This window comes from Pezoporus occidentalis, unplaced genomic scaffold (assembly GCF_034315485.1).
Source record: "Pezoporus occidentalis ecotype Australia unplaced genomic scaffold, CSIRO_AGI_Poc_V1 ctg8, whole genome shotgun sequence".
In the NCBI taxonomy this organism is placed as follows: Eukaryota; Metazoa; Chordata; class Aves; order Psittaciformes; family Psittacidae; genus Pezoporus; species Pezoporus occidentalis.
Genome location: NW_026916158.1, coordinates 6642298 through 6786476, shown reverse-complemented (window position 1 = coordinate 6786476; position 144179 = coordinate 6642298). Strand labels below are relative to the sequence as shown.

General features: G+C 38.9%; 1 long non-coding RNA gene across 1 annotated transcript; it reads right to left on the bottom strand.

The window, feature by feature from the left end:
- Window positions 1-31710: 31710 nt before the first annotated feature.
- LOC134155703 (uncharacterized) lies at window positions 31711-123964 on the bottom strand. Its single transcript, XR_009961685.1, has 3 exons — window positions 123901-123964; window positions 33863-33956; window positions 31711-32049 (listed from the first exon to the last, which is right to left on the bottom strand). It is a non-coding gene; the product is annotated as an uncharacterized LOC134155703 (long non-coding RNA).
- Window positions 123965-144179: the final 20215 nt, after the last annotated feature.

Below are 144179 nucleotides of genomic sequence, written 5' to 3'. Positions count from 1 at the left end.
TCAAATCTGTTCCGATATGTATTTAACTACAAAAGGGCAGGATTTTTAGCATAGTATTTCAATATTAACTTAGCCTAAATACCCAGAATATTGGTATTTTACTCAGCAATTAACACAGTTTGCACTACGGAGCTTATTTTCTTTCAAAAAATCAATTCCTTGTATATGTTCCAGAAGGAAGAAAAAAAAAAAAAAATCTATTTCTAAACACTTTTATAGAGCAAAATCATTTTGTTGCTGAATGGGCTTATAGCTGCCCTCCTGTGAGGTCAAATCTGAAGGGAAAGATAATGTACTAAATGTTTTTACAGTTTCTTCCTTTAAGCACTATTCTTTACAGACCCTTATTTTATGACGAAAAGAACATTTAATTCAACTACACAGAATCAGTACCTATAAGTTTCTGAGTTTTCTTTTAAGAAAAAAATGATATGTACAACTTATAAATAGATAATGTGCAAAATAGGAAAATCTGGAAAGTTAACACATTCTAAAACACATACAGTGAAAGAAAAGGTGCAATCTCTTGGAAGCTTCACCTCAAACTCATGGGTCTGTAAACCTCAATCACACTGCTCAGGCTTCTCTCCAAACTGAACCATCAGAGCCTCTCCTGTTTCCCCTCTTAAGCCTGCTGCTCTACTCCTTGATCACTTCACTCATCTTCCTCAGTAACTTCTCTAACTTTGCTTCCTTCCCAAGAAGCAGGAATCAAAGCAACACTTCTAAAGCTATGGGCACAGCAACATTTTATATAGTGACAAATGACATTCTCTGCCTTGTTTTCACTGGGTTTTTTTATGGTTTAGTTTTATATAAATGTCAGGTTGTATGTAATACACCTAGGACATACTAGAATTTTGTAGCAGATTCTTGCTTTCTTTATGAGTTTGGTTCTTAGACTCTTCCAAAATGAATCTACAGATAGGCTACAGAATAACTTGCCTTTTACCCTGAGAAGACAATAACAGCAGCTATAGATTTACCTGTTGAGTTATAATGTTCTCATGCAGAAACATTAACACAGAGAAGATACTGCATAAGCAGAGAAATGACTGGAGCTGTCCAAGTAGTGCCCATGTCCATCTCATGATGGACAGAGGCCTCAGCCCTTGATTAGCAGTTACAAAGCCTGCAAGATAAGGTTGTTTCCTTTCTGAGCAGACTCTCCAGAGCTTTGGAGTTTCCGTGAAGTACTCAGCAGGGACTAAAGGCAATCAGCCAATGTTTGCTCTGAAGGCAGCCAAGCACAGTAGAGAGCCAGTGGTAGGACCTGGATATAATCAAGGTTACCCGCGGCAACCACTTTTCGACCACTTGCTTTTGAACAAAGAAAGGGCAAGAGTAGCTGAAATAGCTCAGTCAGCTACTTTCTACTTAGCAAAACAGACATATTCCCCTTGCAGTGTGTTTCTCCCCTTTGCAACAAATCCTCTCTACTCTTCCTTCACCCTAGGAGGTGGAGGTGCAGGGTGCACACCAAAGCCCAGCCCATGCTCAAAGCAGCCCTGCTGATATGGCTATTCAGAATTAATCTTTCAGTGGAAAACAGCCTTTTACTTGGAATTTTAATATTTTAGAATTTGATCAGAATTATTTTAAAGAATACAGAAATAAAAATATCGAGTTATATCCCTTCCATCAACCTTCCAATCCTGCTTGTATTTTTACAAAACAACAAACTCCAGCCTCAGTCTACCAGCATAAAGGAGAAGACAATAATATTTTTAATATAATTCTGAATTGCAAACAATGAAACTAAATTATGCAGCCAGTAAAGAACATTAGTTCTTCAGTACAGGTCAGTAAACTCACCATGTCTCACCTGAAGTTTCAGGTTTTACCGAAACAATGTTTGGAATAGGTTTAAGCATAAACGCTAACCTAAATTCATGACTTGGAATAGTTGGTTACCAGATATTTACAAGACCCTGTCATAATTTTGTTTCTTAATCCTCAGGCTACTGAGAAGAGCTTCACTTTTATTCCATGTTGATGTCCTTTATGATTTGGGACAAATATTAAGTGTATTCAGGCAACTGGGACAATGTTCATAGGCATTAAAGCAGCACAGAGTACGCTACCACTGCCTTGTCATGTTCCTTAAATGTTTTGCCCAAATTTTCTTATGACACTGCCCAGTCTGAGCATCTGAGCTAAAGCCACTGGTCATCCCCCCACCTCCTTGCACACCAGAAAGTCTTGTAGTATCTATTACAGGTTTTCTTCAGGGGGAAGGGAAAAGTAGTTGAGACTGTGACAGACTATATTCTACAAAGAACAGAAAATTTTTTCCAAGGTTCATATGACTTGGACAGATTTAAACCAACAAAAATTCCTGTGTACTTGCTATTTATCTTTTTCCTTTTGGCCTCAAAGCATACCGTCCAACAGTTGGTATTTCTTGCTCTCTCAGGGACCAAGTTACTCCCAGCTTACTCTTACCTGCCTCCAAGTCTTCTGCACCCCCTCTGCCATGCAGGCCAGTATCCTTTGCTCAACTTAACTTTGGCAAAAACCTCGGCATAAGAAGACCCATGACCTTTTTATGACTATAGGCCAGACCACTTACCAAAAACATGTTCCATGTATTTTGGTCATTGGTTTTGCCTTTCCTGTATTTCTGTCTGATACAACAGTCTTTATGAGTGAACTTTACAGCAAATAATCCATCAAAAGCAACACATAGGGCATGCATATCTTTTGGTCTAAAATAACACACATTCTCATGTTCTGCACTCCTATTAGCATTGCAGGTGGCAAAGTCAGAAAAAAAGCTGCTGAAATATTAATCACCTTGGGTACAGATGGAAAGGCTTCCGATCGTGGGAGAGGAAGGAAGTAAATCAGGTACGTACTTTTACCTCAATATGTCAGAGCGGGTATGGAGTGATCAATAATCTGTACATTCCTGCAGAAGTTAATATGGCTCCTTTCCTGCAATGACAGCATTTTCACAAAGCAGCTCCTAATCAGTAAATAAAGCAAGATGCAAAAATTTTGGCTACACAGCATGTAGGTAGTTTTTAAAAGAATTTCCAAATTAATTAAAACATCATATTTTGGTCTAGTGCATGGTTGCATTTGGTTCAATGAAAAAAAAACCAACCTATTTTCCACCCTATGATCATTTTGTAATCTTTAATAAGCAACTACAATTTAAAAGCACCTAGATCAACAAGTTTACAATGATTGGCTGTATCTGCATCACAGAGATAGCACACCTTCACTAAGGCAGAATTAAGAGTGATTGCCCATCAATCCATGCACATTTGTAAGAAAGAAATAGAGCATGCAACTAATCCTCTAGAGTGCTGGTATTTTATTTGAGGAGATTTACTCCATGCTCTGTTTCGCCCATCCAAAGAGGCAGTTACTTTAATTCAAGAGATTTGTGTCCAACAGTTTTTCTCGCTATTAAGATTCAGTGTCTTTAATTTAGAAAAAGATTTTTCTATTTTCTGTTTGTTTTATGTGAAATCAGGACAGCTGAAATGCAAGTTTATTCTACAACGTGGCACTTGGCAGTAAGTTTGGGGGGTTAAACAAAACGGTGCATTTAGTACCCTCAGATTCTTCTAAAAGCAGTCAGAGAATTCACAACAGCCCAGAACAGGTCTGTCTTCTTGTTGGTAACAAACTGTATTTTATTGTGTAAAAGAAACAAAATAAGAGCTCAGCATTGTGAGTCAACTGCATGTAATATTAACATCATGTTCGTTATGGGCCTGAGGCGAGACCGATTAAAATCAGTGGAAGGTATTTCATATACTTCAATAGGCTTTATATTAGAGACTACTTCAGCAACTTACAAGGTGAAATCTGGGCCCCACTTAAGGATAATGTTAAAGCCCTCATTGACTTTTTTATAGGAAAATAGGATTATTCTTACCACAGTTAATGGGCAAACAAAATACTATAGTTGCCTGCTACCTGTGTACTGAAGAGCAGGTTGGGTGAATGATACCTCTGATCCATTATTTACCTTGTGTGATGTTTTATATTAAGACACACAGATCAATAGAAAAATAAGAAAACTAGGAGAATTTCTGAGTACAATATAAAAGCATCAGCTTTATTCTTAAAAAAACAAATCATATTCCCTAATCTTCCTCCTCTGTGTTTTTGAAGATATAAAACCAGTATTACCTTTAATGCTTTACATTAGCTTAGATTTGGGGTGGGTTTTATTCTTGCTCTTATTTTAGCAATTCCATCAAATGATGGACCGTACCCATGAGATCACACATAATTAGGTATAGCTACTGCTACACAGGCTTCATTTGCTCGTCAGCTTAATTTGACGAAAAAGATCTTTCTTTGGTAGGATTTTCTGGGGACATGTTGCAAGCAGCCTCATCTAGGCAACTTCAACCTGAGAATAAAATCCCAGTCACTGTCAGAGATGACATATGTTATTATGCTAGTATTGAGTATGAGTATCTATAACTGATTTAAATGATGCCTTTTACAGACTACTTGAAGCATATTTCAATCTCTATTTATAGCATATAATCAGATGTCTAGCACAATCCTTCCTATGAAGACTTTCACATCTTTTTTGGTGCCTCTAAGGCTATTTGTGGAATATAAACAGCATCCAAAATACTCTCCATCAGTAAAGCTACCGCCAAAGGGTATTTATTTTCTATTCAGTAAACAGTGCGTAAATATCTATGCAAAGCTCTCTTCTTTAGAGACCATTTCCCACTCTTAAAACATGCTCTAAAGTGCAGCATGTATCATCTGACATTTGAGAAAGCAAACAGATCCAGTTAGGCCAAAGCCAAAACTTCCCAACATGAGAGTCCTTTTAGCTACCAGCACTCAGCTCTCTCAAGATACGAACTCCATTATTTAGTTTATTTGGCCTAATGAGATAATTAAATACATCTAGAAAATTAAAGGTCTAAGCTCGTCTGATATTCTGTCTTCCTTCATCAAGACTGGCATGAAAGAATTTTAGCTGCTGAGCAATTGCTCTCTGTTCTTTCAACCCCACATAACCCAGGTATCAGACAAATGACATGCTCACACAAGTCTAACAATAATTTCTATTGATCACATATATGCAAAAAGCCCTTAACTGTTCTTAACCAATGACTCTCCTTTCTTCTCAGCATTGATGTTTGCTTCTGGATCCTCCCTTTGTCAGAGGGGCCTGGTTCAGCTCAGGTACGCAACAGGACTAGGAGACAGTGGGACAGGAAAGGCATGGACTAACACATGGTTCACAGTGACTGAACCATCACCTGTAGTGATGAACTATCCCACTGTCCAGCTCCTAAGGTATCGGGCCACTTACAAGCTCTGATTTATTATGAAGAGTCTTGGCATTAACATTTTCTATTTAAATCAGTGAAGTAGAATTTTCCAGGTTCCTTGTTTGGTGGTGGTTAAACAGTGATACGCAGCTTCCTGAGGAGGACTGATAGCTCCAAATCTTAATTTTAGCACCCTTTATTTTATGAAAAAATATAAAATTGTAGAGAAGTACCTGCTACACATGAATATACATCACTTTACATCAGCCTGGACTAATATTTCTTGATATGTTCCTATTCAATGATACCTTTTTTATTAAAAAGACGGCTGCAATAGTCACAGAATCACCTAGAAAGATCCTAATACATTCCACAGAGGAAGATCACAAACCTGCTGCTTATGCCTTGCTCTTGCTTTGAGCAGCAGAAGCTCCTCTGCTTTCCTGCCCCAGGAATTTGCCAGGTTTATGACTACAGCTTGTCAAAGTCAAACAGCAGACAATGGAGCAACCTTCACAAAAGGATAGCAACATGACATTTCAAATAATGAGAGCAGCCTGACCGACTTTCTGCCTCAGCTTTTACTACTCAGTTGCTATAAATGAAGATGGGGAACATCCTTGGAGTCCCTTCTACCAGCAACTGCATGTGTGTGACTTGGGCTTTCTCAAATACTAAACTAAAATACTACTACACTAAACTAAAAAGCAGTAGCTATTACTGAAGACTCATGCTAACCTCATCAAAGACATTTTTTTACCTCCCCCTCAATACATACATTCTACACTTCCATTGCACTTTAATAATGGAATTAATGGCAGAATGCATTATTAACAATTAAAAAAAAAAAGCCTAACTTCCTTTATAATCTGAGATTGTTTTCATATAGTAGAAGCAGATGTGCAAATGTCTGTTTACGCAGTTCTTGATAGTAAGCATTTGCCAGCAGATGCATGAAATTAATTTCTGCCCTAGTATTAAAAATCATTTCCTTGATTTAAATGTCTCTGATAAAGAAACAGTATCATAAAGTGGTTCAGCTGATGAAGCAGCACAAACAGAAACAATAGTTGCTATTTTAGAATTGCTATTTGTATTTGCTTAGATTGCAGAGTGTGTCTTTCAGGAAAACAAATTATTTGTAAAGTCTTCCATCCAAACATTTTCCTTTTGAATGTGCTTCCAAAAGCAACATAGGAGAACATTCATTTTTAAATGGAAAGCTAATTTTAGCATCAGGCTGAGATTTCTGTAGGTTTCATGTAACCAAAAGCAAGCATGGGATTTCATACTTCTGCTCCCCCCCCCCCTCCCCATTTATCAATTTATAAGGAGCACTGTGCAATTGAAGAAAAACATTACAATATTACTAGTGTATTTTTATTTTGGTCTCAAGTGTGTGTTCACAAGAAGCATTTGTGGCAGCCAGAGATCAAGTAAGGAAAGGGACTTGCAATGCTCCTCTTAGACCCCTTGTTGGTTTGTGGAGTTTTCATGTTTACAGAAGGCTTTCAGAGAATTTCTGGTGTATCCAGCCATGCAGACACATGTGGAAAAGAAGACACTGCAATTCAGACCCCGCCTCTACTTCAGGGATTCCCAATACTTGAACCAACAGCTTCTGTGTTTCTTAATAAAGGTCTAACTGCTAGCATGGTTTTACCTACTATAAATACATTGTTTTAAGCAGAACTGCCTCAACAAGAGAAAGTGGAGGAAAGGAAAAGTGGATTTGCATTTTCCCACCTAATGCACTCATCCAGTCTATAGATTGGTCCTGGACATGAGCAGGTAGAGCTTGAGCCTTCACACAGCCAGCAGCCCAGTAAAATCCCACAGTAGCAATGCAGAAAGCAGGAAGGGTCAACTGCTGAGGCGAGTAGCTCGAGAGAGGACGCCTTCAACACCGGAGCGGGGGGGAGATCAGCGTCCAGGAGCCTCAACTCAGAGCGGCGACAGCCACCGAGGGAGCCTCAAGTCCTCGACAGGACCTGCCCAGGAGCCGGCAGCTCAGCTGACGAGAGCGAGCAGCTGACTCACAGGGGGCGGAGCCAGGAGCAGCGGCACCAGCCCTGAGTGGGTAAAAGCCTGCCCCAGGGAGCGCGGCGAGGCAGCTCGGGCGGGCAGGGGAGCGGGATGGTGAGCGCTCGGCGTATGAGCAGGGCCCGGTCCGGGAGCTCTGCTCTGGCTGCCCCTGCGGTGGCCAGCGTAGGCACCCAGACAGAGCCGATGAGAGGGGAGGCTGCAGTGCAGAGCTGGGAGTGTAGAGAGTGCCTGCACTGGTCTGGTGAGGGGAGGGTGAGCAATGGGCAGGGCTGCGCTCGGTGCTCCCTGGTGGAGGTCCTCCTGCAGCAGGGGCTGAGCTGCGGGATGCTGTCAATAGGCTGCAAGATGTCAGGGAAGCTGAGAGGAAGCAGGAATGCTTGCTCCTGGCCCAGACTGTGCAGGGACCTCGAGCTTCACCTCTGCCTCATGAGGGAAAGAAGGAGGCCATTAACCTGGGAAGTTGGGAATTAGTGACAAAAAAAAAACAACAAAAAAAGGAGGAACAGTCAAAAGGAAGAGTGTTGTCCCCATGCAGAACCGCTTTGCTGTCCTGCAGGGGGCTAATGAGGAAATGCACTCGAGCCAGAAACAGCCGGCTGATGCACTGGTAAAGAAGATCTCTACTGGTGCTGACAGGAAAAGGCGGCGGGTTGTAGTAGTAGGGGACTCTACACTGAAAGGGACAGAAGCACTTGTCTGCCAGCCAGACCCCGTCTCAAGGGAGGTGTGTTGCCTACCGGGGGCACGGATCAGGGATGTGGCAGAGAGGCTGCCTCCTCTAGTAAGTCCCATGAACTATTACCCACTCCTGGTGATACATGTAGGGTGCTAGGGATATAGATAGTAGTAGCCTGGGGAACATTAGAAAGGACTATAGAGCCCTAGGGGAGGTGGTTAGAGGCTCTGGAGCTCAGATAGTCTTTTCGTCAATTCTCCAGGATACAGGGGAGGACCTAAAAAAAGCTAGGAGGATTGGCCAGGTTAATAACTGGTTAAAAGGGTAGTGTCATGGTCAGGGGTTTGGGTGTCGTGAACACAGAACCCAAGTTTGTAAGCCAGGTCTAGTGGGGGCTGGTGGAGCTGGTCTGATGATAAAGAAGGGAAAGAGCAGTTTTGGTAGGAGGCTTGCCAGACTGGTCAAGGGTGCTTTAAACTAGCTGTGTTGGGGGAGGGGGGCATCATTCCATCCCAACACACCCAGTCAGTTGCCAGCACCTATAATAAATGCTCAGAGCAATGTAGAGATATCCCAGCCGCTGCAGCCAATGAGCCGGCTTCATTTGGAGCTCAGCTCAGATGCCTCTATACAAATGCCCGTAGCATGGGGAACAAACAAGAGGAATTAGAGATGTGTGCACATCTACGGGGGTATGATATAATAGGCATCACAGAAACATGGTGGGATGGCTCCTATGACTGGAGTGTTGGAATGGAAGGTTACAGGCTTTTTAGAAAAGACAGGCCTGGCAGGCAGGGAGGGGGATTGCCCTTTATGTTAAGGATAGGCTGGAGAGTATGCAACTCTGTCTGGGGACAGGTGAGCAGTCCACAGAGAGTTTGTGGGTCAGGGTTAAAGGGAATTTAGCTATGGGAGACATTACAGTGGGGGTCTGTTACAGACCACCAGATCAAGGAGAACTTGTGGATGAAGCACCCTATAGACAGATAGGAAAAGCCTCACACTTGCAGGCCCTTGTTCTCATGGGGGATTTCAACCACCCTGGCGTCTGTTGGAAGGATGGTATGGCCCGGCACAAGCAATCCAGGAGGTTCCTCAATTATGTAGAAGACAACTTCCTTCTGCAAGTAATAGAGGAGCTGACAAAGAGAGGTGCCATGCTTGACCTCATGCTCACCAACAGGGAGGGGCTGGTTGGAAATGTGACTCTCCAGGGCAGCCTTGGTTGTAGCAATCATGAGATGGTTGAATTTGAGATCCTCAGGACAGTGAGAAGAGCGTGAGATATAGCCCTAGAGGGCAGGGGGGGCCCAAGACTGTTGGTTGATATTCAAGGATCACCTGCTACAAGCTCAGGAGTGTTGCATCCCAACTAGAAGGAAGTGCAGCAGGAGAGCCAGGAGACCTCTTTGGATGGATAAGGAGCTCCTGAGGAAAATTCAAATGGAAAAAGAGGCTTATAATAAGTGGAAGCAAGGACAGGTGGCATGGGAAGAGTACAGGGATGTTGTCCAGGAAGCTAGGGACCAGCTTAGGAAAGCTAAGGCCTGGTTTGAATTAAACTTGGCTAGGGGTATTAAGGATAACAGGACGGGATTCTACAGGTACATAGCAAATAAAAAACGGACAAGGGAGAACGTAGGCCCCCTCGGGAAGCTCTTGGGAGAGCTGGCTACACAGGATTTGGAGAAGGCTGAGGTTCTGAATGACTCCTTTGCCTCGGTCTTCACCAGCAAAGGCTCTGACCAAACCACCCAAGTCTTGGAAGGCAGATGCAGGGACTGTGAGAATGAAGACCTTGTGCTCACTGTAGGTGAGGATCTGGTTCGAGACCATCTTAAAAATCTGAACGTGCACAGGTCCATGGGTCCTGATGAAATCCATCCGCGGGTCCTGAAGGAGCTGGGAAATGAAGTTGCTAAGCCACTGGCCATCATATTTGAGAAATCAGTCAGTCTCACCTCTGTGCCTGGCAAAATCTTGGAGCAGATTCTCCTGGAAGGCATGCTAAGGCACAGGAAAAACAAGAAGGTGTTTGGTGACAGCCAGCATGGCTTCACTAAGGGGAAATCCTGCCTGACCAATTTGGTGGCCTTCTATGATGGGGCTACAGAACCGATGGACAGGGGTAGAGCAATTGTTTAACATCTTCGTCGCTGACATGGACAGTGGGATTGAGTGCGCCCTCAGCAAGTTTGCCGATGACACCAAGCTGTGTGGTTTGGTTGATACACTGGAGGGAAGGAATGCCATCCAGAGGGACCTTGACACACTTGTGAGGTGGGCTGATGCCAACCTCATGAAGTTTAATCATGCCAAGTGCAAGGTCCTACACCTGGGTCGGAGCAATCCCAAGCACAGCTACAGGTTGGGCAGAGAAGAGATTCAGAGCAGCCCTGCGGAGACTTGGGGGTGCTGGTTGATGAGAAAATAAACATGGGCCGGCTTCAGTGTGCACTTGCAGCCCAGAAAGCCAACCGTATCCTGGGCTGTATCAAAAGGAGCATGACCAGCAGGTCGAAGGAGGTGATCCTGCCCCTTTACTCTGCTCTTGTGAGACCTCACCTGGAGTATTGGGTGCAGTTCTGGTGTCCTCAACATAAAAAGGACATGGAACTGTTGGAACAAGTCCAGAGAAGGGCCACAAGGATGATCAGGGGACTGGAGCACCTCCCGTATAAAGACAGGCTGAGTAAGTTGGGGCTGTTCAGCCTGGAGAAGAGAAGGCTGCATGGACACCTCATAGCAGCCTTCCAGTATCTGAAGGGGGGCTATAGGGATATTGGGGATGGACACTTCATTAGGGACTGTAGTGACAGGACAAGGAGTAACAGGTTAAAACTTAAACAGGGGAAGTTTAAATGGGATGTAAGGAGGAAATTCTTTCCTGTTAGAGTGGTGAGGCACTGGAATAGGTTGCCCAGGGAGGTTGTGAATGCTCCATCCCTGGCAGTGTTCAAGACCAGGTTGGACGAAGCCTTGGGTGATATGGTTTAGTGTAAGGTGTCCCTGCCCATGGCAGGGGGGTTGGAACTAGATGTTCTTAAGGTCCTTTCCAACCCTAACTATTCTGTGATTCTATGATTCTATAAGGAAACACCAGGTGTAAAAATTAACAGCTTAAGCATGTACTAGGATAGGTATCAAAAAAATCCCTGGAATTTCTAGAACAGGAGAAACTAAATTTGGTTCATTTCATTATTAAAAGTGTGCAATGATTTTGCTACTAAAAATTAATAGTCTGCTTTATGCAAGAGCCCTTCAACCCTCAGCAAGGCATTATTTCAGTAGTGGCTTGAACAAGAAAGAATTGCAGAACTGGAGCAAACAGCATAATGGCCAAAATGATAGTCTCAAACACACTGTTGAATTTGTTCCTTTGTTTTTATTTTTGCAAGGTCTACACACCTATATTTGGGCATATGCATTCTATTCCTGTTATAGTTGCATTTCTCTTTCACCTAAAATTTATAGTTAATTTATTTGCTTAATTTCAGACAATGTAACATTAAACCATCAGTCAAAATAATGTTCCATCAGTCACCATCTGTGAAAGTGTCAGCTATAAATCTGAAGATTATAACTAATCTGCCACAAAAGTTAATGAAGTCGATGTATAACGCTGTGTCACTTAGGAACTGTATCTATTGAATCATCATAATATGCAATCGGTTTAATATAGACTGATGCTCCTGAGTGTCTCAGTGCTTCACCATGCCCTGTACTGCCTAGAGTGGCAGAAAGCTTATTTAGGAAAAAAAGTATAATTTGACTTTGTCTTGTGTTATGCAGCTCTTCCAAGTCATAATACTTCATTAGATTTCAGCTTAATACTAACACTGCAGGGTTACATAAATACAATAATAAAAGCATAGACACACAGAGCTCCTTTCATGAAAAGATCCTATGGTGCTTTACAAACATTAATTAAGCTTCAAACAACACCACTCTACACTTGAAGACTATTTATCTGTGTACTGCTTCTCCTTGCTCAGGCACTAATGGGCTGTTGCAGGGTCACTGAGGATACTGTCCCATGATGTCACAGCAGATAAATATATATTCATCTAAAACTGTTGGCACAGTTTCATGCTGACAATATCACTCTTCCAAGCAAATGACCTGGGAGGGCAGCAATTCTGCAACCCAGGCTACTACTGAGCACATACCATGATATGTCTTAGTAGCAGCACTCATTTGGGTTCCCTCTTGACCCCAACCCTACGAACACATTTTAAAAATGTCCTCAATTAGTGATCAGATTTACAGCTCCTGTGAGTCACAGGGAAGGGGATGAAATAACGACCAACACCATTACTGCCACCCTGCTCAGGTCTACCCTACAATCTCAGGTTGTCTCTTATGGCACTTTGAAGAGAAACGGTGAACGGTGGTCCTTGCCAAAGTGGATCCCCTGCAGCTCCCGGAGTCTCAGAGGACTGGCCACACTCAGCACTCCTCTGACAAACGATCCTAAAGGATACAGGAATATGAAAACCTAAACATGTCCTGGGGGGGGGGGGGTGGTTTGGAATATTTAATGGGAAACACCAACTTAACTGACCTCTGGGATGTCAGTGAAGCATCTGATTAAAAGGCTATGGAGGCACCCTGTTGCCCTTCCTCAGGCTTACAATGTATTTTTGGGTCTTTTTGGCATGTCCTGCACCACCATATCCCTAGTTGCCCACAGAAGCTGGCTGCATCAGGAGCTGACTCTGATCCTTGTAATAATGGGTACAAGAAAAGCTGACACGAGGTCTGTTGTAAACACATCAGAAAATTGCTTAACTCCTAAATTTTATTTCAGGTGAATCTCTCTGGTGCTTAGCAACAACTTATACTTAAATTCTGTGTTAAAATACAGTGTTAATTAAGCAATTAAGGATGGCAAGGCTTATTTTATGGCATCATTTACCCATAGTTAGATTGTGCTGTAAGGTTAACTGCATGAGGCATGTTTTATGGCTTTCTGAAATGCTGTCTTCCTTTTCTTATTGCTTTTATAAGACATTATAATTAATTCTACTTTATGTATTTTAAATTATTTTTTTGATCACAAAGTGGTCTTGTTATTTGCCGCATTACCATAAGATGCTGTCAGCTACAGTTTAGCTACAGATAGAAGGCACATTTGCACAGTATATTAAATGAGAAAACACTAGATAAAAAAAAACAGCAATCTAGAAAAAAACAGCAGCAACATTCATTAGAAATTTAGATATATAAAGGATCTGGCATGAGTAAAATAGTGCACTACAACCTACTGCTTGGGAAAGGAGCAGAAGTATTGACAGCAGATACAGGCATTGTTTACGAGGCCAGTAGGATGCAGAGACATTGGGTAAGATATATGGATCAAAATTACAGACTTTAGCCAGAATTCAGGAATGGTGTGACCAAATCAGTAGCGATATTTCTTATTATGAGCTGTTTTCTACTGAAGAAGCAAACAAAAATTCTTCAATAGAATGAAAAGAATTTAGTGCAAAAGCACATGAAGATTTGGTTCCTAGTCAATCCCCAATCCAATCTAAACTGTGCAATAAACTTTCGGTAAAGTTTGTTACAAGATCAAAGTATTCTTCCGAAAATAATATTCTTCTTAATAGAAAGATGATTCACTTTATTTGGTGTGCCTGTATGTGGCTATGATTAATACATTAAATATGCATAATTCATCAGAATGTATTTGGAGTAGCATGCATGCCTACAAATATTGCTAATATTTTTAAATTCTCCTGTGATGCATTTTAGTCAAAGCGGAACAAATGTCACCATTACCCACCACACACACTACCATAACACCTAAACTCACTTTCCTTTTCTAAAATCACATAAAGAAAGAACAGACTGCAGAAATGTCAATGTGTTAGTCCTGAAAACAAGTGACTGGCGCAGTGGTACACAGAGGGCAGGACACATGCAGCTCTCCTATAGGAAATACAGGCTCCCACAGGACATGGGCATGGACTGAAGTGAAGAATGAGAAGAACAAAGGAGTCATACAAAGTTACCTGCATAAACAAGTTCAAGGTTATTACAGGATTAATTTTTGTGTTGTAACTCTTATCCTTAACTGGAATGTGTATTGGATGCATATACCCCAATGGTCCACATGACCAACAGGGAATCATATTAATGTATCAAGTCTTGCAGACTGTTTTAGCTCAAAATAGTGCCTGTCTCTAATTGCAGGGAGGATTATCTCAGTCTTTGACTGTGGCTTCCAGGTGCTATCTCAGCAGAAGAAACACTAGTAGTAGGATCACTCATAATAATTTACACCTCCAAGCCACTGTGTGCCACTGACAGAGCAATCACAAGAGACTAGCAAATGGATTTACTGAATATTAACACAGAGATAGAAGGCAGAAGAATAAATGGCTGCAAAAGGCTGTAATGATCAAGAATCTGTAAGAGAGAATCAGAAGATTTGTGGCACGTGTTAATTAGTAACAAGCTATAGATGAGGATTCCCATCAATCTCAGGAGGCCCAAGGAGCCCTTTCCTTCATTTACTGTTCCTGCTCTCCTAACTCAGATACTGTTGGACAGCATCAGTACACGTCTGCAGAGGCAGATGCAATGGGAAGGTGCTCACTCAGAATCAGGTGATGTGGGTGTTCAGCCTTCATTTAGACAGAGCTCTTAGTAGACATGACTATTTGTAACAGCTTACTAAGAAGATTACAGGTATACCTATTGCATTCCAGCTGTCTTCTCATTATTTTCTTATGAAATACTGGTACAGGAATGGGCTTAGAAAAAGATTTACTTTCTTTCAGAAAGTGACAATGTCACATTTCAGCAATCCATAACTAATAGTAATTAATATTTAAAGTTAATTGAGCATTCCTCCAGAATTGCTGGTATATTGTACCATATCAGATGTAAGGTCACTATAAATTTGGTTAGTAAATACCTGCTCAGTGGAAATCGCCAAAGGAAAAAACATAAAATAAATTTTAAGATATTTACACATGAAAAGGCAGTTTTGACTTAAGTAGACTTTTGGACCTATAAGTAAAATTTTCAGTTCATTCATGTCAGCAGTTGTAATAGGCTAAAATCCAAGAAAAATCTCAAAGATTGCTCAGGAAAATGCTCAAACAAGTTTTCTTCTGAAGCTGGAGTACCAGTGATCTTGTAACAAATCTTAAAGCATAATATGCATCTATTTAAATCTCACCATAGCAGAATGAGTCTTTGCAACAGACAGCTTACTCCATAATGATACACCAGTAATTTCTGCAGACAAATAAAACGTGAACACAGATTTTACATCAAGTTTTTCACCAATCACAGATCCATCTGCTTCTGCTGCATTTGCCTTCTGTCTGCAAAATATTCATCTGAACCATGGGGAAATCCCCTACTGAATTCTTTACATCTCTTTCCCTTTCTAGCTAACAGATATCCTGCATTTCCCTTTAAATTGTTAAATTTGCAGTAAATGCAGTTTCTCAGCTGACACCTCTGTGGTTTCAGAGTGACTGTACAAGGTTTGATCCCCTTAGATTTTTGCAACAAATGTAAAAGTTGAAAGTGTGTTGACATTGGGTAAACCTTAGTGCACCAGGCTTCTGCAAGCAGTAGCGATGTAGGGCTGTAACAGTGAGGCACATACTTTCATATTTGAGATAGACTGTTGAAAAATGTGTCAATTTAGCTTGCATGAACTCCTAAAATATGGCATAAATAAAATTTAGCCATAGTATCTAGCAACATGCACCAAATATTATATAAATAAAAAGCACAGGAATTGAGCACTTCTCAGGAAAGCTGCAATTTCTTCTCTGCTTGTGCTAATCATCTAGTTTTCACCTAAACCAAGGCTCAACCTGATTCCTACTCTGTTCCATATGTATGAGGAAGACAACATACTGTCCCCTTGGGATCAGCACCCTAAATTCCCTTTTTCAGGCTAATTTTTTCTACCTGACGTGGGTTGTGCTCACATGGTGCAGGCACTGCCATAGCTTGCATGCAAAGCCCACAGTTACTTCCCCAGTAGCAATTTCCAGCAAACTCTACCATGAATCAAGCCACCACGGAGGTCATAAGTACATTTAGCTCATTGCTCCCTTTTTCCTTAGAAAAATTATACTTTCTGACACAAGGATGTTAACAGATAGTAAATAAAGAATTATGAGGTACCAATGCATCTTTTTGGAAGCACAAAAAGAAAAACAACTTCAGCAGATGTCATTGCTGCTCATACAGCACCAAGCTTTTCAGCTACTTCTCTTCTGGCTTCTGCAGATGCAATCAAAGGATTAGTAATTATTCATCCATCTGACCTGTACATCCTCTACCTAACCTATCCTATACATAACTTTTTAGGAAGGAAGGTCCCTAAATTAAACAGGACGGTCTCTTAAAAGCACTAAAGAGAGTTAAGAATCATCTCCCCCTCCTTGTGCAGGAGTTTATAGTCATTGGCCATGGACACTGCAAGAAGCTCAGACAAATGTAATCCAGGTGACAGGCTACAGATTTTAGGCAAAAGAGGACAGAATATCACCCCACTCTCCTCTCCTCTCCTCTCCTTTCTCCTCCCCTCATGTAACCTCACAAAGAGTTGAGAGAAAAATCAAAGGCCTTAATTTTAATACCCTGCAGCACCCTGGTCCTGTAGCTTATCATGAACAGCTTGCATTTAGGTAGTTTCTCAACAGCTCCGCTGCTCAACTGAACAGCTCCCATTTAAATCTGAATAGAAATAAGACCTGCAATGTCCTCTGGAGCACTTTTTTCTTCCATTTTACTGAATTCAGAGCAGTAGATTTCTTTTTTAACCTCCATGAATGAACCTCCTCTAGCAAATGAATGTTCATAGCTATTAGATGTGGAGTAAAAAACATGTGCAGACTATCAGCTTGTAATGACTATAAAAAGCCTTGTTTCCCATTTTTCTGTATGAACTGCATTGAGGCTTTTATGGTGGTAATACTTACCTTTTGGGAAAAGGGTTAATGGTTAACTTCAAACTGTCCAGCACTGCAGCACTAAGTCTTAACTTAAAACATACCAACTTTATGTTGGATTTTACAGAAATTTCAGCAGTTATCATTACCATTACTACAGCGGATCACATACATGTAAGAAAAGTAAGGATTTTCCTCAAACACATATACCCAATCTTGAAAATGATCCATTAGTAGTTTGGTATCCAAATAGTTTTGAGAGCCCTCACATTAGTGTGGTGAAAAAACACAGGTGGACACAAAAACTGACATACACAGTTCATGATAATTTTTCAGAGTGATCTGAAAATGTGTTTAAGCCCACCAACAGTACTGCTTCTGTCCACCACCCTCCTTTCATAAATACCAGCAGATGTGTGCACACGCAGAAATTGCTTCCATGTACCTGCAACAAAGATGTTGAGTGCCCCAAGAAATGTATGCAGCAGCCACATCCAAGCAGTGGATATATCTAGGCTGGGAGCTAAATTACTCAACCAGGGGAGCATAATAATTCTTGACGCTCCTTCCAGACTTTTACTACAACCAAGCCAGCTGTGTAGTTCACACTGCTAAATCCGATGGTGCCAAAGAGACCCTGTTTGCTATCCCCAGCCTTTAGAAAATCTTACATAACTGGCTGTTGTGCCAGGTACCTTATCGTATCAACCGGCAACTCCACTTTAATAAAATGGTTTCCTGAACAGAATCCAAACATATACTGAAAACAGCTTTTGTTTTAGGCATGTCAATTAATTGGATGATATCAGAATTCAAAGGTCATGACGAACAATGTAAATACTATTTATAAGGGTGTTATAAACAGTGTATCACTGAACAGAAATAAAGGAGTGACCTGGACAAATTTCAGACTGAAGTTCACAAAGGGAAAAGTGTTCTTCCATTTACAAGATCAAGTACAAAGAGGTCTTCACACTTCAAAAGAGCAGGATCCATACATTCTTTATATAGCACAAATCAATGCTTCATGACTAGATAATGGTCCAATAACTGTGTCTCCTGAAGGACTGCCGAGGATCAAATGGGTACAATTAAGTGAAAAAATATAAGTACTTACAGGAAGAGTTTAAAATGGATTAAATCATAAACTGCACATAATGGCCAGTGAAATACTCTATGCAGAACAACTGAGGTCACATTACCTACAGTAGATTTCCAAGAAGAAAGCTAGTCAGTAAAAGCACTAAATCAAATTTATAGGAGGATAAACCACTGCACAGTCACTCTGATATTTCAAAAGGCAGAAAAATCAAACAAAACTACTGTATTTCAGAGCAGTAACTCTCAACACCAACTAGAAAATATGCCAGAGCAAATCCAAAGCTTAATTTTTTTTCCTGTAAAGTAATGCACAGAGAGGACCTTTCTGCATAGGCTTCAGCACCAAAACCACCTTGGCTATCACCTCTATGTACTTGCAAAAAACAGCTTTGTGGTAAACAGTTGGTAATACATATAGGAGGCAAGCCAGACTGTATATATTCTCAACTCAGATATAAACAGGAACCACCTTTTTTAGGAGTGCACCATCTGCACAGGTGTCAGGGCACAATGAGGCTGAATGGCCCAACTCACATGCTGCTGTTGGGAGAGGTGGAACTTTTTGTGGAGGCTGATCCTTTTGGCCTGTTAGCCACCTCTGTAACAATGGGCATAAAATGGGATCTGCTGCTAAGCTGCAGGCTGCAGAAAGAGCAGGAGCATACTTGTTCACTCCCCCTCCCTGCTGCTCAGTCTGAGTATTAGTCACTGCCACCGAGACACCGCTCTCCCAATATTTACAGTAATAAATTAAAGCCTATTAAAACCAGAAACTGACTCTTCTGTAGCACAAGATTTAATGTCCTCTGCCCTCCTCCTCTTGAGAGTTGGTTTTGCTTGACTTAACATATCTGTAAAACTTGAGCATGCAGTTTCTTTGAATACCTTAGACTTCCAAATCTCTCCCCATATGCATCTTGATTATACACATTGTATATGACCAAGGCTGCCTCAATTCAAAGAGGACAAGAATGAACAATGAAACAGCATAGTCATAATAATAACAACTATACTTTTAAAATGCTACAAGCTGTTTAAGGGGTGAGGAATTTTGCAGAAATAAACAAGGCATGAATATTCCTTATTAGATAAAATATCATTGGACTATGTCAAAGATGACTGTTTTTTTTCTTCTGGTATTAATGAGAGGAAAACCCTGATTAATTTCAGTAATTCTGAACTTAGCATTTACAAAGTAAAATTGCTCAGACACAATAGGTTGATTAGACTTCTCTGATCAAATCCATCTTCATTGTAACCCCCCAAAAAAAGCAAATAAAATTACTACAGGATTAGCTTCAGCTCATGCAACATAATTTTTTCTCCAATATTTTAAAATCAAGAGTTTGTTCAACTAGCAAAATGTTTAGAGGAGACCAGGAAGATTCATCTATTGCCATAGTGTTGTCAAGCAAACACAAGGAAATCACAGGCTGCAGTTACAATAGCTACACCTAAACATGGTAGAATGTTTACATGTGCTTTTTTCAAAATGAAATTTTGGATGCACAGGCCAGCCTTGGGGTGCACTGTCATGCTGGGACAATTTTCAGGCACTACTCTGAGTGTTCAACTTGCAGTGACACGGCAGCCTGGTGAATGTCTGGCAGTGGGTGCTCAGAGCTCCTCTTTCACACCACCTTCCTAAGAAAATCATTACCTTAGTTTTCTTGGGATTTTAATCATATTTTCTATAACTGAGATCCACTGGGAAGCAGACAGAGAAGACATGGTGGCATCACATGACATACCAGAAAAAGGTTGCAAGATAATTAAATATTGTTGGTTATTTAGTTTTTGCTTTGGCTTCACATTGACAAAACCTTTCCCCAGACATTTTCTACAGATGTTGAAAAGATGTGAATTATTCTAGAGCTACAAGAAAATTTCAGGTGTTATTTTTATTATTCATGATCTGTTTATGTCATCTTTGTATATGATACTACATTCTGTCAAAGACCTGTCTTGAATCTCAAATGTTAAACCAAATGTTACCCATTCAGCTAACAGCACACAGTTGACTGGGAAATCTCTCATATAATGTGAATGAGGTCAGACGGAAGAGAAATACAGAACTAAAAAAAAAAAAAGAAAAAGAAAGGAAAAAGGAGGACAACACACTGCCATCTGTTTGCAATTGTAGTAATAAAACCAAACTATTGAAGAACCCGCACAAATAAAAAAGTCTTAATTATAAGGATGAAAGCATATTTTTCAAATTAACCTCTCAAACTGAAGCAGTAATAAAATATTGATATGCATGTAAAGACTCTCTAGATGTGTCAGAATTTTTAATGTTGAATGTTTAATGTGTCAGAAGACACTTAAAATTGATTTTAGGATATATATCACCCCTGGTAAGCATAAACTGAATAATTCTTTATTCTCTAGCAATGGCTGGGAAATGTCCTTTCATAAAGCTTGCAAAATGGCATTGAATTTCATTCCTAACTGAGGCTTTTACAGAAAAAAACACTCACTTGAGAAGAGCCCTCATGCACCATCTTAGCTTCCACTGGATTCCACCCAAATGCATGCTCAAAAATAACTATATTTTCAGGCTCCAGATATCTGGGGTGCTTAAGGAAATGATAAATAAATAGTGACAGGAGAAACCACTCCATTTACGCCATAGGTGCTTTTTTTGGCACAGCAGAGTGAATGAAATAAATAAATAAAAACCGGAAATTGACCCACAACAAATCTGACAACACTCCCCCCATAAATTACTTCATTCTGATATAAAAGCAGTACGAGCCTGGAGTTGCCAAGGGTTATGCTTTCTGGTTTCCAGCTTCAGCTATACTTCAGCAATCATGCAACCATTTGCTCTTATCATGAAGCAGTTGAACTAGCATGTAATCATAGGCAATTTTCCATCAGATACAATGTTCCTACTACAACTGTTTGAAATGGCTGCCTTAATTACGAGCACAGCTGAAAAGATTTCAGAACAGATGCAAAAAAATAAAGAATTTGATGAATACCTGGTGATATGTTCCTTCTTTGCTGCAGGTATTCCAGCAAGACATACAACTCAACACTTCTAGGCTGGCACTTCTGGACTGAAATTATTATTACACAGCAGTAAAATCCTTTCCTGTAACTGCTTTTGGTAAATCTATCATTATTTCATAAGTAAGTTATTGAATCTGGCTTCAAATTTCCCGAGCTTCTCTATTTACCAATATAAGCCACCATATATTTCAGCAAGATTTTGCCTAACATGCACACATTCATCTACTCTTTTTTGAGGAATAAACTAGCTTTCTTTGGAAAAATTACTGGAAGGAGAATCAACAGCTTACACACAGTTCTTGGGTTTCTTTCGCCCAAAATGTCAGAACAATCTGTCAGTTATTTTTATTTTCTAATCCAGAAAGTAGAATGTGATACAACTGAGGTAGTTTCTTTAAATTTCCTTGAAAAAACACACTATTTTTTTTTTATAAGTCATATACATTATAAAGAAACCAAAGAACCTTATTCCTCTATAAGTTGTAGCATCCCAGCTCAGTAGAAGGTTTGAAGGTTTTGACACCTTGAAACCTACACATTTTCATAGCTCATTATATCCAAAATCATAATTACTTTCTTCTAGGGAATTTCCCAGAAAAATAAGTCAAATTATAATTTTTATTATTAATTCAGTATGACTTCTCCATACGGAAACAGGTCCAGATCTTATAATTTAAAAGAGTAATTTCTAAAGCTGAAAAGGTAAGATGACTTTTTTGACATGGTTATGCAGGTTTGACATCTTGAGAATTCTGACAAAGGTGGCCAGGTCTCAGGAATAAAAAGAATACAGAAGATAATGAACAGAGGTTATCTTTTTCCCCATGCTCATTAGATTCTCCTACAAAATTTAAGATTTACCAATGGACTGGTAAAGGCTATAGCAATCTGAGTGTAAAAGAACAGATGATCAGCATTAGAATGCTAGAAACTAGTAATCAGAAAAAAAATTATTAATTTGGGATCTTACTGCCTTAGATTCATAAGCATACAATTTGAGATTTCTTGAATACTATGTTAGTATTAACTGTTCAACTCAAGCTATTCTTTGAGAACAATTAATTTAAAGCTCTTGCACTCAAAATACACAGAAAAAAAAATACAATCTCCCATGAAAGGAAGTTGTTTCCTTTTCTTTTCCAAAAAAAAGAGTCCTTCCCACCAATGTAGTTATGTCGGTTGTTTCAAGTACATTCAGAACCTTTCCTGCTTGCTACGTTTTGCAAGTCCTAATCTGATTTGCTTGCCAGCTTTAGAATCATAGAATAGTTGGGGTTGGAAAGGACCTTAAGATCATCTAGTTCCAACCCCCCTGCTATGGGCAGGGATACCTCATACTAAACCATGCCACCCAAGGCTTCATCCAACCTGGCCTTGAACAATGCCAGAGATGGAGCATTCACAAGTTCCCTGGGCAATATGTTCCAGTGCCTCACCACCCCTACAGTAAAGAATTTCTTCTTTATATCCAATCTAAACTTCCCCTGTTTAGTTTTAACCTGTTACTCCTTGTCTTATCACCACAGTCCTAGTGAAGAGTCCATCCCCAGCACCCCTATAGCCCCCCTTCAGATACTGGAAGGCTGCTATGAGGTCTCCTCCACGCAGCCTTCTCTTCTCCAGGCTGAAAAGCCCCAACTTTCTCAGCCTATCTTCATATGGGAGGTGCTCCAGTCCCCTGATCATCCTCGTGGCCCTCCTCTGGACTTGTTCCAACAGTTCCATGACCTTTTTATGTTAAGGACACCAGAACTGCACACAATACTCCAGGTGAGGTCTCACAAGAGCAGAGTAGAGGGGCAGGATCACCTCCTTTGACCTGCTGGTCACAATCCTTTTGATGCAGCCCAGGATACGGTTGGCTTTCTGGGCTGCAAGCGCACACTGAAGCCAGCTCATGCTCTTTTTCTTATCAACCAGAACCCCCAAGTTCTTCTCCGCAGGGCTGCTCTGAATCTCTTCTTTGCCCAACCTGTAGCTGTGTTTGGGATTGCTCCGACCCAGGTGTAGGACTTTGCACTTGGCATGATTAAACTTCATAAGGTTGGCATCAGCCCACCGCATAAGCGTGTCAAGGTCCGTCTGGATGGCATTCCTTCCCTCCAGTGTATCAACCAAACCACACAGCTTGGTGTCATCGGCAAACTTGCTGAGGGCACACTCAATCCCAATGTCCATGTCACCAACAGAGATGTTGAACAAGACTGGTCTGAACACCGATCCCTGAGGAACACCACTCGCTACTGGTCTCCAGCTGAACACTGAGCCATTGACCACAACTCTTTGCGTGCAGCCATCCAGCCAGTTCTTTATCCACTGAGTGGTCCATCTACCAAATTGATGTCTCTCCAATTTAGAGACAAGGATGTTGTGTGGGACAGTGTCGAATGCTTTACACAAGTCCAGGTAGATGACATCAACTGCCTTACCCCTGTCCATCAGTTCCGTAGCCCCATCATAGAAGGCCACCAAATTGGTCAGGCAGGATTTCCCCTTAGTGAAGCCATGCTGGCTGTCACCAAGCACCTTGTTGATTTTCATGTGCCTTAGAATGCCTTCCAGGAGAATCTGCTCCAAGATTTTGCCAGGCATGGAGGTGAGACTGACCGGTCTGTAATTCCCTGGATCATCCTTTTTCCCCTTCTTGAAAATGGGGGTTCTATTTCCCTTTTATTTCCCTTTATATTTTCCTTCCCTTCCCAAACTGCTACTAATTCATCTCTCCTACAAGTTTTATTCCCTGTCCTTTTCACTGGAGATGTCACCAAGTAGGGAGCTACAGAACTTTCTCTAGCCAGGGGTACACACAACTTGGAAGGCTCCTGGCATCACTGGTCATTCGCAACTGGCCTCACTGCTTTCCAAAATCTCCCCTGCCTATGAATAAAATCTATGCTTTGTTCAGCTTAATAACTGTGGTTGCAGCACACTGATAGAAGCTGGAGAAACAGAGCTCAGCAACATGCTACAGTAGTTTGCCCTGAGTTATTTTAAGTTGCTTTTAAGCTCTCTTTAGGGGCTGATCCGATTTCTTTGCAAGCCAGTATATGACTAGTTGAGGAATTAATTTTTCAGTCACCAGTATATATATATTTCAATTGCCATCTGGGGCAAATTGTTCCAACACTAACAACAGTGCCTGAAGCCTCCTTTCAAAATGAAGAAAACTGGATCTCATATGACATAAATGAAGTTTATGTTATCAAAATATGAAGTTTTACATTGGGGTTTATACCCTCATTCCTCATTTCTAATTAAGAGTAAATAGAGAAATAAAAAGGAAAGAGAAAAACATTACTTAAATTTTGACAGTTACAAGTAAAAACAACATAAGCCAAGAACTTCCAGTGTCTAAACACTTAGACACTTACCCAATAATGAAGATTATCTACAAAACCAAACAAAAGTCTCATCGTATTTAAAGACAGTTTCATTTCAGGACAGAAGAGACAGTGATTCATGGTGCAGAAAATATACTTTGAAGCAAGGTCAAAGACACTCTGTTATTCATTGTATGGGACAGAAAGGAAAAAGGCCATATGACTATTAGAGATGATAGATAACAGAAGTTCCAAACATTAAGAATTATAATTAAACATTTTTACTGGGGAAAAAAAAATTCAGGACAGAACGCTTTAGGTCATTGACCATGAAGAAACTGGTTTCATTTCATCCTTAGTTTTGTATATACAGCATAACACTTGTGATCAGCAGATTGGAGTCATCGTTCTGAAAAATGCTACATACTGACATTTTATTTCTCTCAAATTTCAACACTAATTTTTGTCCAAACCATCTGATCTAAAAATTCCTATGAAAGAAAAGCATTCACTAATCAAGATTTATTTTTTTTTTTTTAAATCTTTCTTGACTTTCTTAAAAAGTCATAACTGATCAGCATTTAGATCTGGAACAGATTTCTGAAGATTTTTTCATGTACCCAGAAAAAGCCTTTACTATCTATTTATCTAAATCAGATCTATCTAAATCCTCTTTGATGTCAATCCTGCAGTTAGTTCCACTATAGGTTAACTCTAGATAGCAGGGAAGTTCCTCAATTCTCCTTTTATACACAACAGAATTCAAGTAGGTTTGAATAATTTTTAGAAAAGACATGACAAGGGACAGTGTGCTACTTCACCCTCCCTTGGCTGGTTTCCAGCTATGGGAACAGGTGTAAAAAGCACTGAGGCGTATTTGGGAAGACAGGGATAAAGCTCTCCAGCCCAGTAAAGCTCCCAATTATCAGACAGCGAAACACAATTACAAAAGTGTTTTTTGCAAGTATTTTGCAAGAAGTTAATAATATGGTAAAACTAAACATGACAATAACAGGATTGGGCAAAATATTTTAATCCCCCTTCCAAAAGGAATCAGGGAGAGGGAGGTATTAAAGGACATTTGGTTTTGTGTTTTGTGGTGGGGTGTTTTTTTTTTTGGTGGGTTTTGGTGTTTTTTTTTTACTGGAAAGGGTCTTATTTCAACAGGAAGAGAGTAACATTTTACTGAAAAACAGAGTTCAGGGTTTAGTTTTTATGAAAATATGCTTGTTTCCATGGAGAATAAAATCTAAAGCATTGTCAACTACTCAACAGAAACACACACAAATGATATTTGTTATTATGCTTCTGCTCAATAAAATGGTTTCATGAAGTTTTTATTTCACCTCTTACTATGACCTTCGTTCCTGCATTTGATGCTTGTGGCAAGCAGTTTTTTCTTCTCGTGTATAAAGAACACTGGTTTTATATTGACTTTTAATGAGGTAAACAAATACAAGATTTTTTTAAAATTTATTGTTCATACTGTTTGTTGTCTGCTTAATATGAGACATAATACATCATCGTAAGGAAATATTCCTTGCAAGTTCTTTTAAAACTGTTTCATCTTTTAAGTAAAGGCTTTATTTTTTTCTTTCAGATTTGATCTGTGTCTTTATTTGGTTGAAACTAATTCCATCCTTGATAACCATAATAACTAATCTGCTCGGATATTGCTGAATGCTTGATGAGTTATGCAAGGAGCTAATAAAGCTTCAAAAGACTTCAGAAAATTCTGGTTAAGCTATTCAAACTGAAAACCAACTCTTCCAGTCAGCACTGAATTCAGCAGTATATGTAGGACACAGTTATAAAAAGACCTGCACGAGTCACAGACCTTGAGTCACAGCCATTGCAACTAGGGGCATATCAGGGGTGAAATATGACTTCGTTAAGATCCTTGACAGCTTTCTTACTTAATTGAGTAAGCTGAGACTTTTAGCCAGAATTGGTATACCATGGTCTCATCCATGATTACAGCATAGTAATTGGGGAAAAAAAAAAAAAAAGAAAAAAAGAATGGTTACATGAAGGAAGAGTAGTGATATGAAATGTAATCTTGGCTTTATCAAGACTCCATAACTGGTTTCCTTTGGAATTTTATTTCAATGTTCTTAACCTGTAGGGTAGGACAGCAAAGCCAATTAGATGAAAATGTAAGACCACAGAAATGTATGAACTGGAAGAGCAGACGTAACATATGACACCATGATACGAGTGGAGACAGTAAAGTGCTAGGAAATATTACAAAATTAGTACCTTCTTGGCTCCAACTTCATAAAACCGTAGTAGGCACAAGAACTTATGCCATCCTCATAAAACCAATCGTACACAGTTTTGTATTTCCCCTTAGGCTCATCGTGGAAGACAGGAGTAAATGTCATGTAAAGCTATCCTTAAAATTTCATCTAGATGTCTTGATTCATAGCAGGAAATTGCACTAATAAGTTATAAAGGTTCTGTAATTCATTATGTTGTCATTATCTTTTGTAATCTTCCTGTAATTAGGTATCAGTGGGTTTCCTTAGAGAACATATGATTGAGCCTTAAATTACAGAATACTCTCAGCAGCATATGACTGAAACAACTGGAACATTTACTATAGTGTTTCTCAAGTGTATATTTAATACATGGAGTGGTTTTTGTATGTGAAAGTCAGTCTGCCAGGGAATGTGCTCATTACTGCATCTGCGCTTAATGTCTGACAGGTCTGCGGTTATTAATAATGAGCTGGATCCCCTCATTTCATAAACTTGAATAAGCAACCTATTTTCATTTGTGATCAGGGATTGGGGAGGAGTTCAGAGTAATATTGTAGTCTCATACTTTATGAAAACTAGCCACTGATACAGCTTAATACATGAATAAATCTGTTTCTGTTGTTCCATGTAAAACAATGAAGCACAGGAAAATGCAGAAAGCATGCAGATATCTCCATTGTGATACAGCCTAACCAGTGTATATGGCATTCTATATATGTATTTTTAAATACATATACACAGAATATGGTGCTGGAAATCTGTCCGTCCACTGTAATGTACAAATTTGTCACCTAAGGCTCCCCTCAATAAAACCAGGAACCACCACTCTCTCCATGTTCCCTGCAGCTACTTCAAAAGTTCATCCCACTGGCCAAGAGCCACCGAGGGCTCACCCGGGCTCTGGAGGGCCAAACAAGTGTTTTTCTAACAGAAATTTAAGTGCGTTCAAGAAAACTCACTGTGGTATAAACTGTTTTCATAATAATGGCAATGGTATCATTAAAACACTAACAAAAATACAGTTATAAGTCCTCAACGAGTGTTTTCAACTGCCAATTTACAGGGAGAATTGCTAGTTTTTTCACAAAGCCCAGTAATATACCAGTAGAAACCTATTAGAGTAAGTACTTATCCCTCAGTGAAAAGCAAACAATGAATATCCCCTTATCTCTCTTCTTGTGCAAGGAAAGCCATTAACTCACAGAACTGAAATTGAGTGTGAAAGTAATACATATTTTTCCCATACTGCAGGAAGAAATGCTGAAATAATTAACAGCACTGAGAATTCTAATCACCTGCATATTTACTTACTAATTCAATTACTAGAATGACACTGACATCATTCTTCCACTTACAGTCAGACCCTTTATCTAGTCTATCTCAAAAGCATAGTTTCCAAACATGTCTCATACTTTGTGCCTTATCTTTAGCTTCAGACACCGGTGATAAAGTTTTAAAAATAATTTTAAACATATTTTAAAATTCAAATGAAACCAAGAGATACATCTCATTACCAATGATTGCTATTGACAAAAATAACACTTCTGTCTCCAATAGAGATAGGGCTCCAACAGGGCTTCTATCTCAAATCTCCATAGCTTGATCCTGAGCCACTGAAGTCAAAAAAGGAAATTGTACAAAATCAGACTCTTACTCGTGAAATGAGAGCTCCCAACAGCTGTGATAATGATCCCATAAGACAAATTCAGAAGATTCCATATCTCTGAATTTCAAATAATTTTAACCATTTCCATTACTTACTAATTTCTTGTTACCATGAAAGTTACTAAGTTACAAATGCTGAGGTATAACCCTAAAAGTCATCTCAATCTAGATGTTGAAAACTCAGCAGCTTTCCCTATGATTTTGAAAGGGGCTTCTTTGGTTGGTCGGTTTTCGGTTTGTTGTTTGGGTTTTGGTTTTTTGTGTGGTTTTGTTGTTGTTTGGGTTTGTTTTTTTTGTTTTTTTTTTTTTTTTTTTTTTTTTTTTGGGGGGGGGGGAGGGATTGGTTGGGGTCTTTTTTGTTTTGTTTTGTTTTTTTATTGGTGGACCACAAATCAGAATCCTGAAGAGATATTTGCACAAAAATACCCCCCACAACCCACTCCTCCAAAAATTTATTTATAAAAGTTGGGTTTTGATAATTTGATACTGCAAGTCCTTAAAAGAAAGAAAATAAAAAAGAGCAAAAGCAGCAGCATAAAGCTATGACAGTTAATTTTAAGACTCCTTTTCATATGTTCGCAAGGGTCAGGAACAGATAGTGGTAGCAAAGCAGCATATTTAATGAAATACAGGTTAAATGTAATCCTGGCTCACATATGAATCTCTCAGCCTCACTACCAGGAAGGCGGGCTCAGAAGTACTTGTATTAACAGGTCTGAGCTCCCTTGAGTCTCTTGGCGTCAGAAAAAATGTCTACTCTCCCCCTCTCCCCTGTAATGTCGTGATGTATGTTTAGCTGTTTTTACCTCCAAAGAAGCTGCATTCTGGTGATGGGAGCTATAACTTTATTATGCATACCCCAGGATAATTCTGTTATCCTTGAATTTATAGAGGAGACATCTGACAAATTTTGCTGTACCCAGACTGAGTTTCTTAGAAGGAAAATATTCTAAAAATTAAAAATACTCTTACAACATACATAGTTCCACCAAACATTTAACTGACTATTTGGCCAAAGTTTTTAAATTCAGATCATCTTTAATTCTTCCATAGTTAAATATTTAACAACATCAGGATCACCACTTTATAGACATCTGCAATAAACATGCAAAGCATGTGCACAGTGAGGTAAATGTAGCATTAGTTTAGTATCTTTTTCAGAAGGGATATGAATTTTCAAGGACTCAAATAGAAGTGAAACTTCTTTCAACAGATGAATCTTCCTACAAGCTCTTAGCAGCCAGGAGAAGGTAAAGCACATTTATATGGTCAGCAGTGAGCACATCTTCCAGATCTAGCAGTGTGTGGAGGGGATGAGCGGGAAATGAAATGGGAATTGATTGCACTCTGCTGTACAAGGCAATATGTACCAAGGCAATATGTAGCAACAAGAGAGTAAAACCCAAACTCCTCATATCTGCAACCTTCCTTCATTTAACTTAGACTAAGGCGCATAGCAGATGGGTGTTGTCTACAGTAGCAAAAGCATGCTGTGCTGCTTTTATGCAAAGGGCAAATAGAGAGGACCTCAGAAAATATATTTGTCTGCTTGCACTGGACTGGAAGTGGCAGGTAGTTATGTTTGCAGGTATCTTCCCCATGAACACACAAAACTGTAAGCACAGAGTATAAGTAGAATCACAGAATACCTACCACACAAGCTGTCTACCATGCAAGTGATTATCACTGAAAACAGTGTTCAGCCCTCAAACGTCAAAGGTCTGGGACAGAGAGACCTGCTTCAGTGTGGCACATGCTTAAAGCCTTCTGAAACACATGAGGCTCCTTTCTGATGTAAAAAAGATATCTTCCGAACATTCTATCAAGAAATCAATAATGCTGATAAAGCAAACTAAATATTTTTTTTCTTTGTATTTGCTCTTGGTGTTGACATATCAGAGCATTTTTGCAGGACTGAAATGCCAGCAGACAGGGACAGCAGCTTGTCTGGAGTTCACTGTTTAATGCATTTAGCAGATTGAAAAAAAATGAAGACATAGGCTAAGACCAAAATCTCACCAATTTCCACCAGTTTATGTACATTTGATGCTTATTCAAGAGCCACATCTCCTCATGATGGCAGATAAATCAGCTAAAACACCTGTGAAAGACTAAGGACTTAGGAAGTGGCACTAAGCAGCCATCAGTTCATTTAATTAGCCCCGAAAATATCCACTGGCCATGATCAGAAGCTTTTCTAAGCACTGTGACCATGTGTGTCCTGCTAACGTGCTGGACACAGCTACCTTTCTGCACTGGCTGTAGCGTCTTCAAATGGGGGGGAGAGAAATAAAAAATCAGGTCATATACCATGGAATGAAGATGACTTTCAGGTTAAGTTCAGAGCAACAGTCAGGACTTCAAATCCTTTCATCACATAAAGAATATAATTATTCTGTTATAAAACAAATCATTTTCTGGGACCTTTACCCTCTTTTTAACTCCCTACATAGGGTTTCTGCTATCTTCCCTGCTCATCACTGGAGCCAACTCATTTAATTTCCATCAGTTTAACAGAAGCCTTGACAAACTTCCTAAAATTACCCCTGGCTTCTTGTTTGCTTTCAATGCTTTGTTTACTTAAGTTTATTGATTCAATTCACAAGAAACACATTAGAAAGTTGCCCAGGATCCTGTGCCTGCTGCAGTGTGTGCTTTGAAAGCACAATGCTATGAATTTTATGTTCTGATTTTTGTGAACTCACATTGTTGTCAACAGCATGCTTGAAAGAAGAAATCTTCTCAATTCTTAATTAGTGTAGATGTATAAACAGCCCCAGATTGATGCTGGTAGCATCATGCACTGGGCTTCATTTTCTTAATTGCAACTAAGTTTTCCTTAACACAGGAGAAATAACAAATGCCAAGAAAACTCCTCTTCTCCCCACCCAGCATTTCTTGAAGCCAGGTCCCTTGATTCAGAGAGGGCATTGGTTTAATCCAAATTCCTCCTGATGTAAGCTCAAGTTGTCTACTGAGATAATAAAAGATATCACTATGCATTGCTGTGCCCCTGAGAAATATCATTAAAATTTGGAAATAACACTATTAACCACTTTTTTCCCTGTGAATACATTTTTAAATTACTTACCAAGATCTATAGCAAACAGAGTGGTATCCATTATTATTTGGAAAAAACATCTTACGCAAGTTTTTAACTGCTCTAGTTTTGCAGTCACTGTACAGGAGCAGAGAATTCACTGGGGCTCTATAGAAATGCAGAAATGACTCTGACACAAATTTTCAGGCCTTTACAACACAGGAACAGACCTTTTTCCCTACCGCTTTTAAGCTGTCAGTTGTTCTTTCCTCTTATGTGTTGTACAAGGGGTTGTTGTATTGTGGAAACTATTGTTAACCAGATTAATGCATTGTTCCTCCAGCTCCTGACAGGTGGGTATGACTCAGGAAATTACAGAGCTGATGCTTGAACATCAAGAATTGGTCTAATATTTTAAAAAGGAGACCCAGACATGAAAGGTGACAAGTGAGGAAGCCAACAGCATACTCTGTCTCTCTCCAAGTATGCATATGCATATGTATGTACACACAGCAGCACTGTTGAACTTCAGGCCATTCAGTTGTTCCTGCAGCTCAAATCCCAACAGAATACAAAAATTGCTACATGGTAATAATGAAGAGGAAAAGAACAGTAGAGGCGTCTATGAGTAACTTCTTATTTATCACACAGATTACCGTGGCTGTTGTGCAGGAAGGCACTGCATCTTCTCATTAGTGTTCTACAGCTCACTGATTTTCACATATCTTAAAAAAAAAAAGAAAAAAAGTCTATGGCTGCAGAATTGCAACTTTCTGCCTCAGCTATAAATAAACTTAGTGTGAAATAAAAATAGGCCATGATGGAGGCTCCAGCATTCCTTCCAAGTACTCAGCTTGAACTGGTCAATACAATTTCCCATTATCTAAGAATCAAGTCAAAAAGTGATACTTCTAAACTCTCCAGGAAGAGTTTGTGATCCCTTTCATTTTCTTTTGGTGAAAAGAGTTATGACTGCTTCGAAAGGTTGATTTTGTTCTTGCTGCAAAATTCACTGTTTGTGTCTTGAAGCAAGTGATTTAAATGTTTTGGTTTTTTGTTTTTATTTTGTTGTGGGGTTTTTGTTGTTTTTTTTTTTTCTTTCTTTAAATAACAACAAGGAATAAATTCTGTCTAACCAGAACAGAACTACATTTCTTTTGTGACTGCTTTGTGACATTTCTGAAAAGTTAATTTGAATCCAGAAATCCAATTTACGTGGATAAATCCGTGGCAATGTCCTGCTCTACTGGACTTTTTTTAGCAAAGCATTTTAAAGACTGTCAAAACCCCATTACTAGGAGTGTGTGTAAAGCCGCACCTTGCATGGCTTTTTACAAATGTTAAGAAAAAAAAAGGGAGAGGAAAAATAAAGTTTCCTGGGCTAGATCCAGTCCCTTCCTTCACACCTGCGGCAAAATTTTGAACAAGATGAAGATCTTTAAACTGGGGAAAAGCTGTATGTGCATGAGTCACCACATCAAAATGACTGCAACACAGTAATTATGGCAGGTCAGCTGCCCAGTGGATATACAGGGAACAGTGCAGACTTAGAGGGCTGGTGCTGAAGCTAAACATGAATTCGTTCACGTTCATGTAAACATTGCTTCTTTCATGCATAAGCAAGACATGAAAACTAATTTTAGATGTTCTGTGTCCTTAAGTGCAGTACAAACACAGAGAAAAGATGTAATGGGGGGCTGTAAATAATATCCATATATATATATATATATATATATATATACTCATATATATGATATACACATATCAGTGACATATCAATGTAATAATTTTGATATGGACAAAATTTTCCAGAGTGAAAACTGACAAATAAAAGTAAGACATGCTTCTGATGTACAATCAATTCAATGTGCCTTTCAGAAATCTCACGAGGATAGAGCAGGTTTGAAATATGCTTTACATTTTACACAAAGAATGAAAACTTGTTCCTTCTTTTAACACCCACCATTTCTGAAAATCTAGTTATTACACTTGCCCCTGAAATATAAAAACTAAACATCTCTCTCTGCACCACGTTAGTGAGATCCATCAAAAAAGAAAGCATTAATATAACTAAAAAAAAGCATCCTTCCCATTTCTGTTTATTAAGCCAAAATGTAATTATCAGAGACATGCTGTACTAGATGTTGCCTTTGCAAACAGACGAGCCCAGCATTGTAAACAGCCTGCTTCCTAACCACGTATGCATATTTATGTGCCCATGTGTAAACATTTTTATTTAGTTGATTTTCAGTCATCAGTTTCTAAGACATTTAAACACAGTTTAATTAAATTCCATGGACTTACAAACAATTACCATATACTCATTTTAGAAAATTCTCAGCAGCCAAATGTTCAGTGTGTTATAATTTTTGTGCAAATTAATGAGAAGTTAAGATAGAGGAGCTACCACTTATCTCAGAGAAAGTGTTAAGTACATTAGTAAATTAATTTATACCAAATTGAAGGGAACAACATATTTTGATACCACTGAGAGATTTTCACCCCTACAGCTACTCAAAAGAATCAGAACTGGCTTACTTGCTGTGGCTTCACAGGGGTAGTCACTATTCAGTCCCAAATGATCAAAGCTCAACTGCTGTGTGGCTCAAGATGTCTCATTAAACAACTAACTCTGGAACAATACAAGCAAACATACAAGAAATTAAGGTTAAGATGGTAAAAGGCATCCAGTGTTCAATGCTCAACATCTTCCTTGTAAACAACATGAAGCTACAGATAGTTTCAAAAAAATATCTGATTAGGGAATAATCACTTAAAATGCAAAACTAAACAAACAGGCCAGAAGACAAAAAGTAAATGAAAATACACCCAAAGATTAAAATCAAAGAAAGCGAGAAGGATGTGAATGCCATTAACAAGGCTGAATGTTCAGTAATGCCTCCACATTACTACCCCAGACATTGCAGCCCCTCCATGATTTGGGTCCCCTTCCCATGAGGCAGGCTCCATGTCCCTGTAGGGACAACTCCTGATATTCACTTTATTTCTTGAAAGAAAAGCTCTTCTGTAAACTTTTCCCAGGTATTAAGTGTTTTCCCTCCGCCTTCCAGCCATCTGCTTACACATGTCAACACACGCCAGGTTTTAATGAGGAGAATGAGGCCAGTTCTTACAAGCCACAACATCTGCATTCCAGGTTTCCTCAGAATAACAGGGTAAAATAACCTTGAACTTCTCGCCTCTTGAGTCTAACTTCCTTTGCCATTCAACTTGTCACTGCTGGCAGAGATGTCCCTAACTTTAAGCACAATTCTTTGGAAAATAAAAATTTATAAACTGGGCCAATGTTGGTGTTTCAACAGTGGGTTGATTTCAGACTGTTCTGTAAATCATGCTGAAATATTTTAAAGCCTGAATGAATCCTGAACTTGGATGTTCAGAAGTACAATGCAGAAATCTAAAGAACAGTTAAATGAAGCATATGAATGTAACAGCTCCTTTTCAAAAGGAACTAGCTCTAAACCCCAGACTTAGGAAACCAGAGAGAACCCCCAGATGGAAAAAATTACTATGCAAAATGTGCAAGCATTCTTTTCAGTGAAATCAGCAGAGAGGTCTCTCAATAGGTGTGATGAGATAAGGAATTGTGTGAACCATACAGGTTTGAGAGATACAGAACATGTACATGAACAGTACAGGTTTGAGAGATACAGAAGAGATCAGTAAAAGAGAAAATAAGGGTAAAGACTGAAGCAAAGTTAAAAATTTGAAGAAAACTACTGTCAATTCAGAATTTAACCACACAGGAAATCATAAAGTAGAACTCAGTTTTAATCACCTTAGCATTACAAACTAGAGCTGTGGAGGGTTTTTTTAAGCAAGATAGTTCAAAAGGCAGCATCCATGAAACTTCTCTGTCTTCCTAAATGACTAAGCAGGAAGTCACACAGAACCAGACATCTTGTCTCTCCCTGTACAGCCAAATCCAAATGACTTCAGGCAATATGCAATGTGTCATAAAAGGCTGCTAAGTTTCCATTAATTGTTATGCATCTTAAGCATATTGGTCAGTGCTTCATATTTCCATAAATACACTTCTATATGACCTAGCCTGTCTGTAATTTTCTCTGACGGCAACTCAGGTGTTTCCTCTCAGCACTCCTGGTTTTGCAGGTACTTCTGCAAGGTTCTGCAGATGCTATTTCTCTTTCGGTTCACAGCTGCCAGTGGGGAGGTGGGCATTCACAGAAACTGCTGGGCATGTAATTTTGGGTGCTTAATTTATGTGCCCATAGCTGCTTCCTGAATTGTTTGAAGTTTTTTGTTGAGCTGGACTTCACAACAGACACATGATACTAACAAGAGAGCTGCATGGCCAGCATCCTTAACTACCGAATCCATTCCAGTTGTCTAAGTGCGTTAATTTGATAGTAAGAATTGTATTGTAGGGCCCTGCTCTATATGATTATGCACCATCTACTGTAACACTTAATTGCTATCAAGACCTCCATGATGAAACAATAACAATATATTTTAGTTACAGATCTTACAGTGAGGCATGTAAGACTTTCCATGCATCCATCAAAGTCAATGGCAAATAAGAAATATAAAGTAATATTGAGATAGCTCTTCAAGCTACAATTCATTCTTGTCTGAATCCAACTTAAAAAAGTTTGATGACATCTATTCTGAACCATAATGTCATAAAGACAATCACACAGCAAAGGGAGAGACAGCACTGGGTCAGTAGGTACCGAAAAATAGATTTGGGAGTTGTCAGCAAAAATGGAACACTAAAACCTGTGAGCATGAATAATAGCACCTAAAGAAGGATATAAATGTGAAATAGAGTAGAAAGGAAAATGATATCAGTATGAGTCTATGAGCAATTTGGGACACTCTAGAAACATAAGGAAAAATATTATATTGACAGAATAAGAACCTGAAGAAGGCCAACGTATTGAAGACTTAATAAAAAAAAAATTTTCTTTTAAAAAAAGCACCAATCTCATCACCTACAGCACCAAATGAACTAGAAAGAAATATAAGGACTGATTCACAGATATGGCAGTATTGAACTGGCAACAGCATGTAACCTAAAGACAATATTTGGAAAGATTAGTCATGTATTTGAACAAAGAAGAATTCATCTACAAATATGACATACGTCCACATTTTTTTTCTTTTCCTAGGCTGCATAGCTGCTATCAAATTTCCTCTACAACTTTGTAAAGGAGGCTCTTCTGCTGTTATATGTAGGAAGGAAAACAAAATGATATTATATTATTCACAAAGAGAGAGACAGTGAAGACCCACAGGACTTCTGACCTTGCTCATCTGCCCACCACAGGGCACTGCCAGACTCCCCTTCTACACACAACAGCTCTAAAGGCAGTCTAGACAAAACCACATTCACACAATGGGTTTTAAAATGAAATTCATTTCCTTTTCCCACAGCATTGCCAGAGCAGGACTGAGGACCTTGGGCTGGTCTGGTTGGGTCAGCTGCCTCCCAAAGATTTCAAGTGATTAAGGCTGGTAATAAATAAATAGGCCTGCCAGTGAAGAAGGGATTATGTTTTGGTACTGAGCTTAAGGGTTTCTTCTCAATGGTAACTAAAATTAGGTTTTTTATTTGAGTTTATAGCAAGATGGAGATGTTTTAAAGCTGCAGAAACTGAAGGGAAAGGTAATAGAAGCTGATGATTTTAATTAAAGTTGGTAACTTTTAAGTTGTCTGCAGTATAAAAATCAATAATTTTCAAAAGAGTGTGATGGACTCAGGGTGTCTCTCATCTACTGAAGTGCTGAAGTAAAGCATGAAGAGGTGCCACAGTCTGGTGGCAGCAGCCTGGTGCTTTGATATTCCCAAGAATGAGTGCAATGGGCTTTGAGAGAGAAAACACAAGCTGGAAATCTATGTTAAACTAAAGCAATGGAATCCGTAGTACTGCCAGTGATAGCAAAGAACAGAAATGTTTAGATTGTCATAATTATAATGAAGCACTTGTTGTAAGCAATTCCTACAGGAGGTTTTGGAGGTACATCCAAATACTGTGAACAGCAAAATTTAAATTCTTTTAAGTGCACAATACTGAGGATAGGAGGAGAATGGTTCTGAATACAACACCTGCTGACCTCATCTCATACTTGCACAGGCAAGCCTTTCATCTCCCTCCTCAACTCTGAGTTTTCCTCTGAAAAGATGGCTTAAGCTGTAGATTTACTTGGGCTTGAGCTCTCCTGTCCTCTTCCCACTACGATGAAGCTGTGTCTTCCTCTCTACCAAGAGAATAGTCTCATCAAGTTAGAGCTGTCAAGGAAAAAAACTAAATCTTAGTACAACTGAAGCCTTCTGAAAATGCTTCACTCAAAGAGAGGGTACTTAACAAACAAGAGGGAAAGGGGTAATAAACAGAAGATTCCATCAAAAGAGTATCCAAGGAGATTTAAAAAAAAAAAAAAAGCAATAAAACTCTGAAGCTTAGCATGCAGATTTGGCTAAATATAATTTAGATGCCCCTAGTCAAAGAGTCAACACTGATCAAACAGCTGACATTGATCAAATCACCAAATGAAGAACAAGTTATCGGTAGATAAATATGAAAAAAAAAAAAAAATCCTAATAATTCCCCAGTAGATTTCAGCACAAGGCACAGTGTACATGGGAAGGGAAAAGGAAAAGATGGAAGGCATGAAGAGGGGGAAAAAATGCCTATTAAAAAGAAAAGAATGATGGGCAAGTAATAATCCTATCAAAAAGCAGCTGAACAGAAAACCTAATTATCAGGAATCTGTTACAAAACACAAGCTGAGACAAACATCTAAAAGCATATTCTGTTTTCCTACATGGCTCACACTGCTGTAGTATCTGAGCAACTCAAATCTCTCCATGCATCTATTCTCACAACGCTCTGAAATGGAGTCATACTGCTGTTTCTTTTTAAAGAACAGAGAACTGAGGAATGTCATGCTAAGGCCAACACCCCCCCCAGAGGATTTTGTGTCTTACTTTCATTGATGCAGCCCAGATGTTCACCTGAAAATCAAATACAAAATCTGTGAAAACCAGGGAACTGTATCTAAGCCAAAGGCTTACCTTAACTCAGGAAACCATCCAAAACAAGACAAAACTCTTCCCCTAGAGGGCAACAGTGCTAGAGATGGAAAAAGCAGGGCAATAAGGCAGCACTGCCTCTCAAATTCCTTTCATTGTTAATATTTTATAAAAGAGATAAAAGAAACTTTCCAGTCCACAACAGAGGCAGGACTGGAAGCAACAAGATACAAAAATGACTCTAGGGGCATGCGGTAATCAAGATTAAACCAAAATGCTATCACAAAACACCACAGTGTTGAAAGCCCACTGCTGAATCAAATCTACTGTTAAGAACTAAACAAAAGAAAAAAAAAGCCTCTCTTCAGCAATTACACTAAAGCCAGATAAAGGCTGCTGGGCTGTCCTTAATTGCACTGAGTAATTTTTCCACATTCCTGGATGGCAGCACCTTCTTCTAGAAACAATAATTCTCACATCCGTAAAGCTGCACCTCTCCTGCGCTGGGGGACAATAGCTCTCATGCGCAGCAACCATAAATACATGATAGATACACACCAGTGGCAGCTAATGATAAATTATGGGCTGTCCTAGGCTGATGGCATCTCTCTCGCATGATTTCGATCCATTTACCAGCTGTACCTCCTTGTCCCTCATTTGCTGTTATTTCATTAAACAACTAACATATTATTTCCCATCAGGACCCTCCCTCATCCCCACAGTGCTCGGGGGGTGCTTTGCTACAACTGTAAATGAGAACGCCATGGTCTTTTCACTCTTCTGACAGTGACTCGACTTTTAAGTTGTTAGTGCTCAACTCCTTACCTCCATGCCAAGAGAAATGCTGCTTAAACAGCTGTTGCACAGGGAAAAAAAAAAAAAAAAAAAAAAGAAAAAAAAAAGGCACAGAAAAAAAAAAAAACATAAATATATCCTGAGAAACATAATAGTTGACCAAGTCACTGCCAACAGACTGAAACAAGGAATTGAGCTGCATTTAACAGAGGCATTCAGAAAGGAGCGTTGCTGGCACTTTCAGACACATTACAACAATAAACTTTCTGATTCAGTTTCCACCAAAAGCCAGAGTACTAAGCACAAATAAAGATATGCCAAAGTGTTTCAGAGCATGTGCAGTGAGAACTTTCACAATGCTGCAATATCAAATCTTGCTTGAGTGGTAGGTAGACTCCAGAGGTTCTCAGAGCTCCTACAGTTAACAGCTTCTGGTTAAAGACAGCAAGTAAGCAGTCACCAGTGCCGCTTCCTAGAGCATCTGGAGTAAACCAAACCATGGCAACAAATATGTCATTATTAGAATAAAGTTCTCACAGAAAATGCACATATATTTTACTTTTTAAACCAGCATCAAAGTATCTCAGCCACCTACTTCAGCTCTACCTGTCTCCTGCTTGATATCCCTGGCAACAGTGGCACCCTACATCCCCCTGACCATTTTCACTGAGGCATAATATCACAATTCCTCCCCTACAAAGCAAAGAATTAACTGTGTTATTGCCCATGTCCATGTACCAAACGTGTATTTTTAGACACCCAATGGAGACATCCAGTGCCCAAAGTTATCACTAGAACTTGAGTGGATTGATGTTTTTCCCTGAATAGAAGGCTCAATAGTGGTGAAAGCTCCCTCTCAAAGAATCATTTTGAATAAACTGAACAAATAGAAGTATTTCTGTTTAAGAATATGAAAATATTTTATTTCAGCTTAACATTTCAATAGAATTGGATAAACTTCATAAGTATTCTGTGTCTTAAAAATCTTTGGGTTTTTCAACTTCTTGCCCTGAGCTGGGAATAAAATATTGAAATTACTCAAATTTCTCATGGACTAAAAATGCTGTTGTCTCAGCTCTAATGGCTGCTAAAAAGCCTTTCTTAAGAAAGCCTGTATCAGAATAAAAATCATCTGATCCCATCAGTCTAATCCATCACCCTAATCGTTCATCTGGGATAGACTATAGCAAAATGCCTCTTGCGGGCACTATTATCACTCAACCTAATTTCAGCTAAGTGCAGCAAACAAAAAAAAAACACCAACACACCCACACACAAAAAACAAAGCAAAGAAAAAAAAATTAAATGGAAAAAAAAAGCTAATATGCATTATGCTGTGCATGGGACACCCTGCAGCTGATTAAATGCCTGAGATCAGATACAAAAGTTAATCTTGTAAACATCTGCATATTAAAAACATGCGTTTCTAAAACTGGTCATTCCTACACTGAAGAAATGGCAAATTCTGCACAAATTCCCAAACCAAGCCCAGCCCTGAAAGCAGCAACACATGTGCATCAACACAGCACTGAACCTGCTTATTTCGCTGCAAGCAATCCTCAGGGTGGTGAGGATTACCCTCAGGGGTGCCCTGTAATTTAGTGTTACGTACGTTTACACTCCTAGTATGCTTTCCCATATTTTCCCATATTATTTTGCAATCATAATCTCTTTATTCTAATACACCAAGGGCATTGCTTACAGTATTAGGATATATTCAAAACCTGTGTAAATGATTGGTAGAGATCCCCAAAGTGACGCTTCCCTAAATTTTCTAGTCACATCAGAAATTAAACCAGAAAGAAGAAGAAATCCATCTTTCCCTTGAGAAAAATTCCTGTGTAATCAATGGAAAATTACAGCAATTCTGCAGATTTTCTTGAATGGCCTTATACAACCAAAGTTTTGCTCCTACCTTGTAAAATACATAACGATAACATCCCTAATTAAATTAATACAAGCTTCTGAAGTCATCCTTGAAGAAAAAAAAAATTTTTTTTATAATTCATGAAGAGATCTCAAAAGCTATATGTAGTTAAAAAATCTTTCAGCGATGCATACCAATGCATAAAATAAGTGCTGTTTAAATTAAGAGTTAGTAAAGAGTTCCACACTCTTACAAACTAAATGTTTGTTGAAAGATATTCTTGGTGCTACAGCAACAATATGTAGCAGTGTGTAGCTGTACATGTAGTGGCATATAGATAGCATTTGATATGTACATAGTAGCAGTTACTAAGCAATATTTATCCATTCATATATCAAATCAGAAAAAAAGGAGCTACTTGTAAGGATTTAGTTAAACATACATCTGCATGTATGTATCTATGTGTAAGTGTATGTGAAAGTGTCTCCTCTGACAACAGGCAAGAAACATGAACATATGAGCAATGCAGTTTTTCTGAAGAAAATTATATTTCAGAATCCTACTGCAAACAGGAACAAAAATATCTTACACTTTGTGGCTCTTTCACATAAATCAGGAAAGGAAAAAAACCACATTACATTAGAAATGCTCTTCAGTAACTTCTCTGAAGCACAGTGGGGTCACCCTGTCTTAATGGCAGAAGTATGAGAGAGAAAGAAAATAAAATAGTTTTTATTTTTAAGTAATTTCCACATTAAAAGGTTGCACAGATCTGAAGCTATTGAGAGACAGAGTGGTACTGGCCAGAAAACAGACATATCAACCCTTGGAGGACTTTTAGAAGCAGGCGCTAATGACACTGCACTCTGGTTACTATTTTCTTGTAAAACATAAGCCTTGATTTCTTGACCTAAATAGCATGATCTGTAAATAGGAAGAGAGCTGCTGACTTAGAATAATTCTTCACACAGACCGTAATCCTTCAGCAGAAGGAAAACATGCTGCCAGAAAAGTTTACACATTGACACCATCAGTATTGTTACTGGTTCTGTCTTCATCAAATGAAGAGCTTCTTGTTTTTCCCACTGCACACACACCCTTACTGAACTGCAAAGGACTGCAGCAGCTCATTCAGGCTCTCAGGGAAAGTCCACAACTAACTTTACCTTTATTTTGTTGTTTTTTTTTAACCTAGAAGGAATTTTACATCTATAGTCTAGAGTGCTAAGTGAACAGACAAATCAGTTCAAGAACAATGTCTCAAAGGCAACTCACTGCTCAAAAGCACTCCACTATGTGCTCAAAACTGAGGGAACATGACTCAGCCTTAGAAAGAACTGCGAAATAAATACATCTTTTCTTCACTCACTGCGACTTCCAGAAATTCCTTGAGCACATTTTCTTATTCCATTAGACTTATTCCACTTATTCCCCAATATGGCATTTACATGAGTCAAGGGTTTTTGGCAGCACACTGGTTAAAGCAGTATTTCAGTATGAGACCTTCCAGACATTTATTTCAATGCACAAAAAAACCTCTGCATTTATTGTGTTAGCACAGGACCATTCACATGGCTCACGCACAGCAAGCTTCACAAACCATAATCACTGCTCCAGTACTTTAGGGATTATTTGTCCATACCCCTGAGCTTAACCCACAGCCCGCAACCATGTATTTTAGCAGCACTTCTCTATGTCTCACTCTTTGCACATCTTTATTGGCATGAGTAACAACCTAGAAACGAGAAATGGCCTGCAGTGAGCAAACAGGAAGGGAACTTCCATACACAGATTATCTTTGTAATGTAGCAGGCTTTTTTGTATGCTATTATCCAGACTACTGAAGGTTTATACAGTGATTTCACATCCTGTAAAAGTGTGCTCTGGAGTAGTTTTGGGGCAACTGTGTACAATGATTCTCAAGGGGACAGTCTGGGATACGACAAGTGCTTTGAGTACAAAGTATGCATCAAATACTCAACTGAGAATGAGTTTTCAGTTGCCAGCAAACTATTGTCCAAGAGACCCCTGCTGTTCTGCAGGGTCACTGAGTTCATGCCAGAGAGATCTTGTATGTCCCCAGACACAAGGCTGGGTGGGTTCCACAGGGTCCCTTTGCAAGGAGCCTTTGAATGGGTTGTGCCAGGTCTCAGAAGTGCTCCATCAGGAAAACACAGCAAGAGGAACACTGTTTAGATTTGCAAGATTTGCTCAGTCTAATAAAGAAATGCAAATCTTTACAAAAGGCCAGGGAATAAACTCTGATTCTGACTCTTGACCTCTAAAGGAAGAGCTCTGGAGTCCTCATTCAGATCCCTCTTTGAAATGAGAGGGTATTTCACTGTGAAATAGAGAATTTGTTGAACCTGGACTTAGAGGGGGGAAAATAAATCATTAGGAAAGTAACACAGAGAGAAAAATAGCAGCTCAGAAAAAACTCATTTGAAAAGCTGTTTGACTGAGGAAAAAAAAGCTGTGAGCCTCACAGAAATAAATAAATAAAACACAGGAAGAAAAACATCATTAAATCCAGAGCCAGAAAAAGGAACATTTATGAGAAGTTGTAGTCAGATAGGGTTCCCTTTCCTCCAGAAAACAGACTTGCAAGCAGGCTTTGCATGACAACAAAAATACGTGCAGAATCATATACTGAATACACAGTGAATTTAACAACAGTGGTAAAGAGAATAAAAACTATTCCATATGAAATATATTTCTTCCTATAGGAAAAAAAGAAAGCTTGAGATGCTTTCCCCATTTTTGCTAAAGGGTACTGCTTTCTAGATACAGACCCCCCATGGCAGGGGAGTTGGAACTAGATGATCTTAAGGTCCTTTCCAACCCTAACTGTTCTATGATTCTGTGATTCTATACATCCTGTCAAAATCACATTTTTCATTCTCATCACAAAACATTTGCATACGTGGGACCAAGCCCTACATGTTTTTCTCAAGTACTTTGCTGCTCCAGACAAGAGGGAACTATTGTTACTACATGCTTCCCAGGGGTCTGCTCTTCTAGCACCAAACCTCAAACACTCCATTCCTACACCAGATTTCCTCCCACTCATTTTCTTCTTCTGACTCTGACACTACCACCAATTGAGAGCACCATACTTTTCCCCATAACCTATGAACTTGGATTAATTTAACTGAATGAAAATAGATGAATTATCCTGGATTTACACTTTTTCAAAGCCGAACAAGTTCTTAGTTCAGATCCAGGAAGGGACATGTCACATCATACAACATTTTTCTTAAGACAATAATTTAAATCAAGTTAAAGCAAAGGGAAGCAGGCTATCAGTTCTGAGTTTTCACTGGCTGTAATCTAGAAACTAACAAAAAAAAAAAAAAGGAAAGAAAAAGAAAAGAAAGGAATACTTTGATTTACAAAAAATGAAAATGAAAAGGCAGCTGCAGAAAGCAGGCTGTAATTTGAGTACCTGTGCTGGAGATTTAGTGACCAGAATAGGAGCTCTGATTGTTTTAATCTGCCACTACCATTCATTTGTTTTCAAGGGGTTTATAATACCAAGGAACCAGAAGCACACTAATCACTATAACTGTTTAAACTTTTGATTAATGGCAAATTCAAACTAAATGTATCAAATGAAATGTTCCCTCTGTTTGTCTTATATATACACTCAACCTTGAAATATTTTTAACAGTTCCCTTCTTCTCAAATTTCATATACTGCATAAATATTCATAAATGTAATAAACACTTATTATAGAAATCACAGCCCAGAAGACATTGCCAAAGATTTTTAAATGGAGTGCAAAGCAGAGTGAAAGCTTTACAATGCTCCACTGACAGCAGCAGCCGTTACAGTTCTCCATCTGTATATCCATGCTGCAAAGACCCATACATACATCTCCAAACACATATCTACCATGAAGACAAAAGTTATATCTTTAAATTGATACGTAGTAATACAAAATACAGTCCTAAGCAAAGAATTCTGCAGCTTTCATATCAGGCCAAGCAAGCTTCACACACAGCACACGCAATTTATTGTGCACAAGTTCACATTTTGTGCTCTAGTTACCAGCCTGTTGATTACTGTTGTCTCCAAGGGGAATGCAGTGGAGCACTTCCTCCATGAGCTGTGGCAGGAATGGTTCACCTTGGATGAACTAGGCAGGGCACCCCCAGCAGGCCCGAAGCTAGGAAGACAGCAAGGAGGAAACCTCATGCACCAAAGCAGAAGACATGTCTGCCACCTGCCAGCTGCCAACGTTTGCTCACTGCTCAATGGTTTACTGTCCCCCATCCCTTCCACATTCCACATACCACTAGCGCTGGTTGCTCAGAAGAGCTGAGAGCACATCTGGCCCACCATGGCAAGACTAGGTGTATGATCCCTGTGAACAGGTCTCATGAACTCTTTAGTACTGGGGCTCAAACATCTATTGACATTTCTTCTTAATACAAACAAGTTTACAACAAGTAAAGCACATTGTGTAAGTAAAGTAAGAAGTGAGGTAAATACCAATAACTAGCAGAATTTGTAAATTATGCTTTACCAAATGCTGTTCCCAAATACCAATTTATTGATATTTTGCCTGTTAATCACAGAGGGTCATCTCCTAGGAGAAGGCAGAACAAAATTACTCTTCCTAAATGCAACCAAATCTACAAGACCCTCAGAGCAGAACTATTTACAGAAACATGGTTCCATTTCTTAAAAAGCAGAGGATACCAAATCCTGTCTTGTGCTAACCCATAGCCCTCTGCAGTAATACTTCCTTCTTCTGCTTTTGTATTTTTTACATCTCCACAAAAGATAATTATTTTCTCTACTCTCTGTTGCGGTTTAACCACAACTGGCAACTAAGTCCCACACAGTTGCTGACTCATTTGTCCCTGGTAGGATGAGAGAGAAGAACTGGAAGAGTAAAGTGAGAAAACTCGTGGGCTGAGACAAAGGTAGTTTAATAAGTAAAGCAAAATCCATGCCTGCAAACAAAGCAAAACAAGGAATTCATTTACCACTTCCCATCGACAGGCAGATACTCGACCATCCCTAGGAAAGCAGGGCTCCACCACACCTAACGATTACTTGAAAAGGCATACCATCACCCTGAACTCCCCGTTCCTCCTTCTGCCCCCAGCTTTACATGCTGAGCATGAAGCCATATGGTTTGGAATATCCCTTAGGTCAGTCAGGATCAGCTGTCCAGCTGTGTCCCCTCCTAAATCCACACCCAGACTACTCTCAGTGGGGTGGGGAAGAGTAGAGGTCTTGACTGTGCAACCCCTGCTCAGCAGTAACTAAAACATCCCCAAATTATCAACAGTGTTTTCAGCATAAATCCAAAACACAGCCCTTTACCAGTGACTATGAAGAAAATTAAGTCTACCCCAGCCAAAACCAGCACGCTTCCACAGCACAGAAAAAAACAGAGGGGAAGACCCTCTTCATCAGAATTTTATATACAAATCTAATGCAAAGACTTGAACAAAAACACAGTCTGCATCTTCATGTTTTATTCACCCTCATAAATACGATCAGTGTCTTAAAAGTTTTTTTTGTCTTCTTGTTTAAAAAAAAAAAAAGAAGAAGAAGGGCTAGATTCCCAGGTAGTTTAGTTCTGCAAAGCTCAGAAGTCTTCTGTGCCCAAAATCAGCACATGATTTTTTTTTAGATTCCCCATGTAACTGCAGTAGTTGGTTCTCCCTGACAATTCTTAATTAAAAATGTCAATATTTTCTTTAGGTTTTAGAAAAGGAAAAAATTAAACATCAAAAAAAGCCTGTTGCCATCACTGTGTATTTTAAGTGTCTTCCTGTACTTGAACTGTACTTTCAAGGTGATTATTAACCAGTCCTATAAAAATCAACTTCTTCTTTATTCTTTTAGGAAGACAGCTAATATGTTACATTAACAGTGTTTCCTCAATTTTCCAGCTAAATTCAAACCTGTTTTAGAGTGATTTGTAGCACAGCACATGATTTCTAGCAGATGCCTGTTTTAGCAGATATTATTAGCTCTGACACCATGCATAAACTCTCAGAAGGTCAGAGAAGGATTAAAAACTGACAGAGGCTCAAGTAAATGAAGGTAAATACAACAAACAATCTGTTTAACAGACACCACATGAGTTAGTAGTGTCATCTCTGAAGAGAAAGTTAAATCTAAACAGGGAAATACTGATTTTTGATACTCGAGGGCAGCAAATTTTGTTTAAATGAAAGAACAGAGAAAGGAAGAAAACCAAGGCAATAACATGACTGACAGTCATTACAGCCAATTCTGCAACATGGCAGCAACATGCAGAGCACTCCCATCTCCAGCACCTTTATCTCAGGAATCCCAGTACTTATGTCCATGAAATAAACACATCTGTAGTGAAAAGTCCAAAAATTCTCAATTAAAATTAGCTGCTATGACATATTACAGGCAGGACATAATCCCCAGTTCCCATGCCACAGCTCTCAGTTGAGGCTTTGCTAACACAGGGATTACAACTCAAACGTCGCCTGCTCGTAAGTCTGCAGAAGGGGAGGGTAATCAAGTCTCTAAATTCGTTCACAACCTAAGATATTTCCATAAAGTCTAGAATTGCCTATGAAAATTTCTTTAAACCTCAGCTAAAGGTTGTGGTCCAACGCCACAGCATGAGCATCTCAGACTGATCTAGAAGCACACAAGATGCTATTCTCACTCTGCCTTGTTTTTTGGACACTGTCATCTTCCTTGCCAAGAGAAACCAGGCACTCTGTAGCACATTCTCCTCTAAAGCCAGTCAATTTTACTGAAAAATCCATCACAGACTTCATGTTACTATGAAGAGTTTTAGCTTACTCATTTTGTAAAATTTCAATAATATTTGAGGTCTTTAGAGAAGAAACTGCTTGTAAATGTACTTGTGCACAATGTAGCAGGATCCAACCTCAAATTTTCATGCCTACCCCTAGGTATTACCTCAGATCTACTGACAGTGGCAAATAAGTATAGTTTTCCCTAAAAATACTGTCAGGAAAGTCAGAAGTTGCTTAATGCATTCTCTTGCAAATAGCCTTCAGTTTACAGTAACACAATTCTGATGGGGATCTCGGATACCAACTGGCTACTAGAAAAAGGGAGCCTTGATTACTCATACACAGTTCATCAGCATAGAAAGGTCAGATTTAGATCTACACAGTCCAAATTGTAAAGCAAGCTTCTATGCAAAGAGCACAGTAGAAGTCTTATCCATATAGCAATCTGAGTTCTTATTCACACAAAGAATTAACTATTATAAGCAAAAGATTTTCCTTCAAATTGTTTTCCTATTACTTTGAACAATATTGTTGAATCCACTATGAAGAATATGGCACAAAGCATGTATATTATTCTCTTTCATCAACAAGTATATACCAACATATATTGTAAAGAAATGGGAGGATGAAAAACATACTGCTTTTTCTGTAACACATCTTTCTAAGCTTAGGCTAAAAAGTCACACCTAAACAGAAGTCAGAATGCAGCAAAAACTGGAAGTCCCGTTTTACTTTGAAAAGTAAAAGCTAAACAAACAGAAAAGAAGCATAATTTCTAGTGGCAAAATATCCATATTTATTCCATTGTTAAAATATAAGAAGAGATTTATTTGCTATATTTGATTTTGATCTTAAAACATCAAAAACAAAGTACACTGAATAATTTAAGCTCTAATGCATTTCCCTGAATGGAACATGCTCTCATGAGAGGTAAAAGAATCATTTTACATTGAGAAAATGGACAGTAAGAAAGAAAGATTTCTCTAAACACAACACACCGATACAATTTACAATGTCTGTCTTTATATAAACTACTATAAATTTGTTTTTCATATTTTAGCTAATGTAAAACTCTTGTAGCTGAACCGTAATGGCATTCAATTCTTATGCTTGAAGAATTTGAACCACTGGAAGCAAACAGGAAACATCTTACATACTGCTGGAGAAAGGGAAGATTTCAAATAATTAATCAAAAGTAGGAAAGAATGATGAACTAGTTCTCTTACACTTTGAAAGAAATGCTGAATGGAGCACAAGGCAGTTGCAGGCTCTTCAAATTTAATCAGTACCATCAGCATGAATACTAAAACACTGTATTTCAGAGATGAGGGCAATATTCAACAAGCAATAATATTCTACTTGGGTTCTCACCATATGCAAACTGAAATCACAATTTGCACATACAAAGGACTATCAATATAATTGCACATATTCTGACTTCTGTAGTTTTTATGCATTACTAGAAGCATATTGATGCAAGAAATGAGCTTTACTTAAAAAGATTAGAGAAGCAGAAATGAAGTTTCAGTCAAACAGAAGAAAACCTTTTATTTTTAATTAGCAACTCTGATGCTTGGTAAAACTATTGTGATGGGAGAGACACAGTTAAAAGCATCAGTCTCTTTGTCAGAAATTTGCACATTCCCAGGTTTAATTTCATAAATGCCAGAATTCAGGAGTGAGGCAGATTTAACATTTGTAATGTGGAAGACAATGTACCAGTCATAGGTTGATTAGCATGCTTTGATTTAGGAACTAAGGCATCTAGATATATTATTATTACAAATGATCTACCTGTTTTAAACTACTAACAACATTATTTATGACTTGTACTGAAGCAAAAGTGCAGTCAACTGTTTGGACAATGAGTCAAGGGATGGCAACAACATAGCTGTCACAAAAAAATGCCTTGCTCGCTCCAAGACACTACTGGAGTCCAACCAAATTAGAAGCAAGTGGTCAAAAAAGAGGCAAAAGACAGCTCACACTGACAAGCTTAGATCAAATGTCCTGAAGCTCCCCGCAGGGCCTCTGCTTAGAAAGGGCTGGTAGAAATGTCATTTCCCTTATTATAATAAAATTATTCTTTTTAAAAGGTATTTTAAAAGGGCAGGAAGGTAGGGGTTTTCTCCATGCACACTGATAGCCTTACTCAGCCTGGATACCTGCCAGCAAAAGTAAATGAGGGAGATGAGAAATGGTCTTTGTATCTAGAAAATATCACACACACTGCTGGTCTGCCCTGAATGAGCCAACCAATGCCAATTATTTCAGAACCAACAAGACTGTACCAAGTTTCATCATGTAGGAGTCTAAATGGCAAATTTAAAATTACAAAGCAACAAAATCCTTGCAAAAGTATAGAGCTTGGAACTTATCATCTGTATGCATGTTTAGGGATGGCTGAAGGAAATGTTATTACTCTTCAGATGTAGCTCTGAGGACATTAAACTATAGCAGTTATATACCTAATCTGCGCAGGTGCTTTGGTAAATCCTACAAATGCCTAACTTAACCAGGTATTGTATAAATATCTTTAAGATACACAAGTCTCAATCTATTACAGTGTAATTTCTTTCCAGGAGTAACTGAATCTTGAACATATTGATGAAAAACCACAGAGAAAATACAACAAAGGCCAGCAATTACCAAAAGGAAAAAAAAAAACCAAACAACCCAGAATATTATTTTTAACAGTCAACAAGTTCTTATGCTCCATTCCATATATTCACTATTAAAAATTCAGAATACCTTGAGGTTAACTCAGGAGTCATTCAAAGTCATTTTCACTCCTGTCACAAGAACTCATTTTTGCTTCCAGATAAATTGAAAGGACATAAATTCACAGGGGAGATTCCCTTTCTCATCTTTTTTCTTTTATTTATTTTTAATTCTTTTTGTCAAATAGCTTTTGGTATTGTTTCAGAAACATCCATTATCCTTCAAGAATAAAAACTATGTGAAAATTTTGCAACTTTCTGATATATCATTAATGAGTGGAGTTCTTCCAATGTGAAAGAGTGGAAGAATCAACGAGGTCTTATAAATACATGAAATACATTTTTATCCATGTCCAACTTTCTACCTGTATCACCTCTTCTGGCCAAAATTTCTATTGAAAACTGAAGGACCATTTCAGATATGGCCATTCTGATTAATAACTGATTCAGATATGGATATTCTGATTAAACTACATCAATTTTAATCAAAACTTCATAATTTTGTCTAACTTGGAGTCAGTGGTGGTCACACGCACACATGCAGATACCTCAATGCATTTTTGACATGTAGTCTGTATTGTGAATGGGAAATTTAAATTTCATAACAATTTAATTTGAATCTGGTAAAATAAAGTGTTACAAATGCTCATCTCCCCTACATGCAGTGCTTGGTCTGCATCCAAATCTAAACCATTTCTTCTAAAGAAATTCATCTAGAGAAGGAACAGAATCTCCTCCTCAACAGAAAACACCCACTCCAGATTCCTCATAATAATGGTAACTGTCATACATAATGCATGTTGTCGTAATTTTTCCTGGAATACGTAATTAAAAGATAAGTTTAAAGTTGCACTTTCTATTGAGTTATCGTTCACACTTAGACTATCCAATTATGCATTAAGAGGCAATTTTCATAGTTTTAGAAATGTACACATTATTACATTTTAAAATATAAATACAATTTCATTTTATATCATATTGAGAGAATGCCCCAGATAGGCTGCTCTGCACCTACAGTAACTGACATCTGCCAGCAGTTCACATTCTGGTCAGGAAATACCTTTTAGATTTATTGTGTTTTGTTTCATTTTTTTGACTTGCCTCACCAGTTTATTTTCTAAATACGGGATGCCACAGTACCAGCTCTGAGTGCTGATTAGCTGGTGCACACTATTTGACAGTTGCTACACTGTGAATGTCAGTACATCTCTCTGCTGGGCTTCTTTGTTTCACAGCATTCAAGCTGTATGACAGCAAGAGACCTCTTCATTCCTGCAGCCCCTGCAGAAGTCCAACATTTACATGAAAGAGAGAAAAGAAAATAATTTTTTTAAAACTGATAAAATTGTGTGCATGGGTATCAAAGCAGAAACAAAGCCACTGTAGTTGTTAGCAGTTGTCCATCTCATTCTCTCACCATTTCAACTTTTCATTGTCCATATTTGCAAAAAGACCTCCTCATACAGTTTTCAGAGACTAAAGCTGCATGTTTTTCAAGCTCATTCAATAGCCAAAATTTCAAAGAACAGATCAGGATATTTAGGAAAGCTGTAGCTTAGATGCTGTGCTGCAGTTGCACATTCCTCTTGTGTCTGCAAAGGCCAAAAACTAATTTTCATTCTGTTTATTTTCAGTGACGAGCAGACAAGCAGTTTTACCTCCATTCATACCCCCTTCTGGCAAAGAAATGTATGTGCATATATGTATTTGATCATACATACCCATATTTTTAATAGTGTTATTTTTTTATTTCACATCACAACTACAATGTTAGGTCACATTTTAGGTACTCTTAAAATTTTCCAGGGACTACAGCACACCAAAAACATCCCAAACAAAAGCAGTTTTTCTCCAACCAGGGCATCTCCTGCTTTGTCCTCTCAACATTTTCACTTCTCTCAGTAACCAATAAAACTCACAGGTTTATTGCAGCTCTCATTCTTGGTGGTCTACGAGCTCTCTGTCTTCAAGGCTAAAAAAGGTGTTGATTTTTTATTTTTCCTGTTTGTTTTCACTTTTACCTTTAGGTGTTTAAAAAATATTGTCCCAAGGTAAATGCAGAATATATTCTGGCCCCTTTGGTTTTACCATAAAGAAGGCTTGAGGCAGCTTTGCCGCACAGTATAAATAAGTGCCATATCTCTACTGTGCTTTCACCTTTGAACAGCTCAGAAAGAGATAACTACCCTAAAGGTACAAGAAACGAAACTGAAATTTTTGGCTGTTGAAAAGATGTTTTTCCATGCTTCCTAACCATGAAGCTTTTCAAATTCCATGCCAGCCAAAACAGCTAAAGCAAACTGAGCATTAGTATGCAGCCATTATTTACTCCTTTATTTTAATACATAACAATGATGGTGAATAGCCATAACTCCGTGAACCACATAAAAAGTTTGTCACAAAAGAGTGTGTTCTGAACTGCAATGAACTGTGCTCCAGTACAGTTTTAACAATGCTTTTAAAAACAAATATTTTTGTTACTCATATTGTTCTAGAAGCATTTATGATAGTGGCTGGGGACATAAGCTTACTGGAGTTTGGAAAGCTGTAGAGATGAAAATGTAAGAACTAAGAAAGAGCAGATTTTGTGTTATTACACAAAGTAAATGAGACCAGCAATGACAAATTCTCCCTTGAAGGAGAGATATGCCAGAACATAGTGAAGTGGGAAATAAGAAAAATGGGATTGAGGTCACCTCTACTTAACCTTTCCAGGGGAGGAAAATTCAGGTAACCCAGAAAGCTGTCAAAATGCAGGATCAAATGAAAAGTGATTCCACTCAATAAAGTTGCCTAAAGGTTAACACTCATAGCAAAAATGAATCAAATGGGGGAAGGTGAAAGGGGGGAGGAAGCTAAAGATTTCAAATGAGGTTAGCTATATCCAATGAAAAAGACTGCAGTTACACTGAACAAAAGCTCTGACACTATCCTTGCCCTTTGGATTCGTACAGTGGAGAACTGGAATGGCTGGTGGCACTAGGGAGTTCCTACTTCAGCTTCAGAGGGGTTTACATTAGTAAGTGCATTCTTCAGCTGTTATTTTTTCCTCCAGACCAATAGTTTTAATCACTATTAGACAACATCATTGCTTTTAGCTCCAGATCTTGATGGTATTTCCAGATAAATACCCCCCCCCCATTCTCCTTAATTGTTTTCTTTTGAGTTTTTGTTGTTGTTGTTGTTATTGTTGGTTTTGTGGTGTTGTTTGGGTTTGTTTTGGGTTTTTTTTCCTCTTTTCTTTTTTTTTGGGGGGGGTGGGGGGTTGTTTGGGTTTTCTGTTTGCTGCTTTTTTTTTTTTTTTTTAGAGCATAAATGAAGTCATTGCCAAGACTGAGGAGTTTTTTATAACAGTCTAGGACATACAAACAGTTTTTCATATCTTTAAAAAAAGTTGGAAAACTTATTGTAGTAATGTCTCAACAGGGCTAACTATTACTGACATTACTAAATATAAACACAAGGATAAGGCTTTGCAGGATCTAAGACCCAGAATGTTAGTCTTCATTGCAGGAGACCAGGTGTTCCTGACGGAAAGAATATTCAAATCCTGAGGGAAATAATCACTAACAATTTAAGTAGAAGGATTATTGGGAAGTTTTAGTTTTTTAAAAAAATTGATATGATGGGAGAGAAAAAAAAATATTAAGTGTATGCCTTGATTTGATGGAAAATTACTATTATGTTCAAGAAAAAAAATCAAAATCAAACCCAAATTTCAGTGTGCCTGTTAAAAACATCCAAATCCATCAACTGTTCTTCTCTCAAATCCCTATGAAATTGTTTCAAACAATGACACTGCACTGCACTGGTATGTTTAGGAGCAAGTAACAACCTGATTCTTGTTTTCAACTGTATAATGACAAATTGTAAGAAAAAGATTTATAGCAATTAATTGAGGAGCAGCTTCATTTTGAAAGTTTAGAGAGTAATATCACATTGGACTGCAAAGATAGATTAGCTTGAAATTTGTTCTGTAATTAATTCCCTGGAGAGAAGTCTATTTGCATGCAAAAAGAAGGAGACTTAATTAATAGCCAAGTATATTTAAATTGATATATCAGCTACTCACAGACAATTGTAGCTTCATTCTATATTGAAACCCAACACAGCACTGACTAGCTTTTCTACAATGTGAAACAAAGTTGTAAAATAGATCTTCTGTAAGTAAAAAAAAAAAAAAAAAAAAAAAAAAAAATTGTTCTGTTTGGATTTCAGTACCTCACTAGATATGGAATAATTGAGATTAATATTATACTGAAAATATTAGAAGGTTTTTTTCATTATGAAGGGAATGCAAGTGGGAGAACACCAGTGGTTTCTGCTGAATTACCAAGTTGGATGAATTCTTTTGCATGCCTCCAAAGAACCATCTTATTATTTCTAGTAATAATCTTGACAAAAGAAGGGTATTTGTTAACAATAAATGCTAAAGACAAAATTAATACAAAGTAAGAATCACATAGCTGGACTTGAACTGTAATGGGTCTACTAAATACAAGGAATCAGCTGCCCAGCTAGTGAGTCTTGTCATCTATCACTGTATTTTATACAAAGTCTAATTTGGTAGGGATGTCCCAAGAAAGGCCATTAGGCAGATAAGGAACATTCCATGTGAGACTCCACTAAAAGGCACTATTAATAGGGACTTTAAAACTTAATATTTTAGGGCTGGCAAGTGTGGAATTTCAGATGTCAAAGAAATCTGGACCCCCTTCCAACCTGAATGACACTGCAAGTACATATGGACTTTCCTAGATGCTTACATTACTAGAAAAGTCCAAGCACACACACTTTACAGCACTTTTCATGCAGCTGTAAACTAAAGCTTTAATCAGAGCTCTCAGCTGAGACAAGCCTTCTCAAGGTAGAAACAGGTTTGGAGAAGTTTTTTTCCTGGCACTGTCTAAGCTCATGGCTGGGAAAATAAAGTGTTTCATTCTCCTAGGGTGTCAGCCTGACTCCTTTGGGAAACCTTGCTTTCACTGAAACAAGTGAAACGCATAACCTTAAAACACCACAAAATTTCTATGACCATAATAAATCCTTTCCAGCTACTAAAATTGCTCTCGTTCAACAGGAACCAGTAAAGAAGGCTCAGGGGAGACCTTATAACAATCTTCCAATACCTAAAGGAGGCCTACAAGAAAACTGAAGATGGACTTTTTACAAGGACATGTAGTGATAAGACAAGGCGTAATGGTTTTAAACTGAAAGAGTGTAGATTCACATGAGTCATAAGGAAGAAATTGTATGCTATGAGGATAGTGAGGTACTTGTACAGGTTGCGTACAGGTTGCCCAGAGAAGCTTTTGCTGCCCCATACCTGAAAGTGTTCAAGGTCAGGTTAGATGGGGCTGTGAGATAACTGGTCTGGCTGAAGGTGTCCTTGCTCACAGCAGAGGAGTTGGAAATAGATGATTTTTAAGGTCCCTTTCAACCCAAACCATTCTATGATTCTACAATATTCTACTTGCATGGTACTTCAGCCAACAGAGATGCTAATAATTAAATATCTCTAAATAAGGCACCATGAGTTTGTTATAGTTATCTATAAATCAATGTCATAATGCCAGTTATCATAATGACAACACTGCCTTACCATTCTACAAAGATTATCATTGTTTCCTTATGGTTCTTGCTAGGGAAGTTGCAAATATATAGTTTGTATGCATAACTGCATGTATGTATACACGTCTAATAAACCTATCACCACTCTATCCCCAGAGGGCAAAATGTATATGTTTGCTCACTTTCTCAAAGAGAAGCAATACTAAAAAGCTGCATTACAATCATAAGCACACAACAGTTCCACTTAAGGATGTAGAAGCACAGACTCCTTTTCAAGAAGTTCAGCCATGCCAAGTGCAAGGTCCTACACCTGGGTAGGGACAATCCCAGGCACAGCTACATGTTGGGCTGATTCAGAGCAGCCCTGCAGAGAAGGACTCGCAGGCGTTGGCTGATGAGAAACTGAACATGAGCCAGCTTCAGCGTGTACTCACAGCCCAGAAAGCCAACCGTATCCTGGGTTGCATTAAAAGGAGCGTGACCAGCAGGTTGAAGGAGATGATCCTGCCCCTCTACTCTGCTCTTCTGAGACCTCACTTGGAGTATTGTATACTACATTTTTGGTGTCCTCTAAAGGACATGGAACTCTTGTAACAGGTCCAGAGGAGGGCCCATGAGGATTATCAGGGGACTGGAGCACCCCCTGTATGAAGATAGGCTGAGAAAGTTGGGGCTGTTCAGCCTGAAGAAAAGGCTGAATGGAGAGCTCATAACAGCCGTCTAGTATCTGAAGGAGGCCTATAAGGATGCTGGGGATGGACTCTTCATTAGGAACTGCAGTGGTAAGACAAGGGGTAATGGGTTAAAACTTAAACAGGGGAAGTTTAGATTAGAATCACAGAATCATAGAATAGTTAGAGCTGGAAAGGACCTTAAGATCATTTAGTTCCAATCCCCCTGCCATGAACAGGGACACCTTACACTAAACCATGTCACCCAAGGCTTTGTCCAACCTGGCCTTGAACACTGCCAAGGATGGAGCATTCGCAACTTCCTTGGGCAATCCATTCCAGTGCCTCACCACCCTTACAGTAAAGAACTTCTTCCTTATATCCAATCTAAACTCATGGCCCTCCTCTGGACTTGTTCCAACAGTTCCATGTCCTTTTTATGTTGAGGACACCAGAACTGTACACAATACTCCAAGTGGTGTCTCATGAGATCAGAGTAGAGGGGCAGGATCACCTCCTTTGACCTACTGGTCACTCTCCTTTTGATATATTGATTAGATATAAGGAAGAAGTTCTTTCCTGTTAGGGTGGTGAGCCACTGGAATGGGTTGCCAAAGGAAGCTGCAAATACTCCATCCCTGGCAGTGTTCAAGGCCAGGTTGGACAGAGCCTTGAGTGACAAGGTTTAGTGTAAGGTGTCCCTGCCCATGGCAAGGGGGTTGGAACTAGGCGATCTTAAGGTCCTTTCCAACCCAAACTACTCTATGATTCTATGATTCTAAGTCAAACTATCAGGTTGTTTTTAGGGAGAGCAGCTACACAAAAGCTGTCACTTCCAGTAGTTGGTGTATATAACTGATGGGTGACTGGCTCCTTGACAACTGAAAATATTGACTTAGTTCTAACATTCAGGACAAAATTGACAGTAAAGTCAATGAGAAATCGGATAGAAGAGTCTCACATGCTAAGCAATGAAAACTACTGGTTAAATGGAAAAGGTTAAATATATATTCAGGCAAATTTTGTTCTGTGCCAACCTTCAATCAACTTTATATATTATGTAGAATCTAAATTACTGCCACATGCATACTTATCTTGTGAGTACAGTTGATGATGAAATTGATGTTATCATTAATCACAAAGCAGCAGATAAAAAAAAAATTACTTTTAGACTAAACCAGAAAATTGACATTGCCTTAATATTTGTACAATGAGATGGCATGTTGTTCAGAATCAACCTTTCAAATATGACAAGCATATAATGAATCAAATTAGGGTAAACAGACTCAAAACACTGAAGCAGGCAAAAAAGTTCAGCTTGAAAATCACATTCTCCACAGCATCTTCATGAGGAAGGAGTTACCAAAATTGTGTGCCTAGAAAAACCTTAAAAGAGTTCTCATGTTCAGTGGGTATCTTATTCCCTGAAAGACATTACTTTTCCTTTGCCATGTAACAGGATGACATGAAAAATGCTACAGATCATGCTGGGTAGCACCTGCCCATTTGTAAGAGAAAAGACTTCCAAATGAATTAGAAGAAAAAATTAACTGTAAGAGTCTGCATTTTTGCCATATAAGATCTTCCTATTCTGGCTTTTTATTACTTCTGGGAATACTGCAACATGCATAAGTCTGCTGGAATATAAAAGGCATGAAACTTAAACAGTATAGTAATGCACACACAACTATTTCTAAAGAACTTTAATTCAAGCTGATAAGACCTTTGTAAAAAAAGTATATCTTCTTTTATAGTTACACAAATTGATTAAAATTTGAAGAGAGCTGTTTAATTTTATGTCTCCACAAGGATTCTGCCTGCAGAGAGCACACAGTGCTACACACCAGCAGACCAGTCAAAACAAGAACCCAAACACCATCAATATTTATGTATATAGCATAAAAACTATGTCTAACAATAATGGCAGTAGTAAAATATAAATCAAGACCAGTGTTTAACCAGTGAAAAATACATTTGTTTCCAGCATAGTTCATCAACTACACAGAGTAAATACAGTATAAGTCAATGCCTCTGCCCTCAGCTGCTTCTTCCCAGTGAGCAACTTTGTGCTCCTCCAGGGTACTTTGAGTTATGACAAAAGTAGTGAAATGACCTGATCTACAGAGGCTTAGAAGAAAATGCTCTGACCAGAACAACTGTATTGCACCCAGGATCTCTCAAGAAGCTGCCTGCCCCTATAGCATTGTGTGACAGGCAGCTGATTCTCCACAAAATCAAAGTAAACCCTAAACACAAGCATGGGAACCTCTACGTCTTGATGTTCATTTTTTTCACTAATTTAATTTCCATACATTGTTATTTCAGCAGAACCTGTCAGTCAATTTCAACAATGGAAAAGCATTAGAAAGAAAAAACAACAAAACAAAATGCCCCCAAAAACAAACAACCCACAAACATAAAGAATTCTCTACTGACAGCATAGCCTGTTAAGTCTGCCACAAATTCTGGTAAAAAAAAAGAAATTACATCTGCTTTCATCAGACATCAGAGTCTGATACATTTAAAGAGGTGGTACATAAGAACTAAGTTATAAGTTGTATAGCTAAATATTTCAGAGCTTCCACACTTCTCTTTTTTCATCAACAGAAGATAGGTGGCTTTCCAGAGAATATTCATTCACTTTGTCACTTGAAATGTCTCTCTTGAATAATTAACACAAGTACTTAACTTTCAAAGATGTTAGCATGTCATTACTTGTTACATAAATTGTAGAGTTAGATATGTGCAGAGGTGCATTTGAAGACTGCTGCTGAGCAACTTTCAGCATCCATGAATAAGGTATAGGACCTTTCATATTTCATTAGATATATGTATACTTTCTATAGTTATGAAAGAAAGGTGTGCAGCATCGATTTCTAAATGTTCACTTTGAACAGAGCTTTAAGCAAATAGTATAGATAGGCAGCAAAACCCATAGCTTCAGTCCAGAGGTTCTCATCCACAGACATATTTTCATACTAATCAACAAGATTAATTGGGTCTTTATGTATTAATATAGGCTGAAAGATACAGTTATGGCTACAGAGGCAGAAGCAAACCATGCCTGCCTGTCTGCTACCAAATCAATTGACAAAAAGTTAGACCTGAATAGAAGACCCAAGTATCTCTTTTTGCTCATTCCTGTAGCACAAGCTATAAAATTAGTATATGTTGGCAGGTTAATGTTGTTGCACTGAGCTGACTTCAGTTTGTTCACATTAACACGCTTCCCATCTACATCTTCCTCCCATTCTCCAGGGACTAATTTCCTACCTTAAATTCCAGTAATATGCCTGATGGGAAGAGCTCCTATTACACAGTGCCTGCAAAATACAGTGATCTGGCCACAGTGTGAGTTACTCTGCAACTGTCCAACTTCCCCCTGCAGTCCCAGCCTCCTGGCTTCCCGTCTGAATCTGTCACTGTATTGTACATCCCCTGCTGTTTCAGGATGAGGTTTTTTTCTGTTTGATATCTCTATATTTACAACCTGGCATACAGCCACTCTTTGTAGTTCCAGCTTTTGCTAAATAACGTCAGCAGTTGCACCAGTGCTTCCATACAGACTACTTGATCTCCTTAGAGAACTGTCATTTCCAGTTTATATGGAAAATGCTACCAGAATTCAGGCATCTATAAAATATTATCTAAAAGGAGGACACTCAGAGCACATTCATACCCTGTACCAGGGACAGGTCGCAGCTCAGGAATTCTATCAAGAGCATTTGCAATGGACAGAAACAAGATTTTCAGGAATATTTCCACTGCCTATCAATATCATTTCTTCATCAACAGCAAAATACAGTAAGTTCAGATAGGTAGAAACAATTAGTACTAAAGTACCAAATGCTTCCACTAAGCACATTTGGAGAAGCTGGGAGAAAGCAGGTGGCTACTCTAGGACAGCTGTGGTTTGCACCCCTGAAAAGCACTCTGAAAGCTCACTCAACACCCCTGGGGAGTGGAGAGGCAGTAGATACAGAGATACCAACAGTTTAGATATGCATTAGTCCTCAAATGTTCCCTGTTGCTTCCCTCAGTCCTTCAGCATCTAGATGTTACCTCAAACCGGCCAACGGGGTCATTAAAGCATGTGGCTCCATTTTCCCTGGAGGATCACATCCAGTTCTTACTTCCTATTCATCCTAGAAAAACTGCTTGCTTGCTGTTTGTCCCTTGCTTATGAACATTCCAACAAACATTTGGTAACCTTTAGTTAGAGAAATCACAGAGCACAGAGCTAGGCAGCAACTTTTCCTCAAGGGGCATCTCCCTTAATGATTGCAACAAATGCAAATCTCTGAGAATGCAATTATTCACAAAGGAAGTGTTTAAAGCCAAAAATTTAGGAATGCATTTTAGTTTGATATCATTAAATGACTAGGCAATTTTGAAGTTGATTTGTGAATCATCCTTGCATGGTCCTTCTGACTTAAATGCTCTTTTGCTTAAGCAGCATTCATTAAAAACAAGTGAGTCATTAGGTATGGTCTCACTTTCAGGCAGGAGAAGGCAGTGGAAATTTCCCACTGCCGCGCATATCCTCAGGATCAAAAAGAAGAGTCTGCTTTCCTGGTTAACTCAACACTGCCAAGAAAGCTTTTTTTTTTTGGGGGGGGGAGGTGGTAGTTAAGTGGATGATAAATTGCTACTGATCGATGAAGATGCAGAAGACAGGTCTATTATAACTGACAATAGTTGCAGATTAAAACTAGTTTACAGTCTTAGCTATCCAATCAAAGCTTGAAATTGATAGGAAATACCATTTGTTAATTTATGGACAGAGAAATGATCATTTATCTGCATGATTTACCTGCATCAGTACAATGTGCCTGTCTTGTCTATGCTCCACCTATCCTATTAAAAAAATAAAACAACCAAAAAAAAAAAAAATGCAAAAAAAACACAAAACCCCCCAAATAAAAAACACCAAAAAACCCTTAAAAAAAAAACAAAACAACCAACCACCACCATACACACACACACAAAAACCCCACCCAACAATATCTTTTCTAACGTAAAATGCGTAACTCCATAGACAGTGTGTAGGCAGCATACTCAATGTGCCATCTGCACAAGTACCTTTGTGTTTTAGCATCTGAGACTCATCATCTGAATCTCCACAAGGTAGAGGCAGCTTCCTACCTCCTGAAGGCAGGAGTACACCACCATGTGCACAATCACAGCTACTTGCTACATTTTAATTGAACACTTTAAAAGTTTCCTTATGCTTTAAAGGCAATTTAAAAGTTTTGCATTTGGTTGGGGTTTTATTTGGGGAGGGGGTGTGTGAAAAAGTGGTATGTTTGCTTGTGGGGTTGGTGTGTTGTTTTTTGTTTTTTTTTTTATTTTATTTTTTCTTCAGAGTTTTTTTTTTTTGGGGGGGTTATTTTTATTGTTTTTGGGGTTTAGTTTGGTTTTGGTTTTTGTTTTTTTGGGGTTTTTTTTGTTGTTTGTTTTGGTTTGGGTTTTTTTTTCATAAGACTTCCACAAGGAGCTAGAGAGAATTTTTCAACTGTCAAACACACTATTAATGAACAGATCACTCCTCTTCACTTGCCTGCAACAGTGCAGTCCCACTTCTCCCACCAGGAGATGGGCAGGACAGGGAAAGACTGTCCGTGCCATGGTCATGGTGCACTTTATAAATTTCAGGAAATGCCTACTCATTCAAGTCAAGTAATGAAACACAAAAGGATTTTCAAATCATATCCAGCTCCTTTTAAAATTCTACTCGAAGCAAACTGAGTGTTTTTGCAGTACACCATGTATAGAACAATAAATTTCTTTCCAGAAGGACATTATCAGTGGTGTGGATGGTATGTATTAAAGTGATGGGAAAATGTAGACAGGAGACATCAGAGAAGAAAGAGGTATCAAGAAGAAGAAACTGTACAAAAAACACACAAACCACAATTCAGATGGATAAAGAAGTGGAGAGAAGAAGTAATCTACTGTTAAGAACCTATAAACTCATTTCTCCTGCAGTCAATGACAGAAGTCTTAATTGCACTGTTGAATTCAGACTGAACTAATATCAGGCAACATACACTGTGCTATCACACACTAATTTTATTAATAGACCTGTTTCATTATGTCCTGGGTTCAGCAGTACCAGTCATTTTTTCTCTTTCTTAGTAGCTGGTGCAGCACTGCGTTTTGACTTTCAGCCTGGAAACAGAGCTGATAACACTGATGTTTGCTCTGACCAAGGACTTTGTGAGGCTCATGCTCTGCCAGGGAGGAGGGGAGGCCAGGAGGAAGCAGAGACAGGACACCTGACCCAAACTAGCCGAAGAGGTATTCCATACCACAGCACGTCATGCCTGGGGGTAACTGGGAGTTACCCAGAAGGGCACTCTCATCTTGGTCAGGCTCGTTTCGGCAGGTGGTATCGTATTCTTTTCCCTTGTTATTTCTCTTATTATTGGTGGTAGCAGCAGTGGTTGGTGCTATACCTTAGTTACTGGGCTGTTCTTATCTCAGCCCATAGGAGTGACATTCTTTTAGGTCTGCTCCCTATCCCTCCAGGAGCAGGGGGGGAGGGGGAAGAAAGAAGGGGGGGTAGTAGAAACTGTGTGGCTGATTGGGTTTAAACCACGACACACTAAAACTGCTTACTACTTTGAAAATCTGTGTCATTTGAGAGATATAAAAAGCAGCAGGAGAAAAATGGCAAAATATAAAGTGCGACTCTTAAAAGCAGAGCTTGTTCCCAGGTAGTACCTCAAGTAGAAATGAGATCTAGGAATGGGTTTATTCAGTTGCACCTAGTGTCATGCTAACCTCAACAGGATACCAAGTCTCACACCAGAAGGCAGCAGATCTTCTGGAATTGCTCTTAGACATGCCAGCCCAGCATGGGTATGTTGAACAACTCAGATGGTTCTGTATGCATCAAGGTTACCTATTCTCAGTAAAACAGCATCCTCAACTCCAACATTTCCTCTGAATTAGGAATGGGCATAATGGTTCTTCTCATTTTTATTGTCATATGGTGCCCTGGGTTCATAGAATTATAGAATAGTTAGGGTTGGAAAGGACCTTAAGATCATCTAGTTCCACCCCCCCTGCCATGAGCAGGGACACCTCACACTAAACAAGGTTACCCAAGGCTCTGTCCAACCTGGCCTTGAACACTGCCAGGGATGGAGCATTCACAACTTCCCTGCGCAACCCATTCCAGTGCCTCACCACCCTTATAGTAAAGAACCTCTTCCTTATATCCAATGTAAACTTCCTGTTTAAGTTTTAACCCATTACCCCTTGTCCTGTCACTACAGTCCCTAGTGAAGAGTCCATCCCCAGCATCCCTATAGGCCCCCTTCAGATACTGGAAGGCTGCTATGAGGTCTCCACGCAGCCTTCTCTTCTCCAGGCTGAAAAGCCCCAACTTTCTCAGCCTATCTTCATACGGGAGGTGCTCCAGTCCCCTGATCATCCTCGTGGCCCTCCTCTGGACTTGTTCCAACAGTTCCATGACCTTTTTATGTTAAGGACACCAGAACTGCACACAATACTCCAGGTGAGGTCTCACAAGAGCAGAGTACAGGGGCAGGATCACCTCCTTTGACCTGCTGGTCACAATCCTTTTGATGCAGCCCAGGGTACGGTTGGCTTTCTGGGCTGTGAGCACACACTGAAGCTGGCTCATGTTCATTTTCTCATTGACCAATACCCCCAAGTTCTTCTCATTACTGAATACCACTCATTACTCCTCTCCAGGCAGACATTGAGCCATTGACCACAACTCTTTGCATGCAGCCATCCAGCCAGTTCTTTATCCACTGAGTGGTCCCTCTATCTAAACGATGTCTCTCCAATTTAGAGCGAAGGATGTCATGCAGGACAGTGTCGAACACTGCGCAAGTCCAGGTAGATGCCATCAACTGCTCTACCCCTGTCCATCAGTTCTGTAGCCCCATCACAGAAGGTCACCAAATCGGTCATCCGTGACTCATGGATAAAAAAAAACAACCAAACTACCCAAACCACCAAATACTAGTAAAAAGAGAAACTATATTCATATTTAGAAACATTTAGAAACAGCCTATGCATCGCTAAGCCTCCAATAGCCTTTGTTTGTATGGTTTTAACAGTCATTGCATAGCCCAGCGTTCTAGACAGCAGAAATGGAGGACAATGATTAAAAGAGGATAGATAGATATTTTTAAAAACATGGTGTTTTGTCTATTTTGTCTATCTGAACAATGTGGTAGTCAGTTTAAAACACGTATCTTAAATTGTACATGTAAACAGTCTTTAGCTTAGAATAAAACGTTTCAGTGTATATGCATTTCACATTTTGCCTTGTGGCTGAAATCCCCTCCACAAGCATTCAGTTTGACTATTCACATCTGATGTAGCCTTAAGAATAGAGTATCTGGTGAAGTGAGATGTAGGATCAAAGTGTTAGCTTTTACACTGCAACACAGAGATGTTCTCATCTCATCATGAGATATGATAGTTCTCATAGATAGTCCTTTATAGAAAAAGAAGAACAGTATTTCAATCTGTACAAAGTGGTATTTTCCTTCGTGTTTTACAAAACAGCATAGAAAGTGCGAATGTTATACATCAATAAAAGTAAATTTCCTCTTTCAGTTAAAATGTCAATAGTGTAAAAAACATATATTCCAAAATCTTCCAACTGAAAAAAAGAAAAATCTAGTTAGATTCTTAGAAGCTTGCAAAACAGATCTGAAAAGTCCATTGTCCACATGCAGTCTTACATCCACTTGTTAGGCCCTCCAGCTTTCAATACTCACGTCTTTGACTTATTTCTTTGCTCTTAAGAGACAGCAGCCAGATGGCCAAAATTGAATATCCCTCCCAGCTGGCCAGTGTGAATGCATGTGCCTGCTACCCAGCTGGCCAGCCAGCCTACAGATAGCTTCAGGCTGGCCAGTCAGAAAACATATGCTACCTTTCTCTGAGCTAGTGGACCAGCTAGCAGAAATCCAGGAGCAAGCCACGAGATAGCAGTGAAAAGCTATTTTGTCCTAGAAAAATCAAAAAGCACCCCTGCTCACTTGGACTACATACTTTTGATGAAGGCTCTTGATATACAGAAGGATGCATAATCTACGTGTCCTCCAGTACCTATTGTGATTATATCACGCATAGGTGTAAGCAAAGCAGGTCAGAAGCAATTAGGCAGAGAAGCCTAAGAGTTAGTGACATGCTTCTCCCCAGCATTCAGACTCTGAGATGCTTGCTAAGCCAGAAACACAGCCCCATCATCACAGCTTGTAGTTGACAAGGTATTCTGTGGGTGACAGATAGAAATAGTTAACAAAATGGATCTAGGCGTTATCACCCTGGCCTGGCTTAAGCCTTGGGAATGGTAAAGAAAATACCAGGTGCTGTTGCCCTGGACAGGCTCAAGCCTTGGGAACCATGAAGAAAACACCAGGTGTTAATGCCTTGCTTGGGCCTAAGCCTTGGGAACTGTAAAGAGAACTATGAAGGGTAAAGATCGGTTATCAAAACAAAGGAGGCGGTTTGCAAGATAAAGCAGGATGTGCATCTGAAAGACAGACCAAACAGTGTGAATATTTGTAACCCTTAGTAGTGTTGCTAAATCCAGATGATAAGGGATTAAAAGAGTGGAAAGTTACTGCTTAGCACTTAGTAGATAAAAGAGATGCGAGGCAACCAATCAAAGAATGTGTGATCACCTGTAAAGGAAGTAGAATGATATAAATATGCGCTTGTCACACAATAAAGGGTCTTATGCTGTATTCACATTGGATCAGGTATAGCTCATTTCTTCCCTCAGTATTCTAATTAGCACAAAGAAATAGCACTCTCTCTATATATATGTTAAAATGTGTATATAAATATGTACACACATATATCTCAATCTCTGCCATGGACACACAGCCACAGAGTTGCTTCAGAATCAGAACTAACAGTTTTAGACCAAATTCCACAAAAAGATTTAGGGCTGGACAATATTTCAAACTTACACAGGTAACTTCCACATACCTGCTTCCAGATGCACTCCACAAAAACTCATCACTGTGCTTAATTTTCCCCTACTATGCAGGGGAGTGTTAAACACCATATAGAATAAGGTCCATAACAGCCACATACTGAGTAGAGGATTACTAAACTACATAACAGAATATGCTGAAGAGAAGTGCATCTCTGGACAGTTTTGAAAGTGATTTATCTTTCAGAAAACCAGCATCAGTCACATTAAAATCTGTATGTTTTATTTAGTAATACCCCTAGAATTTTCCAGACATTTTGTGGTAAAAGGTCTCAATAAATCTGTATACAAGCAACTGGTAATTAGGTATACATAGCTACCACCATATCGAGATGAAACATTGTGTTTACAACAAATGTGTTACAAACTCCAGGAAACTAAATTACCATGTAGACAAATAACAGGAATAGCAAAATACCAGCAGCCCCTTTGACAGATGGACAGTAGTATCATCCCAGATTCTGCAAAATGGTTTGGAAAATCTCAGCAATATTTTTATTTTAGCTTTTAGCTTCCTCTTTTACTTTTTTTGTTTCAGTTAATAACACGATCACATAGCTTTTCTCACCCGCATATCTTTCTTTTCCCATTCATCACTAATCTTTTAGCCCTCCCTATGACTTTCCTTCTCTTTTCTTTCCTCTGACCTCTCTCCAGACACCATCTGAACTCTTGAACCATCTGCAGGCTCTTGTCCAGTTCCTAAAGCCACCAGAGACCCTCTCATATTCTGCTTTTCCTCTTGACAATCACTGAAACCACTGTCACCAACACTGACATCTTCTTTGACAAGGCTTAGAAGAACCAACCTCAGCCTTCATTGATAGTCCTTCGGCATTATCGTCTCTTGGGTATTTGGAGTCAGTAACTCCATCATGGCCTGATCATCCCAGCACTGAACCAAAATACAGGATACACAACTAAATTCAGGCCATACAAGACAGTATCTGCTAGGCATACTAGCAGATACTAGTATGCCTAATACTATTTTGGAGGGATTGTTTGAGACTATTCACCCCTTCAGGTAATTCTGGAAAGTCTATGATGATCGCATTACATCTTTATTACAGAGATATTTAACCACAAATGTTTAATATACAATATATATTATATAAGTATTGCATACCAGAGCACATGGTGCAAAATTTCAGCCTGACACAGACACCTCTGCAGAGCCACTATTTAGATTTCAGGCTGTTGTCATAAACCTATTAACTTCTCAAGATATTAATGGCCCAGCCTCTTGATTTTTCACTTTTCAGCTCTGTTTCCTCTCAGCCTTGTAATCCTATTATTGGATTGCTTCAAAACCCATTTACCTCCAAAGCATAAAATTCTAAACTGTCAGACAGAAAAGACATTTACTAATTAATTTAATCCCACACAAGACATCTGTCAAGGCAAAGGACAGAGTATGGACCATATTTAATATTCATATTCTAGTATTATCAGAAACATAAGAGAGGTTGCATCATTTTGAGCCTATCAATCTGTACATAGCATCTGATGAAGACCTCGGCAGGTACAGCTTCTGAAGGTCTTCTTCCACTCCATGGAAAACTGTTTCTTCACCCAAAATGAAAATTGTTTGCTACACTGGCGTACAGACAAGGCCATAACTTAAAATGGAATAATAGAATTGTCTTCTGTGTATTTTTCTTTGTGCTGAATTTATTTTGTTTCTTTTTTTAACATCACTAACACTCATACTTGCAGCTACTTTTTGGCAAAAAATCAACACTTCACAGTGTTTCTAAGTCTCTGAGAAAATTCATTTTCATCAGTTCCCCTATTTTAAGCTACTCCAACAAAACATGGCACTAGCAGCCACCAGAACAACACGCAAGGCTACCTGTCTGGATTTTGTAGCATTGAACTCAATTTCACTTTCCACCCTCTGGAATTTCAAGTCTGGAAAACCATGGCAATTTACTTGCAACTATCCTGAACAGCACACAGCAGTATCACCAAGCTCTACACTTGGCATTCTTTGTGTCTTCCTGCAATCTGCTACAGCCCAACAGCTGCTGGGCTCACTGCTCTGATCTGCTACACCAGGCAATACCACTGTTTGGTTGCTCACTCCGAGCTCAGGCTAAATAGTAATACAATTACCTTTGACTTGCTTGGCTCCAGACTGGGGTGGAGCAGAGCAAGCTCATGGGCAGGTGCTACCACAGCTGTCAGGTGGTCCCTCTGCAATGTTGCCTGCCTTTCCCAGCTGCAATGTTCACTTGACCATGTCCTACTTTAAACTCAACTTGGGAAAGCAGTTTGGTCAAGGCTGGACAAAGACAACTTTATTTCCCACCCCGCACTTGACAAAATAAACCCATGTATGTGCTATTAGTAGTAAGTGCACCTTTAGAAAAGAGCTTATCTGAGAAAATACACTGTTACACAATGTGCTCATGCACGGTGTGCCAAGCCCTCTCTCCAATATATTTGGAGACGAAAAACAAACCACAGCACTGGGCTCCAGTTTTAAACACATATTAAGATTCCAATCAGTCTTTGCTTTAAATTATTTTTTTTTTTATTGGGGAAAAAAAATTTTGCTGTTATACAACATTACTATGAATTTCTTAAATGACTTTAGGAAATTGTATTTGCTTATTCATTTCCTTAGTAAGAGATTGACTGATAAGTCCCCTTGCATCCATCAGGTGACCTTCCTCCACTGTGACATTGTGAGGGAGAGAATAGGACTACACATATATCACCTCCAGCATGGGCTGAAGCAATTGAAAAGTTACACTGATTATTTCAAATTTTAGGAAAGCTAGAGTTGTATTTACCCCTCATATTTGGCCAATGAAGATCAGTTAAGGAAAAGATCCAATATGAGCAGCTTCCTTACAGAAAATCCAGGTAATTCAGATAACGGCATCATTACAAGATACCTGCAGGCTCTCTCTCAGAATGTGTTCGTTAAGACCTGAAGGCAGTGGCATTAACAGCTCCAGGCACCTGGCAGGATCTGCTCCTACTCACAAGGGTTTCAGCTGAGGGACATCCACCCTCCATCAACTTGTTTCTTTCCTCTGTGCCTGTCAATGAATTCAACCTTCTGCCCATTTGCTTTGGTGACAAATTGACTTGCTAAAGGCACTTTAGCAAGCAGGCAGGGCCTACAGAGCAGAGCAGGACTTTTCAAGCAACTGCATTTTTGGATGCTCAGCTAAAATTCAGTTTGAGTTTTTCTTGTGATGTAATAAAGTCTTAAGTCTTCTGCCAGAGGCATTGCCCTAAAAGTAACACAAGAAAAAAAGATACTGGCACAAGCAGGACAATAAACTTTGCTCTTGAAGGGTACTTTCATTTCCATAACAAGTCTCATTACCTAAAATACCCTTTAATTTACAAGTAATTTTCAAAAACATGATTTCTACATTATTATGCAAGTGCAACAAATGCCACCTCAGAAAACAAAGTATTTTTACACTCAGATACCTGAAAAGAAATACACTCCAGAATAAAAAAAAGGTTTTGTCCCCCCATCACTGGAGTAAAGTCAGCACTGGCCTGCCTACAGTCACCTCACAGTCATGCCAGAGCCATGTAAAGTTTTGGGTTGGATGGGACCTTTGAGATTGTTTGAGCAGAACTAGGGTTGGGCAAGGGGCTCAGGGACTTCTCCAAGTAGGTTTTGAATACCTCCATGCCACTTTTCCTTCATGCCAGGTGGCTAACACCTCCATAAGAAGAAAAGCTGCAATCACATCTGCTCTTCTGGTCTTTGAAGTAAGTTTCCACTGTTTTCTCCTCTTGACCTGCACACAGCTGCAAGAAGCACACCCCATGCACTCCCCACCTTGGTCTACCCATTCAATTTTGTCTAAGAAGCTCTTAATTACACTTTGGAAAATTACCAGAGGCTTTAAACCAAAAGCACCATCAAAAGCAGTATAAATAAACACAAGAGCCAATAGATCCACTCCTGTAAGTGTAAAGAAACAGTAGTACAATCACACAATGCTTTCAGCTGGTTTGCAGGGAGCAGCTTCTTGTTACATGAGCTGCCATATCAAATCATTCAAAATAAATTGGGCTTCTCTGGCGGATTTTTCAGGCTGAAAATGCTTAACTGAAATGAGAGCAGCTTTGAAAACCACAGCATATGATGATTCGCCTTTGCAAAAAGGTTGATCTGCTGAAGGTCTTGCAACGACGGAAGGTTTGAAGGACAACAGGGTAAAGCGTTTCAAAACTACAGAAGCAGGTGAAGGAAGGAAAAACAAACAATTAATTTTCCTTTCACATGTTAAAAATTACATAATCTATCAATGCTATATGCTAATAAGCAGGCACATATGTATCCTGTAAGCCTGCAAGCCTGCTCAGTGATCTTTGTTCATGTCTGGGAATATGTTTTCTTACTCATGTATATTTCTCAGTCTAATAGAAGCCATTAACCATACATATAGATATTTTCATGAAGGCACTCTACCCTTCTCAGTTTCCTACATATTTTATGGTACTGCTTACTGCAATACTAATTTCCATCCTAGTTCACTTCTTACATTAGAGATATGAGTAGGTATTACAGTGGCATTAGTCTGGATTTTCATTTAAAATAAAAAATTTCCAAGTTCTACACTAGGCAAGAAATATGCTCACCTGCAAATCTACCAGAGGTAAGGGAAAACAGGTTAAGGCAAACTCAATCTTATTTTTTTACAAAAGATTCAGATTTGTACTTCATTTCATATACAGAAGGTCCTATGAAATATTAGTAAGGAGACAGGCAGAGAGGAAAGTGTAAGACTGGGCTCTGAAAATATGAACATCAAAATCAAATACTCCCAATATAGATAAAGAAATGCCTCAAGGATGACAAAGAAGAACCTTCAAAAGCTGCGAAATTGCAGGATCCTTTGCTTTCCAGAATCATGGTTACCAAAAAAATCATATTTTGTTCAAAGTTTATTTTACCCACAGAGGATTGTCTCCCTGGCACCAAGAATGAAAAGTTCTGTTATCCAACTACAGCAGAGTTTCAGAACTGGAAGTGCAACCCCCTTTTGTTTTGTCAAAAGGAAGAAATCACAAAGATTTATAAATCAGTGTCAAGAAGGGGGTTAACAGTTCCACATTAACAGACATGATTGCTGTCAAGGTAGTTTGTTATCCAAAGTACTGAGCCCTTTGAAAACCCAAGCATTAATTTTTGCCATATTAAAAGAATTTAACCTTAAAAAAAACCCTACAACCTAACCTTGTCTGTCACAGAATAATAAAAATTGAAATTAATTTTTAAATGTGCTGATCTGGTTAGGAAAGGGAATACAGTCTTTTTACAAGGCAACTTTATTAAATACAAGAATGCATAGATAACAGTGCAACATTTTTGACTTCACCTACTATTTTCTCACTCAGACTTTCCCTATGTGCATTTTTATATACAAGAATATCTGGCAGTCTGGCTGTATAGGTTCATTTTAATTTATCACCGAGGAGATACAATATGCAAAAGCTTCAGTATTCATGCAACTTGATGCGGCAACATTTTCAAAAGTACCTCCACAGGGCAGATCATGTCTCATTTTGAAACCAATCCTGAAGTCAGTATTGAAAAAGCCTTTCAAGAACAGATTCAGTTGAGGCACTAACTTTTTAAGGAAATTAAATACTGATACTCTATTAATCTCTCAATGGTTTCATTACTTGTATACCTGTTTAACTGCATATTTAGATGATTGATCTGAATATGAAATAGTACATTTGAAAAGACAAAATGTATTTTTGTGTCTTTATCAAACCTACACAAAATACATTGCTGCCAACAAAGATTCCTACTCCATCTACCTTTTTCCACATTAGTTAGTAATTTCTTAGTTTTTGCTATTTCTGTCCTGAAAAAAAAAAGATCTATTTAACATCATCTACCTGGATTTATGTAGTGTTCAACACTGTCCCACATGACATCCTTGTCTCTAAGCTGGAGAGATAAATTAGATGGTGTCGTGGTTAAAACCCAGTCAGGTAACTCGTTCACTCACTCCCCCCCCTTCTTTCCCTCCCCCTACTCCCAGAGGGATAGAGAGGAGAATCGAAAAGAATGCAACTCCCACAGGTTGAGATAAGAACAGTTTAGTAACTAAGGTATAACACAAATCACTACTGCTACCACCAATAATAACAATGATAAAGGAAATAACAAGGGAAGAGAATACAACACCTCACCACCAGCCAACTGATAACTCACCCCCCCCCAGCCCAACGAAGCACCGACCCATACCTCCACCAACCCCGCAGTCTCCCAGCCCTTCCGGCTAACTCCCAGCTACATCCTGGGCATGACGTGCTGTGGTATGGAATACCTCTTTGGTCAGTTTGGGTCAGGTGTCCTGTCTCTGCTTCCTCCCTGGCAGAGCATGAGGCTCACAAGTCCTTGACCAAACCAAAACATCCTTGTTATCAGCTCTGTTCTTGAGCTGAAAGTCAAAACACTGCACTGCACCAGCTACCAAGAAGGAGAAAAATGACTCCTACTGCTGAACCCAGGACAGATGGATGGACCACCTGGTGGATAAAAGATTGCCTGGATGGCCGCACACAGAGTTGCAGTCAATGGCTCAATGTCCAACTGGAGACAGGTAACAAGTAGGTGCTGGGACCAATCCTATTCAACATCTTTATCGGCCACATGGACAGTGGGATTGAGTGCTCCCTCAGCAAGTTTGCCGATGACACCAAGCAGTATGGTGCGGTTGATATGCTGGAGCAAAGGGATGCCATCCAGAGGGACCTTGACACACTTGAGAGGTGTTCAATGCCACACTTATGAAGTTCAACAATGCAAAGTGCGAGTTGTACACCTGAGTTGGGGCAATCCCAGGCACACCTACAGGTTTGGAACAGAAGTGATTCAGAGCAGCCCTGTGGAGAATGACTTGAGGGTGTTGGTTGATGAGAAACTGAACACGAGCCAGCAGCGTGCACTCAGAAAGCCAACTGTATCTTAGGCTGCATCAAAAGGAACATGACCAGCAAGCAGGTCTAAGGAGGTGATCCTGCCCCTCTACTCTGCTTCTGTAAAACCTCACTTGGGAGTACTATGCGCAGTTCTGGTGTCATCAGCATAAAAGGGACATGGAGCTGTTGGAGCCAGTCCAGAGCTGTGTAATGAGGATAAGGGAGCACCTCCCTTATGAAGCCAAGCTGAGAAAGCTGGGGCTGTTCAGCCTGGAGAAGAGAAGGCTGCATGGAGACCTCATAGCAGTCTTCCAATATCTGAAAGGGGCCTATAAAGATGCTGGAGAGGTGCTCTTTGTCAGGAACTACAGTGATAGGACAAGGGGAAATGCATTTAAACTTAAACAGGGGAAGTTCAGGTTAGATACAGATATATCTGAGGGTGCTGAGCACTGGAATAGGTTACCCAAAGAAGTGGTAAATGCACCATCCCTGGCAGTGTCCAAGGTCAGGCTGGACAGAGCCGTGGGCGACATGGTCTAGGATGAGTGGTCCCTGCCCATGGTGGGGGGCGTTGGAACTAGATGACCTTAAGGTTCTTTTCCAACCCAAACTGTTCTATGATTCTATTTTATTCATGTCTTACTCTGAATTATTTTTGCATCTCTAAAGGTGCATAGCCAGGCATTTTATTTCTATGTGTCCTAACTGGTGATATCAGTACTTTACTGTCTCAGAAAATGCTTTCTGCTTTTTAAATGTAGCTGTTGAAAGGCTGCATATTCCATGTCTTAAGAGCTGTTTTGAAGGCAACCACTTTTCTCAACAATGTGATTCCACCCCTGAAACTAGTTGTAAAAATTCCATGTCAGCTACTGATACCTAGCTACTCACTTGTGCCTGCAATTGCAGCCCCATGAAGGGCTATCAGTGACTCAGAGCTGCTGGCATGGTGTGGCTCATGCTATTTATGTGCATACACATGCACAAGTATCCTTCCAAGGATACATATATGGGCAAACAGAATGTTATGAATTATCTGAATTATTCTCTCTTGGCTAGAATTTAGGCTGGTTTTGATAGTGCTAAAATCACAGGAAAGACAAATTAGTATTCCTTTGATCACTACACATAGTAGTTTTAATGGACTGCCTTATTTTCACAAAATAAGACCAATTAATTCCTCAGATATCTTTCATCATAATCTACACAAGCTAATAAATCCCTACTTACCAACTAAACCATCCGTTCATCAACTAGCCATTTACCACAGCTTCCAAAGGAATCTGTGTCTATTTTTATTTGCACCTATTTCTATTTCCAATGACCATTGTTTGGTTTGGACATTTTCCTTTAATGCAATTATTTCAATTTGATACTGGATTTAAAATATTAATATTCAATAGACCTTTCTTTTTCTACTTTATGCTTCTGTATTCAGTATATAAACCTGTACAGAAACTGAAGAACAAGTCATTTATAAAAATTGGAAAAATTCACTGATGCTAGCAGGAGGCTATGGAGCAAATAAAACTAAAATATTTCTTAAAAAAAACCCAACAAAACACAAAACACCTGGAATTCACAGACATCATCAAGAGGCTGGATTTAAAAAATATAATTATAAATGTATAATCTTGCAAGCTCTCCACATGTGAACTCATGGTGAAGTCAAGAAGGCTTAAGTGAACAAGACTGTGGACTGACAGTGTAAAGTACATATAAAAAAAAAAGCGATAATCATTGTGGGAACAATTTTCAGGGAAATATTTTAACAAAAGATTTAGCTATCGACTGACCTGTGGAAATGTGTGGGTTGTTTTCTTCACATTTTTCAATCCTATGCTAAATTCAACAGGGAACAAATAGCATGCAACACTACTACATTTACATTCAGAAGGAGCTGGTCTCATGCACTTCTGACGTTATACTTCAGCAAAGTACATTTAGCTCTAATTTACCAGTGCAGTCACAAAATCCTCAAGCTACATCTACACAGACCATGGCTGGCATGCATTCAAATGTTTGTTATCAGTCCATGGTTTGGAAACATACTTGGAGTTGGGTGAGTTTAGGGAAAGTAAATTGGGCATAATTAGCATTAAAAATAATGTTAGGTGATGCTAACATCAGGCAATTATCCTGTTTAACAGCTACTAAGTAGTGTTAATTAGCTGCTACAGACTACAGTTTTCCAGGTTTTACAGAGCAATGCCTATACACACACAGAGCAATTAAGCAAAATGTACCAGGTGACATAAAAAATAATGGAAATGTCAAAAATACAGTTTTGGAATGAGGGGTTTGAATTAATATTTCAGACTGCCGTTGTAGAACTAATCTTATTTTGCCAGCTGAGCCGTACTGATGTTAAGCACTTCCCTGTTACGCTACACATCATAGAGTACCTAAGGAGGGTCAACAGATTCCACGCATCTGTTAATGCTATTGACATGATACTTGTAGCAAAATTCACTCATACAAAGGAAAAAAAAAAAATCTGTTAAAAAAAAAAAAAAAAGTGCTACAGATACCACATTTTCTTCAACTTTTAAACTTTCTCGAGTAATATCTAGCAAAGCCATGTAAGATCACGGCCAAATGTTGTGGCCTGTGGTAGGTTTTCAATTCAGCCAATTCCCATGGAGCTCAACTCCACCTCTGGCAATCCAGATCCTAAATAAGGCACTGCATCAGGGCACTTGCTGCTGCATCCAGCAACATACATCAAGTCAGCACGGACTGTTGTGCAGGAAGAACCACAATGCTGATTGACTTATCCTACCAGTATCTCAGCCAAGAGGCAGTGCCCATAAGTATTTGTAGCAGATATCCCAAAATGCTACTCATATGACTTTGTCAGTTATAGATGCTTTTGTGATTTTTCTTTCCAAGCAGCCGCAACTATTTTTTAGCAGCACTAATTGTAAGCAGGTAGGATAAGCTCAGCCACAAATAAGGCAGCAATAAGAGACTGTGTATCTTGATCTTTTGTTCATATGTCTGGTTTATGACTCAGCAACATGATTTAATGTAACATGAATTTTGAAGGGTGGTATCTAGTCAAAGCTTTACTCATTCCACTATACCCTTATGAGTAATATAGCAACAACCACCACAGACTTTAAAATCACCTTTTCACAGAGCAATTTCAATACAAGATTGCTCTGTGACTGATGTCATGAACAGCAGGAATTCCTCATGAGGACACTCTTAATATTTGAGTGAACATATTTTGCCCAAAATCAGCCTTCAGACCCTGACTAATTTAGTCAGGATGACATTTTGTTCACCTCTACTTGTATTTCTCCTCACATTTTCTTTCTACCCTTGTTTCTAAAATGGCTTTCCATTATCAAGAAATCTGCATGAGTATCTTCACCTTTGCTGGTCATTTCTGCAATCCTTCAATAAGGTTTCATCATGGGGAATGATTTGTACAGGGGAAATGTTTTATTCATGTTTGAAAATGACCCAGATGAAACCTAAAATAATAATTCACTCCTCTGTTTTTAAGAGAAGGGCTATATCTTGGATTTAATTATAAATCTTTTTTTTAATAACTGGCAATGACACTGTTTTCTCACTGAAACCTATTTATACCTTGTCTGTAGAGAGCTGGACTCAAATGCTATGATTTTAATACCCATGAAGGTGTTGGAAAAGTAATGTTTAAGCTGTATCTTGAAACCTTCACTGTACTTGAATCTATATCTACATCAAGCATGTAAATGGATTAACAGCTTCTCCAGAATAAAACCAGGTGATTACTGATCCTGGTGGGCACACCAACATTTAAGTGGACTCTGCCAGACTGGTCTAAGGAGGGACCTCCAGAATTCAAAGCTTGAGAAGTGCTTAAAAACATCCACAAAATGATTTTGTTTACATTCAATCCATTATCTTATCCAGCTTACTATGTGGCTGTAAAACTACCCTGTATGTTGGAGGCCCAAATACCCTCCAGCCTTTTGAAGAAATGTAATACAGCTATACAAATGTTAACTACGTGCTGCCTCTTTTTGCTCATGATCTCAGTTGAGCATACGCATCACACAAAAACAATGCTAAGTAGGAAAATAAAACTTCTTCCAAGATTATAAGTTAAAGAAATGGAGTTCTCAAAATTAGCTTGCTTTTAGTAACAAATATTCATAGCTTTTATGTGCATGATATGCAAGTCCTATCTTAATCCTAGAGAAGTCAGGATAGCCTTGTTGCTTTGTCTCAAGGTGACTTGATCAGAATTGAAGCCAATAATATAGGTAATGACAGGAAATGAAAAACACAGTTAAAACTCTGGTATTATTTTTCAAGTTCCTCTTAAAATTATCATTTTGTTTATTATAACTAAATTAGATAAGATACCAATGCAAAATTTTATAGGATTTGGATTCAAGCTTTCCAAGGCATCTACGAGGAAGTCAAGCAAGGCATTTAAGTTCAAGCTAAAATCAAAGTTATTGAGCATATGGATCTAAAGTGTGATCTACTGTTATTCTGTTGGTTTGGTCCCCATCATCCACCAGCCCACCCCCTAAAAAAAGGGGGGGGGGGGGGGGGGGAAGCCAACCAAAGAAAAAAGCCCACAAACACCCACACTTTTCTTACTTTAATTACTGTGTCAAAAAAAAAAAAACAAAACCCACATAAGACACACATAATCCAAGACCACAGATAAATGGAACACCCTCTTAAAACCACTTTCTAAAGTATATATAAAAAAAAAAGAGTCAGTCTCTTTCCGCTTCTCTCCAAGAGCAAATCAATGAGTCAGACACCTTCTGTCTTAGGGAGGTGAAACTGCCTCTTGTGTTACGATGAACTACACTTTCTTACTTTCCTGTTGGTAGAGCCAGAGGAGGACCCACACCTAGGGAAAAGCTGCAATAATGTTGGGAACAGATCACATTTAAACTTATATATTGTTAGATATGTAGTTACTTATACACCTATGGAAGATGCTGAGCAATTTTCATAATCTGCAAATATTGTACTATCAGTAAGGTTACTCATGCCAAAAAAAAAAAAAAAAATACATTTAAGCTGTTGCTTCTTTAGAGTAAAATAATTATCAAAAGATTCATTTCACTGTAACACCCAAAATGTCCACAGAAGTATCACTGTTTATAGTAATGCATCTATAACCACCGGACAGGATGTCTATTTTCAGTATCATCTTTTGTTGTTTTCCCTTGCAGAAAAACAAACAAAAAGCCATACAGATCTAGCATATAACATGGTCAGATCAGCCTCATTGTAAATGATCTCTTCAGAAACATTTCCTACTCAAAAAGATCTCTGTAATCAACAGCTGAGTATTTTTCAGAAGCCCGTAAGCATGCCCATTCCAACATTTTTAGAGGCTGTTGGTTGATGTGCTTCAGTTCTGGATTGCAACTAATGATGAACATAAAGAACAGGGTAAGGTACATAAAACTCAGGCTAAATCATACACTGTTCGTTAGGTGAACAAAATGCCTAGTTTTGAAGTGAAAAGAGAGTTGGGTTGAGAAGAAAATTTCAATATTGTATCAAGAAAAATGGTAATAACTAAATTAAAGCGTAACAACTAAAGACCCTGGGGGTTCCTCCTCCCACTTCCATACCAAACAGTATTTAATAATTAATATACAATAAATTAGGTATTGAATTACATCCCAGAACATTAAACATCAACATTCAGTTTAAGGTTTTGAAGTTAAGGACCAGGTTCAGGGAAGACACATTTGTCTGCAGCTACAAGGAGCTGGAAGCACAGAAACTGGTGCAAATAAAATTCAGAGTTACATCAGCTTTTCCAATAACCTTAATGTTCTATTCCATTGCTTTACCCAGAGTGATTAAATGATCACTTATGATATAATATCTTAGTTTTATTTAGATTTTTTTCCTAGGTTTAAAATACAGATTACTTACAGGCTGGGTTTCTAAGGGTAGAAAATGTGCCCTTAGAAAAGTGAGGAAGCAAATCTTCAACTTTAAAGCTAATTCCAATTTAGTTTCAGGATATAACCAATGTAGTTTTAAGATCTAACAGTAACAGGTATCTAACAGTAACAGGTACCCAACTCTGCAAACAGTTGCCAACATAAGACAACTTTGGCTTTTGAGAACAAAGCACCAGTGTGAATGGGAAGCACAGAACATCCATGTGGAATAATCCAGAGACAAAACCGGAAAGCAGGAGTGGTTTTTAGCCTGCTGTATATATGGGGATACTTTAAAACGGGGGAATTTCATTCTAAAGTAACTGTACAAGATTTTACAGGTTCAAAAGAAACATGACACAGAACAGAGACAACCATGAAAACAGCTGCAGCTAAGAACTGTGGGGTCCTGGGGTTAAATGGAGACAAGCTGTCAAGTTCCACTTGAAGCAGTTAGATACACTACAAGGCATTTTCCATAAGCAAACATAAGAATTATCCCTAAATAAGTATGCACCTTTCTACTACAACACATAAGGGATATGAAACAAAGAGGCTGTCTGGAGGACAGATGGGACCAGCGCCACTCAAAGTGAATATAACACAGGCTTGCTTGACTTTACATCACACATGGCATAGCCAGGCGATTTCTATACTACCATTATCAGTTTAAAGTCAGTGTGGAAAGAGACAAAAGTTATTTTTTATGTATATACACATATGTACACACATGTGTGTCTATCTATATTTCTTTATATATCTAATTATTCCTCAAAATTCCACCTTCTTGCTTCTTTCTGGAGCATGTCTGGGAGAACTGATCACATTTCCCTAAATGTCAAGGTTCCATTCAGAAACAGCAGTCTGACCAAAAAAAAAAAATAAAAAAAAAAAGATATACACAACATAGTCCTATGTGGTTCAACAATAACTGCAGAAAGTGTGAGGCTGGAATGCTGTAAACCATTTCTGCAAGAGTAAGAAGAAAATGTGTATTTCTACAAGTTTGATAAATTTTGATGTTTTTAAAATATTTTTAATAAAGGCTGTCTAAGTCTACTTTTTTTGAGTCAGAATATGTAAGCCATGAGAAATGTTTTGAAAAAGCCTGATATTCTTAGGTTTCTCATTTCCAAAATTTTGATTTAAAACTGATACATTTTTTTAGCTTAATACAGCTTTTATACTTTGAGCAGGAAGCACTGCTGAGGGGTTCTAACTCCCACTAACATGTGAGAGATCATACCGTAGCAACACATCACCAACATCAGCAGGACTCCTGACCGAGGAAAGATATGGTACAAGCCCATTTTTTTTCAGGTACAGGAGGGCGCATTTCAGCTAGCAGCATGAGGGGCGAAGAGTTACTTTTGAACCACTGTAATTTGAAAGCAGCCAACCTTTTGGCCACAACATTCCTCACAAGCTCATTTCCAGACATAGAATGGTTTTGGTTTGGAAGGGGCCTTAAAGATCATGCTGGACTAGGCTGCTCAAAGACCCATACAACCTGGCCTTGGACACTTCTAGGGATGAGGCATCCACAACATCTCTGGACAACCTGTGCCAGCACCTCACCACCCCCACAAGAAAGAATTTCTTCCTACTGTCTCATCTAAATATATGCTCCTATGGTTATGCTGAGAGAACCTGCCTGCTTACCTGTAATGCACTGCAGTATTTATTGTCAGAAAATGATCCTTTTTAACATATATATTAGAGCTATATCAAAATAAACAAAACACCACTATCCTCAGAAGAATTAATGCTTTACGTATGTGATTGGAAACATGAAAAAGCAGGAAGTTATTTTCCTGGGAACTTAGAAACAAAGATTATTAGCTATCAGTATTAATAGTACAACCAAGTTGATGTGCACTCTCAGAAATAAAAACTAACACAGCAAAAAGTACATACAAATGTTTCAGGGAATTAACAACGTGGATATTAAGAAACCAACATATATAAATATTTCAAAACGGTTGTTACAAATCTCATCACAACAGTACTTTAGACAGCAGGAAAAATAATTTGACTGTTTTAATAACTTCACAAAACAGCCAAAAACAAACTAAGGAGCACAAACCCATTAAAATCTAATAAATTACTCTTTTTTTTTTTTTTTACTTGATTTATTTTAACTCAATGTGCCTCACTGCTAACCAGTAAATGTCTTGGAAAATTAAAGTAGTTGCAGGAATCAGAATTAAAAGGAAATTTTAATTCAATCTCTTAGAACCAGAATATTAATACTAAGAAAATCTTAAGCCATAGTTAATTTCATTTCATGCCATTAAACACTGACACTTCTTTTATCTGACATTTCATTCTGTCCAGGGAGTAACAGCTCAGTAACTCGGGTAGTAAGTGTAACTGCAAATATCTAAGAAGTGCAGTTTAGACTGAAACACTTAAGTGCTGTTAGTCTACAAGGAGTTTAGGAGAGTTACACATATAGAAAAGAAGGAAAAAAAAAAAAAGGTGGGGAATCCATTTCTACTCTCACTATGTCTGACAATACACAGGCACTGGGGAAAAAAGTTCATAATGTTCATATCTGCAAAGTAATCATCTTAATACGTCAGGTTTTGTGCTGTTATGTATATATTACTGACAATATGGGTCAAAAGGTGGACTGCCTCAAGAGGCCATAATATATGTGTGTTAGGAGAAAACCTCATGCAGCTTTGTGCTCTGCTTTTTAAATTTTAATCTGAAGTACAGTCCTGTACACCACCCAGCTTTCTCCTTATAGGTAAAAATTTCTCTACAGAGATGTAGGAGATCATCACTAAACCACTCACTTTCCATAAGAGCCATATATTATACCTTTAAACTCCCATGTCTCCCTTCCACATTAAACATGGGGAAAGGGGGGGATGAAGTAAGATCGTAGCTTCTCAATCGATCCCAAAAGATAAAGTGAGAAGATTGGCAAGATTAGCTGATATTACAGGGAGGAAACATCACACAGTTAAAACATGTGCTGCTTGCCATGGAAGGAAAAATGTGTCTCAAAAGTGCCTTTATAAGAGCAGTTCAAGTGTCCTTCCCTCTCATTATTAGACTTAATGTGATGGCAAATTGCCTTCAGAAGTAAGTGATTATTTAGTAGTTACCTTTCACTTACTTTGATTTCTTAATGAACTGAAAAATCTTTAAACTCAAAGGTCTTTAGATCCCTGATGAGCTGTTAAAAGATATTTGAGCTAATTCCATCAGCTATACCATAGCTACAGATATATTAATGGCTAAGATTATACCTATAGATCATACTTTGTCATGGAGCCCAGCAGGCCCAAGATACCTGCTTCAGGTTTGACATTTGTTCCTGGAAGGCCTTTGCCCATCAAGATTTTTCTAGTTCCTGAAGAGCTCCTCTGCCTTGGGCATATTTGATAAATAAATATTTTTTATAACAATGTCAAAACAATGACAAAACTTATAAAATGCCATCCCAAATGCTATTGCCCATTTTCTAAGGAGGCACAGAACCTGCATTAGCACCCAAGAGCATCCCAAATGCTGCTCATCAACACCAGCTGGTCTTTTCTCAACCTTTTTACGACTCGCCACACCATTTTACCAGATTCACTTGCAAGTATTTGAATATCATATATCTCAATATCATTCTATAGATCCGGTCAGCCTCACCTCCATCCCTGGGAAAGTGATGGAACACCTTGTCCTTGGTGCCATCCTAAGGCATATCAAGGATAAGAGGGTTATGAGGGGCAGTCAACATGGCTTCACCAGGGGGAAATCATGTTTGACCAATCTCTTAGCCTTTTATGAGGAAATAACACGGTGGATGGATGATGGCAGAGCGGTGGATGTGGTCTACTTTGACTTCAGCAAAGCATTTGACACAGTCTCCCAGAGCATCCTCACAGCTAAATTGAGGAAGTGTGGACTGGATGATCAGGTAGTGAGGTGGACTGCGAACTGGCTGAAGGAGAGAAGCCAGAGAGTTGTAGTCTATGGGGCTGAGTCTAGTTGGAGGCCTGTAACTAGTGGAGTGCCTCAAGGGTCAGTACTGGGACCGGTATTATTTAATATATTCATCAATGATTTAGATGAGGGAATTGAGTGTACTATCAGCAAGTTTGCTGATGACACTAAGCTGGGAGGAGTGGCTGACATGCCAGAAGGCTGTGCTGCCATCCAGCGAGACCTGGACAGGCTGGAGAGTTGGGCAGGGAATAACTTGATGAAATATAACAAAAGAAAGTGTAGAGTCCTGCATCTGGGCAGGAACAACCCCAGGTTCCAGTATAGGTTGGGGAACGACCTGTTAGAGAGCAGTGTAGGGGAGAGGGACCTGGGGGTCCTAGTGGACGACAGGATGACCATGAGCCAACACTGTGCCCTTGTGGCTAAGAAGGCCAATGGCATCCTGGGGTGTATTAGAAGGGCGGTGGTTAGTAGGTCGAGAGAGGTCCTCCTTCCCCTCTACTCTGCCCTGGTGAGACCCCATCTGGAATATTGTGTCCAGTTCTGGGCCCCTCAGTTCAAGAAGGACAGGGAGCTGCTGGAGAGAGTCCAGCGCAGGGCAACAAAGATGATTAAGGGAGTGGGGCATCTCCCTTATGAGGAAAGACTGAGGGAGCTGGGTCTCTATAGTTTGGAGAAGAGGAGACTGAGGGGTGACCTTATAAGTGTCTATAAATATATAAAGGGGGAGTGTCACAAGGATGGAGCCAGGCTCTACTCAGTGGCAAACAATGATAGGACAAGGGGTAATGGGTACAAACTGGAACACAAGAGGTTCCACTTAAACTTGAGAAGAAACTTCTTCTCAGTGAGGGTGACAGAACACTGGAACAGGCTGCCCAGGGAGGTTGTGGAGTCTCCTTCCCTGGGGACATTCAAAACCCGCCTGGACACATTCCTGTGTAACATTATCTAGGTGTTCCTGCTCCGGCAGGGGAATTGGACTAGATGATCTTTTGAGGTCCCTTCCAATCTCTAGCATGCTGTGATACTGTGATACTGTGATGTAGAAGTATTTGTTTTGTCTGGCATGCTCACCAGGCAAGACTTCTCTTATAATCCACATAAACACATATTGTAACAGGAAAAAAAAAAAACACCAAAAAAATGGATCTAGTTTTTATGGGGACAAAAGCTGAAATCCTGGCTTGCCGTGGTGTATGAGAAATGGCTGGAAGAACATTAGCTTTAGATGCTGAAGCTGGAAAAGCAACCCACAGGGATAGATGGGAACGATGTGAAGGGTGAATCAGCTCCTTGCATCAGGGCTGTGCCAGTGTAGTTTCAAACAGAAGACTACTCAGAAGTCCCATGGTATAATTTTATATATTGCTAAATGTAATGATGCAAAAATGTAAGCATATTTTAAGAAGCCTAAATAGCTACTTAATTGCTGCCTGAATAACTGCATAGCCATTTACGTCCTTCAAATGACAGTAATTGTATACAGACTTGACATGGGAAGCTGGGAAGCTCTAAGAAAGCCACCAGAAAATTGTTACCATACAAGGGGAGAATAAATGATGATTATCTAAGAACTGAAGAAAAGGAAATAATAGTTCCTCAAAGGGAAAAAAATCATAATCCTAGAATTTTAATATGCAGGAAAAGAAAAATCTTTTAACTATATTTAGCTTGCATAAAATGGAAATGTGTAGCAATGCATTTCTGCGCAGTGGTTCAGAAATTATGCTCAGGTCTATAAACAGCTCCAGTTACTCATCACTAGCTAAATATTTACCTCTGTGTGTCTCATCCAGCCATCATCATGGCAACAACAGTCTTACTATTTTATTCAATAGAGTCAATAGCTTTCTAAAAGCAGACAAACTATTTCCAGATTCAGATGTCATATTACTGGATCCAAAGTATTTCTGATTACCCTTCCAACACTTGCTTTTCCTTCCTGCAGAAGGAATATTGTTAGAGTATGATGTGAATTGAGATGAACAATTACTACCTTCCCATTTTTACTGGTTTTATTTCCAACTTAGCCTGATTTATAGCAATTCACAACCCCACAGTTCAACATATAATGCCATATTTGTAAATTAAGCAAGTGTCAGTGCTACACTGAAAAGTTAACATTTTGAATCTTATCTGTGAAGGGTAAAGCTCATTCCAAAAGAAAATTAAAATTTTCACAGATCAGCCTTTGAAATTCATTCATAAGAAATACTTTGTAAACAGTTAAGAAGAAAAATAGACATCCAAAGAAAAAATATTTGTCTGGTCACAATCCCAGAAAAAGGGAAAGCCCTCCATATTTAAAGTGCAATGTGAAAACCTCAGTGCTATAAAATGGTGTCATCCCATTGAAACGAACAACAATATTCTGCTTTATCTCTACCAAGAAGCTAATTTTAACATGGTTTTTGCTCTCAGGGCTTGCCAGCAGAGGGACATTGAGGCATAATCTAGATTAACTAAAAATATTTAGTTAAAGGGGATCAGTTAAAACTGCCTTACCAACCAGGGAACTTCTCAGACATTTGGAATTAGCATAGCCTTATTTCAGTTTACCTTTATTCATTTATAAGACAAAATTAAGACTATTTGAATCCTAAGTATCTGGTCATCCACAATTCAGAACACAGTTAAAATAAGCCATTAATCCACTTAGATTTTATTTTTCCTAATTGCATCTACAAAATAAAGCCTAAGAAAACCTGACTAATTTCTTAGAAGACTGCTAAATAGGAATTACCACATTACTTCTGCAGTTACTGCCCACAGTAGCAGATATGATATACTGCTCTGAATTTCAAGAGCAATCTCTTCCCAACTCCTCAGTCCCACCATCCCCAGTAACATGCAGATATTATAATTAGATTTAGCAATGTGAGTTTCATGATCAAATATATAAAATGCCCTTTGTCAGCTCTTCGTCTCTTTCTACTGGTCCACAGTAGCAGATAATTACTTTAAAGAAAAAATCTGCTAATTCAACATTATTACCAGCCTCAACTTCTGCAACTGGCTGTTAAGTTTCCCTTTAACTCAGCCTAATGGAAACCATAGCAGCTATCCATCTGCTCCTCTGCTCAGACACCAAGAAACTCCTATTTTTAGCCTTTCCCCTTCCTCCTTATTTGCTGACAGTCAAATGAAAACATGAACTCCCAGCCCAAGCTCTGTAACTTTAAGTGGTTATAGTCCTTTTATTAGAGAAATCTAAAGTGATGTCAAAGCAAGAAGTGCAGTGAAACGAGCAGCAAAGATGTTCCCTCTCTAAGCGTCACTGCGGAGGCAGCATCTGGAGCGCTGTCCTTCTAGGAAACACAGCCTGTAGAGAGAAGTAGAACAAACTGTCACTTGAACAACAGACAGTTGAATGGAAACATAGCAGTTTACAAAAAGGCAAATCAGTGGAAGAATGGAAAGAATAAACTATTCTCCATGCAGGAATATATATATATATATATATATATATATATATATGTAACTTCCAAATAATCCAAGAAACATCTAAATAAAGAAGTAGTAAAGGAAAAGTAATATTGGAATAGATTGCTGGGGGGGGGGGGGGGGGTGGGGTAATAAACTGCAATCACCATTATAGGAAATTGCTCTGTACTCTGCTTCCTTCCTTACCCTCCTTCCTTTTCAGGCAACTTGCAGACCAGAACTAAGAAACACTGTCTGATCCCGACAGACCAAGTTGAAAGAGCAAGAAACCAGAGCGAAACAGGAAGTCGCATGTAAAATAAGAGCTGGCATACTTTGAAAAAATCTTCAAGGGGGTTGAATTACAACAGTCCTGGTTGACTGTGTCCCTGGTTATCAGCAAATACCCATATTCAGAATGGTAAGGCAAAAGTGCTCTTGCAATTCACATGCAGGCTCGGTTTCCTGCTACAAACACCCAGCTGTGCTCCTTGTGAAGCACCCCTCACTGCCATGTCTTTCATACAAAACGCTTTTCCAGCTAAACTGAAAATTGGATCAAGATTTTGAACTATACTACAGGAAAATTCTCTAAATAAGGAATACATTTGACCAAACCTTAGAAGAAACATGCCAAGCCACTGAAAGTAATCTGAAAAGTCAGCAAAAGTACTTATCTACCTCTTCTTAGGTTTCACTTTGTGCTTTTACATTCTTTTTGCTTCAATATAAACTGCAACCAATTTATCTCAAGGTAACTGAAATTTTTCTAATGTTTCTATTAAAGGCAGCAACACAGAAACATCCAAAGGAACTGGAACACAATGGAGAAAATTCAAAAGCTTAATTTTTTTTTTTTTTAGGTCCCAGTAATTTTTCCTGACAGATACATTATTAAAATGAAAATTAAATTTTAATTGAGCTATTGAGTAGTGATAAGTCATACTTATTAGTATATTGGGAATGCATTCTCTATATGCACATTACATTGTACATGGCCATTGTACACCACTCAGAACCATTTTCTCTATTAATGTACTTTTCCAAATGCTTGCAAAAACAGAAGAACAGTGACCTAAAATGTCTCATTCACGTACTGTGGTTGAGAGAAGAATCTTTTTGTATGGGTCAGTTTGGAAAAACAGAACTAAATGAATTAAAATTGCATTTTGCCACATTGAGATTGTCCTGGTTTCAGCAGTAGCAGTCATTTTTCTCCTTCTTAGTAGCTGGTGCAGTGCTGTGTTTTTGACTTTCGGCTTGGGACCAGTGCTGATAACACCATGGTTTCAGTTGCTGCTCAGTAATGTTTAGTCTGACCAAGGACTTTCTGAGTCTTATGCTCTGCCAGTGAGGAGGGGAAGCCAGGAGGAAGCAGAGACAGGACACCTGACCCAAATTAACCAAAGAGGTATTCCATACCACAGCACGTCATGCCCAGATTGTAGAACTGGGGGCAGTTACCTGGAAGGTTTAGATCACTGCTTGGGTTGGGCTGGGTATCGGTCGTCAGGCAGTGAGCATCTGTATTCTCTTCCCTTGTTATTTACCTTATCATTATTATTATTGGTGGTAGCAGTAGTGGTTTGTGTTATACCTTAGTTACTGGGCTGTTCTTATCTCAGCCTGTGGGAGTTACATTCTTTCGATTCTCCTCCTCATCCCTCCAGAAGTGAGGGGAGGAATGTGGCGGGGGGAGGAGTGAGCGAGGGCTGCGTGGCTGACTGGGCTTAAACCACGACAGAGATCATTAACTTCCTCTCAAATGCATGAACCTGCATTGCTGCTCAGTGCTTTTAAATACTCTTTCCCAAAATCTTCTTACTCACCCCCACATCTTTGGGAGTATGTGGCTAGGGGAGCAGGGGAAGAGGAGAGCACTGCACCTCTGGAGCCTGGAGGGGCTGGAAAGCCACAACTGGAGAATATTAGTGGTCTGACAGCCCCTCTCCATCAGCACTCACACCCATAAAACTCCTGAAACAAGTAGAAAGAGTTTGCTGTAGCCCAGCAAGTCCCCAGCCTAACACTGAGAAAACTCTCCCACAGCCTGGAAGAAAGACCCTGCCCACCAGCACACAGCTGCTTAATTACTGCAATTTTTCTTCTGCACATCTGCCACTCTCCTCCACCTCACACAGAGTTTTCCTTGGTTTATTCTGCCCCTCCCTCCTTTTTTTTTTTTTCCTGTGTTTGTGTTTTTTTTTTTTGTTTGTTTGTTTGTTTTTTTTATGGTCAGTTGTTTTTTTAAGGTGTCGTTTTTCAGGTATTTTTTAAAATTACTGATAACACCAACAGCATCAACACTGATAACATCTGTGTTCACTCAGGCTTGGTGTTCCAGCACCCAATGAATTATAACAGGAACTGCAGTTGTTACGTGCAAATTCTCTATTACATGCAAAAAAATTTGTGAGATTTCTGATTGCTCTGGGAGTGCTACAAGCAAGCAAATGGGAACCATACTCACCAGTTATTGTTGGGAATAGGTTGAGTCATACAGGTTCTTCCCCAAGTTACATGGCATCCTCCCCCATCCAAAATATCTTTGTGTCACACATCTGCAGGTACACATTCAATTTGCTCTGTTTCATGGAGCTTAGGAGATAGATGTTTACTTTTTCCTTGGAAAACCCTCTCTAGTAGTTTCATTCTATTCAATAAACAATACAATTAACATGTACAAAACCTCAAAAATCTTACATTTATGATTTCACCTGAACAGAAGCATCACAGAAAATACACACCAAGCTTCCTTTAAAATTCCAAAGAATTAAGATTATTTTTGTATAGCTAATAGCAGATTGTTAAGAATAAGAGCAGCAATCCATCAGATACAGTAATTTTCACAAGGCAGTTTAGATATCATGTACTCATTTTAGGAAAAACCTGCTTTGTAGATGGGTCATATTCATATTCCAAAATTTTGAAAAATCACACGTAAGGTTAAGCACTTGTTTTTTCTTCAGATAACATTATGCATCCCTGGTACCATTAAGACATATTCCCTACATGGAAGAGGGTATTGGACAAGACCTGTAGTTTGTATAAATTATACCAGTACACATTCTAGTGGGAATAACCTTGGACTTGCACCAGTATAAGAAAAATATTGTGGTGTCTTTAATAAGATATCATGTGGCTAACCCAACAGAGCCTGCAGGCTCCAAATTTTGCATCATTTTCTTACAGAAGAGCAAACTGCTGCTCCAATCTGTAGTGCAGCCTCCATGCTTTCTGAAGCAGGTATCAAAGGTGTATTGAAGAGTGAGTGGGAGCACAGAAAACTCAAGACAACCTTCAACATGTTCTATGGCATGTACCTTCATCAAAACAGCCTTTATCCACCTCCTCCTAAAGAAACCAAACATTCCAGGATGTTGCAAAACATCCTACCTAATAAGAATTAGAATGAATTAATATACAGCAGCAAAGGGTAATGTTTTTTAAATTAAATGTATAATAGCTGCCCTGCTCATTGGCTTTAAATTATCCACAGCAGTTGCACCCAGATGCATAGGCAGGAAGAGGTCTTGTGTGCATTCAGAGGTAGGCAATACCTGAAGATTACAGGAATGCCACCTCCCTTGGCCAGGAGAAATGTGGAGTAGGGGTGAACTCTGGAAGACAATAAATCAGGATGCTTATCCTGAGCCTGGTTTATTCTGCACAAAGCTGCGAGGCAGAGTTGTGTCTGGAGTTTCCATGTGAAGCACTGGCATAACTTATTTTTCCTTTCTATTGCTGCTGTAACTACCATTATCTTATTATTAAAGGGAGTGACTTTAAGATGTTTTGATATAAATGCTATTAGACAAAAATATCTCTTCTTAAATGTGTTCAGTCACGCCCACATTTAGTCCAAGTCAAAACAACATAGTCCCTCTGGTAATTACAGCTTCAGGAGCATGCACAACTGACCACTCTGACTGCCCTCAGCTACAGCAATCACTCTGTACTTCTTTGCAGCCACTCCACAGCCCTATCATCTCTCAAAATCTCCTTTAAAAGAATGATACACAATTGATAAACTTTTCAAAAGTATGGGTTTTCACCATAACTACAGAATACATTTTTTTTTTAATAATAAATTAAATTGAAGACTTTTAATTCTAACTAAAGCAAGACTTACTTTTTTGTTGTTTTCTTTTCCTGAAGCCATGATTTATAGTCACAGCCAAATAAATGATGAATACCTGCATGAGCTGCACAGCACCTCTGCTTTTAGATCTTACATTCTGTGCCAGCAGAAATCGGAGTTTTTGATGTATGCAACATTCCCCAAACCTGTGGCTGCAGTACCAGTGCTTTTACTGATATTCTGTAGAGCAATAACTTATTTTCTGCACTGATTTTCTGCTTAGAGTATAGGCTTATTCCTTCAAGCTTAACTTATTTAAAGGAAGAGAGGGAAGTTTGGAAAACCTATTACTTCTGCAACTGGGATTTCTGTGTCTTAGCTTCATTACTATATCACTTCTGAAATTTATGGTTTTAATCATAACATCCCTTTTATGGTGTCTGTGACCTATGCTTGTCCATTTGTAGACTTTGCTTTGCTCACTCCACTCTCCATTGATCTATTTTCTTCTACCTCCTTTATATGAGCCTAAGTGACATAATTCATGTAATTTTTTTCTTTTAGCCTTCATCATCACTCATGTGCCATCTGTTTCATCCATACACTGGAGAAGATATTTTTAACTTGCCTCAATAATCTCAGTTTTATTCAGCTCACTCACCATATACGTCACTCTGGGCTAATTACTTAGATGAAATCACCCATGCTCTATCAACATGCTTTTCACCAGCAAAGCATGGTTGCAGGTTTGGCTTTGCTAAAGCTGGCACCTCCCCTTTCAATCTGTATTTAAGATGTCAAACACAGCAAACTGTATGAAGATGAAACAAGCCTCATCGGACTCCAACAACGCTGTTACATCCCCTCTCAAGATCATATAGCGTAATCACTAGGGTGTTTGGGGTTTGGATGTGTTTTTTTTTGTTATAAGATGTGGCAAGCTGTCAAATCTTAATATGCTCTCCAGTTGGTATAACTAGTTTACCAATATAGAGAAAGTTTCAAGCCATTCAAGATATTTCTTTGGGTGTGAAGGGACTCAGTCAAAGAAGTATTAATGTAAGGAAATGTCTTGTCCACAGTGTTACGCCTGGGACAGGTATGATCTGATGATGCTCCAAATACACTTCAGGAGGCATCAGATCACAAGTTTCAGCTGACATTCCTAAGTCTTACAAAGTTGCAGAAGCAACACATAGGTAGCTCTCAGGTACCACCTTTGAAAGGACCATCATTTTAATCTGCCAGAAGTTGGAAATGTACCAACACTGTATGGAGAGGCGGAGCATAAATATGACATGTACCCCCAGCTCTACAAATCCAGAGGGAAGCAAGCAGTCCCTCATTGCTTCATAGAGTATATATCACTCCAGCCTACTGCAGCTGTAAGTACTCATTTACAACACTTCATTCGACCCAGGCAATTCCAAACCTGTCAGTCTCACCTCTGTGCCTGGCAAAATCTTGGAGCAGATACTCCTGGAAGGCATGCTAAGGCACATGAAAATCAACAAGGTGCTTGGTGACAGCCAGCATGGCTTCACTAAGGGGAAATCCTGCCTGACCAATTTGGTGGCCTTCTATGATGGGGCTGCGGAACTGATGGACAGGGGTAGAGCAGTTGATGTCATCTACCTGGACTTGTGCAAAGCATTCGACACTGTCCCACACAACATCCTTGTCTCTAAATTGGAGAGACATCGATTTGATAGGTGGACCACTCAGTGGATAAAGAACTGGCTGGAGGGCTGCACACAGAGTTGTGGTCAATGGCTCAATGTCTGGCTGGAGACCAGTAACGAGTGGCACGCCTCAGGGATCGCTATTGGGACCAGTCTTGTTTAACATCTTCATCACTGACATGGACAGTGGGATTGAGTGCACCCTCAACAAGTTTGCCGATGACACCAAGCTGTGTGGTTTGGTTGATACACTGGAGGGAAGGAATGCCATCCAGAGGGACCTTGACCCACTTGTGAGGTGGGCTGATGCCAACCTCATGAAGTTAGCTATGCCAAGTGCAAGGTCCTACACCTGGGTCAGAGCAATCGCAGGCACAGCTACAGGTTGGGTGGAGAAGAGATTCAGAGCAGCCCAGCGGAACTGGGGGTGTTGGTTGGTGAGAAACTGCACATGAGTCAGCTTCAGTGTGCACTTGCAGCCCAGAAAGCCAGCTCTATCCTGGACTGCATCAAGAGGAGCGTGACCAGCAGGTCGAAGTGAGGTCTGCTCTTGTGAGACCTCACTTGGAGTATTATGTGCAGTTCTGGTGTCCTTAACATAAAAAGTACGTGGAACTGTTGGAACAAATCCAGAGGAGGGCCATGAGGATGATCAGGGGACTGGAGCACCTCCTGTATGAACACAGGCTGAAGAAGTTGGGGCTTTTCAGCCTGGAGAAGAGAAGGCTGCGTGGAGACCTCAAAGGAGCTTTCCAGTATCTGAAGGGGGCCTATAGGGATGCGGGGGAGGGACTCTTCATTAGGGACTGTAGTGACAGGACAAGGGGTAACGGGTTAAAACTTAAACAGGGGAAGTTTACATTAGATATAAGGAAGTTCTTTACTGTAAGGGTGGTGAGGCACTGGAATGGGTTGCCCAGGGAAGTTGTGAATGCTCCATCCCTGGAGGTGTTCAAGGCCAGGTTAGACAGAGCCTTGTGTAACCTGGTTTAGTGTTAGGTGTCCCTGCCTATGGCAGGGGGGTTGGAACTAGATGATCTTAAGGTCCTTTCCAACCCTAACCATTCTATGATTCTATGAACCCAGCGCACCATGTGACAATAAAAATGAGAAGAATCATTATGCCCATTCCTAATTCAGAGGAAATGTTGGAGTTGCAGATGCTGTTTTACTGAGAATAGGTAACCTTGATGTCTATAGAACCATCTGAGGTAGGCTGAGAGAGTTGGGGCTGTTCAGCCTGGAGAACAGAAGGCTGCGTGGAGGCCTCATAGCAGCCTTCCGGCATCTGAAGGGGGGCTATAGGGATGCTGGGGATGGACTCTTCATTAGGGACTGTAGTGATAGGACAAGGGGTAATGGATTCAAACTTAAACAGGGGAAGTTTAGATTGGATATAAGGAAGACGTTCTTTACTGTAAGGGTGGTGAGGCACTGGAATGGGTTGCCAAAGGAAGTTGCAAATGCTCCATCCCTGGAGGTTTTCAAGGCCAGGTTGGACAAAGCCTTGGGTGACATGGTTTAGTGTCCCTGCCCATGGCAGGGGGGTTGGAACTAGATGATCTTAAGGCCCTTTCCAACCCTAACTATTGTATGATTCCCGAGCCAGTGGAAGAGGGACAATTTCTAGGCAACCTGCATCCAAATAAGGTGACCTGAAAAGGGTTTTGTGAATGACCATACGCTCTTGGAACAACCATACAGGTCAGCAATGGAACTTTTAAAATGTTGAAGGAAGCAAGATAGGAGAATACTGATGACAAGATATGTATCCAGTTAGCACACTTAGGACTAGAGTGGACTCCCTCAGAGAAGAGCTGACCTTCATTTTACATCCCCACAACAGCATCCATCTCCACTTAAACAGGTGGCTCTGCCCAGGTCAATTACCATTGAGATCTACCCTGATTTTCTGAAAAAGTGAGCTGCATGCTTTCCTCCAGTAGCAGAAAGGAAACAAACTCTGGTACCTCTTTAGATAAAATACTCTCAACACATTTTCTGAGATGTTTTGTTTCCTTAAATACTGAGGAACTTGTGGATGATTTTGTGTTGTTTCACTTAAAGTGTCATCAGCAAGTTACTTTGACCTACTGAAATAAAGAACAATGAAGAAAATTAATTTCTGAATATTGTTCTCCCTCAGTTATATTTTTCTAGATATGAAAAACTTATTCTACTGAAGATACTTCATCTAGTGTCTGTTCTGATTATCAGTACCAAACACCTTCAGAAGTAAATGTCTATTCAGTGCTCATACCACCACACAAAGGTGATTTTGTTATTTTTTTTCATGAAGACAGATGAGCATGTGAAGGAGTTAAGCACACACTGTATTTAGTTGCAATGCATGGGTAGCTGAGGACTATGTATCACCTACAAACACAAACAGATTATTTACCCTGGAAAAGATGTAGATGAATACAAGTTCCAGTGAAAACCATCCTCACCTACCATCAGTAACCAGCCTCATTTAGGCAGTCTGCACTGCTCAGAGTTGACCACAGCACAAACCCCTAGTTCTGAGCAGCTGTTAAGATACAGTTCCCCACATCTTCTAAATGCATATTAGGTGCAAGATTGATGCAAGGCATTATAAATCCTCTGTTTTAAAAGTCTCGATAGCTGAAGAACTTCAGACACGTTGTTTTTCCTTAAACAGCACAAAGTACCATCTTCTATCTTAACATCAAAATCTATTCCTACAGAGAAAACAACTTATTAGTAAACAACTAACACTTCCCACAGTGAAAACAATTTATTTCCCACAGAGAAAACAACTTATGAGCAGAAAGCACACTGGAGAGGCAATCTGGGTTCTGCAGAGCAGCTGCTCATCAATAACACTACTTTGAAAACATGTATTATAATGAACTCTATTAGAGCACATATAATATAGTGCATTACATCAAATACCTACATTACTGCAACTTTGTATCTTGATAGTAGAAGCACATTAAATCCTCTAATACTCCATGTGTAATCCTGACACACCTGGAAGTCTCGCTTTAGAAACTGGAAAGCAAAGCCTGGTGTGTTTGTGCCTCAAACAGCCTCCACAGGAAATAGGCCCATTAAGGACAAATCTTAATTCCCATTTTTTATTCCATCAAGATAGCTTGAATAATATAAATGCAGCTCTCAAAACATGATCAAAAGGTTTGTAGAAAATAAGAACCCCAAGGTGTACTGTAAAAAAGAAAAAGAAAAAGAAAATTAAAGATATCCATATTAACCATGAATTCACCTTTAAACAGTGAAAAATGAATAAGCCACAAGAACCCTCGTAAAACAAAAGAAAACATGAAAACCAAGCTGCTACCATTCTTTTTAAGTTCGATATCTAGAAGTCAAGTTCAGAAACTCCAAACATTTTCAGAAAAAAAAAAAACACTAGTAATTAACTTTGCCTTTTTCTTGACAGGAGCTTGGCTCCCCCACTGCATACAACCTGCATGCAGCGTTTCTTAAGCCTCAACTCTGAGGAGCTTGTGTTTATCCTCCATCAAGGCAATCCATGAATGTTCACATATTTATGCAGAATGATCAGGGATGTTTACAGAAGTATTCATCATTTCATTGTCTTGTCCAGAATCACTGGCTGTTCCTTGAAGCAGAATATCTTCAAGAAAGGTCCATGCACTTTTCCAACTAGATAAATTAAACTTCAGATGCACTGGTACTTCTACTTCACATCACTCAAGAGAGATTGGTCAGTTTTATCATATGCAGCATACTTCCAAAACTCAAAGAAGAGAAAGTTTTTTTCCTGTTACTTTTCTTTTTTGGGGGGAGGAAAGAAGGAAAGGGTTCCTCTTACATCCTTACTTCCTATGGGTCTTGTATCATTGACTTTGTACTACAACTGCAAAAGAGCTAGCAACAAAAGTAGCTTTTTTTCCTCTCATGTTTTTGTCTTCTATCTTTCATAAATACGTTAATCAGCTTTCCCTAAATATGTGTCCCAGTCATGAACAAGCTACAAATTAATACCTCCATATTTTATCCCAGGTGAAACACTCTCAAATGGTGCCACCACAACATAGAAGAATTGGCATTCCCTATTCAAGAAAAAGGCCAGCATTCAGATAGTTATCAGGATATGGATCACACACAATGAAGTAGAGGCTGTTTTATAACCTGGAAGTAGTAGTTAACTAAAGTCAGTAAAATCAAACCTGCCGTTTTTTCCCCAGGTGCCTGTGGATGACCTTCTTCCAACCCTGAATTCCTGATGATACCATGCTACACCAACTAACACAGAGATGACTGAGCAACACAAGACACTTCCTCCCAAGGCTTGAGCAGACCCAGACCCTGCAGCCCTCACTACTATTTCCAGCCTCTTTGGCACAGAAAGCCAGTGCACTAAAGCCCACCTCTTCCAGCGTCATGTAAACGAACAGCAAGCTTTAGCTTAGTAATGAAGAAAAAAAAATAAAATAAAAAAACAAAAAAAAAGGAGCAAGAAGCCAGTCTTTTTCAGCACTGTGTTTTATTTCAGGTCAGCAGCTCAGACAGCTACTGTGCTTTCTCCAACCTGTTCACTTGATGGATGGTGCCTCAGCAGGAGTGGACAGAGAAGCTACAGAGGTGATTGCAGTCTGCCCTCAACTCATGTTTGGGTGATGAACCAGAAGGGCCTACACAGCCTTTGAGTGCAGAGTGAGGAAGACTGATTACAGGAAAGAAAGAAATCCAAGACACCATCAGCTTTTAACACAGGGAATGAATCTGTGGGAAACTATAACTTTCCATCACTTTAAAACTGATTCTAGTTAAGATCAGAACCAGGCCTTTTGTGATTTTATCTTTTTCCCCATTACATTTTATATTCTCAAGGTTGAGCTTTGTTATATAGAATCTATTATCAAGTCCTCACGCAGGCACAGATCCCATTAATGTCAGAAGGAGTTACTATATGCCTGCTTATCGACATAAGAGCAGGCTCTCCTGTGGCAGGACTTCTTTCAAAGAACCTCACACAACTATTGAGCAAAAATACTTGAAATTTTAAAACCTTTCAGGCAACAATTATAGACCTGCAGGTCCTTCAGAGGAGCATAAAGGGCCCCATTATACCAAATAACATTAGTATTTGATACCTAGCCGTAACTGAAAACATTCATGACATGAGGGGACACCCAAGTTACATTTCAAACAAGAGAACAAGCAGGTGGCTACTTTGCTAGTCTGCTGTCTCTTGTCTTCCTGGGCAACAAATGTTTGCTTTTAAAATCAGCTCAAATCTACATTTCCACCTACATGTGTAACTGTACTCTCCTATAGCTTTTATTGCTGCAGCAGGACCATACCCTCTGGCTGCAGCACGCTCTCCACCAGCAAGGTTCTTTGCTGGCTAAGTGGTTCACTTGACCCAGGCCAGCTTGCAGTCTCAGAAGAAATAAAACAGAGTTCTGCTGTAAACTCAGGGCTGAAGGCCACCTTTCCAGCACTATTTTGTCCATGACCCACCTCCTCCCAGCAGATGGCACATTGCACAGGGCTGCCCTGTATTTCTTCCCATGGCTGGGAGCATGGCAGCGTAGCACAAAGAGGTCAGCACAGGGATAAAGACTATTAAAAGAAGCACAAGGTAGAATTCCCTTTTTCCATGATGTGAGCAGAGAGAACTAGCAAATGCAGCACTCTGCCAATGGAGAGGTTGTGACAGCACATGATGGCTTTTCCTCTACTTTACAAGACTAGCCTGTCATGAAAACATTTTCATAATTACAGTTTTCAGTAGTACATACAGCTCTTAAATCTCAAATGATGAGTCAAAATACATCAATGTTAGAAATGGATTTTACTACAGTAAAAATTACACAAGACATTTTATAAAGGCATGAAGAACTTTTCTTCTTCCTTCCCCTTAAAAGAAAATCATGTCAAAAGAATTCAGCACAATCATCTAATGAACTCAGTAGTACTCCCTTATCCTTCATTCCCCTTATCACAGTTCTTTTTCCCTTCTCTAGCCAGCAGTACAATAGCTCTTCTCTCACTATAGCACAAAAGCATCTAACTCTGTCCCAGCCACAGTAGGAACTATAATTTTGGCCAGTTGCACTACCACTGCCAATGTGCTTTGCTCTGTTTCATTAACCCAAAACTTTGCTCTCAGCAATTTGCTTAAAAATTGAGAAGGGTTTGAAAAAGAAGATGCAGCAGTATCTCTGCAGAAGCCTTGCTGAGTGTCATAGTGTGTTTCAGATCTGCAGATAAAACTATCAATAGTGAAATACTCCAAGAACTTGTTCTTGAGCTTTATGGAAGACCTGCTAAAGGCATGTATATATGTCTTTATACAACTCTTCTGTAATTACACCAGAGCCCTCACACCCAATGTGCACACACATGCTTACCCCAGGAGCAATCTCTCTGTTCTAAGTACTGCACATGAATGGTCAGAGGCAACTCCCTCAAGGAGATTTGCACCCTAGCCCTTGAATCATAACTATCAGGTACTCACAGACAGAAGGCATGGGAAGAAGGTGACATAAAAAAAAACCCTGTAGAATATGACACAAGCATATCTGAAAAGAAATATTGAGAACTTGATGGCTGTTAGGTCTGACAAGGGCATGCAGGCCAGGAAACAATTGTTGCCTCCCCAGCTGTTCAAAAATGGTGAGTGTCCCCAAACCTATAATAAAAAAAAAAGCAGAAACTAAATGGAGCAGAGAATATGGCCAGAGTTCAAATTCACTTGTGGAAAGCCAGATGACAGGTTTTACAGTCAGTAAGACATGAGGAGAACTATGTTCTGATTTGTATATTACAATACAAATAGATTGCAAACAAGTTCCTAATTTTACTGCAATTCAGAATAAACCTTTGTTAATCGAAGTTGGCAGGACTTCTAAAATACAGCAGTTACCTTCAACAAGTATTTGCTGAAGTCATACATACAAAAATCTTGTTTATTATTCTGTAAGTATGTCTGTTGAAGCAGACCATGTAAATTTTGGCCAGTGACACAAAGCAATGTCTGCTTGCTGAGATAGATGCACTGTGCAAACCCTGTGTTGCACAGCGTGAAAACGGCATTTGAATAATGAGACTCCTGTTTTTCACTCATGGCACCATTGATATCTCACACCAGTATCCTTACCACTAGAGCCCATTTAGCCAGTTCTGTCCATGTACTTTCATACCAAGAATTAAAAAAAAAAAAAATCCTACATATTGCAGCACTTTGGATGAAAAGTTGTACAGCAAAGCACATGACTGGCACTAAACCCACATGCCTAGTACTTTGCAAGGGAGGAGAGTGAGTATTTTTCCTGTTTTTTTAACATTCAACTTTGGTCAGAGACAAAATTTTAGTCAGTATATATACATATCTTATGAACTACATACTTGTCCCAAAAGCAGTTAGCTACTAGCACTTAAATTACTTCTTAGGAAGAACTTTCCCTAGTAATTTACACAGTGAAGTTACTACATTACAGATCAAGTTACAGGTACTTGCTGTCAACTGCAGTGTAACTTCGTTCTTGCTTCTGCAGTAGATTCTCTGGATGAGATGGCCATTTCAGCTACTTTCACTACTACAACACTAACACTGATTTAGCTAACAGAGATAGGGACATTTGCTCAGGGTTAAAGCTAAGAAAATGGAAGCCCATCTTTCCTGCACCCCATCTCTTATGGTAGGACTGGAAGAGAAGCAAGTGGGTCCTCTGTCTTTCCTAATTAAACCATTCCTCCTCACACACAATACCAGTAGCTCTTAAGCTGCACATGAACATTGCTATAGGCCAGCAAAGAAGCTGTAAAAGCTTTCCATTCTTAAGTAGATCCTTCCAGTGAGCTCTTGATAACCTGTTTCATGCTAGTCTGGACACACATAGGCCGTTTACCCTAAATTAGCCCATTTACTATTAGCTGATAAAAGAGCAAACTTTAAAAACATGTGCACCTCAGTTCCCCACGAACAGCATTACAAAAAGTTTCCCACCTTCTGCACGCAGGCCAAGAACATTATGATGTCCTCTTACCAGGCTCTTCCTTTAAGAAGTTCCATGATATAACAGATGATGCACTCCTGCTATTTTGCATTCAGTTTTAGAACAGTCCAGTTGATGTTTTCCACCAGTTTCCTTATTCAGTAGGAAGACAGCTTACCAGAGATGTCTTCACATGAAGCCCCTCTCAAGATCCAGTTTTGTACATTTTCCGCTACTTAAATTCCACAGAGATGCCTTTCTCCTTTTAGAAAAGTTGGAAAACAAAGATTATCTAACATTGCTGAAGAAGAAAGTGTTTTCACTATGCATACTACTATCGAGCTGATGTAAAAATCTTTTATTAACCTAGAGAACAGTGAGAAGTTAGTTAAGATTCTGTACTTTGTCATTAGTCTCCACATATGCTTTATGATAAATGTTATTGAAGTACTTTAATTACTTTTTTATGTTAACCACTCAGTATTGAAAGGACTAGACTTGTTTATATGATCTCAGTGCTCAAATATGAAAGTAATTGACATTTCTTCTGATCAAAGGAAGTGCATAATTTCTGTGCTGAATTCAAAAGAAGTTTTATTCTAACAATAATGCATCTCAGAAGACTCTCATTACCATAATATAATCAGGCTTTTGCAAGAATGGGATCAAATGCACCTTTGCACATTATAATATTTAAATGATGTTAATTATCTTGCAATGACTATATTTTTTTGCCATGCAATGTTTTAAAAGTTATTTATACTCTGTGATTATTTGAACAAACCAGATTGGTCACTGAAGTGTTACTCAGATACTGCAAGCAGCTGTTTTTCCTTGGAAATAGTTTAAGGAATCAGGATGCTGTTCAAAGCAAGTGCGTGTTGACTGAACATGTCCCCTAGGCTCTCAGAAGCCTGTATGCTGTGCTGGAGAGAGCAATAGGTGAACTTTAGTGCAAGCAGTAAAAATGAGAGGTGGATTCTTTCACATGGGGAAGCTTTATGCTCTGCCTAGAGGGAGTGAGTCACGAAGATGGCAGTGCTTGCCTCTGAAAAAGTTGAGCATTTTGCAAGGCCTAAGTTTTTCAAACTACACACCAGTCACAAGATCTGTGATAATTCTCAAGTAGCAGAGATGAAACTAATGGCTTTATTAGAATAAGTTGCTTTTTGCAAGAAGCTGAAGAAACCCCTTAGAGGTATGTGATGACAACAGCAAACTCATCAGTAATAAAGCAAAAGTGATTCAACAAAATAGCACAAACTTATTGATGTAAAGATCAAACTGAGCCTCACATAACAAAGGTTCACTGAATAGATTGGCTTAACTGTCCATCTTTCCACAGTGGAATAGGAAGCATCATCCTCCCTGCAGGGAGGGTACCGACACCTCACCAGGAAAGGCAGGACTAGCTACACCACCATCAAGTTTTCCTTGGCATCTTCCTTGTTGTTGCAGAGGATAGTATGTTCTCTGAACATGGCAGAGAAGAGGCATGATGGGCCTCTGCAATTCCCCTGTGCACATTCTCTGGCTGGAAAGGCGGGCAGTTTAATTATTGCATTTTTCTAATTATGTAAGCAAGCTATGGCCCCTGCAGAACAGGGAGGAGCTAACAGTGGGAAGGCCCATGCTTCCAACAAGGGAGTGATGGACACACAAGTTTGCACTACAGGTCTGGAACCACCCACATTCGGAAATCACTGAAGCACTTGGAGCTGATATCAAGAGGGCAACGTGATAAGAGCTGACACCAGACAAGAGAAAAAGTCTTCAGAAATAAAAATAAAAGTCTATCTTTATGTGGTAGGAAAAAGGGGACCAATGAAGGGATACAAAATTGATGGGGCTGTCAGTGCCAGAGACAACAGAAACAAACTTAGCAACTTCAAAGAGGACTAGAAGAGAGTCTAAGAGATAAAGGATACAGAATGAATGAAGCCACAGCAGTCAAGATAGCAGATAAGATGCTGACCATTTGTTTAAAAAGGACAGAAATTCAAAAATATTACTTAAGAATTGACAAACTGAGGACACAACAGCAGAGAACAAAGTCTTCAAGATAACTACAAGGAGATGGGCTGAAAAAAGACAGTCACTGAACTTGAGTTACTACATAATCAGTATTTCTTCTTGATGGTTATGAAACTACTGAGTTACTGCAAAAAAACTGATGCTTCCTTTGAAGTTCAGGGTGCTCAAAGAGAAAAGTAACATCCTGAGCTCCTTTGAAAATCCAAGACTAAGCACTGACATCCATTTGCTCTAGTTAAGGTATGCAAATATATACATATTCATGACCAAATGCAGAACCTTTCAATGCCTGCTTCCTCAAACTAATATATGAAAAGAGTTTATATTGTATCTCAGCCTATCATATACAAGTGTTATCTCAAGAAGCGACGCAAGAAAATGGAATTTGAAAACGTTGTTTCGTAATTCTGGAATAAATACAGATATAATGAAACAGCTATCATGCTTTTCCCCTTGAAACTTCATTCTAGAGTAATTCAAACGTAGAGCACTGATTAGCTGTGCCATTTGGACAGTAGGACAGGAATGGGGTGGGTGGGGAGAAGGGGAGCAAAGCACCAAACCAAGGGGATTTTAATTCCAGAAAAACTGAAAACAGCATCTATATTCCTATCAAAAGCAATGAATATATCTCAATAACAGTTGTTGTGTTTCCAGACATAGTCTCATACATAAAAACAAAAAAAATACTTTGCTCAATTTTAAAATCTAACAGACACAAAGGCTAGAGGCACTCAATTGCTCAAGTCCACATGACTGCTGTTCACTACAGGCAGCCAGCCATACACACACAGGCAGAATTGTTTTCTGATGATACATCCACAATGCAGATGAAGCCAAATTTGAAATAGGATTCTTGTATCAAGCTCCTCAAGCAGAAGCCTAAAGGTGTTGGTTTTGGAAAGTTCTGCACTGTAATTTCTTAAATTAACACACAGAAAACCACCTCACAATCAAGAGGTGACCACACTCTGAACAGCTTTTAACCTGAAGCTTGTAAGAACATTTGACTGTGAAGAGGGATGAGGACAAAGGGGAAAAAGAAAAAAAGCCTCCTGTGCTGGACATCTCCAGCAAGGGACAGTCCTTCACTTCCAGGCCATTTTTTCCAATGTGGATTTTGGTTCATTGGTTGGTTGGTGGTTTTGGGGTTTTTTTGTTTGTTTGTTTTGGGGTTGTTTTGGGGCTTTGTTTGGTTTTTCATTGTTTTGTTTTTTTTTTTTTTTTGTTTTGTTTTGGTTTTTCTTCTTTGATTGGTTGTAGTGTGGTGTGGGTTTTTTATTTTGGAGGGGGGGGAGTGTATTTGTTTTGTTTGGGATTTTTTTTCCTTGTTCCTTACTCATACCAAATGAGTGCCTCTGACCCTACCACACTGCATCATTATGAAGGGATAAACTCCATTTCCCTAAATTTTCTGATGTTTCTGATACTGGAAAACTAGATTTCCCAACTCCTTAAACCTTGGTGGCACTCCACTGGGCCTTCTTTAGTTTTTCTGCTCTTTTAAACAGAGAAGGACCAAATCCGGACACAGTGTTCTAGGTAAGGCATATCACATGCCAAGTAAGGAGTAATGATCACATGATTTGCCTTGGGATGCTGCAGCATCTGCACTTCCAGAACCACAGAAGAACCAAAGGATGGGGCTGGCTTGGTAATGCTACTGCAGACAACAGAAAAGTATTTCAAGCCATTTCACCTGTGTCCATAGGCAAGTCTTAGCCACAGTCATTACTGACTTGCATCAGCATCAAAAGGACTGTTACTCTTGACTATGTACAGTCTGAAAACTAAAGTTTTAACAAGCTACTCAAGCATCTTTACTTTGCTCAGGATTTTAAGAGCATAGACTTCAAAACAATCATACAGCAAATACCATCAATAAATGTTAGCACTCTCCCTGCTCACAGTAGCTTGCAAACGTACCTCAGTTTTAATGCTGAGGGTAAAAAACCAAAAACCTTTGAAGGGAAGTCTGAAGTCTGAGTAGCAACTGCAGTTGAGTGTGATAATCATACTGCTTCTTTCACTTGAACTACCTCATGCAAGGAGGGCACATCACTGTCACTGATGGCTCCTGTGAGCCCAAAGCCCAAGAGAGGTTTTTTTGAACATTCTGTTGCACCCTTAGTACACTCCCTATACTGGGCCAGTTCCAGGATGTTCCTGGCCACACTGCAGAGGCACCAGATGCTCTGATAGTCCAACCTCTGTGCAAAAGGGACACATAGATATTTAGCTGCATCAATGTCAAATGTCTTTAAGAAGGATACTGTAAGCATTCCCCTGAGGAATCACGGGTCACTTCAGCCTCATACAACAGACTTTAGAGTCCCAGGATTTTGGGGGCTGTACCCTTACTTATTCAGGGTCTCTTGGGTGAAAGGGAGAATCCTTTTGATCTTCTTTTACTTGTATGGCATGATCACTCCCCTTCCTTTGCCTTTTTGAAGCAGACAAGTTTTCTTAATGAAAACCTGAGCTCTGCCCCTCATTAAGCCCAGAAGTTACTGTTGTAATATATTTGCTACCTACGTCGCTACACTGATTCATGCACAGCTTTGCTTTATAGATGCACCAACTGATGCTACTGTCATGACATCAAAAAGTATTTGCCCAATGATAATATTCAAGCTCCTGTATCCATTGAAATATAGTTTGGTACTTCACCTTCTACCCCTTTAGGCAATCCTAGCAATTACATTTCTGTTGTCTGATTTCACTGCCATTGAGTACAGGTCCCTTTCAATTGTGACATGTCCATGTTTGGGGCAGCAGCATGGACAGGATCTCAGCATCATCTTATACTGTTAAAAAAAAAAAACTAGCAAATAAATAAAATCTCTGCATTTGTACTGGATTTCCTTGTCAGTGATTTTGCAGTTTGGGTATGCTATGTGATTTATATGCTGGTACCAGTGAAGTGACTAAGGACTTTACAAAAAACCCACCTAACCTGCAGGACAAGGCTTTACAACTAGAAAATTAATGTTTATTCAGTAGATTTGCTTCGCCAGGAAATAGAATGCTTTGCCTATATTTTAGCCAGCTGTTAATTTGCACCCAATCCAATTAGTTTGAAAGCAATTTAAACAACCAAGAAAAAAAAACAAAAACAAAACCAAAAACTTATCAGATATTAAGCATAGCCACATTCTCAATAATGAGTAAACAAAAAATAAGGTATTTCTTTGTAGTGGAATAAGATATTTGTCTCCCATGCACAAAGACAAGCCAGGTGGGTGTTTTATTGCAATCTGCACAACAGAACTGAGCACTGCATGGTGCTTCTTCATTGCTGTACTCCATTTGGACTGTCATGTGAAGCTGAAGTTTTGCCATGTTCCATGAGCCCCTCCCATCCATTTCAGCTGACAACATAAACCTCCACCCAACACAGAGAAAACTCAGCAGACTTGGCAGAGAGCAAACAGAAGCTGGCAGCAGCTAAAACCATGTGGAGTAGCATGAAGGTGCAAGTGGAAGGGTGACCCATGGACATGGGCCACCCAGCAGCCAAGCGGCCTTATTCATTACCACCACATCTGACATGCTTCAGCTGTTGTTCAAACCTGCTGCTACCCCTTCTTCAGTAAGAACAATTATTCATTAAAAAAAAAAAAAAGAGGAGAATTTAAATATCATCATGACCCCCGTAACTTTGCATTCCCAAGCTCCCAAAAAAATCTCCTATAACTAATTCAAACAACTCCCCTTATCAATTAAATCGTTGGGGAGGGTAGACTGCAGATTAGGAAGTATTTTTAAGATGCTCAAAAACACTGTGACAGGGAAATCAGAGTCATACTAATCTTATTATTCCCTATTTTTCAATTGTGGTCTTTCTTACACAAATTTCCTGCTCCAGATGAAGACCTTTCCCACTGACCAGCTGCACTCCCCAGTCAGCAGCATGGAAAACATTCCATTTCCATTCCTGGAGATACCAAAAAGCCTCTGACCAAAACAGAAATGGTCACTTTGAGTCAGTCATGCAACAACACACACACAAAGACAAAACAAAACCAAAAATGCAAGGCCAAGACAGCAAGGCCCTTATAGACTAATCACTAGAATGAAACACCTTAAGCTAAATATTTTTCCCAAATAAATCAAAGGCATGTGGCCAAATCCCATTTAAAAATGAATAAATAATTAAACCATAAATTGTTTCTACTACCTTTTAAGATTCAAAATCACACCCATTTGGTACCGTGTAGCACTCTGAAAACAGAAGCTGGGCAATGTCATCTCTCACAACTTTTATACCCTGTATATTTTTGTTTTATTTTAAACATATGATTATTCAATCAATGTTGATAAATCATTAATTTGGTTTGATATATTTTCTTTCAAGTGAAGTGAATACAAGTCCCCATTCCACATCCCGGCAAGGTCTACATTCAAAGTTTCCCAAGATGATGGCCAATTTAAGATTAGATATTAGGAAGAAGTTCTTCCCTGCGAGGGTGGGAACATTTTGCCCAGAGAAGCTGTGGCTGCCCCATCCCTGGCAGTATTCAAGGCCAGGTTGGATGGGGCTTTGAGCAACCTGGCCTAGTGGAAGGTCTCCCTACCAGTGGCAGGGGGGCTGGAACTTCATGATCTTTAAGCCCTCTTCCAACCCAAACTATTCTGTGGTTCTATGTTAAAGATTGTTTCAGGAGGTTACTGGGAGGTTTGTGGGAGCTCAAGAAAAGCTGTTCATGATGTCATGAAGCTGAAGTCATAATAACTTAAGGCTTTGCAGTCACTATTTTTACTGCGGAAAAACCACCTGCAGTTTTCCTGTACAGTTGCAGGGCTCCGCCCCCAGGAGAGCTGTGTGCAGTCCTTCACAGGAAGTTTCAACACCAGTAAATATGTATAATCTTAGCTTTGTGACAGATGTTAAGAATCTCTAAACGTGTTACATGGTAAATGCTTTTATTGCCATAGCAGCAGGAGACGTTCTCCTTTGCCTGGGATCTTCCCCTTGTCCCTTAGATTAGTGATGGGATAGTCAAAATGAAGCACGGACTGGATACGCAGTGGGACTTCTATAATAATTACTTGCTTAACATAAGCACAAACCCTGCGTGTAAGTAACACTGGTGTTTAAGCAGGCACTGAAATACACCAAATATTCAAACACTAAGGATCCTTCATTCAGTGCCAGTGTGAGGGAAATCTGAGCTTTAAGTGGGCTGGCTGCACATTCCTACATCTGCACATTAGCATGTGTCAGATTAAAAGCAATGCACACTTCCCCGCTATCCACAACTTTTCTAGGAAAAAAAAACAACAAACCAAAAACAACACCACAAACCCCAAGCAAAAAGAAAAATCACCAAAACAAACAAGCAAACAAAAAAGAAACAAAAAAAGAAAAAAGGCAAATTAGGCTGACCCAGAGTATAACCTCAGAACACACATCACCCAGCAAGTTATTCAAAAGGGAACAAATGATGTCACTGGATTAGGAGCTTGGTTAAGAGTTGAAGGCTTTCCAAAAAGCCTAAAACCTTTTTTGTGGATTATACACTGTCCTGGGTTCAGCAGTAGCAGTAATTTTTTCCCCTTCTTCGTAGCTGGTGCAGTGCTGTGTTTTTGGCTCTCAGTCTGGGAACAGCGCTGATAACACCAATGTTTTTAGTTACTGCTCAGTAATGTTTACTCTGACCAAGGACTTTCTGAGTCTCATGCTCTGCCAGGGAGGAGGGGAAGCCAGGAGGAAACAGAGACAGGACACCTGACCTAAACTAACCAAAGAGGTATTCCTTACCATTGCATGTCATGCCCATTATATAAACTGGGGGCAGTTACCCAGAAGGGTTAGACCACTGGTTGGGTTGGGCTGGGTATCAGTTGGCAGGTGATGAGCAGTTGTATTCTCTTCCCTTGGCATTTCCCTTATCATTATTATTATTGGTGGTAGCGGTAGTGATTTGTGTTATACCTTAGTTTAGCTTAGTTACTGGACTGTTCTTATCTTAACCCTCTAGATACCTTGAATCTTTCAATTCTCCTCCCCATCCCTTTAGGAGCCGAGCAGCTGTTTGCCTGACTGGGCTTAAACCATGACATACACTTATAAATTTGTTGTGTAATGTATTTCTTATATATACACATTACACACACACATATGTATATATATATATATATGTGTCCCTGCCCGCGGCAAGGGGGCTGGAACTAGATGATCTTAAGGTCCTTTCCAACCCTAACGATTCTATGATTCTATGATTCTATGTATATATGTGTGTGTATATATATATATATATATATGTAGAAATAGGAGTTTGGGGAGGCTCAGATGCTGAGTGATGGTCTCTGTCATTTAAGGTAACTCTGAAGGAGGTAAGTGGGGTACCAGACTCACCACATATGCCAACCCCTATGGTAATTCAACAGATCCTCCTCCACATTAGAGCTAATTTTAGCCCAAACTAAATTTTATGCTAATATGTCTGTACTGTCACCCAGACCAGCTTAGATTGTCAAAACTTTGTATTCCCAGCATAGATCTTCTAGATGGTTTTGAGAAATGTTTGGGCAAAAAAGAAGAAAGCAAAATATCCAAAATACTTATGCCTGGAACCAGTAGAAAATATTATTTTTGCTGGCCAAGCAGGACCCTGTCTGCAAGGTCTGTAGATACACCAGCTTTTTAACAGGTTAGACTTTCACACTGCTCATCTGGGATAAATTGGTGCTGAAAGGAAAGAAACAGCCACCTGTTCCACCAGCATCCTCCATTTGTCAGTAAGGGCAAGGCTGCAGGCAGAGAGGCCAGGAGACCCTGTCCCAAAAGAAGGTGACAGTCATGCAGCAGGAGATGGGGACTGAAGATGCCCAGTCATCCAAGTTGGTCAGTACAGTGTCTTCCTGGATCCACAGCACCCAAGCTGTCTGCCAGCAAAGCACTGCTTTTAATCGAGCTGCTCTCAGATTGTACAGCTTAAGAGACAGATGAGCTCAAAACTCAGGATATTCTGTCTAGCTTGAAAAAACACACACAAAAAAAAAAAAAAAAAATCAAACCCTAAAAAACCCTCTCCCCACAAATAAAACCAACCAAACAAAAAACAAACAAAAAGAAAAACAAACCCCACCAAAAAAAACACACAAAAGAAAAGATAAATCCCTGAAATTCGCTCATATATTCACCGCAGTTTACATCATACCCATGACAGGATAAATGAGACTATACCTATTTATAGGCTTCCCATGACCGTTTGTGGGGTTTTAAGACCCTGTTAAGTTTTCCTCACAAAGAAAGAAACAACATCATTTCTTTAAATGCCCATTACCTCCACTCATCAATCATAGTTACACTGCATCAGGACTTACAGCCTGAGCAAGGAAAATTTTGGGAAATAGCACCAGGCAGTACATTTCAAGATTGTTAGGGAATACAGCAGCTGAGCTCTGGAGGACTCCACTGAACCCTCCTTCCCACAGCATCACCTGGAGCACCGGGAGAGCCTAATTATGAAAATAAATTCATAGAAACGGTCAGCTAAATTTCCGTTGGTTTCTGCACAATAATTCTTTTGTCTCTAGATTGATACAATCACTTGTACTGCATCCAAGAAATGCCAGAAGATGAAATTGGTAATGAGATTATACTTTTCCCTATTCCCATTAGTTTCTCAGGGCAAATAATTAATGTGACATTTTCTGTTCTCACTGAGAGACTGGATTTGCATTTTCGTTTCCAAAGCAGCAGGTATTTTGGTGATGTGGGATTTGTGGTTTTGGTGGATTTTTTTACTAATTTTTTTTGTTAGTTGGTTTGGGGGTCTTTTAGTGGCACTTCATGTGTTCTTTACACCACTTAAAGGTCCATATGTAAATGAATTCATGTCCTGAGGTCACTTCACTTTAAGACACAGAACCTCCCAGCCATTAAAGGCAATAACTCAATCAGACAGATGTCTGTGTCTTTTTTCACCCCAAAACATAAGATTTTGTACATCAGCCGTGCACCATGACACTGAAGGCACACAAACATACAGAATGTACTGCCACAAGGAAATCTAGCATTTCTTACCATTGCATTATTTTCCCCCCACCCCAATACCATGGTAACAAGATACAGTTCCATCAGTCTGCAACTGAATTAATGATATGGGGAGTCTGGCTTAAAGGTAGAAAAACAGTTCTAATAAGAAGTGGAATTTCTACAACCGCTTTTGAAAGATTTGTTAAGTTTTCATAGCCAGTGTGTCAGCAAATAAGAGGGTTTTTAAATCCAATACAAAAAAAGCCCAGTCTAAGTCACTTACAAGTTTGCTCATCCTCAAACACACACAGCCACCCTAAATTCTTATCAACTTCAACATATCAGGGTATCACATAACAAACTGATACACTGACACTTGACATTAATTTACATTTATCAGTATACAATTATGCACATAATTACATCTATTCAATCTTGTCAGAACTCACACAAGCCATACTCACCACCATGCACTGTAACATATAGTTGGCTTATTTACACACTGTAATTGAATTAAAGTTGAAGACTCTTTACAGATTTTCCCACCTTCCCACTCTAGGTTATCCTGCTAAAAGGTTAGCTAACAGGTTACTTTTCTGTAAAAGTCAAGAAGAGTCCTTTAATTACCAAGAGTCACAGCCTATTCCTTTCTTTGCTTTTACAGTGATGCTTACCCATCTCAATTGTATGTTTCATTGTTTTCTTCCTTCAGGTAGATCCTTAACCTTTGCAACAAACTAACCGTTCCCATGTACTTTGACCATTCACAGGTGACTACACAAGTTCTCAGATCTCTGAACTGGCCCAAACAAAACTAAAATTAAAAAGACCTAGCATCTAACAATAGGGAGGGAGGGGAAGAAAAAAAAAAAAAACAAAAAAAGAAAGTTGAAAGGGGAAGGAGGAGAGAGGTGTTTTGCTTTTTTCTTTCCCTTTGAGTTATTATTCTTCAATGAGTTTTATAGCTGAATTTTATTTGCAGCAACACCTACTGAGCAAAATTCCTCCCCCCCCCCCCCAAGTCCTTCCTGCCTCCAGACTTCATGGCTGCTTGAATTCTATCCTGCATTTCCTTGGATCAAGTGATAAGTAGACCCGTCTGTAAGTATCTGTACAGTGTTTTTCTATTCCAGTTGAGAACTGGCTGAAGGTCAGAGCATAAATTACATTTATGACAACACAATTTGATGGGCTGAATCAATACGCATGATGAAGCACACTGTGCAGGCTCCCAACAAGGACAGGTCTCCACTCCTGTCATGAATTCTTTCCATTCTTTAAATCACAGCTGTCTGCATTATTCCACTGTCAAAATAACCCTGTTCTCTGACAAAACAGCAAAACACATTCTGGAAGAGATGAAATTCCTGTCCAAACTCAATTTAATAAACTCCCTTAGGATTTTTCCACAATGATAACACCAAATAAGAGGACAAAAAAAACTATAGAAAAATTATCAAATTCCAATATAAAAAAAAGTCATAGCTCTATTAGAGAACTAGAAGAGACTTAATTTCCCTGCTGTTGCTGTCTTGTAAAAGTGTGTGCTACTATACAGAGAGTCTTCTTGGAAAGAGCAAGATGTACAGTGCTCTAGGCATATATAAGGTTAAAACTATATGCAACACAACCACAAGCACCCATGTACACACCATTTAAAATCAGACCTAATGCACTTATTTTCCAACAAAGAACAGCATTTTTGTTTTTCATGATTATGGGAGGTATGTTTCAACTGCTTCATCATTCATCTAGAATGGGGGCTTAGTTGTTTACGGTTTAGTTATTCTTGGGGGGAAATGACTCATGGTTGTGAGTTTTAAATCACATTTCTGGACTGCAGTTTGCTACCCTTGGCTGTGAATGAAATGCTCCAAGGAATGGGAGTTGGCTGTTTCAAATTACTCTAAACGAGTTCATTACAAACAAAACACCATTTATTCAAATATACAAAAAAATACCCAACAAAACAAAACCCAAAACCACCACCAAGACAAACATTACCACCCCACACATATAAACTAACAATCCCAAAAACTAAACCACCTAGCCACAAAGACTGCTTTCAATACCTAGAATAACTAAATTTAACATCTTTGAAGATTTTGGCCAAGTTCAGTTTAGTCCACCTACCACTGAACTAGGAAAAGAGACTCCCTCTCTTTAGCAAAGTCTTAAGGTTTTCTCTTGTTTCTCCCCTAACAGCCTCTCTATTTGATTATCCACATGATCCCAAATGCATAGAACATTTCTGAGGAACGAGCACTTAAGTTATTTAAACACAAATGTATAGCCCTGGACTGCAGTTAAGTGTTTTCTTGCAATTGTACATAATTTCAAGATTGCTTCCAGCAGCTATGAATAATTAAGCTGAAGCTGGACATGTGATTAAAGATTATGATTAAAGATCTGGCACTTAATTTGTCATCACTAAGTGGCTCCACAACTACCTGCATGTACAGGCTTATTCTCTACAGGCTTACTTGTGATCCCAGCCAGGCCAGGGTCCTAAGGATATAAAGTGTAGATACTTGTGTGTATTTATAGTACCATAGTCCTTGTTGGCAAGGTACTGATTTGTCCAGAGACCTCAAAGAAGGAATTTGCGTCACAACCACAGCTATCACAGGCTCAAAAGTCTGAACACATTGGAAAGGAGGGGGAAGGAAGGCAGGGTCAGACAGCTTGTACCATACTTCAGATACTGTCCTGGGATATGAAAAGGCCACAGGCATCACTGGTACAGGTCAAGGATAGAAACTCACTTTCTTCATGTCAGTACAGTACATTGACTAAGCTTAGTAGTCAGTCTTGAGGACACATCTTCTAAAACTAGGACATGCAGAAGCTCAAAGTTTAAGAATAAAGCCAGAAAATTATTAGCAATACAGAGAGTTCCCCTATACATTAATATTTTTTCAGTTTCCATCATAAATCCAATCAATGTCAGAAAAATAACACCAAAACAGTCAGAAACTACAGTTCAGGGAAGGTCAATTTGTAACTAAGCTGCAGTTCCAGAGAAAGCCATTTTCCATTGATAAAATCCAGGTATACCCAAAAATGTGAAAAGTCATTCTTTCAAGGACTGTATAGCAGGATGGATTATGGCAGAGTGACACTAAAAATTGCTGTTGATCACAGCAACATATCTTTCTTTCACACAGCCTTGTTCCACTGTGCAGGAAGAATCTTGCAAGGCAGAAAACAGCAAGGTAAAAGAGAATAAGGGAAGCACTTAAAGCTTACCCTTTTTATTTAATATAATGATTAAAAAAATAAGGATGTATAGATCTCTTTTCCCCTGGAAGTGGTCAGCAGATATATACAAGGCCCAAGAACTAGATTAAAGAATGTTGCTTTCATGGAAGAACAAAAATTATTTTACAAGTCTTCAGTTGTTTTCACTAAACCAGGCAGACATTCCAGAATAAAGAAATTGATTTACTTGTCATCATTTCCTCCTAACAGGGGAAAATGTCTCAGAAAGGAATAGTTTTCCCATCCCACATAACAAACACTCCCTGCAGAGGTAGGGGTCCCTCCAGCCATCAGAAGAATAGTGCACCTTCAGGGTCACTGCAGGTACATCTGAGCAGAAGGAGCAAATCCCATCACTTCAAAATGTTCTCCTAGTCCCTTCTCAGATGAAAATAAAGTTCTTCTCCACTGAAAACTACAACACTTCAGACTCTTTAGTGATGTATTAATTTTGATGCATTAATTCATGAAGCTCACAGTATCGCAGAGATCTTGGTAAGAGGAGCCCACTGATAAACTCTGTACAGTGCTGTTTTGCAGCAGCTTTTTATATAAAAAAAATCCACGATGTCAAACTTGTGTAGCTTGTGGAGCATACATTATTATCACCCTAGGGCTGCAGTAACCTTGTACATTTTTCCTCACACAGCACATTTCAAAGGTAGGGGCTTTTTTAGCTTAAGAAATAATCTGCATTTTATACCCCAGAGGGAGGAAAGCCCCAAGGCTTACCTCTCAGGTGTTTAACCATATCAAAGAAAGGTCCACTAGTGCAGGAAGGCCAAAGTAATTAATTCACAACCTGCATTACAAAACAAAGGCAGTTTCTAAAATTCCTCCCCCAAGTACAGCACCTGCATCTTGGCAAAATTAAAACAGCTTTAAAAATAAAGAATCAACTGTGAGATTTCACAATTAACTCAAAGAGGAAGATTAACCCATCTCACAATTAACCCAATACAGTTAACCCAAACACAGAAGACCTCAATACAGATGCACTGTGTGAGGAATCAGGTTAGTGGAGGAGAAAAGTCAGGAAGGACCATGCCAGCTCAAGAACTGAAACTGTGTAAGAAAAGCCTGGCCCAAACCCATCTGATAAGGATCTGTTTGCCTCCACTTTTCTGGAGGTGTATGTGCATCTCTCAAAGATTAATTTGGGTTAATTTGTTAAATTCCTTCTGGTGATCAACTATCCCAAGAAATATGAATAGTCAGTCTTGTCATAAAAAACAGTCCATGTTTTCACTTGAATTATGGTTGCTGTGGAGACAGTTATTCTATTAAGTGTCTCTTCACAGTTTGCTACTCCTTTCAACAAGTACACTCACACATGTAATTTCTTAGAGATTTTTCTGGCTGTTAAACTGTTTAGGCTGAACCAGGTCTTTTCGAATTGTTTCACAATTAAGATGAACATTTGCCCCTGTGTTTAAATACCCCATTTATCCTCAACCCAAATAATCAGGCTTGACCACGATAGTAATACCTGATCTTTCAGCCATATAGCTGAAAGTAGAGATTGATTAACCTGTAACTCAAGAGATACACATCTCCTAGGACACTTGTTTCCAGCATGGCAGCAACCCACGGCCGTCTGCTGGGCATGGCTACCTTATGCCATTCAAGGGCCAATATTTGGTGAAAAAAATAAGAATCTCAAATATCTGTAAAGTCCTGCAGGATTTTGACATCCAGGGGAAACAGATATGTGAATGAGAGAGAATTGAATGTCTGAGATTAAAAAAGCCAAACCCACCCACTAGTAGGTATCATTAGAGAGAATGTCCCTTTCCTGACTCTAAGCAGCACATATATTCTGGGCCACCAGTAAAAGTTCAACACAGACCCCTAATGGGCCACAATCCCAGCATGTTTTGCTTTAATCAATACTGGAATCTGATTAAGGAATTACCAGGTACAGATATGATGCTTTCCACTGTAGCATCTGCCTTGGGTTATGTACTATTGTCTCAGTACATACAGGAATGCATTTGGATTACATGCAGTGAAAATAAGCACTGGTATCCAAAATTACCCAATCGAACTGTAAAATCCCGTAGTTTTAAATGTAAGGATTTGTTATTCAGACAGGCTGTACGCACAGGACTGTTTAAACAATCTCGCATGCCCTGTGAGCATGCTATGCAAAGCTTTCACCAGCATATGCTTCAGCATCATCCCAAGGAATGAATCCTTGGGATTCATCCTAAAGACCTGGTGATGCAACAGCCAAAGGCTGAACCTCAACCTGCCTCAGCTGCCAAACCACTTACTCACCCCACAAGCCAGCGCACATGGTTAGGGACTGGGAAGTTGTCTATGTAATAGCAACCACCTCTCTGTACTTCTACACTGAAAACAATTATTCCAGGATGAACCAAATTATCAGTAACAAGATTAGTGACTTTTCCTAATTATATAAGACTGGGAAACCTCCCCCCAAAACCCCACGTGGCTCCATTTCTGACACTGCCTCTTATCTTCTTTTCTTACCTTAATTCCCTCATCTATAAAACAGGGGTAAAAAATGTCATTGCCTTGAGGTCCCTATGTATCCGCTGCTGTTTCAGAGCTGAGTATTATACTGATAGTTACTAAATAAAACTTAACAGGACCCAACACATTTCTTCAGGAAGGTTTCAATTTACCTAGGATTTTAAATGAAGTAATCCCTGATAAATCTCATCTCTATTTCTGTAACATGTTTTTTACTCTGTTTTTCCACTGTGAAAACTCTCAAGTTAAATTCCACCCTTCTCCTTTTTCCTAAAGTATGTCAGTTTGTTTTCAGCATTCAGAAACCAGTCTGATCTCCTAGGCTTTATGCACCAGAATTTGGAGTAATAAACACTTCTGCCTCACCCTCAGGTATTTCAGCTGTTTGTCTTTAGGGTTTACAGGGATGAGTGACTGAAAGAAATAATACATTTTTCTTTCCAGGTTTACATTGTATGCTTGTATAAAAAGATTCTAATGTAAAAGTGGCACTGATCACAGCAGTACTTCTCAATAAAAGAGCTGCTCATACGAATTACATAATAGATGATTCAGCTTTAAATAAGGAGAAATCAGGCTACATCACCTCATTTGATTCTTTGGTGAATGTTTAAGTTTAGAGCAAAGAATAGTATAGGGTTTTGCTGCTGAGAAATGTCATTAATTGCAATCTATAGCATACTCAGACAAACTTCACTATAAACTACCTTGATATAAATATACTACATCCCATTGTTTCACACAGATCCAGCATCAGATTACTGCAAGACCTTATTGTTCCTACTAAAAAGGCTATTAAGGAGATGGCAGAATAAAATTTTGGAAGATACACACAGCAACAGGTTTTGTTAGGACTACAGAGACTTCCTTCCTCTTCCAGCAGGGCTCTTTCAACCTCATTCTTTTACTACATACCTTGCATATGACTTCATTTTTCAGCAGACAGATATTCAAACCAGATAGAGGTATGCGAGTCAGCTTCAAACTACTTTTTCAAGTCCAGACCCAGTGGCTCTTTCCAGTAAAAACTACTTTGTTGCTGTCTCCTTCCCTACCCACCTCCTATACCAGGCCATTTACTTCAGCCCTTTACTTCAATGGCTGTTGGATGAAGATCTGCTCTTAGGCTAGAAACTGACAAATACACAGTATTAACTCATTTCTTCTGCAGACAGGACTCTTGTAAATATCAATGCTTTCACCACCCATGCTGTTTAGCTTCATATTTTGAACAACCAGGGCAACACATCTGCTCAGTTAATTTCTGCTTTTCATACACACATGAAATCTTTGTGCTGGTTTTCCTCCCCATTACTCCTCAACTTAAAATAACCACCTATTTTTCCCTTTGCTCTTCCTTTTTAATATATACATCATTTGCACAAAAAATGTTTCTGTCTGTATTACAGACCTAAAGCAAAACCACTGCCCAATCTACTACCTTACATCCCATTTAGACTTATTTATACCAAAAATTGGTATAAATTACTGAAATGTGATCTTACTTTATGCGGATAAATATTCAGGCTCTAAGAACAAGCTATGATAAGTGCTCAAAGGATGAGCTTCCTGTCCTCATAATATGCATGCCTATGGTCTAGTACCCGAAAATTACTATCTCCCAGATTTTTTGCACCAGAACTGCTCTGTACAGAATCTACTCCCGTTAAAACTTCATTACTGTTTTATAGTTATGCAGATAGGTATTGCACTACACATTAAGTTGTACTCTTACAGTTAGAATAAAGTATCCATCTCCTTGCCAAAAATCGACGTGCATTGCTTTTCCCACACATTTCACCACAGTCTAGAACAGATACATATGAAACAATATCATTTTTTTTTTTAAGAAATTTCATAGATGGAAAGCCAAGGTATGGACTTTGTCATGACAGATGCATAGAGAGGCTCCTTTTCTTTTGGAATGCACATCTTCTGTAGAAAAGCATGGAATAGAAAAGACATTTAATTAAACTGCCTTTATTCTAGGTTTTAGTGTAATGAGTAATAACAGCATGCATCACTGCAGCAGCCATATTTATACTGACATGCACTGCTTCTGCTCAATATATTGGGAGTGAAAGTTTCTGTGTTTCCCAAAGCTCTGCTGAACAAATTAAAATTGTAATTAATATTCTTTTTCATTATTTCCTTCTTTTCACCCCCACCCCTAACTCCCCCAGGATTATGGACCTGAAAGTAAAACAGTACAGTACTGATCTGAGTGCATGTTATGAGCTGAATGCCAAACAAAAATAACTGGTTAGCACAGCAGCCAGACTCAACACTGTCACATCAATAACCAGTTATAAAATTGGTGATTAAATGAACATGCCTGACCTCACTTGAGAGGTTTCATAACCAGAGGAAGCAATAGCTTGATAACCATATTAGATGTTAACATTTAAAAATCAACTGTGTAAGTTTAAAGTAATAAAATGATTGATTGCAGTTGAAGTTCTCCAGTACACCCATATAAGCAGGCCACTTGAATTGCCAGGAACATAATGAAGTCTCTCTTTTCATTTAAGGAATACTCTCCTGGCTGCTGCAGGTTAGAAGACCTGGTATGGGAGTAGCAGCAGAAGGAAGAAGGAGTTGCTGTGCCAACATATATGCTTTTTTTATTTTTTAATATAAAAACATACTTTCTGGATAAGAACAGAACTTGACCTTTGTTTAAAATTAAGTATTTAATTAAAAAGGCAAGATTTTATTGCCAAGGACACATCTCCTTGTGTACAGACCCAGTAGAAGAGATCACTTTCAGAGTGACAGTATTACAGTGCATGAGTATTTCAGAACATGTACATGCAGATACTCAATGATGGAAGAGCCAAAACCAAAACTGGAGACCAATCTCTATTTCAACGCTTTCTTTTTTCTCCTTTTTTTTAATGTAATGCACCACAAAAACTGCTTTGAAATTGCTTCTAAAATGATCAAAGCAAGAAAATATGAGGTGAATCAGGAAAAGAAACAAAAGCCCTAATTCTCTCCAGGATAAACAGACCTCATGTGGACAGTCCCTGTGCATGCAATGTACTACCTTGTTATTTTGTCTGATTATGTGATGCTATTAAAAACCCAATCATAAATTCGCAGTTAACACGTTTGAACATGTGCATTATTTTAATATTTTCACTTTAAAACACCCCAATCAAAAACCTATAACATTAATAGGAACTTGACTGCTGGGACAGAAAGGAGAGTTAGATCTGAGATTCCTCCTTCAGATGTTCAGAACATTGCAAGTGCTGCAATACAATTTCAAGGCATTCATTCAGCACTCTTAAGAGTTCAGTCATTTTCTTGTCACTTTGCACTTCTACAAAGACCATATTCCCCTGTTTTCTAGGGAATTTTGACTAACTAGCTATCTTAAAAGAAATCATGCTTCATGTTTATGCAAATAGGCTTGATTTTAGTTCTTTCTATCAGAAACTGTATTTTGTTGCATTAAAGTTAATCTGTGACTTTGTTCCTTTGTTCACTGCAGTGCTAGGGTTTTCTTCAAGGGGTGATAAAACTATTGAAGCCTGTTAGAAGTCCCACTGATACTGCAACCATGTTTTTCAAAGATTTTGCTGATCCAGCTGCTTACAATTGAGACAATATGCGATGCATTTTTGAAGCTCCTAATGGCACCAGAAATAAAGTATATTATACTGTTTTCATGACAAGTATGCACAGAAACAGTCAAAACTTAAGTCTTCTGTAGTCAGTTGATCTTCCCAGGATATCTGAGTTTAGGATTGTCATTAAGTTGCCAAAAATGTATCCACTAGAGGGAAGGTATAAAATATTGATAAAATAGGGCTTCCATCAAAGATTTATCTTTGCATTCACATCATATTAGAGGAATTGCAGACATTTGACAAAACTCAGATTTATCACATTCCAAGGAATGTGTTCCAAGGAACAACTCACCAGCTCCTTTATTGTCATTAAGCCAAAGACACCAGAGTATCACAAATCAATCTCCTCAATGCAAAGGAGCAACATTCACTGGTACACAGATCAATACTTCTTTCATTACCTGACTAGCTCATTTTGAGGCAATTAGCCAATATCTCCACATCTGTCCAACCCCAGCAGACACATCCCAATTAGGGGGCCACTAAGTACAATTGTCTCTTGGTCTTGGATGGGTTTTAATCCAAAATGCAGTAAGTGGTACCAGTGAAGGCATAATATTTCAAGTACAGGGGGGAAAAGTACTGTGGATAACATTAAATAAAATAGAGATTACTCTTTGATAGCCTTTATACACGTGACATAATCAATGAGGTCCTAACTCACTCAAGTTCCCAATACTTTCATCATGAATGTTATTCTCTGGCTCCCTGCAGAAGATCTCGCCTTAATTAGTTTCCATAGCATATTTAGTAGTAAACAGAAAATTAAGCAAGACATTGCACTTGTTGGGAACGAGCATGGGCTGGGCATGGGGAGGGTTTGTTTGAGGTTGAAGATTATTTTTCCCTCTATTGTTCCCCCCTCCTCTTTCTTACTTCCCCAGTAAACACTGAGTGATACAGGAGCACAAAGGACAAATCAACACTACTATCAGAGACAGCAGCCTGTGGGAGTTATCACCAGCAATGCTCCCATGCACGACAGCAACAAAGTCCATGCATGTAAGAAGACAAGGCTATGACATAGCATCACTCACAAAAGAATCAGTGAGAGCGCCTCCTTGAGTTTAAGGGCCCAGAGGGTGGTACGATTTTTGTTTTTTTCCCCCAAGCAAGTGTTGAACAAACAGCAACTCCCCCTTAAAATATGATACAGCAAGCTCATGCTGGCCAGTGGAGGCCCAGGGGGGAGCTTAGCTGCTGCCAGTTGAAACTCCAACTGCTCGTTTTTCTTCTGCTTATAAGTGCAATTCTTAATACGTGCATGAACTGTCACTGACACCTCTTTGCTGCCATTCAGAGAACACATTTGACAACAACCATTTGGAATATTGAACAGAAACTGATTTTGGCTGTTCTTTGATAGCTACTATGTACCTGTTGCACCTACAGTAAAAATAAATAATATTAAGAACAAAAACAGCAATCTCCCCTGTTTTATCACCAGACATTCACTTCCGCCTGTGTCATACACTCAAGAGCTGTCAGTCTGATGCCTGTCATCTGCACCCATTCCCTGCTATCTGCCCATTCAGCACGCGTCACAGACGTCTCCTCAGAGTTAATTGTCTGCTCAGCTTTTGTCCCTTTCACCCAGGTTTTCTCCAAGTGAACTGCCTGTCATTACTCAGTTACTTCTGCGCCTCTGTAAATCAACCGGCTGCTTGGCAGGGCTCAGTTTCTCAAAGCTTCAGCCCAGGCAGAAGCACATTCCTACGCGCTGCGTGCCACCTAGTGATAGAAAAAGTGAGAGCACAGTCCCACATCCCTTTGAAACGTTTCCAGATATATTTCAGCTTTCCTCTTTACAAAAAGTCCAAAGGAAACAGCCAGAGGTCCGAGAAAACATTCAGTCATTTTCTCACATACTGACCCCCTTTAAATAAAAACAGCACAACGGGGACATGCAGCATCTCCTCTAGGCAAAGTACTGCAGTTATTAAAAATGGGTGGTAAATACATAAAACATGCAGGGAAAAAACCCAGAACTAAACTCATGAGAATTATTTTCTTGTATGTCACCCTAGTGAAAGTTAATGACAAAAACATAACAAAACACTGCAGGCCACCTTCAGGTTTTGTACTTCACACACAACACAGCCAGCACATCAGTAGTGATGTCACTCCTGAAGAACGCTGGGAGGCGAAGTAAGGGGGAAAGCAGGTCTTCTAGAGGACATCAAAATGATGTAGATATATGCACATATGCATTTCATCCCTCATGGGGCTGACAATTCCCTTAAGTCGTATACAGTAACCAGCACCATCCATTTTTTTGCAGAAAATTGCAGCATTCCAAAGAGATCACCCAAGGAATTTAACCCATCTATCACCAACAAACCCCACCAAATGTTTAGACAGACCAGATTAGTCAGTAAGCTAAACTACTCCAGATTTTATTATATACCAACAAGGACTAACTCTTTCATATGCTTGGGAGCGATACCCTGGATAAGTCTGAGGAATAGCCCTAAACCAAGCTGACAGTTTTCACAGGTGGGTAATGTTTCTTAAACGACACGGGCCAAATGCCTTCAGCAGGTGAATACAGCAGCAAAATTAATATATTAATACAGCTTTAGGAAGCTTCTAATCACAACTTTCATGTTTATTATCATCAGAAAATATGGTGGGTGCTTTTTATTTTTCTTCAACCAATATTTACACGTAAGAAATTCTGCATGTCTGCCATAGAAACAGACTGTCATTGTTAATAGTGTCATAGCAGCTAACAACCAAGCAGAGGTTTATTAATGCTTACATAACCACAGAGAAGCCTTAGAGGAGAAACACCAAAAAATAGAGAAGTATAAGCTTCCACATTAATTAACATGAAAAAAAACCCACATGCAGGGAGCACAGGGGAAGAGCATTTGTTACTTGACTTCTGAGCACCAAGCTCTCAAAACTCCATTGCATTTTGGAATTTGCTAAGAAAAATATCAGAATTGACAAATTACCAGTATTTTATCATCAAGACATGAACTACAGAAATGGCCGGCCAATGCTTAGCTGCCTTGATATTTGTTATCTTTCACTTGTATTGGCTTCAGGCCACAGAAGAACAAATCCCTACAGCAGCCCAACACAGAGCAAACCTCTCCTGTAATGCTCACTTCCACCATGAGTACTTTCTCTTCTAAGCATCTGATTTTCCAAGATCTTTGAGATTATGGAATGAAAACACAATCTCCCTATGAGAAAGCCCCCTGATTACTGAGGCTGTACATCTGGGGGGATCATGCCCCAGGGTGGAATTAACCCAAAACAAGTTTACATAACACTAAATGGGCCTCATGCTCACATATCATAAATAGTTACAACACAACACTAGACAGAACACCTCTGGCACCACCACACACTTCTCCCAGAAAGTTCAAGCTGAAACCCCTAAAACCAACACACAGGAACAGACAGGGACTAATTTTTCTTTTTTTTTTTTTTTTTAACTTTCAAACTGTTTTCTTTGGTGGGTTTTGGGTTTGTTGTTTTGTTGTTTTTTTGGGGGGAGGTGTGTTTTGTTTGGTTTGTGGGAGAGTATAAAATAATCAATTGAATCTGACAAATTAATTATCAAAAAATACTTCATTAACCATACCAGTTAGCAAACAACAATTCACTGTCTGAAGACACACGTGCCAAAATCCTTCTGAAAACCTAAGTTCTTTTTGGTTTTAACACCTTAAAGAATATCTAATGCATTGTCAAAGCAGAGACTTTTACCCAGGACCTCAGTATCAGAAAATGGGACAAACACTTATTAACACAAACAAGAAAAAAAACCAAACCTGTAAAAAAGTGTTACCTTCATCAGCATGAACATCACAACCAAACCACCTTTCCTCCCTTCTCCAGAAGCAGGGGAAAAAAAAACATATATCTTTTTACCCTCCCCTTCTTTAAACCCAAGCCTAAGCCTAAACCTAAACCCACTGTAAACCCCCAGCTGGCACTGATGACTGGCCCACCCCCTCCCTGGCTCTTAAAGCCACACCAGCACTTCCCAAATGCTTGTCATCTCTTTTCTTGCACACTTGCAGAATTTTTACTAAACTTTTTTGTAACCTTAGCTGTGCTAAAAAAGCCATTTATACACCAAAACACTCTGTAGCAGCCTGTGGCAGGGCCATGGCACTGGCAGGCTTTGTGCTCAGGGATATGTGAAGTCAGCATCTTACCTTGTGGGGGCAAGATTAGTGTAACTTGTGCACTGTAATTCTGCATGTGACAGTTCTCCTTCACTGGTTTTAATTTGTCATTGTCACCACATGGAGATATGGGGGACCTCCAGCCCTAACACCATTGCTCCAGCCCTAACAGCCATGCCCATGAAGGCTTTGCAGGATACCCTTTCCCCTATCCCATTCCTTCACGTTTGCACTCACAAAGGCTGAAGTATCCCCAGATAATTCCCCCCATATGAAGCTAGGTGTCCTCAGGAACCATACTACCTTTAGAAAGTGTACACAGGGTGCCCCCCATTCCCAGCTGGCTGGAGAAGTGGCAGTGAAGGAAAGGCAGGTAAAGGACTGAGGGCATGACGTTGACTACTGAGCATTCCCAGCATTCAGGGCATCATCTGCCTTGTCCATCAAGGACCAAACAGGAGCCTTGAGAATTAAAACACTGTTTTGAAGCATTTTTTTATCCCATATATTACAATTATACAATTATATGATAATATAACATAATACAATTATATGATAATATAACATAATTGTATAATACTACAATTATTTCAGCATTTGCCTGCTGACAGCAAAGCATGTCTGTAAACATGAACCCTCCAGAATTTAAAAGACTAGGCTGGAGCATTTCTGGTTTATATCACACAATATATTTTGTCAACTCCCTCCGCTTTCCAGTTCCCAACCTAAACTTCCTGAAAGTTGGAGGTTGGCAGATATGGGGATGCTGACACGCAGATTAATGTTTCTGAGACCTGTCTCTAGTTTTATTTAGTTATTTCAGACCATGGTAGGATGTGATAGGATGATGACAATCTGCCATTTTTAGTGAAAATGTAATAGGAGATTTTTATTGTAGGGTATATCAAGGACTTTGAAAAGAATGAAGAGAACATGTACTGAACAAAGTATCTGGGATCTTTTGGTGTCGCTTGGATCTGCCTACTGTGTATACTACTGATTTAAGAAAGCTGCTGATCACATGAGGTGTGCCCAAGCTGTGGGACTATTTTAAATCCTCATTGGAAATACAGTCTAGTGTAGCTCTAAGAAGATGTTAGGCTTAATGTATAACAGTGGCACAAGGTAGTTATTAAAAATCTACATTGTTCTATGATTTCTATCTGCTTTTAATAATTTACACTAAGATTTTTTTACTATAATATTTTATAGGATATTCAGATTCAGACACTGTACTTGCTCTTCCAGTTTATATGCTTCTAAGCAAATTTCTCTGTGAAACATTAATGTATGTTTATATAGCTGTTCTCTGTCAAGAATTAAAGTGAATTTTGATTTAATGGGATCTTCTTCCCTCCCCCCCCCCCCCCCCCCCCCCGTAACCACTGTTTTATTTAACGTGTTGTCTACCAGAATATCTCTAATTTGTTAAGATCATGTGTGAAAAATCCCAGGTCAATAACACTGCCAAATACACTTTCCCTTCTCCAGTTTTCTCGCAACAAATTCTATTTTTGTGTTGAAAAATTCACTCTGCTTCTCACTCTCATTTGTTATCAGCTATTCAATTGCCAGTTTTTCTGTTTATTTGATCAAATATAATCTAGAGGGGTTTTTGGTTTGGTTTGGTTTTTTACTTGCCTTTTTCTTTTTACATGCTAAGTAGCTTAATAACTTTAGATTTCTTGATAATACCATCCAGTCCTCCTGAACTGCTGAAATTTTACTGAAGAAATAACTTTCAGCCAGTTGACATCTCAGTCTTTCAAGGAACTTTATTTTTACTAATCATCTATAATCTTTCATAGGTTATTACTTCACCTGCTTTACACAACTGATTTTAAGCAGATAATTAGCTGGTAATAACGACTATGCCAATTAGAAATATCAGTTATCTGCAGCATTATGACTGTTGATCACATAAGAATTTTTTGAAAAGCATCAGCCAAGGAGAGTCCAGCATAATTTTCAGTACCTTAGGTGGGCTTACAAAAAAGATGGAGTGGGACTTTTTACAAAGGCATGTAGGGATAGAACGAGGGGGAATGGCTTTCAACTGAAGGAGGGTAAATTTAGGTCAGATATTAGAAAGAAATTCTTCACTATGAGGGCGGTGAGACACTGGCACAGGTTGTTCAGAGGAGCTGTGGCTGCCCCATCCTTGGAAGTGTTCAAGGCCAGTGTCGTGGTTTAAACCCAGTCAGGTAATTCGTTCGCTCACTTCCCCCCCTTTTCTTGCCCTCCCCCTGCTCTCGGAGGGACGGAGAGGAGAATCGAAAAGAATGCAACTCCCACGGGTTGAGATAAGAACAGTTTAGTAACTAAGATATAACACAAATCACTACTGCTACCACCAATGATAATAATGATACAGGAAATAACAAGGGAAGAGAATACATCATCTCACCACCAGCCGACCGATAACTCGCCCCCCCCAGCCCGACCAAGCTCCGATCGATACCTCCTCCAACCCCGCAGTCTCCCAGCCCTTCCGGCTCACTCCCAGTTACATCCTGGGCATGACGTGCTGTGGTACGGAATACCTCTTTGGTCAGTTTGGGTCAGGTGTCCTGTCTCTGCTTCCTCCCGGCTTCCCCTCCTCCCTGGCAGAGCATGAGGCTCACAAAGTCCTTGGCCAAACCAAAACATCATTGTTATCAGCTCTGTTCCCGAGCTGAAAGTCAAAACATTGCACTGCACCAGCTACCAAGAAGGGGAAAAATGACTGCTACTGCTGAACCCAGGACAGCCAGGTTTCTCCTCTCTATTAGCAGCATGATCCATCCACAAGACTGAAATCTGCAAGTGTCCTTGTTTCAGCTGGGATAGAGTTAATTTTTCTTCCCAGTAGCTGGTGCAGTGCTATGTTTTGCAAGTGTCCGTGTTTCAGCTGGGAGAGGGTTAATTTTCTTCCTAGTAGCTGGTACAGTGCTGTGTTTTGGTTTTAGTCTGAGAACTACACTGATAACACGCTGATGTTTTAGTTGTTGCTAAGTAATGCTTAATGTGATCAAAGACTTCAGTCTCTTATGCTCTGCCATTGAAGAGCGGCACAAGAAGCTAGGAGGAAGCAGAGATAGGATGCCTGACCCAAAAGAGCAAAAACAAAAATAGCCAAAATAGCACATCAATCCCTGTATATAAACTGGGGGGAGATACCTGGAAGGGACCAATTTCTGCTTGGGTCAGGCTGGGTATCAGTCTGTAGGTGGTGAGCAATTGCATTGTGCATCACTTGTGCTTATCGGGTTTTTTTCCCTTTTCCCACTTCTTAGTTTTGTATTTTCTCACCTTGTTATTTTGCTTATAATTATCAGTATTATATTTTACTTTATTTTAGTTATTAAACTGTTCTTATCTTGACTTGTGGGGTTTACATTCTTTCAATTCTCCTTCCCATCCTTCCCAGGGAGGGTGTGATTTGGGGTGTGAGTGAGAGGCTGCATGGTGCTGAGTTGCCAGCTGGGTTCAAACCATAACAAAAAGGAAATATTAACAACTATCTTTATAAACAGTTGTTTCCTTACTTTTCAAACAAAAGAAAAAAAAACGCAAAAAAAAAAAAATCAAAACCAACCAAAAACACCCACCGACCAACCAAAAAAAAACAGCCAAAAACCTGAACAAGAAGACAAAAGAGCCATTTGAAAGGGCATGGTGCTAATATAGGTTTCCAAATGTATAATATGTGGTGAATTGTTAATTGTATCCAATTCCACTAACTGGTGTCATTGAAGAAATCCACCTTGGCAAGATTAAAATAGCCTTACAGTGGTCAGAGATGAATACCAACATGCACTTATATCACGTCTCTTTTTTTTTTTTTTCTTTTCTTTGCAGCTTCAGACAACAGAGGAGGGAGCTGTTGGGGAAGAAGGAAAAATCAAATATATAAAATTTCTCCCTTCTGAGAAAGAGTCTTTCAAAGTATCCCTCTTGCTTTTATTCTAATTAGACCATAATGAGCATAGTCATAGTCATGACAATAGATTTATGTTTATTGCTACCTAAAATTGTGCATGACATTTTTATTTTCTATGGATGCCTCTGAGGAAGATCAGAAAGGGGGAGGATTCAGCATTTCCAGCTGTACCATCCCATTCTTGGGGACCGAAAAGAAAAGTAGTGTCCCTCCGGAGCACAGGATGGAAAAGAAATGTGCTTTAGAGTGGTGTCTTCTCTTGCTCCTCAGTGGGCACTGACAGGTTTACTCTTTGGAAAATGTTCAAAACTTGTGTGACCAAGGCCATGAACAGCCTCTTCCAAGTTGGATCTTTGAAGCCAGACCTGGCTTTAGTATAAGGTTTGGCCAGATGTCTTCCAGAGGTCCCTTACAATTGAATTTATTCTATGTATGTTGGAGTAGTTCACAGTGTTACAGCATTAAGGATAGAACTCGTTTGTTAATGATTTCCTGTTGGTTTTATTTTAGTCTTTTTTTTTTAATTAGTATTCTTATGATTACCATAGTGAGATTGTTTAGCAGAATAAAGTAAAATCTATAGCTCAATCCTTGTTGTCCCAGGTTTTTGTTTTGACATAACCCTGGCTCTTTCAGGAGAGGGAATAGCAGCAAGTCAAAGATTACCATAGTCATTATAACCTTTACATAAAAGCAGTATATCAAAATGTAAACTCTGCCTGTGTCAAGTAAATGTTAATGAATAGTGTATGGGAAGGTTAAATATAAATACATATAATTACAGCTTGCTAGTGACAAGAAATTATTAGTTTCTTTCTTTCTCAGAGGGCATTGATCAAAAATACGAAACTGAAATAAAAGTATATATCTAATCCTGCAATCACAATAGGACTTTTAGATTGGATGTAATTAGGAAATTCTTTCCTGTTAGGGTGGTGAGGCACTGGAATAGGTTGCCCAGGGAGGTTGTGAATGCTCCATCCCTGGCAGTGTTCAAGACCAGGTTGGACGAGGCCTTGGGTGATATGGTTTAGTGTGAGGTGTCCCTGCCCATGGCAGGGGGGTTGGAACTAGATGATCTTAAGGTCCTTTCCAACCCTAACTATTCTATAATTCTATAATTCTGTGACTTGGAGAGCTGCAAGCTATCAGTCAGTCAGAAGTCAGTTGAATACTTATCACTGCTAAGGTTCTCAGTCAACTCTATTTTCCCCCTGCTAGATAGAAGTTAGTCAGAAAATTGCTCTGAAACTGGAATTTAAAAATTGCAGTAAGAAATTGCTTGAGATAATTTATGTTTTAGAAATAGAAATTGTAGAAGAGAAAAGGTTGTAGAAAAAAAAAAAACAACTACAAATCAAGCACGAAAAATAAATCTGTTTTCATTCATAGGCAGGACAGAAAAATGTGTTTGTGAAAGAAATTATTTAAATGTTCTATATTACATTTGATTGGAGGGGAAAAATTCATTTCTTGCCCTGGAGGGAAAAAGCTAATATGCTACTAACTGCAGTAAAAACAGAGCCCTTCCAAGCTGACATTTGCAATTAAAAAGAGAAAATATTACTGGAAGCTTGTGAATACTTTGCAATGGCAAAATTGCTTTTAGCCCCTAAAAAATTTCTCTGTTATTATAATTTGCTTAAATTACCTGTGTGCAGTCTTTGTATTACATGTGAACACTGGTATTCTGTGAAATAGGAATGGACTGGCCAAAGTAATGTTTAAAGATGCTGTAGGTTGGCAGCTAATCGAAGGAATGAAAATTTCATCCAACCAGTCCCGTGCATGCATAGATATCTACTGACACCTGCAGGTATCCACAATCAACTCCAAGCCATCTATTCCAGTTTAAAATGAAGTTACAATTTACTACCTCCTGAACTTTTAAAAAAATGAGTAGTCTGTAGTGCATGTGTATTGCAACCATTATGCATCTCTCCCTGTGCAGCAGCTTAAATAGAAATTGAAGAATTACATTAATTTCAGCCCCATACAACTGCCATGTTGTATTCATATGTGGACTTCTGCAACCTAGCATTCTAAAGATTATTTTAACACTGCACGTTTTTCTCTCTCTTTAAAATGTGATCATTCTTACCAAAAAGGTATGTTTTGGGTTTTTTTTTCTTGCATACAGGAAAACAAGGGTTGCAAGATGAGTTTGAATAAAGCTTATTGGACATATTTGTGCAGTACTGGGTTGTCTGAATGTTTTATCCAGCCACTATGGATCCATTTAAAACTTGATAAAATCTAAATGAGGGATGAAAAATGAATTTATTTCACAACCTCTGTTTACCAGAATATGAGGTAGTTAATCAGAAATATGAAACCAGTTGAAATGAATCCTGTTCTGCCTGTATGGCAGATTTATGTTTGGTTTGTTTTTTTTTCCTAAAGTGGTAGCAAATATGAAAACCCACCAATATTCCTTCTTTCTTTTCTTTTTCTCTCTCTGCTTCTTTCTTATTTTGGAAACCCATTAAATCTTTGTCAGCCACATTTATTTAACTACATATGTTCCAATAGACTAATGGTTTTAACAGATGAAAACCATCCATTTTGATTATAGGGCCTTGAAGCAGCAACACTTTCTTATAGCATTGTGTTAATGAAACAAAGGTGGTTGAGAACACAGGTCATCACAGCAAGCCAGTGCAAGCTGCTGATGCTCAGGGTGATCGCACTAACTCCTCACTTCTGCTACTTTTCAGAGCTGGGTGACCTTTGATGATTTCCAAGTTCATGTTGGTGGCATGGAGGGTGATGCAGCAGCACAACTGATTAGGTCTGTAAATCCAGAAAAATGGGGGAACTGTAAAAAATATTGCAACACTTTTGCAAAGGAAAGGTAAGTAGGAACGCTGTGAGGCGAGCAAAATGCCACAATGTGGCAACAAAAGATGCTCCTTCGTGGTGCAGGATGGCCAGGGGTACAGGGACAACAATGGGATGCTGGTTCAGTAGTGAGGAAGCTGTCAGAGATTCACTGTCCCATCTTCTCTGTTCCTACACCAACACTTCTTTACCTGTACACAATAAAATAATCAGAATTTAAAAAAAAAAAATCAGGCCAGTAATAAAAAAACATTTTTAGTTGAGGGCAACCTAATTTATAGTGAAATAAATCTGCAGTTTGAGTAGAGCTGAGCAAGAAATAGATTTCTTGTGGTGGTATTTGGAACCTTGGATGTTTTTTCTCCCAGATTAGGATTAAAAGTAAAAATCTATCAATTTCTTGAAAAATCATAATCAATAAACAGATTTATACCAAGTCTGGTAAAAGATTTCCTTCTGTTATCTTCAAAACTGATGAAGAAGGTGTTAACCTTCTTAGTTTTCATCTTAATTAGTACAAAATAACTGAATTACAAATCAAAAATAAGTTGTTTCAAATTACAAAAACTAAAGTCTCATGTAAGACATATCAAAAGAATCATTAAGATCACAGTTATTTCTTTTTCTTAACCTTAAACAGTGATAAAAATTGACCTTTATGTTATTCGTAAGGAATAGCCACAACTGTTACTGTGAGCTTGACAGCAGACAAGGAACTCAGTTTGTACTTTTAAACAAGTACTTTTTGTTTTCTCATTAGGCAAGAGCATCCACCACACTTTGTTGGTCTTCATGGCAGCACATCTATCAAGTGCAGCTCCTGCCCAACAGCTGACAGATGTGACAAGAGAGCTCTGAACACCACACAAAAGCCAGACATGAGCTGTCTCTGATGCTCTGTCTTTCAGATCTACAATTCTAAGCCAAGCAACAGCTAAAGACCTGATTGGATCCTAAAATATGCACCATTTTAATGGTAATTTATGAGTCAGCTACTTAAAATGTTAACCAAGTTACAGTATTTATATAATTTCTATCGTGATTTTGCATTGTAACACTAGCAGTAATATGCAAGGTCACAATACAATTATTTTAAACATTTCTTGTTCTAAAGCCTGTTTAAGTTTTCTGCTTTAAAACTGTAATTAAAGCTTTCAGGGAAATCCTTTCTTACTCTCGAACTCCTTTCTTATTTTCTTTATATTAGTCAAGCCCTCCTCTCACTTCTCAGTTGCTTATACCATATCCCACGTAAAAACCTGAAATACAGATTTCTCTCCTACACCTGCAGCACACCAAATCTGAAAAACAGTCTAACTTAAGAGTCCTGTGCCAATTGATTTCCCAATTCAGTATTTTCTTTTCATGGTGTGCTCTTACTCAGTACCAAGCTTTTCATACCTTTTCATTCATCTGCTCAAACAGGTGGTCTACAAATGTATTTTGGAGAGCTTATCTGTGTGACAGAGTCATGGAGGTGCCACAAAAAGATGCTGGTAGAAAAAGGACTTGGTATACTGGAGAGGGATGAGAACTGGGAACAGCAAGCAATGGAAGCCATTGTTACCTGATCTAACATAGCTATTGTAGAAAAATACTTCTTTATCTGCAATAAGAGTTGAATTATGAAAGATGTGCCAATACTATATGTATGATAATTAGTATTTTTTATGAATGGTTTCCATCATTTTTATAAACTTTTATCTCCTATGGGTAATAGGAAAATAAACATTATTTTAAAGATTAGGTAGCAGTTTCATGTTTTTCTGATTTCTGAAGTTTCACTTCGTGAAGAATGTTCTGCTGAGGGTTAAATTCAGGCCATTTAATTTTGTGGACATGCCTGAAGGTTGACTAGTCCTGTGAGGGTACCTGCCTCCTTTCTCTTCTCTTTATTTTGGGCTTTGTAATTTTCTGTACCCATATGCTGCGTGGCATCCATTGTTGGCATTCCTCATGAAGTTGAAAATACATGGAACAATTTGCTAAGTCAGTAACATGCCAGGGCCCTAATATTGCTCCTTTTAAATGATTCATGTGTTATCTGGTCCTTTTAAGTCTAAAACCATTGCTCAGCTTATACTCCAAACATTTCTCTCTCCAAAACAGAAAATATTAAAACCCACCACCTACCTCACCATGAAAGCCAAGGTAAAGGTGGTTATTTATTTCAGTTCTTCAAAGCATGTTTGTAAAAAATAGTTTCCTCCTCAACTGTCCTTTGCATGGTCCTGGTTATTGAATTAAAGCAAAGTTCTCAAAAATAAATTAATTTAGTGTACCAGATGGCCATCTAAAATAGCATGTATTTTAGCTTACTGTGTAGTAGCCAAGCTGATTTAAATCAGCTAGAAGAGAGGTACACTTTAATCAGGTCAGCTGACAGTTATTAGATCAAACCTGATTTAAATTCACAAATTTAGGGAAAATAAATCTGCTAAGAATCCAACATTTTCCTCCCATGGGGACCCTATGGACAAAACTTTTAAGACATTAAAATTATTCTGGAGAATAAGAATTAGTAGACATGTCAGGCTTTTATTTCACTGTTTAGCCTCTGTGACTTTGTTTACGTGTAAAAGGTATCACATAAAACCAGGCACCATGGAACAAACAGAAGACAAAAAAGGTCCAATTCTTGGCTGTCTTGCATTAGTCTTTTAAAATTGTTCAAACTAGACATAAAACACTACAAAGGCAAAATAGCTGCATTTTACACTTGGCTTACACAGTTGTATATGGAAACAAAGCTGAAAGGGGAGAATTTATGCAGCAAAAAGGATATATTTCCTTCTGGAGTTTGAGCTACCTGTGCTATCATTAACTTTAAACATTCTTTTCATAAAAATGTTTGCTAAGTATAGAGGTAAGGTACAGGTGAGTTTAATGTGCCACCTGAGATGCCCCTGTCAGTGTCTTTTAATTAAGATATTCTTCATGGCTATGAACTGTGGAACAGCTGGGTTTTATCCCCCAGGTAGGGAATGAAATCTCTCTCACTTATTTTGCAGATCTTATGTACAAATCTAGTTCAAAAATAGATTTTCCAGCCGGTGGGACAATTCCAAAACTTTAATATTTATTTTCATCTCAAAATCAAGATGAAAAGGTACAGTTCAGGAGTATTTTGGGGAAAATGTATTCAGGAATGGGACCTATTTGGGAAGAATGGATTTTTTTCCCATCAAAATGGGGTGATTAAACATTTTTCTTATTAAAGAAGAGCATCTAAACTTGGAACTTAGACAATCCAGATAACCTGAGACTCTTAACACCCTGCAGTCCAGAGAAAAGCTTTGTCTCTGTCCCAGGAGCTTCCAGGAGTTATTTAGGCTTGCTATTCCTCTAATTTTCTTTAACCTTTCCTGGGCAACTTAGAATGAATTGACCTGACAGGTAGCCTGTGTTCAACAGGACATTGATATTTATTGTCACCTTATCCCTCTGCTTTTTCTTTTATCAGATCTTCTCAGTATGGCATGGAAGTTCCTTGTAGTATAAGTTCAGCTGAAAACCAGGAACAGTCAGACTGTGGATCTAATTTGATCAGTCATGTTCTTCTAGTCCCATGCAAGACAGAAAATACATGCAGTTTCTTAAAAGATCTGTCTGTCTAGTGGCAATATTATTTTTAAAAGTCAGTATTTACCTACAGCCTTTATTTCATAGAGTCATAGAATATTTCAACTTGGGAGGGATCCATAAGTCCAACTCCTATATATTTGTGCATAGGATACACAATATATTTGTCTTATAGTAAACTGTTAGAAAATACAGTGAGGCTGGAAAAGATACATTCAAGAGATGAATCTATCATTTCTCTTGAGGCAGATTAGACTAAAAAAATGTTGCTTACATTTGATTTGGCTTATTGTAGCATGCCCTTATTAAAAATACTTTTATAGGGTAAACCACATTTCCAAGCTTTCTTGTCTATACAGAAAAAAGAAAAAAAAAAAAAGGAAAAACAAAAGAAAAACTGTGTGGAGCTGATGGATAGCAGACTTTTCTGTCAACACCAAGCAAGTACCTGTGTCTGCTTCCATTGCTTTTCAAGGCCATTCCACCCCTCCTTGGCCTGCATGCTGAACCTTGGCTGTACTTGAACAAACTATAAAATTAGGGGCATAAGCAGAGGTTTCATCTGTGGTGCAGATGGCAGGGTCGTGCTCTGAACCAAATACCCGAAAAAGCTGAGCACAGAGCATGCAACAACCATGGCACCAGAAGTCTGGCAAGTCTGCACTTGTATTGTACAAATGTGCAATATTCAAAAAAGCACTGGCTTGTTGGAAACCCCAGCGCTTTTCCCTCCAGTTCTTCAAGTATTGCTGTTGTGCACACAGAGTTGTGATAGCAGGAGTGAGAGTCCAAATACTCCTTTATATTTTATCTATTCTCTTTCCATTTTTAGCTGCACTCATACTTGCAATTTGAAACGTTCCAGCCACTTGTAAGTCAAAGGGAGCTGAAAGCTGTAGCACAAAACAACATCTTGCAGAACCAAATGCTTTGAGTGGGTCTTAATCATTAGACTACATTGAACTTTGGACTATTCATATGAATAAAAGATTACAAAATCAGAGATTCATATAGCATTGCTTAATTAATGACATAATCAGCCACAGTTACTGGACTGTTGTTTCTAAGAATAAGCTTAGTCTGCTAATAGAAACAGGCACAATAACCTTACTTTTTGGGTAGTATCTTTGAAATATAATCTCTGATGCAACTTTTTTTTAGACAGCTCAGAAACGTCTTCCTAAGACTTTGGGGAGAAAAGCAAAAAAATCTACCAATTTTTCTAGAGACGTAAATGACAAATATGCATCCAGAAACATTCAGCAGGTGTTTGCTGGGGCTTGCTTGTTTGTTTGTTTGTTTTTTAATGCTATGTCTAAATAAGGTGAATACTAATAAAATGAGCTAACACACTATTTGTTACAATTGATATTAGAAAGTACAATTTCAGGTTGACAGTGCTGTAATAACAGAAATACCTTCTGGGCTGCTTACTCTAAAATAGACTCTGTCCTAAAATACAACAGCCAGTCACTTTTTCCGTCAAGGGTAAAAATTAAATCTAGTTACAGTCATACTCCATAATGTACTGTTTCCATACTGGGCTTATTTAGGAAATGTTCCTGAAGACTAGCAGAAGATAAATCTGTGCAGCAATATCTGTACTGAATATTATATATGTCCCACACAAGAATGCAGAGTGCAGAACATAACTTATATGTTACTGAGACAGAATTACCATAAGATAATTATGAGTTACATATGATCATTTCATTTAAACACTAGTATTTAGGGACTAAGCCGGGATTAGAGTATTGAAGGCACCACTAGTTTATCTAGGGTGAAAGTCATGAGCCTTGGAGTTCCCTGAGCCCAGACTTTTACCCTCGTTTCATCAATGAGAAAAAAATCTCACAACAAATAAACCCCAGGAAATATCATTTGCCTCTGCTCCAGAAAGATTTTTTGGCATGAGTTTACTTCAATTTGGACATTTCCAGTAGTTATGTGCATGCCTGCATGTTTTCTTGTACTTCTGTTTAGCAGAGGCTTAGGGCAATAGAAGGATCCAGCACCAGGTCTGTGCACTGCTTAAGAGACCTATCTATAAATTAGGTCTGTGATAAGATTAGAGTGATGGCAGCTCTACCCAAGGCTTCATATCACTTGCTGAGCCATTGTGAAGCTATTTCTGCTAAATATTTTGGTTCTCCAGACTGTTTTAGTATGATTAAAATAGTTAATAGCAATATATTCTCTCATATTTCCCACCAAATTACAGAAAGCTTGCTACTGGCAATATGAAGAGATGAAATTTGTTTGCTACAATGATGGTTAGCTTTATGCTAAAATGTTTGGGATGTTTTGGTAAACCACTTTGTCCTGCAAGTCTAATTAAATTAATGCTAATTTCTTCAGTTTTTAATGTAAAACCCTGAAAACTCTTAAAAAAATCCCAAAATACTAAACCATGAGCCTAATGCAATGGAAATATCTATTTGTACAATGTAAGTTCCTTTGACAGCTACAAGGCTTCTTGCATTTACTGTAAATTACATTGCTTTTCAATGTCAAGGATTTGCATATATACACATATATAAATAAATCACTTATATAAAGAAATGAGACTAGCAGGCATGTATCAATTGTTTTGTTCCTCCCAAAATGGTTGCTCATTTTGTCATACATTTTAAAAAAAAAACAGGGCTTCCATTTTTCCTGGATGTGATATAATTCGTATGTTACAAATATTCCTTCTCATAAAAACAATTTTTTTTTTTATCAAAACAATTGCAAGATACAAGTAAGAGAAAAATACACCTTTGTATTGCCTTGTGGTTTAAAACTATAATGCTTCATACCCATTAATTTTATATTTCATTTCTAGAAAAAATGGAAGTTAACATGAAAGATTCTTCCATTCAAAAATGTAATCATTACATTCCTTAAAATTACACAAGCAGACCAACTAGCTAAAGACATCAATGTGATACTGCAATCTAGAAATGATCAATTACATGTAAAAATTAGCCAAGCAGAAAGAAAAACAGTAGGATATCAGTGTACAAACTTAATTGCTTAGATTTCTTAAATTTCTGAAGTGAAAGGTAATACATTAAAGACACTAATTAGTTATTGATTTAAATACATTAACCCCCCTGGTGACTAAGCAGTGTTTACTAAGGGTTCTGATGTAAATTAAAACCAATGAGGAAAAAACCCAAATATTTTTGTACCCCTGGTTATAAGAAAGAAAGTAAAATTAAAGTCTCATTCACACAGAAGTTACATTATTTCAAAACCTGCTGGTTTTACTGCACTGAGACCCTCATGCTATTCATTGGGAAATAACTGGCTGTTGACATGGAGCCAGGTACAGTAAACATCTAGGTTGGAGTACAATTATCAGTTACATGCTTTCAGAGTGTCAAAATCACAACATTTAAGAAACTATAGTTCCTTGAAATAATGGAAACAAAGAGCACTGAAATAGTGAAGTACAATTTCCTAGGAAAAAAAAAAAAAAGAATAAAACTCCTATATTTCTGATTGCTTGCTTGAAAGCAGATATGTACACTGGCAGAAAGGTCCCCAAGCAGCCTTTACTGGGTTCATGAGCTTTTTGTCACAATTGATGTGCTTTACTAACACACAAACAGCAGGTCAAGGTGTGAAGTTATTCCCCTCTACATGAAGCCATGACATCCCACCTGGACTAACTTGTCCAGCTCTGGGGTGGAAAAAGATAAGAGGCAGTGGACACAAAGTCCAATCACAATCTTGTGATCTCCATCCCCTTCAATAAGGCAATGAGAAATGTGATCAAATTTGGGGGTTAGTCCTGCACTGGGTGGGGCACTGGGATCACTTCCCCAAATTTTCCTTGGGAAGGGTTCTGTCTTTCCAGAGTGAAAACTTGCCAAACAACTGAATAAGCAGGGCTGAACCTGTACAGACTAAATAAAAAAAATAGTGATTAAATTAAAAATGTAAACCATTAAAATAAAGAAATAAAAGTATTTTTTAAATCATTAAAATTTAAAACTAAAAATGTAGAGAAAACTTGCAAAAAAAACTCTTTTACCTTCAGCTCCCTCATTTCTTTGTCCCCAGCATCTAGCATTCTCTTTGATAGTTCTGTTACATATTTTGTGCTTTCTCTCTAATGTGTGGTTTGACAAGTGCCCTATAGTTTGGATGCTTCTTTGATGGCAGGGTGGTTTAATATTCTAACAAGCATACTGCAAAAAAATATAAGCATTACATGTTATTTGTCACAGAATCATTTTACAGATGCATTCAGTTGTGAAGGTGGAAGTTATTGTAAATCACTATCACCAAACCAATGTGAATTGCTACTAACAAATTGTAGTGACAGTTGCCAAAGTGACAGCTATTGTCTCTATTGTATCATTTCTTCATGAATAGTTTTTCTGTGCTACAGCTTTAAGCAGCACTGAAGCGGTTGTTTCCATTATGGAAAGGTGCTTGAACCTCCCTTTTGGTTAAAGTTTATTTTATGTGCTGCCTGAATACAACAGCTGAAGTGTAGAAACTAAAAGAAAGAAATTTATATACAGAATTTGAACAGTATCTTCATCAAGTAGCAGTTGCTTTTACAAATCTTTGTATCACTCTTTATCAATTTTTAATTTCAAATTATTTGATTGACTGTTTCTATAATAAATTATAAATTTCCTATTGGTTTCAATATTTGCAGATGTTTCATGATTTTCCCCCTTTCAGTGCATGATACTCATGCATGTCACCAAATCTTGTGGACTTGGAAACATGGTGTTACCCATGTTTGTACACAGCAAGCACTGTGTACTGTCATACTAACCACAATATTGAAGAAGCTAATAGTCACTTTGGATTGACTTTCTGGAGTTATTAGTGTTGTTTTCTGTAGAAGTGCTCTCGAGTTGCTAATGGTATTAGTTTTCCCCGATTTAAGGTTTCCCGTGGATCTTAGCTAATGTTTTGGTCCTTATTGACATTGTTCTGTGAACTATGACTCGTTTAATTAGCTAGAAGTTTGTTTTAGATTAATTATGATATGAGGAGCTTGACATTCTCCATCTGGAGCAGAGTTTTCAGTTGTCGCCTGCTGGGGGATGAGCCATTTGATTCATAAAAAGTCACTTCATTTACTAAAACATATCATTTACAGATTCAGCTTTTCCTGTTAGGGCTGCTACTGCAATAGTGATGCTCCTGAATTGCATCCTGTGCTACCCACAGATTTTACTGAAGGAAAAGGGGGTGACAGGATAGCAGTCATGTGGTTCCATGACTGAGCATCGGAAGAGCAATTCAACTCTACTGTTTTCTTCTTTTTTCATTCTCCCACCCTGTTAAACAGAAAAACTAAAAAAACTTAGAAAGATCCAAAAAAAAACCAGCAAGCAGCAGGGTGTGGCCAGGAGCCCTTGTTGATGTGATCAATTAGTACTATATTAACACTGTTTCCAAAGCAGAAAATATATCTTGGGGGGGGGGAGGGAGGAAACAAAAAGAAAAAAAGAAGCCCACAAAATGTGTATTATCTATGGGCAAAAAAAGATTTATGGGAGTACAGGCATTGGGAGACTCGTAAACCAGGTGTACTTTCAAACTTTAATGAGGGCAATGGCTTGGGAATGTAGCTCTGTGAATACTGAATCACACTGTGTATACAAAACATCTTACCTGAGTACTCTTCACAGTAGGATCTGTACACTTTTTGCAAGATGCTAACTTGCAAATGCCCCTGCTATTCCTAAATGTGTTGCTGTGCCGGATTAGCTCCTCCTTCTCTCCCAGCAACTCAAATTGAGCAGACAAAAATGAATATTGCATGGTATACTTTTAGCATGGATATGTTTTCAGCTTTCCTAAATGTGTTAATTTTCTAACGTTATTATTCTAACCTTCTTGTTAGTAGAACAATTGAATTTTCTCCTACTTGATTTTTCCAGAGAAAAATTTCAGGGCTATCAGAAATACTATGAACATTTCTTCTGTTCCATAGGTTGGGATTTTATTTCCTAGGCCCTTCATCTAACACAATAATTGATGCTGAAATTAGATCATACATTTTAGGAAGTTATTCCATCTCATTTTAAAGAACCTTATTGATGGTGCATGAACCACATCCATAATTAATCTGTTCCAATGCTTAATTACCCTTGTTAAGAACACAATTAAGAAATTGTCTGATTTCTTTTTGACCTTTCCTGCATTCAGTTTCCTTCTGTTTCTGTCAAAAATTCTGGATAATGTTTCTCCCAGATTCTCTTAGTTATATTCTAATACAAACTCTCCTGTTCCTTTCCTAGAGTGCAAGTGATCTACATTGATAACAAAACAAAAAATAAACAACAAACAGAAAGGACAAAGAAACATAATATAAATTATTTTAAAAGATGCTTGGTTTATTACAAAACAACTGAGCAACTCAGTTGTATCATGGCTATATTTAGACAAAATTCTAGCATTTAAAGATCAATTCCAGGGTGTTTGCTAACGCCCAGATTTTATTATTACAGCTATCAGTATTGTGCTGCAGTACATCCGAGGTGCTCAATTGCAAAATCTATCACCCTTCTGGATAAGGTATGATCACTAACAATGAGAACATATGCAGGAAGAAAGGCCAACAATTCTCTAGGTACCACTGCATTTTCCTGCTTCACTCTTTATTTTGCCACCACCGCCACTATATGCATATTTTTAAGAAAACAAAGCACCTGATATCTTTTGGCTTGAAAACCCCAGGTTTTCAATGTTCTGTCAAAAGACAAATCTTCTTGCTGTTTCAGTACTCCCAGTTGGGCTTCAGGATTTCAATGAGGCTAGAAACCAGCTCATCTACTTTGGCCATCTCGTAGGTGCCTGTGTACCCATCTACAGTCCTCTGAACTATAAGCAGCTTTCATTCAAGCCAACAGCAGAGCCCTGAAAAATTATAACCTGCTGGTTCAGGTAAGGTGTGGGCAAGACTGATGTCTGCTACTCCTGAAGATATGTCATTATGGTTGGATTATTGATCCCTCGCAATGTGCACATTTGCTCCAGTGTGGGTGAATACATGCAAACAAACCCAAACCCTTTATGATACTATATGGGTGATAGAGCACATTTTGTTGTAAGTATTTGCATCTCCCTAACTCCTACATATAGTTTCCATGGGAAAATTGCGGAATGCCTACGCATGTTAATTTTTAGTGGAGCAAGCCTCTAAACCTATCATCTAACAAAAATGTCCTTTTATAGCCTTGTCAATCAGTCTATAATTAGCTGAATTTACATGCAGAACAGATGGGAATTTTGGAAATGTTTCTTTTACTAAATGCATGTCAGGAGAAAAAAAAAAAGAACCATGACTTGGGGATTTAATATATATATTCATAATGTGATGTTGAATTAAATTAAGTTCTAAAAATATATGCAATAAAATGTGCAGCAAAACATGCCAAGCATTATTAATTAATTGTAAACAAAAAATGTTTCTCTGGTATTCAGAAGAGAGAAAGTAAGTAAATAACATATTTCATTGTGAAAAGTAAATATCAAGTTTATGCTTCAAGTACTCTTTAAGGGGAATTTTCAAAAGATTTAGGGACATGAAGGCTCTGTCATCTACAAACATTCCTGGGAAAGGGCAAAAATGTTGGGAGTCACAAGAAAGCGATGTTTCCAGTCTTTAAAGAAGAGTGTGGAGCTGCCATAACTAGCTGTGCTGATCATCATCTTCCTCAGAGGAAGTGGAATATTTTCTCTGGATCTAAAAATTTGCCAATGCATCTGCCCATGCACATCGTCATAGTCACTTTTTCAAGGTGTAGTTTCCAGAGAGAGACACTAAAGAGGGTAAAGAAGACATGAAAGGCGCTAGACATTCAGATGTCATCCTTGAATCCCTACATAGTGTCTTCTAAGCTGCAGTGTCCTGACAACAATGGTTTGCAGAAATTCCCGTATTTATGGTCTATACTACCATCCATGCTTTCAGCATCCGACATTACAAGTCACTACTAATTCTGTAATTCATGGATAAAGTGAGACTGTATAATCTGCTGTTAATTTTTCTAATTCCAGTTATTTTATAACAGTGTTCACATGCATGCTAAGCACTGAATCACTTAGTACTAGCAGTGGGATCCCTGTGACTTTGGCCTCCAAGTGGATAAGTGCTTAATATATTCATTCATTTTTTGAAACATTCATGCCCTACACTTGTAGCACCCTGGTTTGGAGCTAGGGATTTCTGTAACCCCTTCATGACCTAGCCACTGTTTACCAGTACTCAGCTACTTAACATTTCTGATAGAATCTAAAAGATGATACATGTAATTCAAGAATCATTACTGATTTATGCATATGCTAATCCACCAGAATATTGCATTTAATAGCTATTTACTATATTCTTTCTTTCCATGTGCTGTTCTATAGTTGCATTTTCTCCTTATTGAAGTTCTAGTTTATATTGAGTTCTCCTGGTAAGTTAAGGATATAAAAGAACATAGGAATATAGCATTTTTTTTCCTCTTCTTTCTCTCTGCACACTTCTAGATACTAAAACTTAGCATTCTGACAGCTCAATCCAAAAGTGGGAGAGAAAATAGACTGCCAGATTAGAAGGAGATAAAATGAATAAAAATCTTCAGATGAAAATTGTACCAATATTCACTATTTTGGAAAAAAAAAACAAACACCCTTTCAGTTCTAGTAAAATGAAAATTATTTAAAAGTTTCCCTGAAATCACAAACAAACAAAAAAAAGTTAAAAAAAAAAAAAATCTTTTCAATTAAAATGGGAGCTCCTGGCAACAGGCCTTTTGCTGTGCCCCTGATCACAAAAACTGAAGCTCCCAGATGAGATGCTGAAGTTCAGGCTCTCAAACCAATATGAAAGTGTATTCATGAGCTGGACTCTAAGAATCATGCAGCATTTGTTGCCCTTTGCAGAAATTCTGTATCACCAAGTACTTTAAAGTGTAGTAGCTGGAACTCAAATATAAGTTTTCCTTTTTAAATCACAGGCAATTTTGGGGCATGATGTTTCATTTTTTACTATTTTAGCTGATACCCATTTCCCCTCTCTAATAACTACAGTGGAAACAGCGAGGTCAGGCCCTTTATTAATATGAATTACCATAATAATAAGTGAATGTAATATGACTAGTGCCTGAATTTGATTTATTACAATCAAGAAGGAAATGAAGGGCAAAAAAATTCAACTTTGTTTATTATGGGTATTCAAATAAACACTAGTAAGATCCCAGATACTAAGGCATTAAAGTGTTAGAACATACAAACCGATGGACATTTGTCAGTTTCTCCTTGGGCTACAAAGTGTAATTATACCTTGGCAGGCAGATTGACTGTGGGGTCCTTGGAGATGAGTAGAAATAGATGGAAGAGACTTGGCTGTTGGGTATATCAAAGCTATGATGAGATACTATTTTTACTACCAATATAGCCAAATAGCCCTGAGTAAAATGCCCCCAAAACCATAATTAAGAAAAATTATCAGCAAAATTGGATCTCCTGGCTTATGAAGTCCAGTCATTGCTATGCTGGGCATATTCTTCATATGATTCCTTCAAAGAGGTATCAAGTACCATCAGCCTAACTTTTACAAGTAGTTACAATTGGACTTTTAAA